This window comes from Festucalex cinctus, chromosome 6 (assembly GCF_051991245.1).
Source record: "Festucalex cinctus isolate MCC-2025b chromosome 6, RoL_Fcin_1.0, whole genome shotgun sequence".
NCBI lineage: Eukaryota > Metazoa > Chordata > Actinopteri > Syngnathiformes > Syngnathidae > Festucalex > Festucalex cinctus.
In genome coordinates, this window is record NC_135416.1 from 12,524,989 (window position 1) to 12,669,167 (window position 144,179).

Below are 144,179 nucleotides of genomic sequence, written 5' to 3' on the forward strand. Positions count from 1 at the left end.
GCTTTTTGCAGATGATGTGGTGCTGTTGGCTTCATCAACTCTAACTCCACTGGAGAGGTTCGCAGCCAAGTGTGAAGCGGTTGAGATGAAGATCAGCACCTCCAACTCCGAGACCATGGTCCTCAGTCAGAAAAGGATGGCGTGTCCTCTCCGGGTCGGGGATGAGATCCTGTCCCAAGTATCTTGGGGTCTTGTTCACGAGTGAGGGAAGGATGGAGCGGGAGAGCGGCAGGCGGATCGGTGCAGCATCTGCAGTGATGCGGACTCCGGGCTGACTTCACTTCTGTTGGCAGCTTATTCCAAATGCTAAATGCAACTTTGAACTCCGGGTTCCACTAATTGACCCAAGTCTGCAGATTTCAGAGCCCTACTAGGTTTATATTCAATCAGCATTTCTTTAATGTCCTCAGGACCCAAACCATTCAGTGATTGATACACCAGTTAGCAGAATTTTCAAATCTATTCTACAGCTGACCGTGAGCCAATGTAAAGCCTTTAGGACTACTTGAGTGATATGTTCTGATCTCTTTGTTAACTGTCTGATGGAACAGTACATTTTAACTAATTTTTTGGTAAAATAAAATAAAGTAAAATACTGTTGTCATTGGGTGGTTTGCTTAAAAACATTCAAATTATTCAGTACATGAGCTGAAAATTATGCTGTTGAGTGACATTTGCACAGATTATGTCATAGAAATCAGAGAAAAACATTTGCATAATAATTTGGAATGCTGTGCCTGTATGTGAGTAATGCATGAATCAGTTATATTTCATGCATACGCAAAAATATCTTGTATGAAGGTGTACGGTTTGGTGCTGGTCTACAGAAGAACACAACATAAAGGCCTACTTTACTTGTAAAGTAACTTTTATAAGGTTGGGCTTTCAACATGTTTTTGCCCCACCCGCCACAAAATTTTGGTTAAGAGTAAAGAGTAAAGTTTGACCGTGAGCCATTATTAATCCCTTTACCAACTATGTGGAATGTCAGAGTTTAAGGGTAGAAAATGGAACATTATACGCATCAAGTCAATTCTCATATTGATTGGTAATCCAATTTCTAAGCAAAGTTTTGGGAAAACACATTCCAACTTATTAATTATACTTACAATAAGCAAACTTGATGAAAGAAAAGTGCAAGTTTAACAGATACCCGGCAATGTGGCTTTATTGGACTTTGCTACTGAGTGCACTTGACCTTGCATGTGTTTTCAGTTTGGCTATTTCCTCTCATCTCTCCCTCCCCCATACTCCCTTGGGCGGGGTCTGGCCCCGTGCACCCTCACTTAAAATGACCCCGCACCTCCCAAACCGCCTCCATAGTCATACAGCTTACCTTCAACACCTCCCGAGTGTGTGTGTGCGTGTTCGTGTGTGTGAGATCACAGTCAAGTGCTTATTGTGTGTAGAAATAATGATAATCCTCCATAGTTCCTCCCTCCCCCATGCCTCAAAATCCACCCGAGCTCCTTTTCACCATTAACGTCCAGAACACACGTCAGCCTGAGCCCTCCGGCTTACCTTCAGACTGTCCAGATTCACAAAAGACAGACAGCTTAGAAAGCAAGAGAGGAGGGGGTCAGTAGAAACCAGCTTGATGCATCTGAAGACATGAGACATCTTTAGATCTGCGAACAAATTCAGGTCGGATTTGTAACTAACTTTGTAACCTCCAATCGCAGGGCACACAGAGACGAACAACCATCCACACTCACAAGCACACCTAGGGACAATTCCGAGCGCCCAATTAACCTGCCATGCATGTCTTTGGAATGTGGGAGGAGACCGGAGTACCCGGAGAAGACCCACGCGGGCACGGGGAGAACATGCAAACTCCACCCAGGAAGGTTCGAGCCTGGACTCGAACCGGAGACCTCAGAATATATATATATATATATATATATATATATATATATATATATATATATATATATATATATATATATATATATATATATATATATATATATATATATATATATATATATATATATATATATATATATATAATATTTGTTTCCCATTATTGCACACTTTGGTGTTGCAAAATAGTGGCCCTTGTGCAAACATCCTGAAAGCTGGATGGGTTAGCCCGCATGCTACGTGGTTCAGTAGCTTACTAGCTTGGTGCACATACTATATAATTTGGCTCCAATAAGTTCATAAAAACTCATTGAATTCTTTAGCTATTTTGACATGGATTGGTTTGGAACAAACATCAGATATGAAGCTATGCTACAAGTGTCATTTTGTAATCGGGGCTTTAAAATATAGACCATTGGGATTGCTCAACACAGATATGTACGTGTTTTGCTTCCTTTTTCCGAACGATCACGTAGTTTTCAAAATGTCTTGCCGCAGCTTGGCAACTTGTTGGCATTTGAACTAACTACAACTGGGAGGGGAAAAAAAAACCTGGGATCAAAACACACATGATTTTAAGCGTATGGACTCCATAATCACATTCTCTTTAAATTAAGATGCATCAACTGGCCACATGGTCTAAGTCTTTGACTTTCATAGAAGGTGGACTGGCACTAAACAGTTACCATGTTATTGTAAACAAATCGCAGGTGCTGGTGACGTTGCACCATTTTATCAGAGTCTGTAAATTAAGATTTGATTTTTAATTTGCCATGCCCATTCAAACGAATGTCCGAATACCACCCATTTGTACACAGCACAACTAAAAACAGATTTATTTATTTATTTATTTGTTTGTTTGTTTGTTTGTTTGTTTATTTATTTTAATGTTGTAGAAGTGGTCATAATGTTTTGGTTAGTTGGTGCATATTCTTGATGAAGGCATGTAGGAAAAGCAGCGATTGCACAAAAGTGTTACTATGCATGCAAAGTATCATTTTAGGAATTCTAATGCGGTTTATTTTTCATTCACTCTCATGAGGGGTGGAGCACCACTAGACCAAGAGGATGTAAAAAAAAAAAAAAAACATTTAATTCTCAACTATACACATTATATGCATACACTATATTGTTTAATATTATTTTTTAAGAGAATGGCATATCATGACATCTTATTTAGGGCCTTGGGCAGATGATTGTTCTCCATGAATTCTACCAAGCAAAGAGTGGGCTTTTGTGGTTGGGATGATAAAAGGCTTCTTCAAAATCCAGCAGCGATCCCCAAGATCTTACTGTACTGTACTCTACATACTACACTCATCAAAAAACACTCATGTAATCATTAGGGCCCGAGCAGCGACCGCTGCGAGGTCCCTATTGTTTTTGTAAAAATTATTCTTCTTCTTCTTCTTCTTCTTCTTTATTCTCCGCAAACAATCGCGATTTTGGGTACCTAAATATTCACGAAAACTCACCGAACTTTGCACACTCCTCAGGTCCGGCGAAAAATTTGATATTATGAAGTCGTTATAACAATGCGACTCGATAGCGCCCCCTAGCGTAGAAAAATAAAAACCAAGCCCGGCACGTTTGAGCTAGAGCAACAAAAATTGGCAGGCACGTGTAGTACCCCGAGACGCACAAAAAAGTCTCTTGGGACCATGTAGCTAAAATGTACAGGAAGTGAGCTATGAATTTTTTTATGTCCAATTTTGGCCTATTTTGGCACATTCACTGTGGTCATGCTTTTTCCCCCTTTGCAAACATTTTTCATCCAATTGACTTCAAACTTGGCATTTATCATCTCAAGACCTGAGAGAACAACTGGGCAAAACATCTTGCCTTTTTGAAATACTATATGACGGGGGCGGGGCATCAAATATTGCCTTTAAAATTTCATTTGTCGAGAAAGAGCAAATGCTTAATAACTCCCATGTTCAAGCTCCAAAAAATCTCAAACTTCTCAGGCAACGTAATAGTCACGGCCTGAAAACATCTATATGATAAAATTCAGTTATACATATAGCGCCACCTAGTGGTTACAATAAATGTCATACTTTACGTTTTTAGCTACTGTGCTGAGCTTGTTGAAGGGATCCATTTGAAAATTGGTCAGAAAAGCCTTAAGATGTTGATCATGCCCCACACCGAATATTGCAACTTTTCGCCAAAGGGCGTGGCCTCTACGGTGACGCAAAGTCTGAAGATTTTTCGTGAAAATAAAAGCTGCATTAACTTGACCGAGATGATCCTATCTTCTCAAAATTTCACACATTTGATGAGAGTCCAGCCCTAAAGACATCTACTGACTTATATTTCATCTAACTGATAGCGCCACCTAGTGGCAATTTTTTTTCTTACGAATTTTCTTCTACGTTTTTCTCCAAACACGTTAACTGGACCTACCTCATATTTGCTCAGATGAGGGTTTCGGCCTTCATGATGTCACAACACGAAGTTTGTGAGTTTTCGCGAATTGCTGTGGGTGTGGCTAAACGCTGTCTCCAAGAAAACAACGCCAGTTTTGAGGGTCTAAACATGCACAGAAACTCATGAAACTTGGCACACACATCTGGCCTGGTAAAATGAGCCATATTTTATTGTTGATTGTGCTATTTTTTACAAAAATGACTCAATAGCGCCCCCTAGAAGTTTTTAACAAAGCAGCCCCGGTTGTACGTTTAAGCAAGAACGACGAATATTTTTAGGTGTATGAGGGAGCCCAAGATCTACAAAAAAGTCTAATGGACCCATATGCTAAAATGAACAGGAAGTGAGCTATGAATTTTTGAATGTCCCATTTTTTACGATTTTTGCACATTCACAGGGGGCAGACTTTTGCCCACTTCTTCTACACGTTTCATCCGACTGAGTTAAGACTTGGCCTGGACCATGTCAAGACCTGAGCCAACGACAGGGGGAAAAATTTTGACTTTTCGAAATACTATATGATGAGGGCGGGGCATCAAATTTTGTGTTTCGCAATGAAAAAGGATATGCTTGATAACTCCCCGGTACATGCGCCAAAAAATCCCAAACTTGACATGTATGTTTATCGTCAAGGCCTGAAGTTATCTCTGTGACAACATTCAGTTATATATGCAGCGCCACCTAGCCCTTGAGGAATAAAAAAAAAATACCCCACATACGGTATTTTGTACAAAAAATGTACACTCATTCTAAGTGTGATAACGAAGTCATTTCTGAATATTCTTTTAGTTTCCACCACTCAAAATGTTCACTGGCATCAGACTTATCCAAACATATATATATTTTTATTTATTTTTGATAGCCTCTATGGACATTAAAAGCAATATCGTGAATGAAGGATATGCTTAATAACTCCACGGTACATGCTCCAAAAAAAATCCCACACTTGACATGTATGCTTATAATCAAGGCCTGAAGGTATCTCTATGACAACATTCAGTTATAAATACAGCGCCACCTAGCCCTTGAGGCTTATATAAAAAAAAAAAAAAAATACCCCACATACGGTATTTTGTACAAAAAATGTACACTCATTCTAAGTGTGATAACTAAGTCATTTATGAATATTCTTTTAGTTTCCACCACTCAAATTGTTCACTGGCTTGACACCGATCCAAACGTATGTACGTTTCCATTTTGTTTTATTCATTTTTGATTGCCCCTTTGGACAATAAAAGTAACATTGTGCAATGAGTACAACGAGCGATGATGTGTATATACACTTTTACAAAAAAATACCAATCAGGGCAACTCATTGCCTAAAAATAAAAAAGGACGCTGATTTTTGCAGGTCTTAACAATCACCAAAACCCGTTGAGCTTGACACACACACTGGCAAAAAAATATTCTACATGTAAACGTTTATTATGCCATTTTCAAAGAAATTTTGCTTCCAATATGCCAGTACCCCAATGTGCCAGTACCCCAACATGCAAGTACCCCAACGTGCAAGGACCCCAACGTGGCCCGGGCTGCGAGGGCCCTTTATAGCTGCTCGCAGCTCTAGTTTCATTTAATTTTCTTTCTTTTCATGTTTCTTTCCCCTAAGTTTATTTCATAAAAACGAGTGCCAAACTTTCCAATTGAGTGAAATAAGTCATTTTTGGAAAACTCATTTAAATGGCCCAGCTCAAAGGGCGAAAGGCATCTGCATCATGTCAGAAACTAAACTCGAAAGGATTCATTTGCCAAAAACACAATGAGACCTTGGACTCTCTTCAGTGTGCCGTGACTGAGGTTACACTCCAGTAAAAAAGCTTATTTTGATTCGCTAGATGTACAAATGATTAAACACGCTGGTTCCAAGTATTAGCACAAATAGCATACATAATCCATCAAATGTCATCGATCAACACCTTTTTATGGGGGGGAAAAAACAGCTAGACCCCTGCTGTAATCTTGAGCTTTCACTTTTCCGGCCTCAATTTCTAAATTTATCTTGCTGCATCTGATTAAACATGATCCCTGCTGCTTTCTACACACCACAGTGAATTACATTTAACTGGGACGCTTACTTTGGTGCATGGCAGAGGGGGTGAACACATCAGCAAGGCGCCTACAATATGTGCAAAAAAAAATAGTAATTGAAAGCAGAATAACACAAATAGAAATGTGAGCTTGAGGGCTTCATTCTGAGCCAGTTTAATTGTTAAATCGGGCAATAAAAGCCCTATACTAATACCACTAAATCCTGTTTAGATTAAATGTGTGAGGTGTTTCTTTTATGGTATAGGGGGCTCTGGTTCTAATCATTTTAAAATCCAATGGAATGCACCTGTAAATGGAATTAAATTAAACACCCCTTTCCTGACAGGCTTCAACCAAACAGGCCTGTTAAAGCCCGAGGACGGATTGTTGAATGGTGCTGACAAAAGAAGCGATTTTCTGAGCTAAATAAAATGGATGGTTGGTTTGTTGGGTTGTTCATATTGACACAATTAATCCTGTAATGATAGCAGTCGTAATTACTTCTTGTTGGATGACAGCGAAACCAAAAAAATGAAAATGTCCTACAAAAGGTTTCATGAAAAAAACTTGACGACAAGCAACAAGCTAGTGGTTAGCATGACTGCCTCACATTTCTGAGGTTCTGGGTTCAAATCTCGGTTCCGACCTTCCTGTGTGGAGTTTTCATGTTCTTTCTGTGCTTGTAGGGCTTCTATAAATGCTTAAGATTGTATGAAATATAAAATTAAGTACTGTACTTACTGATATGTGCTTGCAACCAGGGTGTATCCCACCTCTCGCCCAAAGTTAGCGGTGATAGACTCCAGCTTATCTGTGACCCTAATCATGACAAACAATAAAGAAAATGGATAGATATTAGTTTTGTCTAATAGTGATTAGCCTTTTTTTTAACATTTGAATCACAATTAAGAAAAGTTGCCATTAGTGCCTGTACAGGAAATTGTATTGAAATATGAACACATTTGAAAATGGACAGGGGTTTATTTGGCAATCTGATTTGACAAGGCAGTGAAAATGAGAAAAATTCAAATAATGTTGCTACTGTTTCGCACCTTTCAACTACATAACAAGACCCGTGTGGGTGTGTGTGTGACTGCAAATATACACTACTGGGTGCCTCCGCAACCAACCAGGACTAAGTGGAGTTTTTCAATGAGTTATGGTGGCGAGGTGTTAAATGTTCCTCTGGGCTGCAGCAGTTGCAGTTGATGCACCACCACTATGGTATACAACTGTCCGTTTTCTGTTATGTTTTGCCTCAGAGGATAAGAGCATGTGCACGTTTTTCCTATGTGACCCCTATAGCCCCTCTTTCCACAGGGTACATCAGCAGCATGGTTCTCAGCACTGCCATTTTTCATTACCATCTCCACAGCGAGGCCCCACCACTACGCCCTTGTGAAAACGAACCCACTCACTAGCTAACCTTCCACAACTCATGCCCTTGAATGAACTTTTCTCTGGCTGTATCCTCCTATGAAACTTTTTTTTTAAACGTCCCGAAGTAGTGTAACATGTTACAAGCCCTACTGAAAAGACCATCAAATCTCATTACATACTGTATCGCTATTATTATGAGCAACTAAAAGGCTCTGCTGCCCCCATGTGGTTATTTTACGCAATAGCAGGTAAGTTATTTAGGCACATTGAAAGCAGGCAGGCTTGTGAATCATGGATGGCTCACAAAAATGTGTTTTTATTTACAATTAACTTAAAATCCATCCATACATTTTCTATAGCGCTTGTCTTCAGTCAGTGGACCAGAATTTCTTCAAAGCCGTCTGTCTGGAAGTCTTTCTCCATGACCTCACCAAACTCCTCCCAATCTGCCTCGGTGACCAGACCACCAAAGTTGCATTCCACTTGGCCAGCCGGTCCCCATCAGCTGCATTCGGAGTTCCACAGGCAAAAAAAAAAAAAAAAAAAAAAAAAAAAAAAAAGCCACAATATGTGATATCTGTACTCCAGTATACAGTACAGTATGCCATGACTGAGCTAGATTGTATGACTTGACTTATTTAGTAGAAATGAAGTTAAGACTTGAAACTTACTTGCGACTTGTACAGTGTGTAGTATAACCCTCCTCTGGTTATTTCTAAAATAATGCTCTCTATACTTGGTGATCCTCAAATTTAATACAGCAATGGCAACAAGTTGACAAATTGGCCTAAAAAAAAAAAAAAAAGGCAGTATAGGAGGAGCTATACTGATCTCTGGGCCATTTTAGGATGACCCCTGACCCCACTTTGAAAGTACAGAGCTGTTTGGGTCATGTCGCGCACAAGAGAAAATATTGATTGAATATACTGTAATGAACAACACGTCAAGTAGATACCTGATACTAAGGCGTGATTGTTGGGCTTGTGGTCTAATACTTTTACACAAACATATTTTTCAGGTGGGCTTGTGGTCTAATACTTTTACTCAAACATATTTTTCAGGTAGGCTATCTGTACGTTACTTGAGTATTTATTCTTTTGATGACTTTTTACTTTTACTCCTATATTCAAAAACAGACATCTGCACTTTCTACTTTTGGATGACGATTGGCGACCTGCCCTAAAATGGCTGTGAATAGAGAGGCGTGAAGTTCAGATTTTGATTAATTGAAATCCTAGGGACTTAGAAGGCATGAAAAAAAGGGGCAGAAGCAACATGGAAGATCATCATCTTTGACCAGTGCAGTCAGAGGTGGGGCACGGACTTACTCGCTGTTGGGAGAAGTGAAGTCACCGGTGGCCATCTTACGTTGCTATTCACTAAGGCAGCCTGATTTGAATACATTCATTTCTCCATGGAATTTCACATTATTGTCTGCCAACGGAGAAAATTCCACCGTCTAGGAGAAGCCCTACATATGCGTTTTCATTGCTAAGAAAAACACGTAATTTTCTCTTATAAGGCGCATCTCATGGTTCTATTCAAAGATTCATCTGCTTCATGTCAGTCATCAACAATCAAGTGAACGTAAAGCCCATCAGGAGAAAAAAAAATCACTGCGAAATGTAAACCTAACCTCTGTGAGTCACAATTCAGTGAATTCACAATATTGAATAGCCTTGTGATGCTCTCGTGACTCCATACGTGGATCCTAGCGTAAAACACGCATTGATAGCTGTGTTTTAAAAACTAAAATAAAATTAATAAAATTAACAGAAGTGGTCAGTAAAAGTAGGGGCGGCACGGTAGTCGAGTGGTTAGCACGTCCGCTTCCCAGTTCTGAGGTCTCCGGTTCGAGTCCAGGCTCGGGCCTTCCTGGGTGGAGTTTGCATGTTCTCCCCGTGCCCGCGTGGGTCTTCTCCGGGTACTCCGGTCTCCTCCCACATTCCAAAGACATGCATGGCAGGTTAATTGGGCGCTCTGAATTGTCCCTAGGTGTGCGTGTGAGTGTGGATGGCTGTTCGTCTCTGTGTGCCCTGCGATTGGTTGGCAACCAGTCCAGGGTGTCCCCCGCCTACTGCCCAGAGCCAGCTGAGATAGGCGCCAGCAGCCCCCGCGACCCTTGTGAGGAATAAGCGGTCAAGAAAATGGATGGATGGATGGTCAGTAAAAGTGGCAACGTAATATGGCTGCCTTCTGGCTTCAGCCGTGAGGGTCCATTCATACAAGTCATAGCTTTTTGGGGGCCCCAAACGAGTAGCTACGCCATTGTGGCATCTCCCTGGCACCGGTCCACGAATTTTTTTGTTGTTGTTTTTTTGTGTTAGGTGATTTATTATTATTGAACACAGAATACAATGTAGTACAGCCAAGATGAGACAAGTAATGCACGCTGTTGAGCGAAGGCAACATGTCAAATGCAACAGCGACATCTTGTGACTTACACAGGAATGACATGCAATGACACATTTATAAACAAATATGTACGATATGAATGAGATACGTTTTCAAACAATTTATTGAACTCTGCAATTACAAATACTCAAGCAGGACATCATTGGTCACATTATGCACACTAGAGAGAGAGAGAGAACCCATGATCTATCTATCTATCTATCTATCTATCTAATATATTTCAACAGCATTAACCTTTTTCGTCACGTATCGCACATGTATAGACAGATAGACAGACAGACAGACAGACAGATATATACAAACACACACAAAAAGCCTCGTAATCCATTTATAAATGCATACAATGAGTAATGGCAGCGGCACCAAGTCGAATGGAGTCGCGACATGTCCCGAGGGAAAGAGGAAAGGCAACGGCAGCCACCGATGCCGCGACATAAGCGGAAGTGACGTACGTGATGCCGCGGCAATACGCGGAAGTGAAGTCGCTGGTGCCGCGGCATAGGCGGAAGTGACGTCACCGAAGCCACAACAGCTGCCGCTGCCGCTAAATGCGCTAGCTCTTACTGCTCCTCCAAGTGGCAATGTGTAAGAATGCAGCTGTGAGAAGAAGCCACCTACCTCACTCCCGAGCTTGCCTTTTCGGTCCGGGAGGCTCCGTCCACTTCTGTTTTTTTTTTTTTTTTTCCCTTTTTCAACACTGAACATAGGGACGGAGAGAGGGGGGGGGAAAGGACGCAGAATGGCGGCTGTGCCGTGCTCCAAGTGCATGGCAGAAAGAAAGGGCTTTCGGCGGGAACTTGATTCTTGGCGTTACAAGCTGATACACTGCGTCGGTATGATTTGCGTTCTTCTAAATAAATAAATAAATGAGTAAATTCACCGCACGGAGCGCTAGTCTGACATTTATTTTTTTTTGTTCCACCCGGCGATGTTACTCGGTAGCTAGTAACTAGCTGGCTAGCTAGGTTGATAGCTAACAAGCTAGCGCCAACTCCATAGGTGGACAGCCTAAACTGACTGGCTAAGATGTACCAGCTGGCTAGTTGACACGTTCTTTGTGCCTCCCTCAATAACGTCCTTAACACGACTTGTTTTCGACCTGTTAATGTATATCAGAGGGCACGTTACTTAGCTTAAACGTGTGTCGTAAAATATGCCATTAGCTGTATGTAATTGGTATTTGAAACATTATGCACATGCAATTAGAATCGCGAACAGCCTGCTAATATTAAGGCACTTTGGGGGATGGGATTATGGCTGAGATAAAGCAGCCAAGATATACTCAATGCATGAGAAGAATACACACTTAAATAGTTGTTCTTGGCCTGAAGTTGTAGCGGGGGAAACGGAAGCTGGCAATGCTAAACCGCACCTACATTGCATGTTAACCGTTTTCGTACTTGTATATGTTTAATAATCAACAGCCTAATATGTTTAATAATCAATAGCCTAATAGCCACAGGGTCGATTATTTATGCCAGTCCACCCCTGCCTGTGATTGAAAACTAGCAGTAGAGTTGCACCAGGTTAAATTTGACTTGTGAAATTAGTGTACTATGTTTTTTGTCTTGCAGGGTTTGAAAGCATTCTGGAGGGAATATATGGTTCTATGCTCACAAGAGACCTTAACTTATTTGATGGTGAGTTCTTTGTCTGGCATGGGAAAGAAAAAGGGAGAGAAAAAAAGAGCTAACTTGTAATTCGGACAATATTGTGTATACATTTGGTCGACTTACTCTTATGCTGAAATCCACCAAAGAAAAATATACACTTGACATGGGCTTGACATGTTCAAATGGATGATAAACATGTAAGGGTTTAACGTTTTATTTGTATAGCATTGTGAACAGTTTTGTGTGGAGAGTAAAACGAACATGTCAGAAAATTATTTACTACGTGTAATACATTGTTCATCAGCAATGTATAGCAGACACAATAAATGCTCTTCCACGAGATGGCTTAAAGTACATTATTACACTTGTCAGTAAATTGAGCTAAGCTTAGGGGCAGCGTGCCTCAGTGGTAGAGTGGTCGTCTCCCATCCGTGAGGTTGTGGGTTTAATGATCGGTCATCCCCCCTGGTGACCATGTCGAAGTGTCCTTGAGTAAGACACGGAACTCCGATTTGCTCCCAGTGGAGCTGGCAGCGCCCTGCATAGCAGAACCTGACCGCTGGTGTGAATGGGTGAATGTGGGACTATGTAAATTGCTTTGAGCACTATAGCTTAAAAAGAAAAAAAGTGCTATATATTTCCAAAGTTTATCATTATATTTTTTTTCACATTTTTGTTTTCTGGTGTGCCAAGACATGTTTGTAATGTATGTGCAGTTGCTCGATAAAGGTTGAGAAACACTGCATAGATGGTTCAATACAGGTCTTGATCTTTTATTAATTCATTTTTTGTTGTCATTCCTTTCAGACTGTGAACCTGAAGAGGTGGTTGACTGGTCTCCAGAGGCAAACTGCTCTCACTGCTCATTCTGCAACCTTCCTCTGGACAAACTTGGTGTAAGAACTGGATTGGAGTAATAACTTATTATCCAAGTCGCGCGCCGTCATACAACATCTTATGTTTTTTTTTTTTTTAATGACTTTTTTTTTTATTTTTTTTTATTTTTACAGGATCTCGCACCTGCAACCACATCACCCCTCTCCTCCCCTTCTGAATTCTCTCCATGTCAAGCTCCAGCCATCTCTGAGAGCAGCCAAACAGCTCACAAGTTCCTTCAAGCTGTTTTCCACAAGAAAGGTGAGTCTGATGAGTTATGTTTGGACAAACCATCTCATTCAATAGTTAGAGAAATACATTTGACAATTTTTAGTTTATATTGAGTAGGTGCCTTTGAATTGAGACAAACAATGGTGCTGACATGTCATTGGCATTTACAAGACAGCAGTTTGACCTCTGAAATTTTGTGCGACTTAACTAGTATATTTCAGGGCGAATTGTGAATTGTTTCTTAAGGGAAATCTGAATGAACCTGGATTTGTGGCAGCTTTTAATTAATGTAATAATCCAGATTTTCATTCCCATTGTCAGATGTGCCTCCGTGCTGTGATGCCAATATTCCTCGGATTGCAGAAGAACTCATGAAGAAAATGATACACCAGTTCGCCATGGAGTATGCATCCAAGTGCCTACTCCACACCACGTCAATGGATGTTACAAAAAGGACCTCCTCACCTTTCTCTGAAAGGTCAGATGCCCCCTTGGACCTGACCTTATACCGAACTCCGGAAGAAACTGAAATAGAATCTGAAACAGGTTAGTGGCAATCTTTAAAAATAAAAGTTCAGATACGACTCTGGGTGTCATTTTTCAATTTTGGCTTCTTTGACTTTTGACATATGTGCTATTAAACAGCACAGCTTTGTGTATGTGATTTCATTTGTATATAATCCCATCACAGTAATTTGTGACTAATCAGTTGAACTTGAATCTTAATGCAGCAGATGGTGTGCTCGACCTTTCCAAAAAGAACAGCGCCGCCAGCTCAACACAATCATCAACATTGTCATCTAACATCAAAGCCTCAGGGTAAGAAGTTTTATTGTGGATCACACTACTTATTTTGACTAAATTGGTGGTATTGAGCCTTTTAGTGAGGAACAAAAAAACACTGAAACCTGTGCTCTTATTTCACAATTGTGTAAATACGCTGATTTAACATTCTTTGATTTCTACTATCTCTAAAACCAAGTGAGTTCATTATGGTTGTGCAGCTAAGAATTTTTATGATAAGCCGATTGTTGAATGGTACCATTTTTCTGTGGCTGTCCCATGGCTCATTGAATTTTTAGTAGTCTGTTTGAATTTTGGTTAAGTGGGGGTTGACTCTTCTATCTCTTGAGCGGTAACGTCACAGCATTGGCACCGTATTTGAGATAATGCCAAAAGCCCAGGATTGTACACTGATGAGGGTTGCATTACAGTTTACGATCATTAATTTATTTTATTTTCAACCAATCCACTTACTAATCTGATTACTCCACTTAACGTGTACATAAGACTGTCACAGAAGGATAACAAAACTGCAGCGGTTGTGAGTAACGCCAGCCATTCACAGACTGTCCCACCTGGACGTGAAGAGGCTTTATCGCAACACACTGCGTATGTGTAAGAGACGCACAACAGTGTGCAAGAGCGTCCAGACAGACAGGCATGCAATAACAGGCAGTGATGTTACCAACAAGGCATAAAGGAGTGGACCCCTCGCTCTGCACCCCCTTCTCCCTAATGCCCAAATCACATCCTCTCCATCATCTCCATCCTGACCCTGCTGTTTGGTCCTCCCATCCCTAGGAGGCAGCTCAGGCAGATGGAGTACATTGAGAGGAGTTTGGAGCTGTCTGAGGGGCTGCTGTCCAAGGCCTTGAAGGACATACGCTCAGGAAGGCTGCAAGAGCAGCGTGCTGCATTGCTATATGGAATTCCCCTTCACACCCTGAGGCAAGGCCTGGAAGACTGGTCAAAAGAGAGATTGGCAGCACTGCGCCCAGCGTCGCACAGCAACAGAAATTTCAGGGAGGAAATGACATCCTACAACATGATGTCATCGATGCTTGGCGGCGAAGCCCGCCTCGTCCTGCAAAAGGTGGCGGCATGGGCCGAGCGGGCTGAAATTGGAGGAGATGCAGAGGAGAACGAGGATCTCAGTTTCTCTCCAGCCTCACTTCATTTTTATAAGCCAAGTGGTCTACAGAAGACCCTACCCCAATCATTTCCCCAGCTCAGGGATGCTCTCCAGCCCTCTCCTAGTCCCACTCCCAGTCCTGAGGCCCCCACACACCTTCGTATCCCTCAGGTCCGTTCCATGTCCAATCACAGCAGGTTAGCCCCAGCAGAGATTCACAGTACTACCGAAAACCGCCGTACCTCACCAACGGAAGGTGCTGCTAATTTATTGACAACTACTGCCAGACCTTCATCTTACTTCAAACTCAGATCACCTTTCCTGGCACATGGCTGCACAGGAAATGCCGACCAGTCACCTCTTCGCCTGGTACAACGCAGCTCCTCATTGGATGATTCTGAGGAGGGAGCAGACCGCCGTGACAAAGACAAGCAACCAAGAAAGAAACGTGGACGATACCGCCAGTATGACCACGACCTGATGGAGGAAGCCATCACCATGGTGACAGCCGGCCGCATGAGCGTATCGAAGGCCCAAGGAGTTTATGGGGTACCCCACAGCACACTGGAATACAAAGTCAAAGAGCGCACTGGAACACTGAAAAATCCACCCAAGAAGAAATCTGCCAGTTTTTTCTTGCCCAGTTCCACTTTGTCTGGTTCCGGGACCATTACCGGTTCCGCTAACTCAGGGACTATTTCCTCACCTGCTGCTGCAAAGATGTTCTAGACAAAGAAACACGTCCAGAACTCCTCAACTATTGAACCCACCACCTCTTACAAGATTGTTTTCTTGGGATCTTGTTAAAACACAACACATGCCTTTACAAATATATGGTTATATTATTCAGGTTAAACTGTGAGTCTGTTTTTGATAGTCATACTTTCTGCTGTGTTTCTGCAATTTGGTCCTGGGCTTGAATGTGGTGGGGAATTTTTTAAGAGGCATGTGTCCACAATGGCTTTTGTCTATATAATCCAAGGATTTTTCATTTGAGGAAATGAATTTTATATTTTAAGACAATTGTCAAAAAGCCATTTGCGATGGAATAGACTTTTTGATTTCAGTTTTGACATATATTTTGATTCTGAAACGTCGATGTGTTGTATTTCTCAGAAATCTTGTTTAATCACTTGAAATGCTGATCTTGTAGGTCTTCTTAGTTATTGGTATTCCGGTTCTAAACCACCAATCAACAAAATATGACCTTAGATTTCCCAGGATCAAATGACTGAAACACAGTAATGGTAAAAATATGACTCCAGTGTTAGTTGTTAGGAAAATAGGTTTTTCAGGTTTGACTTAATTCTTAAAACTCCTTGTTAATGAAGCAATGATGATTGTCATTTGCAGCTTTTTAGCTCTCTGGGTACCTGACCAAGGCCATTGAAGTGACTTAGAGCCATTATAACAATAAACTCTCATTGTAATTATTGTTATACACCTCTGCAACGGGAAGATTGTATATTGTTAACTACTGTGATTAACTATTTTAATGTGAGTTGTTGAGTAGAATAGTGTTTAAAAAAAGCCATGTGTTGTCCTTAGTTTTGTTTCTTTATTTGTAGTGAGAATGCATTTGTGTAGCATGTTTTCAAATGTGCACTGACAAGCTTGGGTACTATGTTATTCTGTATGTGTATTTTTAAGATGTTTTATGACCTCAGATATTTACTAATGTTGCTCCTGTAGCTGCATTACTGTACAACCTCACACATGACTGCTGCTTAAAATGTCTATTTTACGGGACCTTTTGTTTCATAAGAGTGCAGTTTATTTCAGCAAAGGTGACTGGGAGATGACATGCAAAGATAAAATGATTGACAGTATGTGTATAAATCCATACTCCTAAGGGTTGATTGTGAATGATGATGGCTGGGCTTGACTCACTGTAAAGGACCCACAGGCTTCTTTCTGTCTTGGAAATGGTTTCACTTAAATGCCGGTTATTTTTATTATTTTTTTTCGTCTTGTCTGTCCTTGAGATGGACTGACTCCCCAACAGCCACACCAACAGTGCTAATACCAAAGCAGCAGTTCAGTTCAGGATTACCAACAAGCTGTTTCTTAAATGTCTATTTGCTGTGATGTCAGCCTGCACGCCTCTCTATTAACCTCATTGCCACATATACCTCTGAACATAATTTGCCTACAGCCCAGTGTCAGATTTCTTTTACCAACGTCTGTGTCAAGGGGTATATAAACTGGTTCTTTGTCTCAAAGAACAAGATATACATTTATTCCCATTTTGACACATTTTTAAAGGTTTTATTGGGCACTGTGGCATTTACAGATCTGCCTTGTTTTTGTAGCTATATATATACATTTTTGTTCATCTTTGTATGTGCTTTCAATTTGAAGTTAAGCCTGATCATGATACTCTTGATACTGAATATCTCCACGTTTTTGATGTTTCTTCTAGTGATAGACCGATATGGTTTTTTCAAGGCTGATACCGATACAGATTATTTGTAGTCAAGTTGGCCGATAACCGATATTTCAAGCCGATATTCATTTGCAGTAAAATGGGGAGGGGGGGGGAATTCTTTCAAACTATATATAATTTCTCACTGAGTAACAAATTCATGTGAATGTAGCTCATTTGGGGTTTTTGTTAGGGTTCGTAAAAACGTTTCAAAAAGATTTTTGCGGTGAAAAATTGTGTGAATATGTTCCGAATGTGTTTACGACAAATAAAAACTGACTGCGAACATCTTACAAATCCTGATGAAAACCCCAAATTCGCTACGTTCGCAAGTATCCCCTGCTCAGTGAGCTTTATCGGCCTTCAGATTCAAAACATGGCCGATGCCAATATTTGTCAAAATGCCAAATATCGGCGCCGATAATCGGCCGGGGCCGATTATCGGTCTATCCCTAGTTTCTTCAACATCAACAGTACAGCAACAAGATGTCTTTTTGTGATTTTGCTTGCTACAATATGACCAACTTTGTTTGTAAAGAAGCCTAAACTTTTCTTGAGAAACAGAAAGCTGAGTGATTAATTGCTGTATATTTGAGATCACCAGATTATTTCCCCAGGCAACTCCTGGTAAATATTATAATCATAAGAGATTTCTGCCAGTTATGCATAAGTGTTATTGCACTATGAGTTACTCAAATCATGTCTCTGGAAACTTATACTGTGTGATACATGATAATTTATTGTTTCAAAACTGAGTTTTACTAGTTTGCTTGTTGTACTTGTTAATTTGTAATAGAGCACTTAAATGAAATGTAAAATGTGTATTGTGGAAAATGCATGAATGCTTTTAAATTTTAACACTCTGTACTTAATTTAATCCCAAAATGACACCCATGAATGTTGTGATTTAGTGATTATTGAGTCATAGTAGAAAATCAAATGGAACAATGTAACAACCTTTAGAAGAAATAGACATCTTGCAAGCCCAGCAAGGTAAAGAGCTTAAATTCTGTGAAAGACTGGAGTCACTACCATGCCGTTGAGTACTTAAGAGTAATTCTCTTGTTTTGATTTCACTGCACTCTTTCACTATGTCATAATTAATCAAATCTGCCTTGAAAAAATACTAGTAATCTGCAACAATGGCATTGTACCTCAAGCAGGCACCATAAAGTGCTGTACTGAATTTATTAGTCAAACGCTGACAAGGTGAAGGTCTGGATTTAAACTCAACCTAAGATTATGGAAATTGCATTAATTTTCAAACGTTATTATTTGTGTTGTTTATTGTGAAATCTTTGTCATGACTAGATTTAACTGTTGACTTGAACATTAATTACTTTGTTGATCTGTTAAGATTGTTAGTGAAAGTGCTGTTCAAAACAAAAGAGGTTTGAGCGTTTCTACAATCATTCCTGCTGTGTTTAGCAGAATGTTAATTTGCCTTCTGCAACTCAATAAAACAGCTCTCAACAAACGGCCAACTTGTCATGTTTACCTTTTCAATTTGGTAGTAGGTCTGGTCATCGTGTGATACATTTGTTCGCCATTTATTTCTATTTGCATCTAATTGGTAGTTTGACTACTTGTGTTTTTCAGAATATTTAGCAGTTTGATCAACAGTGGTAAAATGCATTTACAGTATACTTTGCAAAGATGTAGTAGCCGTTACTGACGGTTTAAAAATAAATAAATGTTTGTAAAACGTAAACAAACAGCTGATTGAGGAATTGCAAGTTCTTGAGATTTACAATCTGATCCTGGTGGCTGAAAATAATACTTGGATACGAGATATGCAGGAAGCATTTAATAAAACTATAGCCCAACAGACTTCAATAAAATGGTGGACTTGAGCAAAAACGAGGTTTTATTTTTATTTGGCCGATTAATCTGTTGTTGATTTAATCCTGCCAAATTGCGGAATTGGCATCAGGCTAAAACAAAAAAAAAATACACATTAGTCGAGCCCTAATAAAAACAGACTTTATACAGAGGGTACTCTGTGCAAACCTTTATTATTCAAACGATAAGACTACTAGTACTAACCCATTCCTTTGTATTTTGCCCCTAGCTGCCCATCTACTTCAGATAAAGAAGAATTGGGAGATTTAGAACAGCGGAAGCACCACCAGCAATCTACACTGGGTGTTGTCCTTAGCTCGCTCTGCCTTGCACATTGTTCCTTACTCTACCAGATGCTGAAGTTGGCAGACAAGGAAAAATTGCTTCCTGCCCACAAACCCATTCCAACAGAAACGCACTGCTGTCATTGTGGATTTCATGCACATGATGTTGTCCCTAAGTATAAATCCCAAAACAGGAGTTCATTCGACCCTCCATCTGATTGTGGTGGTCATCAAGGCTGTGGAAGCACAGTGTACCATTCCAGAGACTTGCCTTTAAAAGCCTGTAAAAGTGTAGCTCCTTTGGACCTAAACTGCTGTATAAAAAGATGTAGGATAAACAATTACGCTCTGATTTGCCCTAAGAGACTCCAGTGTACTTCAAGCTATGGTCTGCCAGCAAATCACAACATAATGTGCTCTATCGGTCCTTGTGCTTCTGTCCACTGTAAGCAACATCCCCACCATTATTTATGTGTTACAAACCACACCTGTGTAACCCATTGTAAGAAAACAACAGGAGATTGTGAACCCCCTCCTCCTGTCTTGAGAAGAGAGCAGAGCCCTTCTCCTCCACCCCTTTCTCCAATCCTTTCAGATATTGACATAACCGATGAAATGCCACCTTCCCTGCTTCACCATCAGCAAGAGGCGCAAGCTGCCGACATGTTTAAAGATAATCCAGGACAGCACCAGGAGGTCATTGTAGATGAAGCAAAAACCCCGGAACTTGAGTCTTGGACTCCGAGAAATAGTCAAGCTGAGAAGAACACAAGTGGGACACTACTGCAGGATGTTGTGAACCGCTTCAGTGAAAAACTTGATACCATCAGACCACCAGAGAAGGATCCAGCGCTGCCCTCATCACCCATTGATGTTCCTGAACAAGAGCAGCTACAGTCCAACCCAACCAGCCAGAACTTGAAATTTCCTGCCGATGCCCTTCTGACTGAAATTATCGCAACCGTGCTTCATACACGTAGTGCCAGTGACTATAACATCAGTGAGCTGTTTCATCATCATGATGACAAAGACCCCAAGTTACCTAATACGCGCTTGCGTCGTCGCCAGGAAGTGCTTGCTGCTATGGCGACGCCTGCTGACGGTGCTACAAATCGAAGGCAAAGCTTGCAAATTAAACGGGAGCTTGCAATGCTTGACGTGCAAAACAATAGAAGAAAGTCACCACAAGCAAAGAAATCACAATTAAAAGATGGCAATGGTGCTGTTAATACATGTAGCACTTTGTTGGACTCAAATGTGATGCCAGAAGAGGAAAACAAAACGGACTTAAATATGGACCATCAAAGAGTTACGGGGGTACCGCTGAATATTATCACTCCTGAAAGTAACACAAATGAACTCAAAGATAATGAGACAGAGAGACAAAGGGAAAGGGAAATATCCAGACATGAAAAAGACCCAAACCAAACAACGTCCCAAGGGTCACAAAGCAAATTTTGCAATAATTGTTCTCGAGTTGACAGTGAGCAGTCACAGGTGAGGACTCAGTGTGATCAACATTGCCAAAAGGACAAGGTTAGTGCAATATATGATCCTGTGATTCTTGAAAATGCCCTGTCAGTTCAAAGCTGTGGCACTGATGGGTGTGATAATGGACCAGCTGAAGATCAAAGCCATACTGCAATTACAGATGATCATCCAGTTGAAAAATCCCCCTCCAATGAGTCAAGGAGGTCACGGAGAAACATTGTCCCTCCGCAACGCTTCTCCTCTTACGTCACAGAAACAAGGAAAGCCTTCTTTGCAGCGTGTTTCTCTGAAAATATATTTAACCAGAGAGCTAATAATGTTTTCACGGCTACCACCTCAGATGCCTTATTGAAGAAATTAGATGTTAAGGATTCACAGTTTGAATCAAATTTCAAAACATCTAATCTGCCAGACACATTTGCATCAATCAGTAGAGAAAAAAACAGTTCATCTCTTACAGAATCAAAAGGGAAAATTCCGGACATGCCACAAACTCAAGCAGTCAAAGAGATTGGGTGTGCTACCAAACCCCCAGAGGGCACACCACCATGTCCAAAAAGACTATCAGTCTCAATCACTGCATCAAAAATACCGCAATACCAAAACGTTACTACCACGTCTGCTAACTGTGCTAAGAGCTCTTACATCTCTCCAGTCCAATACACAAGCCCAATTAAGTTAATGTTTGTATCACCATTAAACGATAAAGAACATATCGTATATAGCCTTAAATCGGCAAAGTCGAATTCAAATGCACAAATCGACGAACCTTTTGACCCATGCAAAGAGTCCTCCTGGGCAGGGACACCCGAGAAGAAGCAAAGCCAGATGATTAAATGTGCCATGCCAAACGTCAGGCTTAATCGCAAATCCACTACCTCAACCTTTAAATATGCCGGGCCCTCAACAAAGTCTTGTCCTTCAGCCAAGCAACCTCTCTCACCACCTAGGTCTCCTTCTCCCCCAATGTTACGTTCCTCTCCCGTCAAGTTATATTCCTCATCACCTGAGTCCGCTTCTTCACCATCAGCGTCTGCTCCACTTAAGTCAAGTTCTTCACCAGCTAAGTCCCTCTCCTCATCACCCCAGCCAACGTCTGGAAAATGTACTTCTTCACCCAAGTCTTCCTCCCCCAAAATAGGGTCTAAGAGATCAGGTGATGTTACTCCACCTAAGAATCTATTCGGAACAGTCAGCCGATCACCGGGTGCATTGCAGTCATTCGATGAAATCAGTCCCCTGAAAAGACGCCCGGGCCGGCCGAAGAAGCTAGGGCCACATCTGCAGCAAAAAGTGAAGAGACCAATTGGTCGACCACGTAAACAGAAGTCTGATCATGCAGCAACAGGGAAAAGCACGGCAAAAGTTCCTACAGAGGTGGAAGAGAAAATCAACAAGAACCTCAAAGTAACTGTTGTCTATGGCCGGTCAAGAAAAAACAAACGAATAGTTTCTGAGAGCTTTGATCAGCTCCAAACAGAATTCCAAGATGCCTGTCGAGCAGTAGGTCTTAAAAACGACCTCAGCGAGACACACAACTCTCAAATCATTCTAGATAATCTCAAATTGGATTCACCCGAATTTCCTGAGGTGTTACATTGTGCCAATCCTGTCAAAGAGGCTGCACAGCACCTCAGCAAGATTAAATGCCCAAAAACAGAGAAGGCTTTACCTTCAAGGAAACCAGGTAGACCAGCTAAAGTGAAAATCTCTGGAATCTCCATCACTGTTAGCACAGTGTCACCAAAGCAACGAAAAATTTTGATTAACAAGGGTGCTCCAGATACACAAAGGAACAAGAGAGCGCTCCTGCCAGAATTTCAAAGTACCAAAGAGGCCAAGACGGTTAGCTGTCCATCAGTTAGCGAAACCTTGCAACCAGAGGAACAAAGAGAATCCGAGAGTAAAAACAGTAACCAAGTACTCAATCAGCCTTTAGCTGTGCGTCAATCCAAAAGAGTGATCAAGCCCTCAATCTACTTTTTACACGCCATTGCCACCGCCACAACTCGAACATATAGTCACAGTAATGCATTGTTACGGCGCTCCAAACAACTTTTGCTGAACAAGGCCTGCAATAAAAGAAAACAAGAAAAACAAAATCCGGCACTGAAAAGGCACCACTGCGAACAGGAGAGGAAGGACATCTCTCAGGATCTGGCTCGAGTAGCCGCTCTTTCTTTAGACTCAATCTTTGCTCCAAAGGAGACACTTCGCTGGTGGGCAGCATCAGCCGAACAACAGACCTTGAACCAAGAGCTTGCCCGACGCATTCAGCTCATATCAGACACTTGGGTCTCAGACCCTGTGGAGAACCACAGGGTAGACGTCCAATTCAAAGTAGACCCCGAAGGAACCGGTTCATCCGTCACCAAGTCCAAACATCCTTCTGTGGTTCAAACGCTGTTCGACTGTCCTCCTACTAAACCCAGATCCTGCAGCATGCAGCAACTCAACTCCTGGTTTATGGAGACCACAGAGACGCAATCACTGGATATTGTCAAGAAGACGAGCTCTTGTAACCGATATGAAGTTATGCACTTCCCTCGCTCCGCCAACAAACAAGGTGTCAAGTGCCAAAGTCCTCGGGCAGAACGACTCCGCAGACATCTCAAAAAGTTTGCCAAAACATTGCCAAAAAGCCCTGTCCAATATGAAAAGGCTAAAAAAAGGTTGAGGAAAATTAAACTAGGTCAGTCAATTCATAACGTTAGGCAGCGACTCTTGAGTCACAAGAGTGTAAAAGTTATCAGCCAAGGAACCAAAAGGTGGCAGCGCTTAAGCAAATACCAGGCCACACTACTTCGAGCAAAGAGACTCTTCCTGACCCAGAAAGAAAGGAAGGGTGAAAAGAAGGAAATAAACACTCAAGTAACTGCATGTGGGCCAGGAATGGTAAATGGACCAAAACTGGAATCATTGAAATCGGTTCAAAATAAGTTTCCTGAATGTTCGCAGAACAGTTCTAAAGCCCAAACCAAGGAGCCTATAACTACACCGAAAGAGCAGAACATCTGCTCTAAAACCTGGAGTCCTGAAAACCTGAAGGAATGCCGGGTATGTTTGAAAAAGATCAACACCCCAGAAAACAAATCACATGAGTGGGACTCTTACACTGTGACACTGGATAAGTCAGCCTGCGCATTTGTGTTCTCTGGAAAGGATGGACAACTGTTAGAAGTTGTTGAAGCTGTGAAACGAAAACAGAACTCAAATGGAATGGCTGCGTCTACAAAACTGACAGCTTCTGCATGTAAATCACTTCAGAAGCTGGATGAAATGCCTTTGGGGAGGCAGAAGGACAAATGTGAGCTTTCTGAACCACCACCTGCAAAAAAGTTGCGACAATCGAGGTTGAAGGGCCTAAGTGGACCAAAGTGGTGCGACTTTGTGCTTGGTAACTACCTCATTTCCTTTACTGAATCCCACGTTACAAAATTTTGAAACAACCCAAATCATCTAGAATTGTGTTTCTTCTCTGGCAGGAAGATAATGACGCACAAGGCCTCCATCCTTCGTGGGAACCGGACTGTGGTGTTTTGTGGTGCCTTTGGACACTGAGCTGACCGTGTGGACTGACCATTACGTTACGGTTCAGTCTTTCTCTCAGCAATTATGTAGCAGTCTAACTTAAGAAAAGCTTTGATGTTGCACTATTTTTTATATGTCGAGATTTGACTTTTTGAAAATACCCTTTTCTTTGATAAAACATGCCTTGTCTGAAGAGCTGAAAGTAGGACAAAGGTCAACTGCATTAAGAGAGCACTCGCCCTAGAAATACCTCAAGTCTGCCTCATATCCCCTTAAACTCAAACACATTTTAAGTAGTGAAATAATTGTTTCGTTAGAGAATGTCATGTCGTGTTGGTGAAGTTATTACTCGTGATGCGAAAAAATGAAGCTTCATGAATCACTTGGGATATTTTATTATATTCTTGCCTGGTCCGGTCCCCTTTCTAGCTTGTTTTCCCAAGTCTCCCTCCTCCAATATACCTGAATTAAATAAGCAGGCTCACTTTCAGGCTACTGCAGAACTTGCTGATGAGCATGGTGTGTTGGAGGAGGGGAAACATGGAAAACAGGCTGGATAGGGGCTCTCGAGGACTCGTCATGGAGACCCCTGGTCTAAACCTTTTACCAACGTGTCTTGATGGCAAGTCTCAAATTGGAATAGAAATTGAATGAAACATTCACTACCATTCCTCTCTAATTAATAGGTTTTGCCATCAACAAAGAGAATTGACACAAACTTGATGAAGGAATTGGGATCATGCAGTATTCTTATTTTTCCCTTGCATAGACTCCCCCCCCGTTATGATATTGTGTGTCATTTTCACCCACAGCATTTACTGTCACAAATGCGACACTGCCGGCGTCAGTCGTTGCACTTCTTGCACTACTCTATCCCTATTGAGATTTGGAATCCTGCTTTTCAGATTCCTCCCCCATGTTTTGCACGTCCTATGTTCTACTATCAACACCTACTGTACAACTAGAGCAGTGTTTCCCAACTTTTATTGAACCGAGGTTCTTATTTCATAGCGGACATTTTTCTTCATGGGGAAAAAAAATGTGTAAAGAATTGACATCGGATAGTTTCCCGCGGCGCACACTGGTCGGGAATCACTGAACTAGAGAATCTTTATGCGGTGCAATACAAACCCAGATTATTTTTTTTTCCTATCAGAATATAGTCATTTTATTACTGACAGGTGCAGAGACGCTTTCAGCCGGCGAGTGCCATATTGTGAACATCTGGCATGCTGTTTCCTGTGTGAATAGCTTAAAAAGCTGCCGCTGCCTTGATGAGAAATGTTTGTAATGAGTATTTCTTTTCATTTATCTTCCATTGCAAGCTCCTCGGTCAAATCATTATTTTATTTATTTTATTACAACTAAATTTCCGAGACTGAATAAGAAGTGCTGTTTGAATGTTTTTATCTCCTTTTTCAAGGCCATTTGTTGAGTAGAATAATTCTGCCTAGAGCGGTTGCCTGTGTTGTAGTTCAATTTGTTAGTGAAAATGTTGCTTCGATGGCAGCTAGTTGAGGCTAAATCAACTAACGCAACTCCATTTTGAACATGTTTCGCAAATTGTTAGTTCATGCCCATCCCTGATCATAGCTTCCAAACTAAGGAAGAAAAATAATACTTTTTTTTTTTTTTATAGCATTAAATGTTTGTTTGAATTTGAATGTTCAAGCATGTCCTGTTTAAATGCAGTTAAGATGTTGGTCCTTCAAGTTCCTGTTCATTTTGCCTTTGTTTTGCAGCATAAGACCTCTACAGAGACTAGCAAGGCCCACTGTGCTTTTTCCTCCAATATATATATGATTAACACTAAATTTGGAGGAACTTTTTTTTTTTTCTTTGGTCACAACAAAAATCTGTGTGCCTAACTACCCAAGTATTTATGTCACTGTGGTCACATTTTTATGGTGTTGACCCATTTTTTTTTTTGGGGGGGGGGGGGGGGGGGGGATAGTGGGTGAAAAAAATGGTGCTAAACTTCTGTTGTATATTTTCTTGTGGTTTTATACTGTTCTTTACAGATGCAACAGTGCGGGGAGGAATAAAGATGTTTTTTGTCCTAAATTCTCAGTGAGTGTCTTGATTAAAATCATGATAGACAGCACAATTATAATCAGCCTGGCATAATAGGACTGCTCGATTATGAAGAAAATATTAATCACGACTAATTTGGTGGTAATTGAAATCATGATTACGACAATCATTTGTTTTGGGGTATAAAAGAAAATGTTTTAACCTAAAAACTATTAAGACAAATCTCTTTGAAACACTAATTATGCAAGTTCCTTTTGGACCAAACAAGATTAGTTATTAAAAAAAAAAAGTGCAAATATCAATTTAAACAAACTCAAAATTAATATTAATAATCTTTTATTTTTGTTTAAAATTATGCCAAATTTGTTGTTGTGGAGTGTAATTGAAATTGTAATTGAATTTGGATTCATTTAATTGCATAGCCTTAACCTGGCATAAATTACAGCACCAACTGCCAGTGGTGAAAATCTGTGAGATGATGAGATACAAATATATATATTTTTTTAAAGTTGCAACTGTAAAATGTACAGACAAAAATAAATAAATAAATAAGAGATGCTGCCAGTCCTATTGACATTGCGTTGCCATCAGCCAAACGGATTCCAAGAGAAAATTCCACAAGATTACGCAAATATCCATTATTTTATGTAGCCTTTTTTTTTTTTTTTTTACTGCATTTTGATCTTTTGGTTTCAATAGATAACCTAAATTCAAAGCATAAAAAAAACCTAAATTGCAGATTTCCACAATATAGCATGGATTTACGTTTTTAATGTGTACCAAATGAAGTTGAAAATGAGGCTAAGCAAGGGGAACAGTGCATATTTAACTCTTTTTGATGACATTTGACATCTTGAAAATAAAATAAAGGAGGCAATATACATTGATTAGACCTTTATTGTTAAAAAGAGTTTAACCCTATCAAATATAAATATTTGACCACTCAGAAAATGAATATAAAATGTGGCCTCGCTTTACTGTTTTTTTTGTTTTGTTTTGTTTTTGGGACATGTTGGGGGAATATTTGCACAGAAGCAAACCTGACTAAGAAGACAAATTGGCCTCTTGGTTGAGGAGGGGATTGAGATCCAGTTTTGTCTTCTCTATGGCTGCGATCTTGGCCCTACGCGAAGGTCGCACTGTAGAAACGGCGTCGGGAACATTTTCTCCATCGCTGCTTTCAAAAGAAATAATAGGGAAATATGTACGAGGTTGATATGATGATTATTTGAAGAAATAAAGTCAAGTCTCACCTCTCCTCGGAGGACTCGGGCCTCTTGCTTGGCTTCCTGCCTCCTTTGCTTGTGGAGGCTTTCCTTTGACCTGCACGCACGCTCATGTTACAATGCTGACTGGATGGAAGTTGTGCAAATGTGAAACGACAGCCTGCATTATACCTCTTTTGCTTCTCTTGGCTGACTTTGATGGCTCTTCTGCTACACTTTCTGGAGAAACAACCGAGCTCGATGTGTCAGTCCCCTTTTATTTGCCGCGTAGTACGCCATTTTTCAAAATCCGCTTAACATTTTGATAATAAAACCATAATCCTCTTACAAGAAGAATTGTCATAAACATGATGTGCGCACACAGTGGTGACAAAACGTTTGTGTTCTCATGTTGTACCGTCCGCGTTGACATCCAGCGGCTGCAGCGCGGATGCGCTGAGGAGCTCGTCTTGCTCTTTCGAATCCCCCAGTTGAGAAATCATCTTCTCCAAAGCGCGGAGACACACGCGGTCCTTCACCACCTGAAGAGCAGTACGGGTTGGAAGTGGAAACTTTCGGAGCAAGTTGATGCACCGTACCTGGACGAGCTGCTGCAAAAGTGACAGCAGGTCCTTCATGACCATCTCGTCCCGGCTCAACTCCAGGTAGCTCAGGGTCTTGGCATAGAGGCGCACTTCGGGGGCGGTCGGGTCCCGCAGCATCTCACCGCACATGCGCACCGCCAAGTAGTCGTGGACGCTCACTGCCTGTTGACCACACGACAGGAAATTGATGATTACAACCAGAGCTATTGTAGTTTTGGAACCGAGTGTTGCATTTCAGCTGAGTAAATTGAAAAAGCAGGCGAGCCGAGCCATTGGAGCCAAAAGTCCAGCACGAAATATTGTCGCCTAGGAGCGACGTCATCTAAAGGTGCTTTTCTATTGGCTGCTGCTAGATAACGTCACTTCTCTGTGTGACACTTTCAAACGTCTTTATTCCGGTTACTATCAAAATAAATCTACTTAAAATCACATTGAAAATCATCCCCGAAGGCTCATGCATTAAATTAACTACCAAAGACTAAAACAAAGGACATTTTGACTATAATTATAGTTATAAACATTATATATATATATATATATATATATATATATATATATATATATATATATATATATATATATACATATACAGGGTGACCCAAAAAGATGCGTACCCAGATTTTATTCGATAAAAAATCTGTTTTTTAACGAATGTCTTTTCTGTTGCAGGATGTGAAAGGTGAACCTATGGATGATCATTTGCAGCTATAGTTGCCCTGAAAATGTCTTGGACAAATCAGCAGAAGATATTCTCCCTGGAGACCTATTTTGCGACAAAATCATACCAGAGTGTACAGATTCAGTTTCGAAAGCGTTTCCATTGTCGCAACTTTCCATCAAAATCAACGATTGTTAGTTGTCGGTGAGAACAACTGGGGCATCTGTGCCGAGCCATGTCTCTGATAGAAGAATACCTTCTAGGTTGTTGTCTAAGATCAGGTCATTTATAATAAAAGTTTTGTTTAAAAGAGAGCGCACGTTCAGCACAGCCAATTTAATGTTTGTGCCGAATGTGCGCTCATAGTCACAATTAAAAGAAGTGTTATATAACATATAAAAGATTATTAATGTTAAAAGAGTTTTGTTTGTGTGTGGGGGGAAAGCGTCTGCCTATGATAGTAGAAATTTGGAAACTGTTATCTGTATGCATTCTAACTGTAGTGACTGTACTAATTGTAGGAATTGGATAAAGAACTTCAGACACCGAGGGGGCAGTTAGTCATTGACGAAACACATGTAATGAATAAAGAATGTTCTCGGCTAATTTCCGAGCACCGAGTATTGAGGGGTGAATACCATCATTTCTAAAATAAGATGCCCGCTCCCAAAACAAATTAAAATTATCAATAAAAGACATATTATAAAAACAGCATTCAGACTGTAGCCAAGAATGGAGGCTCAAAAGTGGGCTAAAGCGCTCACTTCCTCGGCCCAGAGTAGGAATCGGACCCGAAATAAAAACATGTTTCCCACAGTCTTTAATGGCGTCTAACAAAGCAATAAAATCTTGCTTTGGAAGTTCGGACTGACGGAGAGAAGTGTCGTTGGATCCAACATGTATTACGATGTTCCGAACATAAGGAAATTAAGCCAACAAGCTAGGAAAGCGCTCTAAAATATTGCGAACTCTGGCACCAGGGTAACAGCGCGTGATGGTGGATTCTGCTCTCAAGTTCTTCACGATCGAATCTCCGATGATGAGAGTGGTCGGAGGTGCTGTGACACGAGCCATGGACGTGGGACTCACCGGTCGCGTTCCCCGAGTAGTGACGGCAGCCTTGGTCACGGCGGGGGTAGCCTTAGTCACGGCGGATCCGGCTGCTGACGGCGAACACGGAGACCGCGGACAGCCTTGCGCTGGACGGGCTCCGGGAGAGCGCGGCTGATTCCCCCTCTGGTCCCGGCTCCCCGACCCATGATGGCGGTCAAGCGGCGGGAAGTCCTCCTCATGGAAGACCCCAAAACGGTTAGAGAGCTGGATATCGCGTGGATTCAACGGATCGGGAAGAGGAGGCGATTTCCTCGACCTGTTATTATGGGCAGTTTGCCAGTCGGAGTGGGGAGTGGAGGACTGGATGTTAGGACTCGGAGTGAGAGAAACACGCCCCACTCTTTTAGGTTTGGCTCCAAGCTCGTTCCAACGGCCGTCTTCCAGAGGTTGGACGGGCACTGTGGAGTCCAATTCGATGCCAGGTGCAGCAGAAGAGCACCAAGTATAACCATGGAGGCGAGGAACCTCTCATCGTCACGGATTTTATGGAGCATTGAGGTCCGTTCCTGAAGCTGACAATGGTCTGGGACAGGTGGATGCAGTGGTCGCAAGTCGTCGGTGGGGTAAGTGCAGACATATTCGTCTTGAACGGCGTGGGGGGGTTGTCACCACGCGGTCCGTTTTAGGGGAACAATGCAGTCGCCTTGTGCAGTCTCTAGTTTCTTCTTGAAACTTTCCAAAGTTCACACTTTTCCAACAAAGTCACGGAGGAATAGTGGCGTTCAAAAAACACACCAGCGTTCACTCAGCCGGACGTGACGTCAGCGCGATGTAGTATCGCGATATATTGCCGAATCGATTTTTTAACACCCCTAATATATATATATATATATATATATATATATATATATATATACATACACATATGTTTATAATTATAGTTTATAAACATAAAACAAAGTTTCAGTTAGGGCTGCTCGATTATGGAAAAAATAATAATCCCGATTATTTTGGCAGTAATTGAAATCGCGATTATTGAAATGATTATTTTTTTGGTACAAAACAAGAAAATGTCTAAACATTTCAAAATATTAAGACCAATTTAAAAAAAAAAATAGAAACACTATAATTATGTAAGTTATTTTTGGACCAAACAGAATTTATAATAATACAAATGTATTTATTTATGTTGGCAAAATCTGGAAGTTGGAGTTTAGTCATTTATTTTTTAGGTACAAAAACAAGAAAATGTTTAAATGTACAAAACTAATAATAAAATATATATATATATATATATATATATATATATATATATTAATTTAAGACAAAATTCTTTGAAACACTATAATTATGAAAGTTCCTTTTGGATTAAAATAAATGTATTAAATTATTTATTATTTTGACATTTAAAAAAAAGGTGCAAATGTATAAATTTAAACAACTCAAACATTTGTATTTTATTATTTTTTTATGATTATGCTGATTTTGTATTTGTGGGGTGCAAATTGAAAATTGTAATTGAATTTTGATTAAATTGCACAGCCCTAGTTTCGGTTAGTTTTTGTAAAAAGCATTTTTGTTTTATTTTATTTTGTTAATGATTTTTTTAATTTTAGCTTTAGTTTTTTTGTTATTTTTCTTTAACTAAAATAACCTTAATTCCAATTAGAAAGCAGCGCACATTTGTTCTGGCTGACGAGTTCGTGTGAGTGTGTGCTAACCTCAGTGTTGACAGACGGCTTCACGAGGACACTTGGACGGGTCAGTTCCACGAAGAGCTCCACCACGTTGTTCACGTCAACCTCGGCCAGCGGAGAAGTGGCAGGGGCGTTCATCAGAGTATGCATGGTCGGAATTAAACTCTCCTCCACAACTTCCTGGTGGGCCCTAAAACACAAAAAAGTTGGTTAGGGTTGCGGCTGTGGTGGCGCCTATCCCTAGGGAAAAACATCAACAAAAAATGTCGGAAACCAAATCGTTAAAAAAAAAAAAAAAAAAAAAGTGAGGTCATATGAAAATTGAGGTTCCGATGTAGAAAAGAAACAATTTGGAAAGAGATGATGGTGTTTCTTTCCCAACCTGCTCTCACGGGCATAAAGCTGGAAAAAGACACCCAGGCAGTGGCGGAGACGGACGTCGTCCTCGGTGACCGGGTTGTACCACAGCAGAATCAGCCGTGACATGATCTTGGCACTGGATATGCGTCCCGTGTATATCAGTTTGGCCAGACCCTCAGCCGCCTCCGTGCGCAGTTCCGACACCTGCATGCGAGATTTAGGAGCACATATTTGCTTAATGTCATGACATCATCTTAATTTGAGATATAATACTTTCTTGATAGTTGTTAAGTGCATGTCACGATTTTCTGGACTGTCACCTTTTGCCTACACAATTCCCAAAGTTCACTGAGGGCTGACTCAGGTCAATTAGTGGAGCCTAATGTTCAAAACAAACATGGTGAAGCAGCATTTAGCTGATAGGCTGCATGCACAATTGCACATGGAATAAACTGTCAGTAGAAGCAAAGTCAGAACCAAGACTACTTTTAAGTCCATGTTAAAAACTATCCCCCACCTCACCCACCCCATAACTATGATCTTTTAAAAAATTTATTAAATCAAATTTTCCAAAATCTGTTTGTATGTTCTTTTAGTAAGCTATATTTTATTTCTTTACTTTGCTTTTGAATATATTTTACTTATTTTATTGTAAATGCCTTTAAATGCTGTGCTTTGAAATTATGTGAACAGTTTCTGTCAGTTACCAGGAAATCCTTTGTTTATATTAATGCTGTAAGGTATTACAATTTTTAATGACTGCTTGATTTCCATAGTTAACTCACGATTAATTGCAAATTAATTGCACATTATATCGGTTCTAAATGTACAATAAAATACTTTTTTCAAGTTTTTCATACTCGTTAACATAACAGTGGACAACTATGGTTACCAAATACAAATGTGGTTGTTTGCTTCTTTTGGTTAATTGATACAGTCATGTTATATTAAGTAAGTCATAGTTATTTGAAGTTCAAAAAAATATATATAAATATATATATATATATATCATAAACAGTCAAAAGGAGTATGAAACAGTGAGTTAGATTTGTGTTGTGGTAATATTCTGGTAATTGTCTTTGTAAATTGCAACCAGTCACCAGTCCCCACGAATATATATATACATTTTTTTAAATCACATAAATGTGTTATAGTGACTGCTTTGCACAACGCTGTATGTGAAATAAAGCATGAACAACAACGTTTTTGCATCAATTATATTTACATTTTTAATGCCTCGACATTGTATCAATGATTTTTAATGCCGTTTAAGACCATAACTTTAGCCAAATCCATTTAATGACTTAAAGCTTTTTTTTATGACCCTCGAAGGAAACCCTGATGAATCACACAGAGTTACTTCGTGTATGAAACGCATTATATAAATACAGCTGAAAGAATATGGCAAGTTATGACACGCGTGCATGCTGACCTCATTGTCCAGGAGCTCTGACAGCATCACCAAAATGCTCTGAGTGGTGCCCTCCCCCTTGGCTTCAGCCTGTGCCACCGTCTGTGCCGCCGCATCCTCCTCCTCCCGGTCCGGTGATCCCGGCAGCAGAGTCTTCTGATCGCTGCCAGCTTCAGAGAGCAGCTGGAAGCCGAACAGCAGGAGCAGGTCAATGACTGCTCGCAGAGCGCTGATGCGAATCTTGACCTCGTCGAGCTGAGCAATCTAAAAAAATAAAAAAGACAATTACCAATAGCTCATTCATGGATTTTTTTTTGTAGCCTCTTTTTAACATTGATCCAATTTTTGCCTGCCTAAAATGGAGTCACAAATAGAAAATAGAAAATTTTTCATTGTTTGTCTACAAATAGAGTAGTACCTTGACTTACAAGTCCTCCAAAATTTGAAGCGTCTCAAATTTGAGCAACTAGTACAGTAAACTAATGAACTGTAGTTGCTTTTTCAGAATTTTTTCTTTAAAGATGAAGTACGTAATTAAAAATAAAATCCTGTTGTAGTGTTTCCTAGTGCTTGATTCATCATTCCGATAACTAAAGTGTGTGCATAATAACATTACCTGTAGCAAAAGGACCAAGTGGGTGTTGGCAAGCTCTTTGCTGTGTAGCGCGCACGTGCCCAGACATACCACAGCCATACTGCGGACAGTCGGGTGAGCACTTGCGATGCTGGGCAGGATCTGGCAGGGAAAAACGAATGAAAACTGCTCATTTATAAAAAATAATAATTTATTCATCTAAGGTACGCATGCTAGTGACTAGTTCATACCAGTGAGGACATCAAGGCGCTTATTGTCGGGTTGATTCGCTTCTTCATGTTCATCTGCTTGAGCAGTTCAGCACAAATCGTCAGACACCTCAGCAGAGTCTCGGGGTCGTTCTACACAACAAAACAAACAAAATGCAGCTGTTAAATGCTATCTGATTTTTCTTCTTCTGCATGTGCCACATTTCTTTTGACAGTGGCCTCGGCTTGGGGGAAAAAAAAAAAAAAAAAAAGACACCATGAAAGCCAATTAATCGTGGGGAACATCACCCACTTGAACAAATACTGTAAATGCCTCCTCACCTCAAACCGCCACTTCCCTTTCCCCCCCAAAAAGAAAAAATAAAAGGCAATGCCAGCATTAACATTTGCAAAAAATATTTTATACTAGTATGTAAAATATTTGACTAAGTACAGTAATGATATACCAAAGTTACATGTGTGTTATTTGTGTTACCATAATTTGAATGTGTGACATATTTATTAAAACCTTTTTGCTGCAGTATTTTAATTTTTTATTCTTAACAAAACAGTATTTTAGCTTGTATATAAAATAGTGACATCCAGGTCAACTCTTGCATTGCATTGTTCACTTAATAGTATTGCTTGTAAAAAAAAAAAAGATTTGCTTTGTATTGAATGACGGGTCTATAAAATGTCCTTATCAACAAATTTAAATATATATCTTTATAAATGCAAGGTTATTTTTATAGATTTATTTGCAATAAATAATGAAACCATTGTTACTTGTCTAAAACTGCTGTAAATGCAAATCAGCAAACATCGGCGATTTGGCTGATATCATGTGAAGGTTCTAAAAATTAAAAACCGAGTTCTAGGGTTCTGTATTCTGGGCTCCAACCAATGTGTCAAGTTTGCAAGTTCTCCCTGTGTTTGAATGCCTTTTCTCCCGGGACCCCGGCCACATTCTTAAAAAAAAGAAAAAAAAAGGGAAAGTCGATATTGAATCGATTTTCCTTTTTGAGCCCAATATCACCCACACATCAAGTACCTTCTCAGCGCGGATCTCATTGTCGGCTGGCTGTGCACTGGCTGCGATCTCCTGGAGGACCTTGTTGCGCTGATTCTCCAGCTCTGTGATCGACTCCTTCAACTCGGCGGCACGGCCAAAGTCTTGAGCAGTGATGCACTCCTCGAGGGCTTGCTTAGCCTCCAGGACTCGCACCTTCACTTCTGCTAGCTAAATGGGAGATGGAGGAGCAAGGAGAACAGGCACATGTAGCAGATGGGAATCCTCATTGAGATTAAGATGCAAGGAAGGAGTATAAATACTGAGAGGCTCTCACTGACAGAAAAATAGGAAAAAAACACGACTTTCTGTTTATTCAAGCAGACAGAAAGCAGCTCTGCATACATACACAGTATATCCAACTTTAATCAGTCAGACACATTTTGCCTGTTCAAATAAATGACAGCCATCTGCTGTATGGCGAGAACACATTTGGAGGAGGATTGTCGGGATGTTCCCACCTGAACCTGCTGGCGACGGCTGGCGTTCTCGTCCACTGGTTGACTTGCTTCCGTGATTGGTGCGCGCACATCTGAGATTATTTCTGCCACCTGTAGACAAGCAATCAAATTAAAATTTGTTCGTAGTGTGAAACACCATATTCCATTTCTTGGCAGGGATAATGCTGGTAAGCAGTTGTTGCTGTGTAAGTATCCTATTTTTACCAGAAAGATTAACTTAAGTAAAATTAATGCATAACATATGCCTAACTGGCCACAACAATAGGTACAACTGCAAAGTTCCAATATAAGAGTTGAGTCAAAAATGTGCATGTTTCCCGACTTAGCTGGGTTCCCGTGGTGTTTTTAAGGTAGTTTGTATAATTTCTACACTATGTTGTAGAGCTGGGGAACATTACCTAAACAAAAAACACCATAATATTATTTTAATCAATTTTCCACAGGGGGAAAAAAAAAAACAACAACAAAAAAACTGTTGTTTTTTTTTTTTTAAAGATAATGTGGAAATCTTTTTTTTTTTTTTTTCCCCGATCTTGGGGGCAGCTTTGTTGGCTTAATTGCCCGCCCGCCAGGTAAACTAGGCATCAAACCAACCCCCCCTAAATTTGACTTGTCTTAATAACGAGGCCAATATTAATAACAGAAATGCATCTTACGGTCTGAATGCGTCGCTGGTCATCGGGCACAAGTGTGAGGAGCTTCTCAGTGAGCAAGAAGACAAGCGAGGAGGGCGTCTGTGGCAGGGCCAACATCTCTTGAAGCACAGCCAGAACACGTTTCCTGTAAAGATGAACTGATATTAGTCGAGAAACAACAAGCTACCCCAGCTTTCAAACAGTTTCACTCAAAAGACAAAATTCAGAATTCTGCCGAGTCGTCTCTCTTTACCTGCCACCCTCCTCGGGGTCCAGGCAGCCAATAAGATGGATGAGCTGCTGAGAGATAAAATCCTTGGTCATAACCAACTCCAGCTGGGTCAAGTCTGCTCTCTGCTCCTCCGACAACACCGGAAGCACCTTCAGATACCTGCACCGTGTCAGAGTTGATATTTACAAAAGAAACGGCTGCTACCCCCACAGCTGGTCATCTCATGTTGAGTAGCAAATAGCAACTGAAGATTCATTTACAAATATATTCTGTTATTTAGATAGTGTAGTGCACTGTCTCTCATACTCATAGAGGTAGTCGGCGTAAGTAGCAGCATCGGGCAAGACTTGCTCCAACAGTTCGTCACCATCATTGCCTTTTTCTTTGATGAACTTGCATAGAGCTCGCCAGTAAAGCACATTCTCGCAAGTCAGTGACTCCACTGGGATCAGTTTCCTGTTCCAACACACAGACATTCAATCACGGGTGACCAATACAAAAAAGGCGGAAAAGAACTTGACAAGTGTACCTGCTATTCAACTCCATTCTGTTCTGCAGCAGCCCATCTGTGTCCATGCCTTTGAAAATGGCGTTCAACATATCCAAAGCTGTTTGCGCACAATTCTCCACATCAAGCCTGTGGAGAAGCTCCATCACGTTTCCATTCAGTCGAAGAAGCCAGGCAGGCAGTAGTTCGAAGCAAACCACCTCTTTTACTCCTTCTACAACACATGCAACCAGTCAGGCATCATTATTTTAAATTAAGCTACAATTTTTTTAGCAGGCTGAAACCATTGTTACCTGATGTGTCATGGAGTCCCTGCTCCAGCACGCTCACTCTCTGTGCAATGGACAGAGCCCTAACATGGACCTTGTCAGCAAGAACCTTTAAAACAAAAGTCACACATTTAACAAATGAGAAAATATATTGCAATGTAGCAAAGCACTAACACACACGGAACTACATTTGTTTTTACCTTGTAAGATAGTTTGCGGACATTTTCTTTCACGTCACGGGTGCGTTTGAGTACTTTTGGGAGGGTGTGAGGTGACATGGCAATGCAGGAGAGGACAGCTCGGCGCACCTCAGCATTGCTATCATTTTCCAGAATCAGCATGAAAGCTGAACAGAGAAGAAAGAGGAAAACTGTACTCTGATAAAATGCCCTGGCAAAAGGGTTTAGATGACTGTTTCACCTCTAAAATGACCAAATGTAACTTGAATGTTGTATTTGTCATAGTTTTATGTTCTTGTGTACCGGTCATCCTGGTAACTGTATTGGTCTCACTATTAACTGTTTCGCTATGTAAAAAATGACGTACAAAGGATATTAAATACCCACCGAGCCAAGACTTTTGCAATGTCTTGTGTAAATTGCACATTTCAGATTACAAGACTGCTTATGAATTCTACTACAGTATTCTTTCCTTCAGACAGACTCCTCGGGGAATACCCACCATTGATAGTGGGACAATCAGGGTCGCTTGGCTGCTGCAGTCGGGTCATGGCTAAGGCGGCCTGGATGCGCACATTGGAAAACTTGTCAGTGACACGGATCAGCATGGCTTGATGGATGCGCTCGAACAGGTCGTCGTCGATCTGAGCGTTCTCTGCCATGCTGCCAAGCAGCTTGTTGATGAGCTGGCACACGCGGAAGCGCACTGCATGGCTATTTGCCTTGTGAGACTGAGAGAATAGACAAAAGATGGAGAACACTAGGGGTGTTAAAAAAAATCGATTCGGCGATATATCGCGATACTACATCGCGCGATTCTCGAATCGATTCAATAATAAAAAAAAAATCGATTATTTTTTATTATCATTTTTTTTAAAGAGCTCAGAATTGTTCATTCGGTAGTCTTACCGATTCAACGTCTTATCATCATTGCCTTTTTTTTTTTGTGTGTGTGTGTGAATCGATTTTTAAACTTCAATTTTTAATGGAAAAATATTCAACAAAACGTCTGACTTCGGGTTAGGATTCACACCTTGAGCATGGAAGAATGTTATATGAACAGAACATTAAGCCTTAATATTTTTATTTTAATGCTGTTCAAACATGAAACAGATTACAACCTCTATAAGACTGAAATTTCAGATAAATAAATAATACATTTTCATATAAATCTTACACTCTACAAGCTTACTGATTAGTATTTTCTAAATTTGAATGAAAAAAAATCGCAACAATCGACTTATAAATTCGTATCGGGATTAATCGGTATTGAATCGAATCGTGACTTGTGAATCGTGATACGAATCGAATCGTCAGGTACTAGGCAATTCACACCCCTAATATATATATATATATATATATATATAACACATTAGCTCACACAAAAGACAAACATGCGTGTCGGGGAAAGATTATGGGTATAGTACACAGATGAATGAATTAGACTAGTGACTCATAAATCCATCCATTTTCTCTAGGACTTGTTTTCAACAGGGCATGCTAGAGCTTTTTTTTTTTTTTTTTTTAAAGTAATATTGATCATTTTGAGAGTAGTTCAACGTTCTCAATAGATAAATAAACGTACATGCAGAAAACTGAAGCACTCGAGTTATATTCCAGACTACCCCTGGAATATGTGAATATGTGAAAGCTGCAATATAAAAAATTACCCAATTTAAATATGCTATAGGCATGTTTAATTTTATTACAGTAGTAAATTATTCTTCAAAAACAATACAAATGAACCCATTTAAACACATAATTGACAGCACGTAAAATGGTTAGAATATTGTTCAAATGTAGGCTTTATCAATCTAAACAGTCTATACAGTACATATGCAACTTAAAGCAGTGTTTTATATCAGTGTATTACGGTAATTGTACCTCCAGCAAGAAGTTGAAAAGAAAACTCAAAAATGGATGATCCTCCTCCTCCTCCTCCTCTTCTTCTTCTTCCTTTTCCTCTCCATCAGCTTTAGGTGGAGACTGGAAACTTGTGGCGAATCTCGTCACAAATTCAATGACATTTTCCACTGCGGGCTCACGCTTGTAGACAATCATGGCATGTTTCAGGTAGCTGACAAACTCTTCGTGGAACAAGGTCTTGTCCTCCAGCTAATAAATACAGAAATGAAGGACATTTATGAGCCACATATTTATTCGAAACCTTCAGAAAAAAAACATTTTGCTGGTTCTCACTTTGTTGTAGCGGTTCTTCAGGCTCGCCACCAGCTTCGCCTTGTTGCTGTGGCCCTTCTGTGCGCACTGAAACGCCTCCTTGACGTCTATTTCACTGTCCACGGCCATATTTTCCTTGAAAGGGGACAACAGCGAGCGTTCAATTCAAGACAAGTGTGTGCACAATTTTCTCTGGTTATCCCCAGTGAGTTTTGTTGTCACTGGTTTCGCTCTAGTGTATCGTTAGCAAATGCAGCAAAGCCATTCCCCGGAGGAAAAACAACGTAGGCTGTCTGCGTGTAAATAAGTTCACTCCGACGAACCACTACAAAATATTTTTTAACATAATGAAATAATTAAGTTTATATTTTCATTGTATATTCTTATTCAAAGTTAGTTAAATTACCTTTTCCCAGTTGTTCGTCGACACTGCCGCCTGTTTTCAAACTCCAACAACCGTTGCAGTCTCGCGAGAGGAAAGCGTATTCTCGAAGTAATATTCTGCCCACAGTTTTGTCTCGCAGGTGTACATGTGACGCCGAGTTTGTTTGTTTGTTGTTGTTGTTTTTAATGCAACCATTGGGTCTTTCTAAAACGGTTTCTTTTCAACTGTTTATTTGTTTCTTTTCTTTTCCTTTTATTTGTAACTTTTTTTTTTTGTAGATGTTGCACAAGTCACAACATTAGGTACACTTTGCACAATATAATGATGCTGCCAGATAGGATCATAATTTTCGGTATTATCGGTTGTAGGTCAGTGGTGTAGATACAGCTACATTCAATCATACTAATAAGTGTATAATTTTATTTATTGATTAATGTATTATTAGTAATCGTTTTTTTAAATTGTCACTACAATACAGTCAGTTTGGTGTCTTTTTATTTTGTGTCATTTTACTCTGCTGTCTCCTGCCAAGTTGGCAATGCAAATGATAATCTTTTCTCAATTCCCTTAACTGGACAAATACAATTTTAGCAAACACATTTGAGAATTTGTTGATGCCTTTTTTATTATTATACTGCTTGTATACGTATGTGTTACTTTTTTTATATGATGCTGCTGGGAATTTATTTTGGGTACATGAATTTGGGGATGAATGAATGAAGTCACTATTTAGCTGTCTGTGTACATACCATTAAAAACTCAATCCATTCCAACCAGCACCTCTAGTGTAAAACAACAGTAACAATTACTGTCTTTGTATAGACAACATTTTAACACAACTGCTTTGTGTGTGCACCTTACTATTGTCTCACCTTGACAGTATAGTCACACCAGATGATTGGCTGGTTTGCTTTTCTGTTTATTTGTTATCTCAAAATGACACACATTACAGTTTCACAGATCCCCACTGGACGACTAATCAGTGTTGTGTTTGTGTCGCAGGCCAAAACTGCATAGAGGTCACACGACAGACTGCATACCCAAGAGAGTGCACAATATTTGTGCAAACGTCAGCCATCCATCTCTGGAAATCAATTCAGTAGATTGCAGACTTTCTTTTTGCATTTGACCTCACAGTTGTTTGGGATTTTCAGGGTTTAGATTAGATTATTTGATTGAAATGAATTATGATAATATAAAGGGATATACTTTATCTCCTTTATTTCTTAAGCTACTCTCTCCCAAACTCTAAAGGGATGTGCAAAAATAGGCCACAAGAATTGCTGATCATCAAAATATATTAAAAAAAAAAAAAAAAAAAAAGGGAACTATTATGGATAATAAAAAATGTGTGAATGTTTGAAAATAAAGAGTTGGGTTTTTGGAATGGTTGCCGACTCATCAAGCGTGAAATTAACATTAACCGTAAGTTAATCAACTAATTGCATCGTTTCTTTTCGGCCTGTATTGATTTTTCTATTGTTATTTGTTAAAATATGTATGCGTGTGAGACATTCTGAACTTCCAACTCACTTTTAGGATAATTTACATGACTGGCCCCATGCATTGTTTCTCCTCCAATGATATGTCAGCTTGGCTGATTGTAGTTCCAGAGCAAAAGAGACACTTTCAAAGTGGTGACCAAAACACAATCTTTTCAAAAACTAAAAGATTTAAGTATAGCTTTTTAAATTTTGGAAAACTTTATTTACTGTAGAAAACAATCGGGAGCTATTTACTTAAATTTTTATTTAACTTGAAGACATGCTACTGCCCCTGGGAAATTCCTGAACTTTTTGTTAGATTTTTAAAACAAAGATGTCTATTGACTAAGGTTGTTTTTTTTGTTTGTTTTTTTTTTTAAATCTCCAATATTTTATGAACCCTAAAATTGTTTAATAAACATATGCATCAAATTTAAAAAAAAATGTAAGAGCTGGAATTTTATTTTTTTATTTTTATTTTTTATTTTATTTTTTTCAAATTTTGATGGCAATATTTCCCCTTTTAGTGAAAATAAATATCGACTCCAAAAGCGGTTATGGGCGTCCTTGACTACTAATAATCGGTATGTGCCATGAAAAAAAAAACATATTGGTCTATCTGTTTTCAGTAAGACAAGAAAAAGGGTATGCAAAGTTAATGTACAATAATTCAGGATTCTCGAGGTATTTTGATAAAAGCGTGCCAGTGATGTGTTAATTGTTAACCGAATTAAATGTTGAAAATCATTGTATACCTGTTTTAAATTAAGTTTATTGCATGCAGGCAGGTATGTACGCGATAATGTCTGCATTGAGCCTTTACATGTTTTTTTGGTATGTAATTAGATTGATTCGGAACTGCTAATTAAATGTCATATATGCCTGCCTTTGACTAATTCGTTACATTTTAAATGAAAACATCTATTTTTGTCAAAGCACACCTCGAATAACAATGATTTGTAGTTGTAAATACAGTAGTGCTGACTGACGGAGTGTCCCCAGCCCCACTCCCACCCTTCGGTGATGGACAGTGATACAGCAACGCCGGTAGGGGCGGGGCTGCACTGCAGCAGTAAACCTCCGCCTGCTTGTGCCTCTGCTAATGTTCGGCGGGTTACGCACGCCCCTCTCCGCCCCTCCGCTCGGAGACAGGTGGTTGGCGTCCAGTGCCTCCATCCTGCCGCTGCCGAGAGTAACAAATATCTGCTGGCACCCCAGGCAAGGCTCGCTCGCAGCGAGCGCGTCCCCGATGGACTTCCAGCGTGTGACCTCCGCGATCGCCGGGCGGAGGACAGCCGGAGCCGGAGTCGGGAGCCACAACCGGAACGCTCCACGCGGAGATCCCCGCCGATCTACTCCCAAATGTTTTCCACACAATCCCACCGGCTGCCGTTCACGGGAGGGGGCCTACCGACGGAGGAATGACATGCACGAGTGAAAAGTTGACACGATTTAGGCGGGGTTCTGCGTTTGACTGGCGGCGGGATCATTTGTGATTATCCTCCGGGCTTGGAAGTTGTTCCCTGGAGGGGAGGCGGCTGTCAAAATGGCTTCGGGCCCCGGGAAAGCTATACAGACCCCCGGGCCGGGCTCTGCCGTGAACGGGAATGCGGCAGAGTTCCAGAACGTCGAGCAGGAGCAGTGCGACTTCCAGATGCACAACAAGATGTGCAAGAAGATCGCTCAGCTCACCAAGGTAGGTGGGACGTGACCGGACGAACCTGAAGGCAGCGCCGCTTCTCTGGAGCATCCACACTGATGATGTCCACGCTGTCACAGTCGTGTCTTCTCACGTGAAAAAAAAAAAAAAAGCAAAAAAAACAATGCAAACCTGCAAAGAAATACATGCAGTGTAAAAGACGTATGTTACATGGAAATTAAGAGAGATTAGAATAAGAGCAACAATTCGAGATTATTGAAATCTGATCCACTTGCAATTAAACGAAAGCGCTATTGAATTGCAATTGATTTACATCATGATACTACTCTGAATGCGTGACAGCAGTATAAACTACCCCCCCCCCCACCCCCAACTTAATCTTTTATTTGAGATTTGTCTCAAATAGGGCTAACTGAACTGAAAACCTTTTGTGGTCGCACAGTGTATTGAGTGGTTAGCATATCTGCTTCACAGTACTGAGGTTGAGGGTTCAGCTCCCTCATTTTTACATATTTTCGTCTTCCCTACTCCCCAAAAAAATCCATGTTAGGTTCTTTGAAGACTCTCAAACGAGTGGTTCTAAACCTTGTTGGAGTTACCGAACATTTCTTTATTGAAAAATAAAATATGACAACCAAATTCAAGACATAGGGTTTAATGGTGAACAAAATAAACTGGGAGTACGGTCTTTTCATTGAATCTGGCTTTCTTCACCTTGAATTCAGAAAGTATTGTGTTCTTGTATTCTTCTTCTCCATGCATCTTAATGAAGTGTTCCTTTAGCTAGTTGCACTAGACTACAATTGCTCAACTTGGCATTGCAAATCCTGCAGTTAGGACACTGACTCCCATCACTCAACTCTATATTTATACAGCACTTAAAAAAACAAAAAAAGCAATGCTGTTTTCTGAAGATGGAATCCAGGAGCAGCAGATACAATGAAAACTGCCCAGGCCCCAGAATTGAACCCTGTGGAACGCCACAATATACATGTGAATTCATATTGCACATATTCGGCCGACCATTTTGTTTTGTTTTGTTTTGTTTTGTTTCTTTGCTCGACAGCATGAAGGGTTTACAATAATAAAGATAAAGAACTCGCGCAATGTACCATCACAATTTTCAAAAGGCAACTTGAGCCTCTAATTCACTTAACTCATTCACTGCCATTGACGGATATACACGTCAATGGGAACGGAATTGACTTAACTCATTCACTGCCAATGACGGATATACACGTCAATTGGAACGGAATTGACTTAACTCATTCACTGCCATTGACGGATATACACATCAATGGCAGTGAATGAGTTAATGAGGATAAGCACTATAGGAACTGTATAGATTACCTTCTCTACAGTCAAAATCTTACATACATCTTATCTTGACTCTCGCTAGTGTAACTAATAAAGTGTTGAGTCAGTGTGTTAATCATCATCTTATGATAACTTTCAGCCATTTATTAGCAGCAACACATGCAATGTGTGTGCATATAAATGAACCCAAAGTGCTTCTCGCAGCAGTATTCCGTGTTACATATCTCTCTAGGCTTCTCAGTGCTGCACAGGGACCCCCGCATGTGAGTTCTTCACAATAGTGCTTAGACAAGCAGGGCATGACCCACCGTTAGTTGAGCGGTGACGATTACTGATGACGATGCAGTCGCCGTCCTCCCTCGTGGCTTCACCTCCGCCTGTTTGGGGGTTGTGTGTGCGTGTGTCAAGGACCATGTGCTCCGTAGTAACATACCGTATGCGGCTTGTGTTTGACGAAAGATGTCCGAGCATGTTCGCAGGATGAGCATGGAGATGACACAAAGGATGGGTCAGCTCTTGCGTCTGGACTTGTGAAGGACGTTTGACAAGACCCCGGGTCAGCAAACTTTCCTGTCAAAAGAGCCATTTTAGGCCAAGAAATAAATAACCAAAAATGTGTGTGGAGCGGCACAATATTGCAATGTTGTTGTTATTATTATTATTATTATTATTATTATTATTATGTTGTTGTTGTTGTTGTTATTATTAGGATGTTACTAGGGGTGTGAATTGCCTAGTACCTGACGATTCGATTCGTATCACGATTCACAGGTCACGATTCGATTCGATACCGATTAATCCCGATACGAATGGTCACGATTCGATACCGATTAATCCCGATACGAATTTATAAGTCGATTGTTGCGATTTTTTTCCATTCAAATTTAGAAAATACTATCAGTAAATTTGTACATGTACACTGTAAGATTTGTATGAATATATTTATCTAAAACTTGAGGCTTATAACCGTGAGCCACTGTACACAAACAGTTTGCAATCTGTTTCACATTTGAACAGCATTAAAATAAAAATATTAAGGCTTAATGTGCCGTTCATATAACATTCTTCCATGCTCAAGGTGTGAATCCTAAAAAAAAAAAAAAAAAAAAATCGATTCTGCCGATTATTGAATCGATTCGAGAATCGCGCGATGTAGTATCGCGATATATCGCCGAATCGATTTTTTTTAACACCCCTAGATGTTACATTGTTAATGCACGCACACATTGAGTTCCTCCACATATTGACTTGCTACACAAGCATATTACGCTCCCCTTCATTTGACAATTAGTGTAGATTTTCAACAAAGAAGGGCCAAAACATCCCGAATGAAAATTAAATTGCACTAAAAACTAGCCACCAGAGGGTGCTAGAACTACACAAATGGAAATCAACCTGACTTTTTTTTTTCAACAGATGTGTTGCATTTAAATATCGTGAACATGACAACGACAATATTGTGGCAGTTTTAATATCATGATATTGCGCTAATCGTTACATCCCTAATATATATATATATATATATATATATATATATATATATATATATATATATATATATATATATATATATATATATATATATATATATACACATATATATATATATATATATATATATATATATATATATATATATATATATATATTAGGGGTGTTAAAAAAATCGATTCGGCGATATATCGCGATACTATATCGCGCGATTCTCGAATCGATTCAATAAAAAAAAAAATCGATTTTTTATTTTTTTTTTAAAGAGCTCAGAATTGTTCATTCGGTAGTCTTACCGATTCAACGTCTTATCATCATTGCCTTTTTTTTTTTGTGTGTGTGTGTGTGAATCGATTTTTAAACTTCCATTTTTAATGGAAAAATTTTCAACAAAACGTCTGACTTCGGGTTAGGATTCACACCTTGAGCATGGAAGAATGTTATATGAACGGAACATTAAGCCTTAATATTTTATTTTAATGCTGTTCAAACATGAAACAGATTACAACCTCTATAAGACTGAAATTTCAGATAAATAAATAATACATTTTCATATAAATCTTACACTCTACAAGCTTACTGATTAGTATTTTCTAAATTTGAATGAAAAAAAATCGCAACAATCGACTTATAAATTCGTATCGGGATTAATCGGTATCGAATCGAATCGTGACCTGTGAATCGTGATACGAATCGAATCGTAAGGTACGAGGCAATTCACACCCCTAATATATATATATATATATATATATATATATATGTATGTTCTACTATTTTTTTTTCTAGAGATCCACCGGTAGCCATAGGACTAAAGTGCCACATGTGGCTCCAGAGCCACATGTTGCAGACCCCTGGTCAAGACTATCTGCTCCGTCTTGTTTCTGTGGACAAAAGTATGAGGACACATGGCCAAAGTAACTAACACTGGCACTGGTGTTGGACGTGACGTATTTGATGGGTGCTCAGTTCAGGTGTTGCATACCTTTCTTTGTGCTCTTTAAACTGAAAAGGGTCTTCCCCAAACTGAATTGTCCGACAAGTTTTGTTAAGCTGTGGAATCAAGAGTCTAAGGGATCTAAAGGGTCTGCTGTAATCCAACCCTTGACATCTGACTTCCAGTATTCATTTATGGGGTTTAAGTGGGTTGCAACAGGAAATGGGGTCAGCACTAGTAACTTTATATATTTAATAACTCGTGCACTTGTACTTAAAGCACCTCCTCACGTCTTCTCCGCCAATCACAGACCCCCCCCCCCCCCCCCCCCCCCCCTCCTCTTCATCCTCTGCCTGCTCTGGTGTGCCCTGGTTGAATGGGTGCTGCTAAAGATAAACCAAGTGTGTGTTTACGTGGCGCAACAAGCCAATGGGAAGAAAGTGCGAATTGAGTGCGCCGGGGCAGCTGTTGTGGATGTTCACAGGAGTCTTTTCATGTGCAGGCGCACACACACACAATGATTCAAAGTCACGATTTTGCACGATTACTAGACATGAAAATAGAAGCACATTCGTGTATGCGCTGGGGTGTGTGTTCACAGCAACATTTTGATTGGCAGATCTAATTTTGTCTATGTGATGTCCTGTTCTTTTCCAGCTTGCACTGTCAAAGTGGGGCCTGCTTTGTAATTTAGCCGCACACTCATGTGAGTGGAGGTGTGTGCGTGTGCGAGTGTGTGTGGGAGGCGAGCTGATGCAAGCGAGAGAGTGCATCTTTCTGTCTAACCTCTCTCTTTTTTTTTTTTTTGCAACAGCTTTTCACTCAGCTGCGCTGCTTTACACTATGCAGAGAATATTAATGAAATGATTTGCTGACTATAAAGTTGATGCCAGTAAACACAACCCTGTGAGGCTACAAAAGTACATAAAATGGGGTTTACTGGCGAGAGGCACATTACTCGCACCTTGCTAACCTCCTCCGACTGTGAGTTTTAGCCTCCTAGTTTCATAATTTTACACCATGTTCATGGAGGTTTCCTATTTGTACTTTTTTTTACGACAATAATTTTATATTTCTGACCTGTGTTTTTCATAAAAGTAATTACTGTAATTATGATGTTGCTTTTGCTTTAGCATAGTTTAATTTGCATATACCATTTACATTACTACAGATTAGTTTTGCTAGATGAAAATTGTCTTGCTGTGAGCAACCAATACGAGAACGCAAAAATGCTGACGTCGTGATCCAGCTAGCTGGACCTGTGAGCATCATTCTGAGGTCTGATTGGTTTAAGAAAAACTTCCATATATTATATGTTAGCTAGCACTGCCGATTCTAGAGGTCCCGCCGCCCGCCGGGCACGTTAGATTGACATGGCAGCACATGGAGGCTGAAATCTGATAGGACAAAAAAAAAAAAAAAATCCACTGGACGAAGCGCAGCAAAGACAAATTCTTTAAAATGAAGAGAAGAGACTGTTGGGGCTAAACACAATTTCATGAAACAAATTCAATTTCATTTGTAATTAATGTTGGTCACAGCTTCTGATTAGTGTTTCGACCACTAGAGAAGGTCTTGCTGTCCCTGGCCATCCAACATCATTGCAGTGTTTTACCCTCAGTTTCCTTTCAGATGAAATTCACTTCCTACAAGTAGGCAGAGGTGACCCTCGTTAGCATGTGACGCGCCAAGCGATGCGTTCAATGCAGCGCGGGTTTGTTGTTGAATTGGAAAACAGTCCACCCCAACTAGAGAAAAGCAGAGTCGAGCTAAACTGGAACTGCCAAGTGGAAAAACAAAATTGATTGCACTTGTCTGTGTAGATTTTCAGTCAGCCTGCTCATGGTAATCCGCAAAAGGTTGAATCAAGGAAACTGCACTGTTGTGCTTTGAAGACATTTTACCTTTAATCCAAAAGATTTCTCTAATTCTAATTTTTTAGGTGTAGCGTCCCTCTATTGAGGGTTTGGTTGTAGTTGGAGCTTATTCGGTTTTATTTGTGTACGAAAATACAGCCCAAAATGTTGACAAATATGATGTTATGCATGTTGCATGTTAATAGCAGTCTATAGTCACATATAAAACAAACAGCATATTTGGGTCATAGGTCACTGTCTTTTGGGTTGGGCCTTGGGGTCATTGTGTTATTATGATGTTGGTCTAAACATGACATTCTGCTCAATATTACATTTGTGGAATATGAGTTATGAAGCAAAATCCAGCCACTTATATCCATCTCAGGGGACGGCCATTTTGCCACTTGCTGTCGACTGAAGATGACATCACAGTTGCTCAGGGCTCAGGTAATACCAAATCACAGCTCACTTGTTATCTGAAGCTGAGCTGCTATTGGTTGTTAACTGAGACCTGACCAACTGTGATGTCATCTTCAGTCGACAGCAAGTGGCAAAATGGCCGCGCCCTGAGACGGATAAAAACGGCTGGATTTTGCTGCTTAACTCATATTCCACTAACACAATAGCAACCAGAATGCCATATTTAGACGAGTGGGGCTGCATAGAACATATTATTTTAAGGGGGGGGAAGAAAACAAAGGGGTTGACTTTCTCTTTAATGGTTATGCAGTTATTATGCACATGCAGATCAGTGGGTCATTGTGTAATTATGTATTATGCTTATTCAGTCACTATGTCCCTTATGATGATAATGTGCCGATGATGATGATGTTTTAGTTGTATTAGACGCTCTTTGCAAAGTTTTATACAGTTACTATGTTCCTGTGAGGCAACAGTGTTACCACTTAAGGCGCTCACAACTTGCTGCCCGGTGAACCAAATCGTCCTAGATAAAGTATGGAAGTTTCTGTAACATTATTATGCGAGGAGCATATGGGATTTAATGTTCTGGTGTGCTGTGCTGCTAAATTGTCCTCATTCCAGCCTTTTCTCTCGGCTCATTGCTCTCATTTTCAAAAAAAAAAAAAAAAAAAAAGTGAGGCCGAGGAGGACATCCAAGCACAGCATGAACCCTCTCTTCCCTCAGAGCCTGCCCTCGATACAGCCACTTTCATGCCTCTCCGTCCAACTCGCAGCGCGTGAGCCAAAGTTCTTGCACCGTGACATGATTGGATATAAGTGTTGGGCTAACAGGAACGTGAGACGGGAGCTTTGCCACATGTCACATCTGTCATTGATATCACAGGCGGAAAGCAATGCACAGTGCATTCAAGGTGGACTGACACACACACACACACGCACATATTGACACACATGGGGGGGAATGTCCTGCTGTGTGTCTCAGACAGAGCGGCGTCTGCGTAAAATATGAGCCCGTGTGTCCCCCCTCTCACACTCACCTCCGAGAGTGTGTAAGTGAGACGTCAGGGTCATCAGATGATGACACTGTGGGCACAGCGGTAAAGTGAATAAGAAGCAGGCCATATTTCATCAGTTAGTCACAGTCTATATGGGGAAGAGTGAGATAGACAATATTATGCTCATGCTTGTACACCATTTCCACTAGTGCTCCCCCCCGCTGGCTAATTGTAGTGGTGTTTTTATTCGGAGGGGCATTATGAAATTTGAAACCATTTAAATGTATAATTGCCTAATAGTATGACATATGCAAATATGCCCTTTGTGCTTTGAGTTTAAAACCTGACCTATGGCTGAAATCATCTCGTGATGCTGGCCACCCCTGCTAAAATATATCCTTTTTTTTTACCCCTGAAATTAAACAAATATATTCAGTATTTTGTTTGTTTTTTGTGTTTTCTATTTGGGTTGTCTGATTTTGTTGTTATGGTCTTGTATTATGTTCTTTAGGAGGATGTTCACTTATTTTGTTTAGTCACTCTCATTTTGTAATTGTTATGCAGTTGCTATGTCTCTTATGATGATGAAGTTGTCAGTTGCTATGCAGGTGTAATGTAGTTACTATGTCTCTTATGATGATGAAGTTGTCAGTTGCTATGCAGGTGTTATGTTCCATGTAATGATGATGTCAGTTGCTATGTCCCGTCTGAGAAAGTTGTCAGTTACTATGCTGTTGCCATGTGTCTTGTGATGATGTTGTCAGTTGTAATGCAGTTATGTCCCTTATGATGACCTTGTCAGGTGGTATGCTATATCCTTGTGATGATGACATCAGTTGCTATGCCAGTCAGTTGTTATGCCGTTGCCTTGTGATTATGTTATTTGCTATGCAGTTGACATATGCCTTATGTTAAGGTTGTCAGTTACTATGCAGTGCAGTGTTCCTTGTGATGATGAAGTCAGTTGCTATGCTGTCGCTATGTTCCTTGTGATGATGCCAGTTCCTATGCAGTTGCTATGGTCCTGCAATAGTCACTTTTATTTTGTCTAATAACTCGTGTTTTGCTATATAGGCCTTTTTTTTGTCATATAGAATTGTATATACATTAAATTGTATATAAAGACTGTTTCCCACCTTCCTTGTCTGCATTTGGGTCCTAATGCTGTACCTCACGTGACAGTCTCCACATATTTGTGCAGTACTTTTACATTTTGACTAAGGTTAGGTTATTAACTCATTCACTGCCATTGACGGAAAAAGACGTCAATGTCTATTTTTTTTTTGCTGGACTGGCAGTGAATGTGTTAAAATATCAACACTCAGTGCCCAAACTATTGTGCACGTACAGCTTGTTATTGATCACATTCCAATATGTAAAAGACTTCAAAGCCAATTTTGGGTAGAAGATTCAATAGTTTGTAATATGAAGTAGGAAAATTGAGTGTCTTATTCTGCCAGAAAATTTGCTAAGCCTGACTGACCACGCTACAATAAGCTGGCAGGCCGCCAGGCTTATAAAACACTGGGGGAAACCCTGATATTATGACCGTAGTGAACAAGCTGTATGTTTTAACTGACATAGCATTAGATCAACAGACGCGATGACTACTTTAAAACCGAATCAGCACCAACCTTAAACCTGTGTATTGCGGCGTGTCCCCTCCAGGTGATTTATTCCCTCAACATGAAGAACGAGGAGCAGGAAGCGGCCCTGCAGGCCTTGAACAACGCCCATGACAAGGAACTGCACCGCATCCTGATGGAGACGTGTCAAGAGGGGGAGGGCTCGGTGCTGAGGACGCGACTCCTCCAGCTGCAGGAGTCTCTGGATGAGCAGCAGAGGGTTGGAGCGCAGGTACGCGCACGCGTATGTGTGTGTGTGTGTGTGTGTCCTTGAGCCCGGGTGTGTGTAATGACCCCGCCAACCTTATCCCATAATAATGAGCCAACCTCCTTCCAAGGCCATGCTGTAGTGTTTTGCTGTAAAATTAATGCGCTGGCATTAAAGTCGCAAATCAAACTCGCATCCGGCATGCCCCACTGTAATCAAAGCGGTGCAAACAGCATGGTACTTAGCCCATTCGTCATGTGCAATTTGCATAATGTGCCTCAATAAAACATACACATTAATCATATATAACTGCATTACTCTAGCATGAGCTTAAGGTTTTGGTGAAAGTCATTGTTGGCTAGGGGGCCCTTATTTCACATGCAAATCATGACTCAAAGGCGTGAAAAAAATCCTTCTGGCTGTTACATTTGCAACATACACTCTCTACATTAAATACTCATGCATGGTCTAATAAGCGCCAATACCTTTATCAAAAAAAAAAAAAAAAAAAAATTGCCATTACAATGTTATCTACAAATGCATGGTCATAAATTAAAACTATATGTTAATTGCGTAACAAAAAAAACTGTATTAAACCATATTTTCGTCTGGGCAGAAATGCAAATAAACTAATAAACTACATATTAAACAATAATAACAATAATAATAATAATAATAATAATCCCGCAACCCTTGTGAGAAGTAGACGGTTAAGACAATGGATGGATGGATAATAATAACAATAATAATAATAATAATAATCATATGTGTGGTTCATATACAAAACTAAATTTGAATTAGGGCAGCGACTAATGATTTTTTTTAACAATTGATTAATCTTGATTATTTTGTTAGTTAATTGATGAATCGCATTTTTAAAAAAAGTGTTTTCATTTCTGTCTCTATAAAAAACAGGTATTTCGTTTCCAATTTGACGTAGCAAAAAAAACAAAAAAAAACAAATGCACTCGTTTTTTTCTTATGATTTTTTCCCTCATGATTTATTTACAGGTGTGGTCACTATCATGTCAAAAAATTGGGTAAAATATTGATAATTGCTTTCTAGATTTAAAGCAGATGTTTGCAAATGTCTTGTTTTGATTCAATACAATGATAATCAGTCTGCTCAGGTAGGGAGACGTAAAAAAAAAATCTGACAATATTTACTCTTCCGAGGTTGGAATTTTGAGGATTTGGACAATTGTAGGTCTCTAAATTAAAATAAAAAATAAAATAAAAAAATAAAAATTAAATAGAAAATATAAGACTAAAATTAAATATAAAATGTAAAACTCACAAAATATAAAACCCATCCAAAATAATATTTGTTTAATTTGATTGTCAATTAGTTGTCAATTAATCGTATTTGAATATTAATATATAGTGAATAAATTTTAGCATTAAAAATTACATTTCAGTGAAACAGGTTCTACATACTGGTGTCTTAAACATTACAGCAGCGTCAACAAATATTTCAGTAATTAGCAAGACCAGTGATGGTCTAATACATTTGTTAAGCACTGTATATAATATGCAAAAGTAGTTCAACCGAACATCATTTGAGTGTTCTGAACTCCTGCTTCAATGCCATTGTCTTGTTTCAACAGTACCTGCCCAAATAGTGCACTCATTTTCATTTTTTTTCAAGCAGGTTTCATCAACAGTCAATTCAACAGTTGACAAAAACCTCAACAATCATTCACTTTCTTACTCCCACTTTGTAAAGGCAGACCTTTTATCTTATTAATATTGTACCGCGTGTCAACATCCTGTGCCACCTTTGCCTCCAGGTACAAGCCGACTTTGAGTTCTTCCGCATGCAGTCGGAGGAGAGGGAGCGCGAAACTGAAGCCGAACTGAGACGAGATTTTGAGGAGAGGCTGCAGGCTGCAGAGGAGGAGCTTCAAGAGGCCAAGTCCCAGATCAGCGTCGCTCAGGAGGAAAACCTGCGATTGAGCAAACAACTGGAAGAGGCCGAGGAGATGGTCCAAGACCTGAGCACCAAACGCGAGCTGAGGCAGAGAGTCGACGAAGACGAGGAGAAAGCGACAGAGGAGAAAGTCAAAGATGAGAGGGAAAAGACAGAGGAGGAGTCGGCGAGAATGAAAGGGCTTTTGGAGGAGGTGAACATGATGAAGGAGGAAAGGGATCAAAGAGAGGAGGCGAGGAGGCGAGCAGCCGATGCGGAAAGGGAGCAATGGGAGCAAAAGATCAACCGGCTTGAAGAGGAGAAGGAAGAAATGAGGAAGAAGATGGAGGCCGAATGGCGGGAGGAGCAGCGCAGGTGGGAGGAGAAAGAGGAGGAGGAGAAGAAAGGAATGCACAGCGCTTTAAGGGAACGAGTGAAGAGGGCCGAGGCCGAGCTGGAGAGCCATTTGGAGAGGCAGGCGGAGAGCAAACGGAACACCGTCAAACTGCAGGAGCGCATTCAGGTAGAACCCCGTCACTTCTTGTTCATATTCGGGATGTAACGATAATGGCAATATCGTGATATCGTGATATTAAAACTGCCACAATATATCGTCGTCGTCATGTCATGATATTAAAAGCAGCACTTATGTTTAAAAAAAAAAAAAAAGTCAGATTGATTTCCACTTGTGCAGTTCTAGCACCCTCTGGTGGCTACTTTTTTATTTTTTTTTATTTTCACAAGGCATGTTTTGGCCCTTCTGTTTCAAATCCACGCTATTGGTTAGATGAAGGGGAACGTAATATGCTTGTGAATAGAGTCAATATGTGGAGGAACTCAATTTATTCTATGTATTAATTTCTTATTTAATTAAATTAATTATTACTTAATGTATTAATTAATGTAATTTTATTAATAAAAATGTATCATTTATTGTAATGCATGTATATTTATAATATTTGTATATTTTTAATTGCTGTAATGTACAAAAAGCACAATATTGTTTTTTTATGTATGAGCTCTTTTTTTTTTTTTTTTTTTTTACAATATTGTGAGTTTTTTTGTGAGAGTGTTCTTGGACTTATTGAGATGATGTCATGATTCCTAATATATCTTGCCACATACTAACTATATTTCATAGTCTGGACTCAGTCTGACAGCCGTTGTAGCAGTAACAAAAGTTGATGTTTACGCTGCAGCCTAGCGTCTCTGATGTTGCCAGCTAATGACCGTCGCTCGAGGTCCACGGTAGACTGAGACGGGGACTCGCTCGTCTAACGACATACAGGCTGTACTTGCTGAGTGCTGCTTCCACTGTCAGCTCCGTCCTAATGAGTAGTTTGCGCAAGATAGAATCGTTGCAGCATCACCACCGAAAGCCGAGCACTCGGACCCCCCGCCGAAACGAGGCACACAGCTGACATAATCCCTTATAGCAGACCATTAAAGTCTGCGGCTGGGCTACAAAGCTGGAAATGTTTACTTGCTTGCTTTTGCGCCTTTTCACTTGGTTTGCATTATCTTTGTCAAACTTGCCTTTCTCCTCTTTTGTCCATTCCTAGAACCTGGAGGAAGAGCTGGAACTGGATCGTAAACGTGTGTCGGAGGCCGAGAGCACGGCGAAGCGGGCAGAGGAGGAGCTCGCCGTGGCCAAAGAGAGGCTACTGCTGCAAGAAGACGAACTGCAGACGCGAGCAGGTAGCTCATGAGACTTCCATCACATGCTGCGTTTACGTTTGTTCATTTGGCAGTTGTGCTCATCCTTAAGAAACTTGATGTATTGACTCTGACATAAGCGCCAGGCTTATCCCAACACCGCGACGCTAAGGGGGTTATGATGTTTGTAGCGGAAAGAGAAGCTCCATTTGTCAAGCTTAAGCTTCACTGACATCCAAGCATTAATGTCTTGAAGACATGCAGGGGAGGTGTCTCTCAAATTGATTGTCAGAAAGGAGCAGAGGATGAAGTTGGAGAAAATAATATTTTTGTGACAGATTTAAGGACCACTTGCAGCATGGGTGTCAAACTAAAGGCCCGGGGGCCAGATCCAGCCCACATCTTATGATGATGAGCTTTGAAGTATACAATTAATGTGAGCAGTGGACACCCAAGTTAGTCATCATGTGACTAACAGAGAGAAAATAAAACCTGAAATGCCTAAAAGCACTGTTTTTGGCAGTACAATTGAAACTTTAGCTACTACTGTAGGAATTTGTAAGTGAATTTGGTTATGATCAACAATAACAATGGAAAATTATGCTGCTCTTATTTTTGTTGTCATTATTATATTTGTCCAAACGAATGCAGGTTCCGATGTATCATGGAGTTAAAATCAAGAAGAAACTGAAGAAACAAGGCTGGTGTAGTAGGGTCAACCTAAAAAAAAAAAAAAACTGGTTCGCTTTTTGTGTTATTAATTTAATTTGACCAAACTTTTTGGGTTAAAGAATTCAAAACGTTGTCAGTTCACTTTTTATCCAACTGAATTGGGTTATTTTATTAACCCCGAAAGTTCAAATGAATAACCCACAAAACAACCCAAGAAAACCAATTCAACTTGGTTATTCAATTAACTCAAAAAAGTTTGGTCAAGTGAATAGTGAACTTTTTAGGTTGTATAACTCAAAAACTCAAAAGAACACCTGCCATGTCGGTTGGTACGCTGAGAAAAATGGGCAATGTTTAAAATTTTTCATGGGCCAAAAGGTTAGATTAGTATGTTTATAAAGACACCACCTCAATCACGAACTATTGTGCCGCTACAAAATAAGATCCACTTTTTTACCGAGAGTGTATAAAGTATAGTTATTATTCATAAAGATGAACAAGACTTCCACAATAAAAACGCAAAGATACAAAAACTCCCGTTTTTATTCATCCTTGTCTAAACGTGCCCTTATTGAGATTCAGTGGGCGAAGGATTGAGCTCTGAGGAACCCCTGACATTTGGGTGCACTGAGAAAAATAGGGAAACAGGAGTATAGTAGGAATTCAATATTGGTAAATTCAATAAAGTATTCAGAATAATTGTTGGACTCTAAGGCAAGGTTTAAAACTTTCCAGCGGACAAATGTTTTGTCAGGTATCTTGCTGTATTTCATTGGCTAACCATTGCAGTCTTTTGGAATGGCATTTTTTCTGTGATGTTTGTAATGGGTGCATTCTGTGCGGGCTTTAGAAGAGCTGCTGAATGTAGGCTGCAAGGTGTGCGTGTGTGCTGACGTGGACGACCTGAAGAGCCAGCTGAGTCGTCTGCAGAGCAGGAACAGAGAGTTGGAGCTTCAGACTAGTGGCAGGAATAACGACCACGCGCGCCAGATCCGCCAGGTAACACGCACCCTATAGAATGTCTGTTTGTTCAACTCTGTAGCACTTAACGTGAATTCATCGTAACGGTCATCGTAACGGTGGGAACATTTGAAGCAACTGGGAAATCTCACGAAGGCTCAACTTTATTTTTTATTTATTTTTTTTTTTATGCTAGAGCATAAAGAAGGCTTTACAGCTTCTGACTTGAAGAGGTTGCTTAAAGCAATTGTAGTTATTGCACAAAAACAGTCAATCAGTATAAGAGATCAGCCAGGACCATGTTGCAACAGGCTCTTTTCCCCATTGTTTTCAATACGTTTGTGAATAATAAGCACAAAAAAATACAATTTAATTCATTCAGACCCAAACATGTACAAGTACGTATAAATATGTTTTTTAATACTTTGTCCTTCACTCCCAAAAACATATTTATACGATTTTTATGTTGTTTTGTTTTAATGCTAGAGCGTAGAGAAGGCTTTATACAGCTTCTGACTTGAAGAGGTTGCTTAAATCAATGGTAGTTGTTGCAGAAAAACATCCAGCAGGTGGAACCAGAGTATAAGAGATCAGCCAGGACCAGCTTGCAACAAGCTCTTTCCCCCATTGTTTTCAATATGGTTTGTGAATAATGATGAGACTTAGCTATATTCTAATGCTAATTGCTTCAGAATGGAAACAGACAAAAATATACTTGACATATACTTGATGAAAGAAGAGACTGTAACCTTTCTTTTGGTAGGTTGCATGTTTTTTTATAGCAAAAGAACACAATATTCTCTGGGCCTTGCAAAATCAGTCAAAATCCAGGAGCGAAGGGGGTTGCTTCAGTGAAAATGGAAACATTATTGGAAGAATACCCATGTTTAAAAATAAAAAATAAATAAAAAATCATAGAAAAAAATGCCCAGCTCTTTGTTGTTACTTTGTATTTCTTAATTAATTTTTGTAGGTTTGTGCAGGCGTACCTAAAGAAGAGTCTGGTTGATGTATTTCAGCACGCAGAGGCCCTGTCCAGTCTGCGTTCCGAGATGGTGAGGGCTCAGACAGAAGAACTGCGTCGCATCCAGAAACATGCAGATGAAGAGCGGGACAAACTGCAGAGGGAGATGGACAAGGAGCGAGAGAACATACAGAAGGAAAGAGAGCAAGAAAAGAGCCACCTGGAGAAGGAGAGAAACCGACTGCGGCGGGAGCGAGACGAGGAGAAGGAGGTGATGCGGAAGGAGGCCGAGGGAGTCCGGGAGCACGTGAGGAGGGAAAAGGAGGAGGAGGTGGACCGCCTCCGCAAGGAGCTGGACGTGGAGAGGGTCCGCGTCCGCGCTCAGTTGGACAAGCGCTTCGAGCAGGTGGAGGCGCAGAGGGCGGGCCTGCAGCAGAAGCTGGAGGAGGAGAAGAAGAGGCTGGTGGAGAAGGCGGAGGAGGACAGGAGGCGGCTGAAGGAGCAGGTGCGCAAGGCCATTGAGGAGGTGATGCGGAGACATGCGGCTGAACTACACGGCGTCCAAGAAGCTCTCAACTCGGAGAGGAAGACCAACCAGGAGGTCAGACATGCTCATGTGCAACAACACAGTCACAAGAAGGAGTCATGCCATTTCAGCTGTGACAGAACTCCTTTCAACTTTGCATTTCCTTATGTCTGGGTCTATTCAGCTCACTGAAGCAATTGCTATAGTTCTCTCACATATATAGTATACTATACATACAATATATCCAATTCACGTGCCTCAGGGCGTGTTAAGTCAAATAAAACATTGCTTTTATGAGGTTGCTGGGTTCTCTAAGACAATAATTGTCTTCCTCCACTAACACTTCCTATTCCATCCCTTCCAACTTCATTGTGTGCTTGTAGTGCTCTCCCAAATTTTCCATGGTGAAAAACGTCGGAATTACCAAAAGCAAAAAAAAAAAAAAAAAAAAACTCTTTTTGAAGCTGCCGTACTTTTAAACATGTTCCTAACAGCAGCACGTAATTTAGCACCCAGCTTCATTGCACAGTGTACAGCACAGCACCCATTGAGCACTGACTATTTGGAATCTTAGGCCCAAAAATTAAGCCACAAATTTTTCATATCCTGGCCAAATTTTGAGTGAAAGTAAAATTGGATTTGTTATAGTGCTGTCAAAGTTAAAGCATTAACTAATTAATTAATCATAAAAAATTATCGCATTAATCATGTATTAACGCAGATTAATCGGACTTTTAATTTTGACTGCAGATGATCCTTTACCTTGATAGCGGATGGCTACGTTAAATGTAGCACAAGTTGTGTTTGAAAAATAAACATAACATGCATTAAAGTGAAGCATTTAATAAATGTTTGAGTGTGACATTCTGAATATTTGTTCATGTCAAACTATTGGGGTCATTTTTTTTCTACTTTACATTATGCAAGTAATTAACTGATTAGAAAAAGAGGAGGATGAGCATGTGCAGTGGATCAAAAGAGTTTTGACGACGTCTTCTTAACATTAAATGCCGAAAAAATTTACACTTAACAGGTGCATTTTAAATTTGGTAGACAAAAAATGTGGATAAAAAGCCTTTTTAATTAAGCGATTAATCGTGATTAATCAAAATTCTAAGATGTGATTATCTGATTAAATGTAATCGTTTGACAGCTCTAATTTGTTATCATTTCACTGAAATGAAAGTTTTTAACTTAATTTCTTTTCTTTTCTTTTTTTTAATTCTGAAAATGATTTATAGCCATCTTCTACAATCAATGTTCTAAAATAATCTAGAGCGGGGTAGTTTTACTTTTTGTGTTATGTTTAAAACAGAGGTAAAAATAAATGAACAAATTAATTAATTAATTAATTAATAGATTTGTATGTCAAATATGTTAAAAAATAACATTTAAATAAAACAATTTATTCCCATTACTTATTTTATATTGTTTATAATTAACTCAAGTATAATTAATTAGACAATTATTTAATAATAAAATGAAAATATGTGTAAAATATTTTTTACAAAAAATTAATTATTTAATGTGATAAATTAATAGAAAATGCAGAAATAACAATAATAATTATTATTATTTTTTGTCCTGTTTACGTAATTTTGTGTTTCCATAATTTTGGACATAGAACTTTTGTCAAAATTTATGAAAAGTAAAAACTAAATTAGATATGATAGGAATGGTGAAAGAAACAAATCAACCTAAGCCTAAGCAAAAAACAAATTTTATTTCAATTTTCTTTTTATTTTCTTATATTAATTTTTTATTGAACAGAAATAGGCTCAAGTAGCCATGTCATCTTTTTCAGTTTAACAAATATCTTGTTCTCGGATGTTTTTTCAAGGTATGTGTACATCTAGAAGAGGAGAGGAGAAGAAATGGGGAGCTACATGACAGGCTGGAGAGGGAGAGACAAGAAAATGAGATCAAACTTAAAGACGCAGACAATGAGGTAAAGTGCTTTTTTTTTTTTTTTTTACTATTTCTACTACCACAATGGAACTCCAAAAGTTGCCATTAAGATTTTACGATTTGGCACTGGAGACACATTTTGGGGCATGCATCTGTATAGTCACATCAGTTTTCCCTGGAAACTAAGGTTTTTTTTATGATGGTGGACAGATTTATTCTATTTTTTCCATTATTCCACCTAACCTCTCTCACCCCAAAAAGTTTGATTTTTTTATTTTTTTTATTTGACCTCTCATTATTACTGATTTTCTCCAGTTGTGCTAGAATGTAGCACCTGTGATAAACGCCATTGACAACAAATAACTGACTCATCAAGCAGCTGTATGTCTGTTCAGATCTTTCGTTTGAAGACGGCCGTGCATCATCAAGAAGAGAAGGACAAAGCGGCGCCAGAGACATCGCCCCCATGCGGACCGCAGTGCTCCCGCCTGCAGGAGGACCTGCAGCAGACCCAAAACCGCATGAGGCGAATGCAGGACGAGGCGGAGAAGCAGCGGGAACGACAACAGAGAGACATCGCTTCCCTCAAGGCAGACAAGCACCGGCTAGAGGAGAAGATTTTGGAACAGAGTCGGCTGAACGCGGAGAGGAACCTTTTAGAACAGAGCCAACGCAACACTGAGGAACGTATCAGGTAGCGGAACAAAACCAGGTCTGCTTTGGCTGCCATCACCATCCTCATAGTTGAAATAAATACAGATGGTACAAAGAAGCCATAAACGCAACAAATGAGTATTAATTAAAAATTTTAATCATCGGTGTCTCCTTTTGATGATTATAGCTCTTTATATTTCATTCTGAATGTGATTATTGCAGAAAGCCCAATAAAACAATGGGATACTGCATTAATGAAGAAAGGAGGATAATAAATGACACCTTCTTGTTACATTTTGTGTAATTACTGTGATAAAGTAAAATGGATGGAATATCACAAATTTGGATCAGACTATGGACCTCTTGTATTACAGGGGGTCCTCGAGTTACGTCGGAATTGCGTTCCTACGCTAGCGATGTAACCCGAATTTCGACTTGACTTAAGTCAAATTTTCCCATTACAGTCAATATTTACATCAAAATAATTTGCATAAAAATCTAAACTACATTAAAATAAAAAATGAAAAATAAGATTCTGTACGAGTACGACTGTCCAAGTCTTTGCCGATGTTCGTCGGTGTCTCTTTCTGCGATCTTTCTATGACGTCTAGCTTCGGTTCCATGGTAATTGTTTTCTTTTGGCTGGACCAACATTGATAGAAGACGTAACTTTCTTCTTCTTTGGGACCATGATGTGGAAAATAGAGGGCGAAAAAGCCAAAGATACTCCCACAAGCGCTAGCACTAGCTTAGGGCTAAATAGCGGACGAGGAGGAAAACACTGCGGGCTACATTGGCGGACGAGCAGCCAAAATGGCGGACGGGGCGCAACCGTTGTAAAGTCGAAACGCATTAACTTGAGGACTCCCTGTATTATTGTGTTACTTATTTGTCAATCTTATCTAGCCTGCAGTGATTTGTGACATCTGTTTTTTTAAAGAGCTCCAAAAATAAAGTTGATGCAAATTGAGTGGCTGTAATTCCCCTACAGAAAAACAACACAATCCTCCCAAACCAGCAAAAGTTCCACCTGGCTGTCAGTTCGCCGATACTTCCCGTCTTCTTTGCACTGACGTACCTGTGTTGCCGCGCTCCTCCAGGGCCGAGTGTGAGGACCGCCTCAGGGCAGAGTTCCGGATCGAGATGAATGCCGCCGTGGCCGAGAGCGAGCAGAGGTGGCAGAACCAAGAGCAGGAGTTGCAAAGTCAGATCGCAGAGCTGCAGAGTCAGCTGGATGAGCTGCAGGTGAGATGACATCACGGATGTCCCCGAACGCCACTGCAGCCACTTTTTGCCGTTGGCCTCATTCAGAGTGGATAGATTGACTCACATTGGACTTTGAATCCTGCAATGATTACAAAGTAATCTAAATGTACACGTTTCAAGTAATTTTTTTGCTGAGTTGGCCGGCAATTTGACTGTATAATCTACGTAGTGTTTTCCGTAATTTTGCAGTGACATAATCACACAATAGCAACATAATTGAGCAATTTCTACCTACAAACAGACCCACCCTGAGCAACATCCTTTATTTGTTGGCAACACTGAAGATGAGAGACCAACTGCATGTTTTCTGCTATTTTTAATTTCCTGTAGACATCAAGGCCTCGTGTCTCATTGCTGTTATCCTTATTTTTCTTGCTACACAGACGGAGAAAAAGAAGGGAGGGCCTGAAGATGATTCTCACGGCAACGTTGAGCTTGACAAGCTCAGGAAGGAGGTCCTGGAGACCAAGGAGATTAATAAGAAGCTGAGGGAGCTGCTGCAGGTACTTTCACACAATGTCATATAATCGTGCATACCAGAGTTTCCAATCTCACACGACACCACAAAACAAAAATGTTACAGAAAGTATAGACTGAACTGTAGTTGCCTATATCTGCCACAAGATGGCATCAAAGAGAAAAGTTTAAGTGAAGCTCCTCAACTCACTGCACCAGTTCCTTCGTGGCGAGATGCCACCATATGGCGCCAAAGATAACTGTCATTGCTTTTTTCTAAAAAAAAAAAAAAAAAAAAGCATAGCGTTGGCAAATTTGCTAATATTGAACTTCAGATATGGTCTGTTCATATGAATATAACGTTATTCATCTGCTACTTGAATGGCAACGTGTGATACAAAGGTTATTGTACGTTCTGCTATCTCGTGGAAGAGCATTTAATTGTTCTACTACCTGCCACTATACGCTATATGTCGTTAGCATAGATAACAGAACAAAGATATATTTTCTTTTTTTTTTTTTTTTTTAAATAAGTCGTTATTGGTTTTCTTTCAAAGAACAAACCAAACAAAGAATTTGTTTGTACAAATTAAATGAAATTGAATAATTTCCCACAGGGTCATAATAGTTTTGGAGTTTTCATTATAGTTATTTATTTTTTTGTCTTTTTTTTAATTTATTTTTTTAATTCAATTAATTTTAATTATTTTTTAGCGTTTGATAGTTTTGATTCGTTTGATTTTTTTGAAAATGCTTCATTTTTGTTTTTATTAGTTTTCGTATTAGTTTTTGTTTTTTTAATATATGGCGTATTTGTTGCGCACAAAAAATAAAAAACAGTTCACCAAGTATTGTCTATGTGTACTCCAGGTTTCAAACAGCTGTTTGACAATTCCTCTACGTATGTACAGTACAGCAGTACCAAAATAAATACATTTCAAATGAACCTCGAAAACTCATGTGTGAAATTAATTGACAAAAAAACAAAAACATTTTTGTTACAATTATAGTTAGTTTTAATTAGTTTCATATACATAAGATGTAGTTTCAGCTAGTTTTCATTTTCTTAAAAGCATTTTTAATTTATTTGGTTAATGAAAATGCTTTTTCCATGTTAGTTTTAGTCATTTAGTCAAACCTGATGCTGTCACAATACGCTAAAATTGTACCCCCAGCACAGTGATTTGGAGTCACTGCTCTATTTGACGTCCGTCCATCCATCCGTCCATCCATCCATCCATCCATCCATCCATTTTCTTGGCCACTTACTCCTCACAGGGTCGCGGGGGGTGCTGGAGCCTATCCCAGCTGGCTTCGGGCAGTAGGCGGGGTACACCCTGAACTGGTCGCCAGCCAATCGCAGTCTATTTGACGTGAACTGAAATATCTGCACTGTTAGCACATCTCACTGAAAAAGATTCTTGTGTGTTGAAGGAGCCACAAAACCAGTGCTTAGCTGAGGAGAGGCACAGTCACGCCGTGCAGCTGCAAGCGTTGGAGAGACAAGCCAAAGAAGATGTTCTGTCTGAGAGGAACCGACTCCAGACCATGCACCACCTGGAGTTAGGTAACATGCGCATTTCACACGCGAACATGCATTGACACATGAGCACGAACGAGCGAGGCCACGCAAGCACGTGCGCACACGTACACAACGCAGCGATTTGGCATTATGTATTCAACAGCCACGTTCGTATTGCCATGGATACATTTCACCATGGCAACAAGCAGAAGGCTACCTGTGACAATGGGCTGAGTGGATTTTATTTTTTTTTTCTTTTATTTATTTTTTTCTTGCGCGCGCGTGTGCGTGACGTCAGATAAGCAGCGTGCAGAGTTGACCCAGCAGCACACCGAGTGGAGCAGACAGATGACCCAGAGACACATGCAGCAGATTGAAGACCTTCAGGCACAACTGCAAGCTCACACGCAGATGATGGCACTGCAGCAGGTAACACACACTCTTTTTCAATCTCGTCCCCTTGTGTCCATTGACCTATATACTCTTAAGTGTGCGTGTGTGTGTATGCGCTTTTAGGACCTGAAGCAGCAGAACCAGAACCAGGTGTTTGAGCGGCAGCTGGATGAGAGTCGCTGCGCCATGCTGGAGCTGCAGAGAGAGAATGCCACACTCAAGAAGCAATTACAGGAGAAGTAAGTGGAAAATAGAGTGCAAAAGAAAAAGTGTTCAATTAATTTAATTGCAGCATGGTGGACGAGTTTGTGTCTGACCTTCGGACGCATTCCAAAGAAAATGCATCCATTGAAGACTCAAAATTATAAAGTATAAAAGTGAGCATGAATGATTGTTTGTTAGTATGTACTAGTCCAAGGAGTACCTGACCCGTCAATGTCAAGTGGGATTTTTATATTATTTGTTAATAAAAGCTTTTAAATTTCTCATACGAATGTGAGTTTGAATGGTTGTTTGACTGACAACCAATTCATTAAAAAACAAAAAAAAACAAACAGTAGACAATCCTATTGAGGGCAAGTGCTGTGGAAAATGGATGGATAGGATAGATATACACATTCTGTCCTGCCCTGAAGATAAATAAGTTACCAAAGTTTTAAAAAGAGCTTGCAATAAAAGGGATTATCTAAGAATCAGCAACTGGCAGCCCCAACCTTGAAAACAAAGAGTTGTTTTGTTTTTTTCTTCCTTTTTTTGTATTCAAAAACACTGATGAATATCCAACATACCTTTTTCACAAAGAACGGAGGGAAACATTAATAAAAATCCCAGATATTGACCCACCACGACCACATAAAAAAAAAAAAAAAAAGGAAAAAAAAAAGGGGGAATCCGGTACCCAATTGTGCACATGCAGGGGTTAAGTGTAGTTCTTAAGTTGTAATATCACCAATCATCAATAGATGGCAGACATGGTTTAGTTGCGCTTAAACAGGGTCTTATACTGCCATATTCTACATTTTATGGTATAGCTTTGTAATGATATGCAGGGGTAAACAGTAGCTCAATAACAAAAATTTTGAGCGAGTTGATTTTTATGAAAAAAAATGCATAAAAATAAGCTCTTGCACTTAATGTAGGTTTCTTGTTCAGCAGTAATGTGTCCTCCTTGAATGGTAAAAACAAAAATATATTAACTAATTTGCTCCCAAAAACATATAAATATGTTCTATTTTAAATGTATTAAGTGTCGCAAAGACATATTTATACGTTTGTTTTTTATGCTAAAGCATACAGAAGGTTTGATGCAGCTTCTCAACTGCAGAGAAGGGGTGAAAAAAAAGGTAGTAATTACAAAAACGGCCAGCAGGTGGCAGCAGAGTATAAGAGATCAACCAGGGCCATGATGAAAACAGAAATGATGAAATCAGAGCTCACCTGCTTTCTGCAGCTGAGCTGTGATTGGTTGTTAGCTGAGACCTGATCAACCGTGATGTCATCTTCAGTCGACAGCAAGTGCCAAAACCGGCCCCTAGATGGATAAAAATGGTTGGATTTAGTATCATAACTCATATTCCGCAAATGTAATATTAATCAGAATGTCATGATTAGACTAGTGAGGTCACATATAACATATTGTCAGGAAATGTTTAAGGTTGACTTTCCCTTTAAGAGCATGTATTTCGCACATATGTGGTCCATATCAAAAACAGCATGTTTGTCATGCATCTATTTTGTGAGTGTGGTCCTATATGTGTGCCCCCCCCCCCCCCCCCCCCCCCCATGTAGTATGATGAAAATTTGTGCCCCCCTCCAGCATTTCATTTGCCTGTCCCTGATCTAAATCAAACATGTATTTTTTTCCCCCTTTAGTTTTATATTTTTACTTCATTCAAATGTTGCAGCCAGTCAGGTAGTCTATTGCATTAGTATACTGTTTATAAAGTGACACTTAATTGGCCCTCATTTTAATGCAGAATGAATTTGCAGGGGTATATCCAGCCATCTCTCTCCTCACAGGTCCATCCAGGTGAACCCCAAAATCGGAAAGAAAGAAGAGGAGAGCGCAGACTTGCAAAAGACGCGAGATGCCCATCTGGAAGACGAAGCGCAGCGCTTGAAGGAGGAGGTGGAGAAATTGAGGGTGGAGATGGAGAAGCTGGAAGAGTCCCAGAAACTGTGGGAGGAGAGGAAGGAAGACGATGAGAAGGAGGAGGAAGGTGAGCAGGAGAAAAAGAAGAAGCCGGAGGACGGGGACGAGAGGAGGAAAAAAGAGCTGGAGGAGATCAGGCAGGAGCACAAGAGGGAGATTCAGAATTTGGTGTCTGAATACAGCAACGCACAGATGCAGCTGCAGGCTCGCATCGTCGCCCTGGAGAACGAGTAAGGACTGCACGACGTGTGGCACGTACGTGACAACATGATGACGGCTATTAACATAATGGCTTATATGGCTATTCTAGGTTGCGGGAGCGGGAGGAGCGATGCAGGAGGAGAGAACCTCGATGTGATGACCTCCAGTTGGGGAAACTTCAGGAGAGATTGACGGAACGAGACCAGCTCATTAAACGATTAGTGGTACAAGAACACACACACGCAGTTCCACTCCAAAGTGGCAACCACAAGATTGATTCTGGTGGGTCAGGGTGTGTTGTGTGTCACTGCCCCACCCAGTGGTGACTGTAACAGCAAAATGTAATAGATTGCTGCCAGCCCAGTTAAAATGGAACTTTGACGTCTATAACCGTCAATGGCAGTGAACGACTTAGAGATACAAGCCATCAGCAGCAGCACTTACAAAATAATACAGTTTTTCAAAAAGAGGCATCAAGCTTTTTAAAGGGGAAGTTAACACAAAAATGTTCTTTACTTGTTGTATGTCCTCCAATAGTCAAAGTATGGCATTCTGATTGTTTTTTTGTGGAATATGAATTAAACAGCAAAATCCACCAGTTTTTAATCCACCTCAAGGGGGTGGCCATTTTGACACTTGTCGAAGTGAAAATGACGTGGCAGTTACTTATTGTATGCTTTTCTAAAGTACAATAGTATTAATTGCTATTTTTCTAATTAAAAAAAAAAAACACTTGATTTTTTTCTGTTTATGTTTTTGGGATGTTGGAATTGATTAATGGCATTCCCATTCATTTCAATGTGGAATGATGATTTGACATACAGAACAAGTGGTTTGAGTTGTAAGTGTGGTCATGGAATGAATTAAAGTGGTGTGGTTTACTAATTATAATGAGTAGGCAAATGACATGGTAAATCAATATATATATATATATATATATATATATATATATATATATATATATATATATATATATACATACATACACACACATATATATACATATATACTCAAATCACTATTTTCGATGCATCTTCTGCTATGAGGCAAACAAGCAAATAAATTGGATTTTCAGACATGTTGACAACACCAACTGTGAACAAGCTCCTTCTTCATCCTCCTTCTCTTCCCTCCCTCCAGGAAGAACGGCATCAGCTGCAGCTACACCCCCCTGTTGTCGGGGACAACAGTGGCCTCAGGCTCCGTGAGAACAAGCCCCGCCCTGGGAGCACCACGCCAACCATGAGGGTGAGAGACGGAGTATGTGTGTGTGTGTGTGTGTGTGTGTGTCCTGCACATAATGAGTCCATCAAAATGTACTCCTTCCTGCCAGAAGGGAAAGTTGGACTCAAGCCAAATTTTCTTTCTGATGCAGGCAGTTAAGTGTCCAATCTGGACCCCTGTGTGTGTATGTGTGTGTGTGTGTGTGTGTGTGTGTCAAGATTTTCATTTTGAATTGCACATTAATGTCGTACTGGTGAAATCATAAACTATTCCTAGTAAACATATTTAACAACTTGAAAAACATTTAATGGTCTGACTCTTGATGCGAGGAAGTGAATTGTGAATTAATTCACCTCCGTTCACTTTGCTTTCTGCATAGCTAAAATTACATTCCCAAAGCAATGCTGGATATATATATATATATATATATATATATATATATATATATATATATATATATATATATATATATATATATATATATATATATATATATATATCCCCCCTCCTTTGCAGAGCAGTTTTGTCTATAATTAATGTGGACTCTTAATTATTTTCCATGTACAATTAGTACCATTAAAAAGTAATTTTTCTACTTGCTGTCGACTGATGATGACATCACCTGTGCTGAGGAAGTAGGTAATGACCAATCATGGCTCAGTTTGCTGACCAACCCCAGAAAACAGGTGAGCCATGATTGGTCGTTACCTAATTCCTCAGCACAGGTGATGTCATCTTGAGTCGACAGCCAGTGGAAATATATTTTTGAAAGTTGTTAATTGTACAAGAAATATAATGAAGTTGTCAATTTCATTTTGGACAAAATATTTCATTTTTATTCCTGAAAATGTCTCAATGAGTCAAGTATCCCTTTAAGCAAGGGTTTGAATAAACAATAAAAATATGACAACCTGAGTCAATTGATTTTCTTTTTTTATGTAATTAACAGTTTCTATTTCTTCAATTCACTTTGTATCTAGCAACAAATTGTATTTTGTCTGCAAAGCTAAAATGATTAGGGGAAAAAACAAGGTAAGGTAATTTTGTGAACATTTATTGTGCATGCAACCCTTGAAACTCCAAACCAAAACTCAGGAATCTATTGTGAAAACAAATTATTTCACTGATATATTGTAAATATTTATACAGATAGATTTTTAAACTTAAATGCTGATAAAGAGCGTAGGGTAGGCCTACATCGTATTTCATTTCTGCTTCCTGTTCAGTTTAGTGAGTAGATTATTTTTTTTTTCCCTCCACAGTTCAGACATTTATCAATTTGCCTACTATTTTACTGTTGGATACGCTCCATGAAAATGCGGTTCCAGCTAGACGTCTGTGAAAAGTGTACTTAAAATCACCCAAGCAGTTCCGGCATTAAAGGTGCTAAGCGTGTCAATCTTAAGTTTGCTTGGAAGTTAGCATAGCTTGTAGATTATGTATGGAGGCAACGATTACTGTCAGGTTCAGACCGGACCTTCTTCTGCTCTGACAGAAAAAGAAAAAAAATAGTTTGAACATCGTTGTTTTATTACTTAGGCTCCTAAATGCTATCTTGGCAGTTCAGCAGCTGTAAACAATACACTCACTCACCACCAGATACGCAAACTTCCTCGCTACCCATTTCCCACGCCTGCTCCTTCTTGGCTCGGTGCTCACAGACCGCAATGATATTGTCCTACATTGTTTTTATTTCACCACGCTGTGTGCGGCTTAGTGAGACGAGCAACTCCACATTGTAGCCAGCCGAAGCTACTAGCTAGCTGGCTCTGCCTCAGTAGCTACTTGAGCCTTGACCTCTGACTTCCTGCAGTAGGTGTCAGAGCCTGTATCCATTAGCATTTGCTAATGCTTTGCTTAGCATCTATGTCTGGTTGCATTAAGTAAACTATGTAGAAGAAGAAGAAGAAGGGAAAAAAAAAAGAAGCATAGGCTACAGTAATAGTGTGTAGCTATCCAATTAGAAAAGAGTGTCCACTTGTTTGTGTCCACAGAGGAAGCATGTGGAACCATCTCCTCGTGGAAGCAGCGTCTCCTGCTCCGGTGCTTACGACCGCCTCCCTCCCTACTCATCCTCGTCTTCCTCATCTTTTTCCTCCACGTTGCCCCACCAGTCCACCTCCCACCCTCACACGTCTCCCCACTACTCCACCTCGTCTCTTCCGCACAAGCACACCTCTCTTTCCTTCAGCCAACACTCGCCCCCGTCCCTACCTCGCTCTCCAAGATCCCGAACCTCCTGCATCCCCCCCACGCCGGCGCCCACCGCGCCGCTGCCCGTCTGCCCCTCGCCGCAGACTGGCATTCGCTATGTGTCGCCCTCCTGCCAGGAGCCATATGCGTACCTGCAGGCGCAGTCAATCAGGTAGGATTTTTAAAAGGTTTAAAAATATTGTGGTTTGAAGTCATCAGACAGCATCGGCGACATTTCTGGCACGTCAGACTCGCGTCCCAATATAACATTTGCAATTGTGCTATTAAACTGCATTATTTATAACTTACCTTTCTAACAGACGGGCTTTGTTCTGGACCTTTTTGCAGTGACAGTGACTCACTGTGTAGTTGGCTCACTTTGGAAAAAAATAGCAGCCCATATTCTTATGTGCTAAATAAAGACACTGGAGGATGCAAAATAGGTCAAACATTTACTTGAGTGAGTACAGAAAACAATAATGTGCACCTTTGATCACTTAAACAGCTGAGTAGGGTATTATCATACAAAAAGTAATGGTGTAAGTAGGAGGGGGTTAAATGTGTGCTTGTTTATTATACGGTTTTATTAATGAAGCAATTTAATGTCTACAAAAATTCAATAACAACAGACTACAGAATGATAAAGGATGAAAAGTTAAAAGCCAAGATGGGATGAAAACAATGTTAAAAAGGTAATCAAAAACAAAGGAAAATACAAGAAAAGAAGTTACAGTGCAGCGCAAGCTCAAATGTGATTTTTTTATTTTTATTTTAAAGGCAGCGGCAAATAGAAAGGTCTTCAGAAATTGAGAAAATTTGCAGATTTGTGTTGTCATCACCAGATAGTGTGCTAGAACGAAAATACGGAAAACGGTCCTCCAAAATGTCCTATGGATGAAATGAGCCTTTGTTTCGGATTAAAAACTTACTGTTGGCAGACCTTACCCTCTAGCCTCCCCCACAGTCAATATACAATTGAAAATGAAAAATACAAACATGGCTGGCTTTTGTTTTTTCTAATCTAACACAAAAGTGTAGTTTTGTTTGAGTTCATGTCTGGCTTGGAAGACATTGTTTTATTTTTGAGAGTAGCCTAAAATTTAATTCTTAAGCATGTCATTTGTCTTTTTTTGATTGAAATTGAAAACCTGTATGATACCTACACCGATTTGAATGTTTGTGTTTCAGGGGGGCTTATATGGAGCAGAGAGGCACCGAGGGGCTAAAACAAGAGTGGTTCACCAAATACTTCTCCTTTTGAGCACAAACAACCTTCCCAACAGTTCATTGCTTCTGCTTCACGTGCGCATGCGTGCGCGCTCCCCACATATACACAAACGCTCGACTGGGACCTCCACCGATTTTCCACATGGTTAAAGACGAGCATAAACGGGTTGAAGAGGCTACAAATGTGTACTGCAGTGCGGACACGATGGAACGTCAATGCGAATGGCTCGCTGGCTCAGAGCTCCATGCAGAGAGACACTCCAGTCGCAGTGTTGGTCATGTAGTCCTGTGTAATAAGGTTGCATGGATTTGAATGAAAATATGTTTATCTGGTTCAGTTACAATGATATGAATCCTTTTCGCTGAGTGGCATGAAATCGGTGGAGTGCTCTTCCAACAGAATCGTGGGCTCATCACCAGCAAGGCCATCTCCAACATTGCCTCAAAGCTCAACCAAAAAGTGCTTCTCAAAACACATGCCTGACCTCTTCTCGGCCTCCTGGATCTTGTTTGTGTCGTCTGAAATGTCTCCATGTGGTTTTTTTGTTCTTTTAAAAAAAAAAAAAAAAAAAAAAAACAGTCTTCCTTTTCTCAGTGCAGCATTTGCTGTAATATGATCACGTTTATAGAAGGCAAATCTGGAGATGTCGTCGAGCAAGTGTCACTTCAACGATGGAGGCATTTGATGTATTCAATCAAGATCCTCATAAATATGGACACACTTTTCACTTCCCATACCAAAATGAAGCTTGTTTTGATGCAAAAATGTACAAAAGTCTTAATGAACAAATTGAATAAATATTTTGTTTTTGTACTCAATTGTGTTCAAAAAGATGTGCTCATCAGGTAAAGGGCAAAGGTGAGCGTGTTTTAAAGTACAGCGAGGATATTTACAGACATCCCCTTAAAATGTGATGTTTGCATGTTCTCCCCGTGCCCGCGTGGGTCTTCTCCGGGTACTCCGGTCTCCTCCCACATTCCAAAGACATGCATGGCAGGTTAATTGGGCGCTCCAATTTGTCCCTAGGTGTGCTTGTGAGTGTGAATGGTTGTTCGTCTCTGTAAGCGGTCAAGAAAATGGATGGATGGATGGATGGATGGATGGATACTGTTAATATTTTTTAAATTGGTCTTAATATTTTCAACATGTTCTTCTTTTGTACAAAAAAACAAAAAACAAACATTTGAATAACCGTGATTTCAATTAGTGCCAAATAATTGTGATAATTTTTTCCCCCCTATAAATCAAGCAGGCCTAGCTTGGTTTAATAAATGTATTTAATTCAATGAAAACAGTCCAAATACACACAAAAAGGTATTTATTTACAGTGTATAGAAAATACTATATTAACCAAAGAACATTTTGTTCTTTTGCTTCACAATTGAATTAACTATCATGGCAACAATTTTTAGATGGTTTTAACTAACTAACTTGGCAATGTGGGCAATTTTGAAACAGATCTCGATCAACGTGCTGCCTTGTTGAATTCGCAAACGTGCAAATAAACGTGTAATTTTTGGACAGAAAATACACTTACTAGCTAAACATGGGGCATGATTGGAGTGCTTCCGATGCAGACTTGTGCCGCAAGATGTCGTCATGAAATCGTGAGAGTTCCTTCCGTGCATACTTGCTGCCCTTCCCGCGGTACGTCATGGAGAGCAGCTTGGAGCACAAGTAGTGAAGCCACAACACGTTGGAATGAGGGTGGTAATCGCTCCACTTGTTACTGCCACAGACAAAACGTGGCAAACGTTTTAAGAATGAGAGTCTCCATAACCCAGGGAAGTTTTCACACACTATCATTTTTAGCCCAATCATTCTCAAACATTATACAGCGGCCTCAAGAGATCAGGTAAGTTCAGTTCACGTAACTAGCTTGAAAATGAATCCATCTATGCTAGCGGCATATAGTGACATGATAGGCAGAATAAATTAAATGCTCCTATTAGATGACAGAAGGTACAATTAACATTGATAAAACAGAAGAATCACACACTTAAAAAAAATAAAAAAAAATAAAAAAAATAAATGGACTGACCCATTCTCTTCTCGCATCAGTCTATATATGTCGAATTGATAATCGCCCTGACCAAGGAAGAGCTCTTCGTCATTCGCAATGTCACATGACACTGTCAGACCATCTGGAGAGAATAGAGCTCAATGCAATCAGTTTCATTCAATCTAAAAACTCATTCACTGCCATTCATTTGAGAAAAATTCAAAAAAAAAAAAATTCTTCTTTTTTTTCTTTTCTTTTTTTTTCTTTAAAATTCAAAATTTTTAATACCCACGCGATATTTCGTTCAATAATCATATATAAACCGAATCTACCAAATGACAGAATAGACTCCCTACTTTTTGCCTCGTCCCGTTCTTTTATGATTGACAGTAGAAAAATTTAGGTTTGCCAAAATACAGCCATTTCTCCCATGGACTCTGAAACTGTGTTTATTTTGGATAAAATGGGCCAATGATGTCATCTACCGGTGGTTGGGCATCAGTAAAGTTGTTTCCAAGTTTGACATTTACAGTGGAGCATAATCAGATTCTCCCCCATTTAGCCCCGCTCTAAAAAATACAATTGACAAGTATACTTGTCAAAGGCAGTGAATGAGTTAACAATAAATGAATAAATAAATAAATAAATAAATAAAATCCATCCATCCATCCATTTTCTTGACCGCTTATTCCTCACAAGGGTCGCGGGGGCTGCTGGCGCCTATCTCAGCTGGCTCTGGGCAGTAGGCGGGGGACACCCCGGACCGGTTGCCAACCAATCGCAGGGCACACAGAGACGAACAACCATCCACACTCACACGCACACCTAGGGACAATTCGGAGCGCCCAATTAACCTGCCATGCATGTCTTTGGAATGTGGGAGGAGACCGGAGTACCCGGAGAAGACCCACGTGAGCACGGGGAGAACATGCAAACTCCACCCAGGAAGGTCCGAGCCTGGACTCGAACCAGAGACCTCAGAACTGGGAAGCGGACGTGCTAACCACTCGACTACCGTGCCGCTAAATAAATAAATAAAATAAAAAATAAATAAAAATAAAGAAGCTCAGGCAGGAGGTAAGGTGATGGCAAAAAGGAGAAACGTCACTGACCGATTTCCAATCTGGACAACGAGTAGTCGATGATTCTGACCAACACGCCTTTTGTTTCTAAAGAGTGCGCTTCTCCGTTCAGGAGGAAGCTGGCAGTCTTCTGTTTTGTCGTTTTTACCAGCACGTTGCCCCAGTGGAGGTCCCTTCGGAAAAAAACAGCAAAAGTAACAAATGACAAATCTAACATTTCAGCAACTTGACTTCCAAGAGGAGTCAAAGTCTCCACATTTGGTCAATAGTGTTTGTGTGTAAATAAGCAGAGTTGAGCACTGGCCCCCAGCGACAGGAATGTATTGAGTCATTATTCATTTCAATATGACTCGGGCTTGTAAATAAATAATGGCGATAAATGTATTATTAACTAGGAAGAAATCAAATGCACTCAAACTGTAGGAATAGTGCATAATCATACTGTGGACAAATAACTGATGTTAAGAATATGCTAATTCAGCGTCTTACAACATTTACAGTAGGCTATAGTAACGTATAACTAGGCATAAAAACAATAGACAATCCTAAATTAAAGTGACTTCCGAGACTAAAATTTCCGTGTATTTATTTATTTATTTATTCTTTGACATCATTTCAGCATCTACCAAGATGCTTTATACAAGTATAGCATGGAAATGCGGTCAACACTGAGTTTGGCCAAGCATAACACGGAATGCGAGTTAGAACGTGACTCGATGCCCTCATTGTTGCCAGACTCAAATAAAAAAGCAACTGGTTGTGTTGAGTGTTTGTAGAACATGTCCCAGAAGTCATTTATTACAATAGAAAGGAAGAGTTTAACAGTAACAGCCTAGGAATTATTGAAGTGTTTTCGTGTGTACCTGTGCTCAAAGTGCAGCTGCTGCTCAGCCACAGCCAACGCGGCGGTCACTTGGTGAAGGATACTCTTTGCCACAAGCACTGACGACAACTTCAAGACAAAAAGAGATGTTACAAGTTGGATTTTGAGATTACTAAGATTCTTACAATGTACGTGCTACTAAACTCAGGATTTCTTATTTCCTGTTGGGTGCAAATTAATAAGTAGAAACAGACAATGCCAGATCTAGAGGGCGGAAAAAAGTATAGTATGACTGTTCAAAATCAGAAAACGTGCAATCACAAGTATTATGTGTGAATACCGTTCCATTGCTGTTCTCGAGGTCGACACCACCAAACTCAAACTCCAGGATGAGAAACAACTGGTCATTTTCGAATAAATCTATATAACACACAGAGACAAGAAGCAGCATGAATCTTGCATAAAATAGTATCAGTTATTTTCACCTTACAATACAACAAACCCATCATATCGCGCATGATTCATCTTTCATACCCCAGCTATAGCAATCATTTTTTAAGTGGTCATTTAAAAACAATAAAAATAATAACAATATATATTTTTTTTTTTGCTTAAATCATCTCATCATGATCAAATGGTTCAATTTTTTGTGTTTCCTGAGAAATCTGATAAAAATGATGTAGGCAATTATTTTAAGAAGGCGTCGATATGTCAGTCTGGACATTATGCCGCAATACACAGGGAGTCACAGTATGATCACTAAAATTATTTTTTGGCAATGTCTGACAAATACCGTAGAATATATTCAATAAAAAATCTTTGAGGAGCATGTTAAAGCAGTTTTTGACTTCCTTGTGTTCATGTTGCTGGATTCAAAAGAGCATTCAAGACAACAAAAACCTGGTCTGTCATTCTCAGAGCCCTTCTTCCTATCAAAGGTGTCCCAGGCCTTCAGGACCTCAGGAGGGTAGCAGCCTTGGACACAGTGGAGACTATGAGGGAACGAGACAAATGTCAAGAAGCGAGCAGGAGGAGGTGAGAAAAGAAAGCAGAGAAAGCATTTACGTACTTATTAAGTCCAATGAAGCAGCTGGTCTGGTTATGTTGCTTCTCTTTCAGGCTGCTCAGCTCCCTGTAATGAAGTAATATGGTTTACAATCCCGATGCTCAACATTTCGACAATATTATGTGAAACTTATATTAGTGCGCCACAAATAAAACGATAATTACTTTGAGATAATAATCTCATGAAGGATCTCCCCAAAGGTCTTCTGGTCTTCACCATTGACCTTCTCACTACCCTCCACTGGAATGACCTGAAAGAAGAAGAGACGCATCAGGGTTCAGTGTTCATTTTCAACGCCAATTTCAAACTTTTTTTTTTATTTTTTATTTTTTTTAAAGTCTTCTCAAGCTTTTTGAATGTCCAGCGTTGGGGAATCTAGGTCCAGAAATAGCCACCGGTGCTTCTACTTAACTAGCAGGTAAACAAGCTCATAGAAGCTTGTGAGTAGAAGTACCCGTGGCTAAAGTCAAACTGCTTCAGGCGGGGCGGTCGACATGGGGGCCCCTTGGCCTCGGGAGACTGTGACATGCTTCACTCCGGGCCGGGGGTCTCTGGGAAGACGTTGCTCCCTGTGGTGGTTGGCAGTCGTCCCTCTCGGTGTGGATGAACTCCTCCTGGGTGCCTTTCCTCACAGGGTTTTTCTGTGCCCCGCCATGTTGTGATTTGTGGGTATGATCATGGGGATGTTGGGGTGGGGGGTTACCTTTTTATTGTACTACGGATGTTTTAATTGTTCAGCACCTTGAGTTGTATTTTAATGTAGAAAATGGGCTATGATTTTGATTGATAGGTTTTAGATTTAAGACATTTTCACATAGTGCAATGGTAGGATTTTATTTAATTTTAGAAAAGGGATAACGTGTTTACTTGTTGAAACATTTGGGGGCGTAATGGAATGCGAGAGGCAACAGTCAGGTGACATTGTGATTCTGAGACTGATTTAGGAACGCGATTCGAATCACAAGTTCCGCCTGAGTTTCGGTATGTACCAAAACAAACGTTTCGATTTTGCCATCACTACCAGAAGGTGGAAACACATTATACTTTTGGTCTTTGGCTTTCCTAACTTCCAGAAATTCTGTTACCCTATGATTGTAAAGTTTTTGAGCCAGCATAATGCACCTGCTGATTAGTTCAGTGTGCAAATTAGCTAGTAACATAAAAATCATGTATATGTATGTACACACGTACTTTAAGAGCAACTGTTTCTCCTGACGGGTTGCTGGTGGAGAAGACCTCACCAAATGTACCCTCCCCAATCTTGACACATTTCCTCATCTGTAGCGCAGAAAAACACTCCTTCCAAGGTAGCGGAGCCTTCTGTCCGCACTCAGTGTACACCTTCTCTGCGTCGGACAAATCTGGATCATACATTAGCTGTGGAGTTGGACATTTGCATAGTTACTTGACAAGGTGTTTGTTTGCGGATGGGCTCTGTGGTGTCAAAATATGATAACGAGACCGCATCATTCATACCTGACTGAGTTCTGTTGCCACTGAGATTTGAGAACTCTCTGGTGTGATCAGCACTAGATAGGGCCCAAAGAGAGTGACTTAAAGTCAGATAAACGAGGACAAATACACAATTCGTGTTTAATGGGCACACGTGAACTGTACCTTTGCGGTGTATGGAAAGGGAGGATTTAAGCCGATTCCACTTTGGCGTGTAGTCGGCCAGCAGCGACGACAAGTTGAGGGGACGCGTCCTTACTGGGGTGGAGAAATTCATTGTGTGCCCCACAAGGTCCTGCACATCAGCACAGATGGCCTAGTTCGTCACTGAGGAAATCAGCATTATCTCTAAACAGTACATTTTTAATTTGATCTATTATTACCATGAAAGTCGTTCCAATATGGCCTTGTGCTTTGAGGCTATAGTGCCAATTGTTGCTTTTCTTTTAAAACTCTTATGAAGGCAAAACACTTTGTTTGAACATATTATTGTCGTGAATGTGTGTTCATAGATCGTGACCATGAAAGACTGAAATGATTTCGTGAGACGTCATCAATGGCGGCCCAAGTACTGTTGCAATCGAAAGTACGCAGAAGCCAAGACCGCACGTTATTCCCGGATGTCGTCGCTAGCTTATACCAAGGATGCATCGGTTGTTGCTTGGTAAAGACTTGGCTATGAATATATCCCAAGATGCATTTTGTACTTCAAGGAACGAATGGCAGCGCAGGAGCATCACATTTTTTTTCTTCTTCTTTCATTTTTGACAGGCTAGACATGGCATGTGCATTGCTGCCCCCTACCAGCATCGCATTTGTAATTTATGTACAGTATTCCTCCCCTTTTATGAGCGTAAATAATAAGAGTTAACATGTAAAGTACAACTTTATTAAATCACATCAGTCACATGGTACTGTTACGGCAATGGTGGAAGCTCGCAGTAAGAACAACATCCGGGTATTCCGTCCATTCAATGCTTTTGCTTTTTGCGTACTCTCAATTGGAACAGTACTTGGGCCGCGACTGATGATGTTTCAAGACATCACAAGGACATAAGTACGGACAAGAATGCGCATTGAGAAACGGCCATAGGGTTCGCGGGGGGGGGGTGGCGGCCGTCGGGGGGGGGCGGCTTGTTTGGGGGGGGGGTGGAGGTATGGGTGGGTGGGGGGTTGGGTGCTGGGGGTCGGGGTGTGTTCGGGGGTTTGGGGGTCGGGGGTGGTGGGGCCTGGGTCGTGGTGGATGGCGGGTTTGGGTGGGGTGCGGGGGGGTCGTGGGGGGATGGGGGCTGGGGACCGGTGGGGCGCTGTGGGGGCCCGCTGGGCCTCGTTCTGCGGCCTTGGGCTCGGGGGTGTGGGCCGGGGCTGGGGCGGGGGTGTTCCGGGTATCTGGGTCGGCTCGCTGACCGGTGTCCGCTCGGGTGGCTTGGGGGTGGCCTTGGTGCTGCCGCGGCCTGGGGATTCCGGGGGGGGTGGGGGGGGGGGGGGGGGGTGCTCGCTTTGCTGGACCGCGGTTGACGGCTTCTCTCTTTGGTGGTGGTCCTTATGCATGCCAGATCCGTCGCACCAGCATCTACTGAAACTCAACAGAAGTACCCTCTCCCTCCCACAGCCCCTTGAATCAGTTGGTGCTGGTGTCTGTGGTTCTCACTTTTCTTTATCTATCCTTCCCTCCTTCCTCTCTTTAGTTTTTCCTCTGGTCACTTGAGATCTTAATTTATTAGAAGTATGAGGTTTCTGGGGTTGGCATAAGACTCCGGTTTTGTAACCACGCAGGAGGGGTCTTGTTGGTGCTGGACTTCACTTTGATGGATTGGATGTACTGGCTTCTATTGATCTCACTCTGCCTTATCGATCCTTCCCTCCTTCCTCTCTTTAGTTTTTCCTCTGGGCTCTTGAGATCTCGCTAAATTTGCTGGAATTTAGAGGCTTCCGGGGTTGGCGTAAGACTTTGATTTTGTAATCATGGGGAAGGCAGGAAGTGTTTGGTCGGTGCTGGATGTCACTTTGATTTACCTTTCTTTTCTCTTTATTTCTTTTTTTTCTGACCTTTTCTCTGGTCTCCTGACCATTTAAATCTCACGACTCTGGCAAGATTCTGAAGTACCTGGTTAAGGCGAAGGGTAATGGGATATTTATAAGGTTTTAGGTGAATGAATGAGTATAAATTTATACGTATTTGCACGCACGCACGCAAACGCACGCAAACGCACACACGCAAACGCACGCACGCACGCAAACGCACGCACGCAAACGCACGCACACATACACACACACAAAAAAAAAAAAAAAAAAAAAAAAAAAAAAAAAAAAAAAAAAAAAAAAAAAAAAAAAAGGAAAAGAGCAATGATGACAAGACGTTGAATCGGTAAGACTACCGAATGAACAATTCTGAGCTCTTCAAAAAAAAAAAAAAAAAAAAAAAAAAAAAAAAAAGAAAGGGTTAGGGTGTCACATTTGGGCTAACATTTTGAAATGGGGTTTCAAATTAGGGTTTCAAGACGCAAGATTTCAAGATAGGTTTACTCTCCATTTCCAAAGTTAGGGCCTGGGTTAGGTTTTTCTATTTTGTGTTTCAGCATAGAAAAAAAAAAAAAAAAAAAAAAAAAAAAAAAAAAGAGAAACGGCCATAGTCTGCATTTTTAAACGGAAAGCCAACCACCCCCCCAAAAAAAAAATCTTGTCAATAATATATGTTCTATGCAGCCACACTAGTCTAAATATGGTATTCTAGTTAATATTACATTAATTGAATATGAGTTAAGCAGCAAAATCCAGCTGTTTTATCAATATCAGAAGGTGGCCATTTTTCCACTTGCTGGCTTGTCAAAATGACATCACAGTTGATCAGGTTTTAGGTAACAACCAATCACAGCTCAGCTTCAGAAAACAGGTGAGCTGTGATTGGTCGTTGCGTGAGCCTTGAGCAACTGTGATGGCATCTTAAGTCGACAGCAAGTGGGAAAATGGCCGCCTTTGAGCTGGATTTTGCTGCATAACTCATCTTCCACAAATGTCAAGAAATGTTTAAAAGAAACGCCAACTGTAATGACAAGTTTGCGCTATATGATTTATTTGGCTGTTACTAACTTACTCTAACTATGAGATTCATTTTTCAAAAATCATTTCCAGTTTAATACATTTCGTAGAAACTTTATTTGTGCGTATGCCGCCATTGTTTCGGTCGCAAATGCATTCTGCGCAGTGACGTAGAATGGCCACTCGCTCTCTGCCGAGCAATGTGAAACGGGTATAAATAAAGTGAGGTAAAGGTAAGCCTCGTACTGTTCCTGAAGAAACAACATGTGATTCACTCATGGCTCTCCTCTGTTGTGGTTGTTATAGCGTGATACTCACCTCCAATCCATCAGGTTGAGCCAGGATCAAATCGTTGATGGTGCAATCGGCAGCTCTCTTTGGAGTATTCCTCTTGAATGCGCACGGTGCTTGCAAGCTACTGTCGTTTTTCCAGCGACTCACACTCAGACCACTGACACATGCCTTGCGGGTGGTACCGGGGCGGCTCATGAAATGGTTCTTTCTCATCATCTTCTTTTTACCATCCAGGCCAGAAGCTTGCTGGTCAACTTTTGAGTGTTTTTTTGAGGTTTCTTTGCCCGAGTCACCAATCTTGTCAGAACTAGACGAGCCCTTTTCCATATCCTTGCATGAAACCTTTTGATCATGATTATTCTGGCGTTTGTTACTTGTCAGATCCTCACTGGTAACATCTGGACCGTTTGTGGATGATATACACTTCCTTCCTTTTTGCTGCAGCTCCATCAGTTGTGTCGAAGTCAGTCTCTGTATTCTTACTACGGGTTTGTCAGATCTGCATTTTTCGATCAATGCCATTGAAAGGCTTCCTACGCTGGACTGTGTGCCAACAGAGATGCTTCTTGATCGTCCAACAGACAATTTTTTGCAGACTGCTCTTTTAATTTCGTCCAACTCCAAACGTTTAAGCACGACTTTGGGGCTTTTTTCCCGAAATGAATCATAAGCACCCTGTTCGCATGCTGACATTTGCCCAGGAAAACTGCCTGTGAATTGTTCACAAGTGAAAAACTCCGAACTGCTGCAGGTGTGCTGGGTGGACTCAGTGTGTGCTGATGTTGACGCCTCCATAAATTCACTTTCTGCCAACAGTGGCTGTGACTGTGACAGTGACAGTGCAAGCCTGATTGGAATATCTAAAGTTTCTGACTCCAGCTCATTCCTTGTGGTTTCATCTTTGGTGGCAGCGAAGCTAGACTCGTATAACAGTTCTGGTGATAACATATTACCCATGAAAATTGTCTGCTGCTCAGCAGTTGGCCTTCTGTGAGCTGGGCTAAGATCAGCAAAGCGGGAGGGGTAAGTGTTCTGGTTGCAAAGCTGATTCAGAGTGAGGCTGTCTAATCGCTTCACTCTCACATTGCAGCGCTTGGCCAAACACTTCCACTTCAGAAGTTCAGTCAGTGAGAGCAAGTCTTCCACGGTGGACACTGAACAGTCTGCAGTCAGGAGATGTATGCTTCCCGATGTCGCATAATTTTTCAATGATGTGATGTCACCACCTGCCATGTCCATACGCCTTGGGTGGATAAAAAGGTCATTCGAATGTACTTCATGAACAGGAGGGCATGTTTGTTCATTCAGCGCACTGAGGCTTGACTGCTGCTTCTTGTCAGAGTGGAGCAGGACGGATGGTGAAGGACATGGCTGCCTTGGAGAGTTCTGGTCATCTTGGCATGTGCTTGCACCTATCCGGCTGACGGACAAGGATGTTGGGTTCAGGGACTGATTGGTGTTGGGGAAAGGAACAATATGGGGGCGTTTGTGCGACAGGCGAACTGAGGGAGTAGAACAAAAGATGGGCCTCCTGGGTTGCGGCCCGTTGTTAAGATCCGCCGAATCATTCAGGAGCATGTTTCGCATGGGGTTGGTATCCAAGTCACTGGTGGAATTCTCCATACTTAAATCTACATTTGCCAGCGGGACTCGTTTTTTCTTGTGAGGAAGACAGATTTGGCTTTCCTCCCCAGAGGTCAAGTCATCCAAAGAGTTGAAGGCTTTGCCTTTTGAATTTGAGGCTTTAGGTTTTGCGGTGACAGGGCGGCGCTGACGACAAGTCACAAAACAGCCCAGCGGAAGATGAGGAAGACTGCAGAAAACAGGAAGGAGAGATGACCCAAAACATTTGTGAATGATGCCTTCTAGCACAACAGAAGGAACATGATGACTAGGGATGGGCATTTGAGTCGATTTAGTGATCAGTCGATCATTAGGAATTCTGTTGATTAATTGAAACAATTTTTCAATTAATCAAATCTTGCAACTGAAGCAAATTTGATTGCGCTACTTGGCCACAACCAGTCTCTGTTGATTCAGTTTAAAATAGTTTGCTATTTAAAAATAAACTCCATGACATGTATAGCTTTGGCTTTAAAAAAATAAATAAAATAAATTAAGTGGTTGAGTCTATAACTCTATATTCACTATTTCCTTATTTGACTTTTTCATAGTTGTTTTATCTCTTTTTACAGATTAAATAATAGTGCAAAATAAAATTACATAAAATTCTGAATTTTTTCTCAGGGTACTTATTTTGAATAATAATAATAATAATAATAATAATAATTTTATTAATTAATTATCAATATTGAATGATATGAAAGACAAATATCATGATACTTTTGCACACAACAATACAACGACTTACTTGGAAGTAGTATTGATTTGCAGTGAACTTTTGTGTCTTTTCGCAGGAGATGAAAGGTCTTTGTCACTCTCGCTGCTAGTTGCATAACACGGCATCTTGCTCCTCTTTGTGACCGCTGCTCTTTTCCTGCTGATGCATCAACAAAGATCAGGTCAGAATCTTATTTTCACAGGTCTTGGGACTTACTGGGTTAACCTGGTACCTCGGGAAGTGTATTTTTTTGTGAGTGCCACAAGAATAACCAAAATAACATATGCTACATACTTGCTAGTTGCTAATGCTACTGCTACGCAAGTAAAATGGTGCATTCAGGGTACTTTCATAGCTAGTTGCTAATGCTACACAAGCAAAATGGTGCATTCAGGGTAGTTTCACAGCGTCGGAAACTTGGGTTTTCTTCGATAACGGCGGTTTATGGGAAAATAATCGTGCCAACTGGCCGATTGTTTTGGGCCGATGTTTGAAGGCCAATAATCTTGTCCCGTCTCCTGTATGTTGCTTGAGAGGTAATCAGTCCTAGTTTCCACGCCTTGCTCAAGGGTAGCTCAGCTCAAGCGCCTAGTAATTGAACCTACATGCATGTACAGCCCTTACTAAAGACCTTACAGAGTGAGCGTCCAACATAGGCATGATAAATGTGAGGCAAAGCACGAGTTGCTTGTAAATATGTGTTGGTGCACAGACCTGGCTGCCTTGTCCCGTGGAGCAGGCTGAGGACAGGAGGCGAGGGCCACGCTGAAAACATCTTCATCCGAGATGTTCTCTTTCCCTTTTCTCCTAGTTGGGCGTTTCTTCTTTCCCTTGTTCGCACTAAAAATTGAAAAACATTTCCCAGTGATATTTTAACAGCTTCTCCCCTGGCTGGCTCTTCAGACAAATGTCATTAGCAGTGTTTTATGACATGATATTTCACATTGTAAGCTGTCATTGTTGAACTGTCAGCATCCATTTAAAAAAAAGATATGCAAGACTGATTCTTGAGGATACTACATCGACCAAAACTTAAATGCGGGGTACAGAGCCAGACAAGCGACCTGCGCCTATTGTGAAAGTTTTTGCGATGATGGCTGGCTTTCTTTCACCTGATCAGTGCCGCCACAAGCTAGCTAGATGCTAATGCGACCAACTTTCTTCCGTGACAATAACTGGCAAGCTATTACCTTGTTACTCTTCAACTGTTGTTAAATGATGTGCGGTCGCAGCTGAGATCAGTGACATTGGTGGTGGTAACATTCCAATCAAAGTCTGTGCATGTGCATTGAAAATAAGCCATAACGTGCTAATTTCTCAACCGATTTTCATAAAGATTTTTTATTTAATTTTTTTGTCAACGGCACCCTTTAAGTATGTGTGTTGCTATTGGGTACAGTAATACAGTAAATGACTTACTTATTTCTCAATTGTTCCACAGAATATGAAAGATCATCCTCGCTCTCAGTGATGTTCAGACACTTCTTGTTCCCTCTTTCAGTGACTGCTGCTGCAACTGAGACAGGTTTTCTTTTTCTGCATCAAGAAAGATCAAGTCAGAAACAGTTTGGACAGAAAACCTCTGCCAGGTCATGGCATTCATTTAAATTACCAAAACTACAGCAGTAAGCACACCATTTCAGTTTAACTATAAATTCACAAACTTACAAATATATCAAGCATTTTGGAGGTTTTCTGTGCAGGAATACGCCAATGCAGAGGGGTTTGGGGGTCATTCAATTTTTTGAAACTAAGAATTATTTCTTGTGTAGTGATTAAAGGGCTACCAGTTTGCTACACACTTCTTAAGTAACAAAATTTCTCATGTTATGTGTAGGTAAATTATCTCTTCATTGTAATTTAACCCGCTCGCTGTGATTTAGTTATATGCTACAGTGAATGCCGACCTCTGACCTATAGTATTTTTTGTTGTTTTTTCTTCATATTGTCATTATCAATTTTACACCCATGTGAGTGTGATTTGAAAAGACAGGGGGGAGAAGTAAGTGGTAAGAAGCCTAAACCCTACCCATAACTCTTAGAGAATATGAGCAGAATTTGTACTTGTAGTTGGTTCTCATGCGATTCACGGCATAGCGCTAGGTGACGAGTTTCCGGTCACGGCAAAATATTCACTTCGAAAGAGCTTATGAAGTATGGATATTAATTACAATACCACAAACTAGCCGAAGATTCAGGTAGCTGAGACCACTTACCACAGAACAATTTTAACAAAAACAAAAATCAACATCAGAGTGCATTAAGAAATCTCTATGGTGACAGGAAATTATGACGTTTCACTTATTAAACAGGTTCAAATTCTATCACAAGCAAGTCGATTTGATTTTTTTGATTTTTAACTTTTGAACGACACGAGATAATCATTATTTCAGTTTCCATGCATTTTGTGACAGTCTTGTTTGGGGTTGTGTCCATGAGATGTTTGTCTTGTAAAATGGGCGTCTTAGCTGCAATGCCACATAAACGTGTATTTCTTTAAGTTAAATTTCCCCTTTGGGGGTCAACTAAAGAGAACCCTTGAACTTATTTAAATGTTTTGAACTTATTTAAACCCTTCTTTTTGTTTGTTTACCTGATGTTAGTGTATTTGACGTGTTCAAGCAAGGAATCGTCTGCTGACTCGGAACTATCGAAGGCCTGTCTGTGCTTCTTCGGTGAAATCCAGTCCGTCAACTTGCGCATTTTCTTTCCGTAAGTCCTCATAAATATTGGCTTCATTGTGGTCATTTTGCTGAAAAATACTTTCTTAGTACCATTTGCATGCACTGTATTAAATATTACACTAGATATCGGTGGCGTACCTCGCTAACACAGTTTGCTTGCCTTGTTGCCGTTGTACCCGCTCCTTGTTCAAACTACATTTATTGCCCGCCGTCTGATTGGTTGGAACGGTGTCACGCTTTCTCTGCAGCGCCACCTGTCGGATTGGAAGAATTGCTACTTCACAAATGAAGCGCCCGCCATGTCATTCATTTCCCCCCCTTTCTTTGAGATGAGAATATCTTAAGTTAAAATCGTTGAGTTACTTGTACCGCATCAAAATTTCACTGTATGTTATTTATGTTAACAACAAACATTAAACAAGAAAAAAATAAATAAATGACTGTATAGCGTTTATCAACTTGAAGTAACAGGAATAGCCGCTAGATGTCAACAGAAGACTGCATTATAGTTGGCCACGCCAACTGGCGAACAGTGCTTTACGAGCACTCGGTACTAACTACTACCATCATAACCAGCATTATAATACAATGACACTGAGAATTATATGATGTATTGTATTGTATTATACAGTTAATTTTAATTAAAGAGTCCTGTAACGTAACACACATTTCTTGTTTGGGCCTTTTTATTGACCGATTTTGCACCGACCCAAATGGCTATATATTGCCTTCTCGCCAAAGGTGACTCCATAATCCACATTTCAAGTAATCAGTAATTGCTTTGTGGTTTGGCACACTCAGCACAGACTTAATTTTTGCCCTTTGTTTTTTAAGCTAATGCACAGCAACAGCATCCAATTTGTTTAATTGCATTCTGCCTTCTTCAACCACCAATTTGTTCCCTAATCGAGGCAATCATCTTGCACATACTTCAACCACTGTAAGCAAATGATAAAATGTGTTGTACAACAGATGTGTTCTGCTTCTCCACAAGACTTCGTGTATTTTGTTGATTCCATGTGCAGTAGTTTGTAATGTCGACATTAATACAACTGCATAGTAAAGTTCAAACAAAGTAGATATTCATTGTAAATTCCTCGACTCAATGAACTATTTGTGTGTGTATTTCTTCCAGTAAGTACATGATTATGTACTGTACCTGTAAAGATTGAAGGAAATTAGGTAAAATTGTGTTTAATGAATCTACAGGAATATAATATTTTTATTCACTTTAGAATTTATCTACTAAAATTCAATTGAATTTGTAACGATTCTAATTAATTGAGTTACATATGCCTGTAGTAAGTAAGGTATGTTTTGCACACTTGCCACCATTTAAAGTGTCCATGATTAACCCCAGACAATGACCATCTGGTCAAGTAAACTTTTTCTGACATGTTTTTGCCCTCTGGCAGAAGTCTTAAAGACACAGTGTGTAGAATGTTTTGCCATCTAGTGGTGAACTAATAGAATGCGAAAACAACCTAAGTTGAAGCACGCGCATTTTGTCGCACAGGCACTACAGTGCCTCAGAGAGCCCACACTTCACAAGCCTATCACCAATTAGCTAAGTTGTCTCCTTACCTATCTGTAGCAGAAAGACGGTGGTGAAACATGATAGCTTCCTGTAAGGTGAGGCTCGACCAATAAAATATAATTAGTGATTACTAAACCTACGATTTTATAAATAAATACATACATATATAATAAATACATCCATCCATTTTCTTGACCGCTTATTCCTCACAAGGGTCACGGGGGCTGCTGGCGCCTATCTCAGCTGGCGGGGGACACCCTGGACTGGTTGCCAACCAATCGCAGGGCACACAGAGTCGAACAACCATCCACACTCACACGCGCACCTAGGGACAATTCGGTGCGCAATTCGGAGCACTCAATTAACCTGCCATGCATGTCTTTGGAATGTGGGAGGAGACTGGAGTACCCGGAGAAGACCCACGCAGGCACGGGGAGAACATGCAAACTCCACTCAGGAAGGTCCGAGCCTGGACTCGAACCGGAGACCTCAGAACTGGGAAGCGGACGTGCTAACCACTCTCTACCGTGCCGCTATATATATATATATATATATATATATATATATATATATATATATATATATATATATATATATATATATATATATATATATATATATATATATATATATATATATATATATATATATATATATATATATATATATATATATATATGTGCACATTACTTAAATTAATAGTCTTTTTTTTTTTTTTTTATGAATGAACAGTGAAAAATAAAACATTTCTACACACTGTCCTGACTGCTATTTGAAACTGTTCATAACTACTTCCACCTTGTCTTAAGTCCCAGTTGCAGCTAAATATAGGCAGAATGCTGCCAACACCATGCTTTACTGTAGGTTTGGTGTTCTTTTTGGTTATAAGCAGTGTTATGCTTACACCACATACCTTTTGGAACTGCAGTAGCCTACAGTATAGCCAAAGTTCTACCTTGGTTTTATTGGATCATACTATATTTTCCTCACATATGAGCTTTTGCTTTGATTGGTTAATCCTGAATACAGCCAGATATCACTTCTAAGAAGGTGTGCACATTTATGCAAAAATATCATTTGAGGTTATTTTTACTCTATCTATTTGTATAATGTGTCTATATCTATATATCTATAGATTTATTTTACAATAATGGTGAAATAAAATAGGAAACTATTTTGTGTATTTTTAATTGAGGGGCTGCGGGGGGGGGGGGGGGGGGGGTTGAGAAGGGGTATGGAGTTTTTTTTTTTTAGTTTTTTTTTTTTTTTTTTAGACAGTCCTAGAGAATGGGGAGGAGCTTTTGCTGTTTTTGCTTCCGGAGCAACGTCCCCGTGTTCCCTCTGACGGGTAAGAGCTGCATCTGGGTGGGCTGGAGGAAAAGAGCAAGACGCGGAGAGGAGACAGAGGAGAAGAGGGCTGGAGCTGGAACGGGAGAGAGACCAGCGAGAACGACGTAAACGCACCAGAGAGGAGGTGAGTGAGGAATTGACACTTTTACAGCATCCGACCCGTGTCGTTCTCTTCTCTTTTGGATACATTTGGTTCTGAAATATGTATAGAAGCGACGGTGAGTGAGATACTCGCCCCCTGCGCCGGTTGTGGCCCGCGGTGTTGCGGACGGACGGTTCCCGGCCGAGAGTCGGGAAGCTGGAGCCTCGGATGGGGCGTTCACGGACCCCAATCGTGGGTACAAGCGATGGATCTGAGCACGCAAAGGGGGTTTAAATGACGATTGTATTTGAGAAGGACGCTTTAGTAGTATTTACGTATTAGTATTTACGTTACACATCATAATCAACTAGCGGGTGAAGCTAGCTTTGAGTTGAAGTTTACAGTTTATGTCAATAACACCCAATGGCTCCTGGACGCCTATATGTTTACAGTATATGGTTTGCTTAATCTAGTCTACTGAGGCCAAACTAAACGAAGCTATGTGACTATATTCTTTGTAAGCATGTGACATTGAATATTTGTATTGGCTGCTGGAATAATAATCATGCCTGTTACATACATTTATTTATGTCAGTTTATTTTAGTGTGTAATGCAAATACAACTAAAGTTATTCATGAAGATTCCAAATGGACCTAACAGTGCAGAGGTCGTGGGTTCAAATCTGGACTCCAGCCTACCTGTGTTGAGTTTCCTCCGGGTACTCCCGACCCGGTTTCTTCTCATGTTCCAAAACATGCATGTAACTTAATTGAGGACTCTAAATTGTCCGTATGTTTGAATATAAGCATGGATGATTGTTTGTGTGTGTACCCTGCCTCTCACCCAAAGTCAGCCGGGGTGGACTCTTGCACACCCACAATCGTGTTGTATTCAAAACAATATACTACACACCAACATTTCAACTCATTTCATGGACGTCATCCAGAGAGTGTGCAGCGCCCGTGTCTCACGTACGTCTTTCGTTTCAGGGCAAACAAGGTCTTTGTGAAACAAACACACAAAGTGCGACATTCTTCTTGACTTCGCTCACATTGTTGTGTTCAGACTTCAGGCTCATATTGGAGCACGGTGCTGGCTGGACTGAACATTGCCAGCAATAATTGTTCCCAGCCTATCTCCAGCAAGATTGACCCTTGAGAGAATACATAATGTTTCTTTGTTTTGTCCACACATGGAGCCATTTACCCTGTTTGTGTTATATTTGAGAAATTGATGGATAGATTGTTTCCATTAGTTGTAGAGTTGGAAAGGCTTAGAATCAGTCCCAAGTTGAATCTTGACTTCTATATCTCGGGCAAACAAATTCTTATTAATATAAGAGCATTTGTGGGTTAAAACTTCTCTCTGATGTTTTTGGAGTTGCATAGTGGGCCAGTTAAAAGGCTTCCAGAGCGCCATATTGTATATGGTCCATGGGCCATAAGGATTGCCACTCCAGTTGACACAGGAAAAAGACGCTGACATTGTTGACGATAACAAAAATGGCCAAAGAACACGTCTTGCTTTTATTTTTTGGGGAGAGTTCCGCTGAGGTTTTTCCTTTCCGTTCTCTTCTGGCGACCTCAATCTTGTGGTCTAGTTTGCATCCAGCAGTCATTTATAAATTTTCAGTGAAAACATGCTTGTTTTCCTTCGGTAGATCCGATTTGTCTGTTTAATGTGTCGATGTCACTGTAGATGAAATGTTGCAATATCATCCTCGCAAATCGCCCCACACACAGAGTTATATTCCATCCTTCTCCCTTGTTGTTCTTTTATTTTAACATCATAAAATACATACATGCTCACTTTGTAACATGTCTACGATCAAGAGTGGCTGACTGTGGGGGGAAACAGTGCCTCTTGCATTTACAGGCCACCTTTTGTGCCAAGCACTGCTGCACTGTAGCTGTGATAAAAGTGCATCTGTTTAATACGACTAACACTTTAACTGACGGACCTATACTGTCTACCATTGCACACAAAAATAGCAGATTAGCTCATGCCAGCTGCCACCTTGTGAATCTCAAAGCATGTGGATTGTGATGTGTCTGCTCCTGCAGTTTGGATGTACGGTAATTATGTTGGCCATACTTTGAATGAGTGCAACAGTGTGTGGTTAAGCCTGTACACAGCAGCTGATGAGAAAGGAGTGTGTGTTTTGCATGTGTGTTTTTGCATGTGTGTGTGAGCGCAATCAGATAAAGAACAGGGCGATCTGTTATCGGTGCACCGCTTCCCGTGCGAAACAATACAGCTTGTCCGCCCTTGACCAAACAAGTGTGTAGATGTGTAGCATGTGCACTTGAATGTATGTGAAGACCCTGACCAGACAGGAAAGATGAATGATGAATTAAAGACAGCAAAGAGTAGATTCGTTGCACAGGTTCAGCTTGACAAAATGACCACATTGCAGTTTGTTGCTGCAGTGTGTTTCATTGACCCTCAATAGGCTTATTGTGTTAGCCTCTGTTAGCCAAGGCGCGATATATGTGTCTGCATTGTTGTTGCAGGGAGCAGACACCCGTGAGGTGTGTTTGAACAGAGAAGGAGTACAGAGGCCCCCCTTCATCCTGCAGGGTGGGACACTAAATGACAGGGGGGGGACCATTTTCTGCTTCCATCTGCCTAATAGTCTTGTCCATTCTGGCACTTTTCATACACATGTTCCTAATCGGCGCATTTTGTCGGTCGGCTGCATTCCTGTTGTGGAGTTTTTCTTGTGAGTGTGTCAGTCAGACAGGAAATGTCATTAGATCATATTTAATAACTGTTGTTTGATAAAAAAAAAAAATATTTTAAATAATCCGCAATGGAAATTGGACATTTGAAAATACTGTACTTTCATGTGTATTCAGGTCCATAAATAGTGGGACATAAAAGACAATTCTCATCTTTTTGGCTCTAAACAGCACCAAAATGGATTGGAAATAAAACAAATAATGCTTTAACTGCAGATTTTCAGCTTTATATACTACAGCTTTATGCCTAAACAGATGTCAAGGGTTCCTCCGATTTGTCCGTATTTTGTTACGGGCAGTTGTCATGTGTTGGCAAGCTAGCGTGGCTAAACATGGTACACAGCCGCTCCTCTAAAAGTCAGTAATCATCCATCCATGGCTGCGAATAAGCGCCAATTCTGACTAGTGTGGTTATCACAAAAGGAGGACGAGAAGTAATTAACAGGAGAAGACTGATAAGCCATGCTAAATCAAACAGCTGTCGTTGAATGTGGTACTGAAATCCCAGAATAAGTACTGGGTGATAAAGTACACTTATCACTGAAGTCTGACCGAAACTGTCGTACTACAAACTACGAACAGAAAATTAATGTGTCCACTGTCGACTCTCTTGACATACAATATAATATTAAGCCACATAGTGGCGTCCAACCTGCTTATGTAGTATGCTTCAGGTTATTGTCCATCTGTGCTAACGTACCATCCCTCGAGTTCTGCAACATTTCTTTTAACATGAGCAGATAATATTGCCCAAAACACTCCAGAATTCATCCTGCTGTTTTTGCCAGCACATCATCAATAAATACAAAGGAAGCAGCTCCATTGTCACCCCGACATGCCCACGCCATGACTCAAGTTGATCTTTGTCTCATCTGGCTATATAGGATGTTGTTCCAGAATAGTAAAGACTTTTCTTTAGATGTTGTTTGGCAAACTTGAATCTGGCCTTCCTGTTTTTGAGGCTCACTAATTGTTTACTTCTTGTGGTGAAGCCTCTGTATTCACTGGTGGTGACGTATTCTCTTGATTGTTTTCTTTGACACGCATGCCATAAAATCTACCTCCTGGAAAGTAGTCTTGATCTGGCCAACTGTTGTGAGGGAGATTTACTTCACTAGGTTTTTTTTATTTTTATTTTCAGTCATCTCATCTCCCACAATTGTTTAGTGTCTTTGATCTACCAGGTCTTTTAGTGTTGCTGAACTCACCGTTGTATTCTTTCTTTTTAAGAATGCTCCAAACAGTTAATTTGTCCATAGCTAATGTTTATTTTGATTTTTCAGTCTAATGGTGCATTCCTTCACTTGTGTAGAACTTTTGTCTATTCTTCGTAAATGGGATAATGAGGGAATAACAAACACCTGGCCATGGAACAGCTGAGCAGCTAATTGTCCAATTACCTTAGGTCCTTTAAAACATATACAAACTTTTGTACTTCCTACACCGTTCACCTGATTGGATGTAAATACCTTCAAATTAAAGCCGAAAGACTGCAGTTAAATAACATCTGGCTTGTGTCAATTCAAATCCACTGTGGAGTTACTTTCGACCCAAAATGATGAGAATTGTGCCAGTGCCCCAATATATATGGACCTTAACATTTAACAGAACCTCAAAAGTTGAATGCCGTAAACCGTAATTGTGCATGATGTCACCAGCATAGAGTACTATGACTTCCTCTGAGTGAACATCAAAAGATTTACTTTGGTGTGTACTGTGTACTACTTGCGCTCTGTATTTTTGTGTGTTACCACTAAAGATAAGTGATGGCAAGGAGTAAAAATTAAAAATTTGGTGGCAAAGACTGGGAAAAACAATAACCAGGCAGGGTTAAAAACAGCATACGAAGGTAATGTTATTGCTGTTGTTTTGATAATCATATTATCGATGGCTATAATAATCAATTACTGAAAAATTAGTTTGATTGTGCGGAATTATTTTATGCACTGTAACACTCCTAGTTCTGGTGAATATGTCCCCCCCTCCCCACAGTTCTCCTTTGTGACCTTGCGCTCTCTAACCATCCTTTTCCTACCACATGAAAGCTGGAAAAGTGATGAGCGAATGTGTAAAGGCCTCAGGTTTGTCTGCAAATTGGTACTTGGCTGCATGTTGTTGGGTTTCTTCAACATGGAGCTCCGCCTCCTCCCTCCTGGCTGTGATCTCCAGGAACATTTAAGCTGACTGGCAAATGTTCAGCTATTAATGGGCACCTCTAATGCATACAGAATCAGCAGGGCTGTGGAAGTAGACCTTGCCAAGTGATTTTCAGTACCCTGCTAATTAGAAAGCATGCAGGAGGCTATTTACTGTATAGATTAGCGCATGGCATTTTGGCCTCCTGGCAACTTTTGTTGCTGCTTGGATGTTGTTTTGGTAAGCTCTGCATTGACTTGTGGGATCGAAGCACTCGCAAAATTATTAAGTCAGCCTGATCATTTTGACCACTTAAGCGCCAACCCTGCAAAGCTGCTGTTTTTGGAGTATTTTAGGTTTGGAAGGGTAAATCAAATGTGGCTAGTGTTTCCCACTTGTGGGTTGGCTATGTAGTATGATACAGGTATCTAACAGTACATAGGGGCAACACAGTGTTATTGGGTATGGCATGGCACAGTGGTAGAGTGGTTGTCTCCCAACCCAGAGGTTGTGGGTTCGATCCCTGGTCCTTGTGACCACGTTGAAGTGTCCTTGGGCAAGATACTGAATCCCCCCACTTGCTCCTGATGCTGTGCCATTGTTAGGTGAATGCGATGTCAATGAAGCACTTAATAGGTAGAAAAGTGCTATACAAGTGAAAGACCAAGACCTTTCACCAATTAATTTGAATTCCCTTAAGGATGTACAATGTCATTCACAAGACCTCAGTTCAAACGCTAAATAAAAAAAATAAGTAGTCATTTGTTTGGAATGTGTTATTACACGTAAATGAGTTAAAAAAACAAACAAACTATAACATACATTGAGAAGTTTCTATTTTCCCCCTCAAAAAGGCATCTTAAGGGAGTCATCAAAACATCTGTTATTTCTTTAAGACCATCCTGAGTTTTAATTGTTTGTATGTCTTAACATTGAGAGGTGAATTTAACAAGTCAACAATTAAGAGTGTTTAAAATGTTACCTATAGAGTTAATAAAGTTTTTATGCTGGAGATAGTTTGACTCTGGTTTGTTTTGTAGTTCCTTTATTTACTATGGGAGAAAGGGTTTCTAAATCTATGTTGTAATGGAGAAGACCTAAATCTTTATTGAGAGCGCATTCTTGTTGGGTGAATGAACACAATGTGATTGAGAAATGATCGTGGTCATTTGGATTTATCACCACATTCATTTGTTGAGTTGTCATATCCTGTGGTGGCTCAAGTACTGTAAAGTAGACTACCTCTGCTAAGCGGGCTGTTTCATCAGTTTCTTAGTTATTCTGATGACTCAAAATCTAGTCATTTGATTGCCATGGAACTCTGTCAAGCGGTAGCCCTTTCCCCTTGGTTTCTTTTCGAATAACTCAAAGGCATTTGTAGAAGGTAAGCTTCTGTGACTGTATAAACTGGTCATGGTCTAAGTAGAGGTTGCTCATCCTATGCCATCCTCATAATTATTCGTAAACCCTCATTTAGCCATCATAGTGACTCTGTATCAACATTTTCCACTGACAGGGCATGGAAAAGGAGTTTTGAGGAATGCTTTGCTAAGTGATAGGACAAAAAGAAGACAGTGGTGGAAAAATGGAAAACAAGAGCTGGGGGACTGGATGATTGAAAGCACTGGAGAGGGGGGCGACCATTGCAGCGGTGTCTGTGGCTCCTCTGGCAACGACAGGACATTCCTTTTCTGATGAGTCACCCTAGCGCTCTGATCCACTTTCTTCCCTCCTCACGTCTCGTTTTTACTCTGGTTCCCATTTTGATAGCCTCTAATATCAGGACCTCCTTCGCCGTTAGTTCACGCTTGTTGCCATGCTACATCAGACAAGTTTGCGGTAACGATAAAGCTTTGTGACATTTCACACTTTCTGGTGAAATGTTGAAGGAAGGCAACATTGGGGATGCATAAATAAACGCACACACACACACAGTCTCAGATGTGTGTTGTTCATGCCCAGACTTCCTTCTCCCCTCGGACATCCTGTCACATTTCAACTATATATAGGATATGACTTTTCTTTGCCCTGCTTCCTCCCACGCCTGCACTTGTATTCATGTACATGTTGGGCGAACTGACCGTTAGAGTTTCTTTTTGACAACGAAGGTTCTTCTTTTCCATACAGTGGATGGATATAAAAAATCTACACACCCCGGTTTAAATGTCAGGGTTTTGATGTATATAAAAAAAAGAAAAAAACTATACTAAGATAAGTTCATGACTTTATCCACCTTTAATGTGACCTTAAACATGCACTACTCGATAAAAGTAAAGACGTTTTTGAGAGTGGAACTTAAAAATAAGCTGAGATAATGTGATTGCATAATAACACATTTTCCTTCATGCTTGTGGGAGATTTTAAGTGTGTTTTTTTGCAATATTTTGAAACCCAATTTGAACTTTTGGGCCATGGTTCCTAAAGAGATGTTTGGTGCTAACACAACCACAGCGACTTATCACCACCAAAAGAACATCTTACCAAGAATAAAGATGGTTGCGGTGGCAGCATCAAGCTTTGGAGCTGTTTATTTTCAGCTGTTATTAGAGTGTGCACACTTCTGCAACCACATATCAGTTTATTATTATTATTATTATTATTATTATTATTATTATTATTTTATTTCCCCTTAATCCAAAAAACAACTAAAAACTAAACTGTGACTTCTTCCATTAACTTTTCACGCTCAATCTGTTTCTACTCTTTTTATTTTTTTATTTTTGAATGCAGAGATTCACAAAGTAGTCGCCCCCCGCGTCCTTTTTTTAATAGAATGTTTAGCTTGGTCTCATGGTGTACTTTTTCCTCAGCTCCCCCACCCTCCAGAGCGAGAGGTTGGATAAATTGGGGACGAGCCCCGGAAAGGGTTGAGGGGGTTGTCTGGGAACCCAGGAAGAGGTTACAGCATACTCAAAACGCTTCTCACTTGCTCCTGAAGATCCAAAATGCAGGAGAGTATGTTGGCTTGTGTTTCACAAATGTCTCCTCCACATTACTCGCTTGAAAGTCTGGGAATGTGTGTTTTTTTAAGCCACCCTGTTTATTGAAGAACTTATCAGAGTCTCCCTCAAAGTAGCTCAACAACTTCCTGTATCATAGTCAGGGAAGTGTTGAGACTGCAATACAATCTTCAGTGACACATCATCATGCACTGCACAAATGGTCAGCCTCACCACTAATTCCCAGGCCTGTATGTTAAACAATTATTTTCATGCCCCCAGTCATCCAAAAAAAAAAAAAAAAGGCATGCCTAGGATTCTTTGGCGCGCCCTGAAAATTCCTGCTTTTCTTTTTCTTTGTGGTCATTTTCTTGCCAACCTTCCCGCCCACAGAGAAACCACACCAGTGGAAGTGTAATGTATACAGTGCACACACACAACGGTACATTCATGCAAACGAAGTCCTTGGGTGTTACTTTGTAGGTTGATGATACAAGTTATTATAGTTTTCCCTTCACACTCTCTATACACCACAATGTATAAGCCAAGGCAACATTCTGAACATGTGTGCATGTGTGGTGTTGTAGTTAGGCAAAATTGCTTGTTTAGGCTTTAGTCTTAGTCATAGTGCCATTTTGTCTCATATTATTTCCTGTGATTGAAAGTACAAGGACACACACATGCACACACATTTGTTGTGTACAAGTAGTTGTTTTATTGTCAGTCAGTGCTTCAGCAACATTTTATTTTATTTTTTTGTAAAAGGGTAGCTGTTTGTATTCCCAAGGCGGTCCTGTTTTTTGATGTGAAATTCCATTGCCCATACTTAATGAATATTGTTTTTTTTTGTGTTGTTGTTGTTTTTTAAACATATTTTTATTAAATTAAGCAGAGAATAGAGTAGTGCAATACAGCAAAAATATGGTATGCATCAGCCCACTTCTATTAATACAAAATAAAAACAACTACATATAAATAGACTGCGATTGGTTGGCAACCAGTCCAGGGTGTCCCCTGTCTACTGCCCAGAGCCAGCTGAGATAGGCGCCAGCAGCCCCCGCGACCCTTGTGAGGAATAAGCGGTCAAGAAAATGGATGGATGGATGGACATATAAATAGAACAGAACAACAAATCAAAAGAATCAAAAGAACCATCCAGCTGCCCATCTGTCCCAATATACATAAATCACTTGAACAAAAAAACATACACCCAAACCTCATATCACATGATGTTACAGGGGAAGATAATCAGTGGTCAACGTAATTTTTTTTTGTAATCGTAGGTCTAATAATCGCTAATATTATTACATAGGTCATGCCGTGCGGCATGTTTCACTGTCATTTTTCTTCGACAGATACTCGAAGCAGAAGAACTTCGCAAATATTTAGTTAGCCTGTGGTGGTGCTTGCAGCTAGTGTCCGACCCAATGATCAACCGCCGCTTACCTTCCACAGCTGGGGCCTGGAGTTGGTCGTCGCTGAATCCCGTGATTCGGACTCCCGCTTGCCTCCCTCTGATTTGTTTTGGCTAGCTTCTCCCGGTAGCCCCTCTGGTTAGCCGCTTTAGCTAGTTCTTGCTAGCCGCTCTTGCTTGCCGGGCTGCTCACTTCAAATAGTTGGCAGTACAGTGCACTACATGGAACTACATTTCCCATCGCGAGATGCTGTGACTATCGCGTGACCGGTAGCGAGACTGGGAAAATCTAACATGGCGGCGCTCTGCTGCTAAAATAGAATTAGCTTTATATTTCTAATTAAACCCGAATTTAATGATTAGATAAATTCGATTTTTTTCTTTTCTAAGAAAGATCGGAAATATTATCCAGTGTGGACGACCTCGAACGTTTTATTGACGATCATTTTTATAGCTGCGCGATGGATGAGCCGGCGGCCAGTCGGGATAATCCTTCGAAAAAAAAAAGGAAAAATGACTCGTCAACAGACACGGACGATTTAGCAACCGCCGACGTATCGGTGAGTATGCTGGATTCCATAAATAAAAAACTTGACGTCCTCTGTCTTATCCGCGAGGACGTCAAAGAATTAAAGGCAAGTTTGGAATTCGTTAGCCAACAGGTAAGCGATCTCCAATGCGATAACTCCGAGCTACGCTCCTCTCTCGTCGCTGTCACAGCCGAGTTGGAGACGATTAAAAAGGAAAATAAAATGCTAAAGGAAACGGTCTTAGATGTTCAATCCCGTAGTATGCGGGAAAATCTAATATTCTCAGGTATATCCGAAAATTCTCCAGATAATCCAGAGGGTGAGATAAAAAAATTCATGACATCATCGCTAAAGATCCCACAGGAGACGGTAAATAATATCTCTTTTCACCGTGTACACCGGCTCGGAGCTCGTAAGGGCAATAAGCCCCGTCCTATTATTGCTAAGTTCGAACATTTTAAACATAAAGAATTGGTAAAAAGTAAAGGACGGGAGCTCAAAGGGACATCTTTCGGGATGAATGATCAATTCCCAAGAGAGATAAACGAGCGGCGAAAAGTACTGTTTCCTATCATGAAACAAAATAGACAGGAGGGTAAACGGACTTCGATGGTCGTTGATAAATTATATATCGACGGCCAGCTATTCCGAAACCCAACCTCGACCCCTTGGCTGTTCTAACTGACAATTGGTAGAGCCGAGCATTGTGTGATTATGTGACGTAGGTATATGTATATGTATGTGTATGTATATGTGTATATATGTATATATATGTATATGTATATGTATGTATATGTATGGATAATGGGTTACGAAATAGAATATGAATTTATATTATGCATAGGCTATATAGTAATAATAATAATAATAATAATAATAATAATAATATAGAAATATATTCTTAAAAAAATAAATTAATAATAATAATAATAATCTCGCTTAGGTCACCATTTACTGGTGTATTGTTATGTTGAATCCCCCACAGATTTCCTTCACACTCACTTCCCCCCACGTTTCTTCACTATTATACTTATCTACTTGCTATCTCTCTCTTTATATAAATTATATAAATTGCCTAATTACTCTTTTGCTATCCTACAATATGTTAATATTAATAAGCAGCTTATATAGATGTATACATAAGACTGAGTCTATATTGCTTGTATGCAGAAATTAGTTCTGGTCTCCTGGAATGTGTGTGGCGCTCGCTCCCAGGCAAAAAGAATAAAAATTTTAGACCATCTCTCAAAATTTAAGGCAGATATTTGTCTCCTACAAGAAACCCACTTACAAAAATCAGAAGAAAAATTATTTATAGATAAAAATTTTAGTCAAGTTTACTCTGCCTCCTATAATAGTAGACAAAGAGGTGTCTCTATACTTATACATAAGAATTTATTCTTTACTCTAAATAATATAGTAACAGATTTAGAGGGCCGATATATTATTATCCAGGTAACTATATTTAATAAAGTATATACAATTGGTAATTTATATGCCCCAAATAATGATGACCCTGATTTTTTCCATGAATTTTTCTCTCGGTTACTCGATTTAGCAACAAATTCTACTATTATTATTGGAGGTGATTTTAACACGGTCTTGAACCCGTTAATAGATCGTTCTAATAATACGATATATACAAGGCGATTACGATCCGCTAAAGTAATAGATGAATATATGGAGGATTTTGGCCTCAGCGATGGCTGGAGACTTCAAAACCCAACTAAGAAGGAATTTACTTTCTTCTCTGCTGTGCACCGATCATTCTCAAGAATTGATTTTTTCCTTACAAATAATTCTATTGTTGATAAAACTGCTATAAAAATACATTCTATAATTATAAGTGATCATGCACCAGTCTCCCTCACTCTACAAATTGACTCTACCTTTAAACCTCCCCCGATATGGCGTTTTAACATCTCATTACTGAAAGACGTAGAGTTTGATAAAATTATTAGAAGGGAGTGGGCAGATTTTTTGGAAATAAATGACTCTCCAAATATATCTCCATCTCTTCTCTGGGAAGCAGGGAAAGCGGTAATTAGAGGGAAAATTATATCATATTCAACTTATAAAAAGAAACAGGATCAAAAATTAGAAAAATACCTGGAAGATAAAATTAAACAACTAACGGATGAATATGTATTAAACCCAAATAATCAAATATGGATAGAACTACAGAATATAAAAATACAGTTAGATAACATGTTATCTAAAAAGACAGAGTTTATAATACAACAGTTGAGATATAATAATTTTGAACATAATAATAAATCAGGTAAATTCCTGGCAAATCAACTTCAACGGAATCGGGAAAAATCTCTTATAACGGCTATTAAAGATATAAATGGTGAATGCACACAATCACCAGAAGAAATTAACCATATTTTTTATAACTATTATCGAAATCTATACACAGAAATTAATAGACCTAACCCTGAATATATTGAGGAATTCCTAAACAGCTTAAATATACCTCAGTTATCTATTGAACATAAAGATATTCTCGATACCCCGCTTACTATAGATGAGTTGTATCGTGCTTTAGACAGTATGCCTAATGGCAGAGCACCTGGTCCAGACGGCTTTCCGGCTATATTTTTTAAACATTTCTGGTTAATGTTTGCTCCATTATTTCTAAGAGTAGTAACTGAAATTAAAAGTAAAGGTGATATACGTCAAGATATGAATATAGCAGCAATTAAACTTTTATTAAAGCCAGAAAAAGACCCTACCCTCCCGTCAAGTTACCGACCGATATCACTAATTAATACCGATATTAAAATTATCGCTAAGGCCTTGGCATCTCGATTAGAGACGGTAATCTCGACAATTATTCATAGTGATCAAACAGGTTTTATTAAAGGTCGTCATTCTACTAATAATATTAGGAGACTCTTTAACTTGATTAGTATGTCACAGCGGTATGATAAAAAGGCAGTTGTTATTTCGCTGGATGCAGAAAAAGCATTCGATAAAGTTAACTGGTCCTTCCTCTTTGCTGTCTTAAATAAATTCGGCTTCGGGGAGTCATTCATTCAATGGGTCTCAATATTATATGATTCTCCTAAAGCTACAGTTACTACTAATGGGATTACATCACAGAGTTTTACTTTACAAAGGGGAACAAGACAAGGGTGCCCAATTTCTCCTTTATTATTTGCTATATTTATTGAGCCGCTTGCATTAGCTATACGTCAGGATAGACGGATCCAAGGAATCCACTCCGGGACAATAGAACATAAAATTAATCTATATGCCGATGATATATTACTCTATTTAGAAGAACCTGCTATCTCGCTAGGGGAAGCATTTAAATTAATAACTAAATTCTCTCACTTATCAGATTACTCTATTAACTGGACAAAATCAACATTATTACCTATTACAGAAAATTCATGGAATCCTACAAGTCAGGATCCACACTACTCCTTTCCTACAGGTAATTTAAAATACTTAGGTGTTAAAATTTCACCTAAGTTAACTGAATTAACTTCTTTAAATTTTTCACCATTATTGGATAGTATCCGTAGTGACCTGGAACGCTGGAATAATCTTCCGATCTCTTTAATAGGACGGATAGCTACTATAAAAATGAAAGTTTTACCAAAGATTAATTATTTATTTTCAATGATTCCATTTAAACCTACGTCTAACTGGTTCCAATCGCTGGACTCTGCTATCATAAAATTCTATTGGAATAAAAAAAAAGCCAAAATTAGTCTATCTACTCTTCAGGAAAGTAAATCTAAAGGAGGTTTAGAGGCACCAAACTTTATGTACTATTATCTAGCTAATCAACTACAATATCTTGTGCTATGGACACAACCCAACAGAGATACTAACTGTTGGTTGGAATTGGAGCAGAAGGATTGTAATAATCTTAGACTGTCAGATTTACTCTTTATTACAAAATCAATAAGACGACATAATTGTTTTAAAAACCCAATGATAGCCGCCACCCTGACTGCCTGGTGGAAGGCATTAGAAATTACAAACTCCCAATTGGCGCCCTGTGGGCTCTCTCCCATTTGGCATAACCCCGACTTTCAACTTAATAATCAGTCGTTCCATTTAAGCCTATGGGAGCAGAAAGGAATTACACACCTTCATCATCTTTTCTCAGATAATAAGTTTATATCGTATACAAACTTGGTCCAGAAATATGAAATAAAAAAGGGAAATTTCTTACATTATCTGCAAGTTAAAAATATGGTTAAGAAACAAATCCCAACACTTCAAGATACGCTCCAACTGCCTGTCTTAGCTAAAGATATTATAAAGCTTTCTCCAACAACAATAAAGAAAATATCAAAAATATATAAGTTATTTTTATACACAAATAAAACGTATTTACCGACTTTAAAATGGGAAAAAGACTTGTCTATAGTTCCGGAACCAGACTTTTGGACCCAAATCTGTGAAAATGTATTTAAAATGACCAAACAGACAAATTTGCAACTTATCCAATATAAGATACTTCATAGAACATATATTACACAATATATGATGAAAAAAATGGGACTCTCTGACTCCGACATTTGTCTCCAGTGCTCACAAAACACTGCCGATACTTATCTTCATGCTTTATGGTCATGTACTCCAGTGCTGCATTTCTGGACTAAAATCTTGGAAAAGCTCGCTGATATATTAAACTGTAGGCTTCCTTTATCTCCAAGACTGTGTTTACTAGGTGACTTAACAATAACTGAGCGACCATGTAAACAATCTCAATCTATATTTATAGCCCTTACTATTGCTAAAAAAATAATCCTTGTCAATTGGAAAAATAAACAATCTCTAAATATCGACCACTGGTTAAACTTACTAATAAATTATATCTCAATGGAAAAAATCTCTGCCTTAAATAAAAATCAAGTATCAAGATTTAAACAAATATGGTCTATGTACATAGAATATTTTAATCTCAATTTGGCAACTTAATCCTGCCAAGATTCTGCCTGTTAACGAGAGCCACCACATCGTTACAACTTCTGTTTTCGCTGCTCCTGTATTTGGTATTTTGTATCTGATTGTTTTTATTTTTATATAGTCAGGAACCTAGTTGCTGCTAGTGGGCTCGAGCATACCACACTATACGACACTATACTCAATAACTCCTTAAGATCTATTTCTAGTGGGCACTAAGCATCAACACTTGGTGTTACTGCATGCTAATTAGTCAATTTTCTTGACGCCGTCCCCTGTGGTCGGGCGGGGGTGGTTCTGCCCCCCCCCCCCGTTGTCTGCTCGGTGGCGGTTGCGTCTTGGCCGCTCCCTGGGCCCCCTGTGGGGTGCGGTGTTGGGGTGCTTCCCCTGGTGCCCGGGGCGGTGCCGTCCCGGCGCGGTCCGCTGCTCCGTGCCCGGCGGCGCGGTTCGGGGTGGGTGGGCCTCCGGTGTGCCCCGTGGTTCCCTCTCCCCTCCCCCTTCCTCCCCCCCGTCGCCTCTCCCTCCTCGCCTCCTCCCGCCCATCCTCCTCTGCCTCCCGGTCCCTTTTCCCTTGTCGCCCTCCCTCCTCCTCTCCCCCCCCGCCTCCTGCCCTGCAGCCGCCCTTTCGCCTTCTTGTCGTCTTCTCCCCGCTTCCCCCGCCCCCCCCCCCCCTTCCCTGTCTGCCCTGCGGCCCCTCCCCCTCCCTCTCCCTGGGCCTGGGGCTCCCTCCCCGGCCCGGGCGTCGGGCTCCGGGGGCCGGGCGAGGGTTTGGGGCCTGCCCCGCTCCGGTATAACTCCTGGTGCCCCGGGCGGGCCCCGGTGGCTGGTGGGCTGTCCGGTAGCCCTGCTGCGCTGGCTGCCCGCCCATTGTGGTGCCGGGTGGATGAGGTGGGGGGCGGCAGGGGGTGGGGGTGCTGGGGGGCGGGCGTGCCACCTACACCCGCCGGGTTGGGTGAGGCCCCGCTGGTCGCTCCTCTTACTCACTTCACTAGCTTGCACTATACACTTTGTAAATATACACATAGGGCACACAACACATTTCTTGGTGGGGTGGGGAAGGGTGGAAACACCGTCTTCACCCTTCAACTCCCCTCCAATTTTAATGCACCTCACGTCCAAGGGGAGGGGTGAGTTGGGGCGGGGAGCCATCAGAGGGGATGGACTGCAGTGCCTGGCAGCGCTGTGGTCCCCCCCATTTGTGTCCCTGCCCCACCACTTTGTCCCTCCATTCCCTTTTTTAATGCACCACACATATACATATTCATTTTTTGGGGGGGGATACGGGTGTGTCGGAGTAGGGGAAATTTTTTCCCTCTGCTCCGACTCACCTGCTCCCAATTTTAATGCACCACACGCACACACTTGTATATACACTGGGTGGGGCCACATTCACGGTGTAAGGGTAGAGCTCGCCAGTCGGCGAGCTGGCGGACTCAGTAACAGGGTTAGGTGTCACTTGTACTCTGGCGTGACGACCGGGGCCTCTCCCCACCGGGCTCGGTGTTCTGGTGTCTCGCCTTCTCCCCTGGTGCTTCCTCCTCTGCTTCCCCCCTCCCGCCGCGGTGCAAATCTCGCGCGGCTGGAGGTGGGGTGGGCACATCTTCCCTCTCTGCGCTGCTGCCCGGTGCCGGTTTCCGGGGGGGGGGGTGGGGGGTTCTCGCGGGGGGCCGGGTTCGCGGGGGGGGGGGTGGCGGCCGTCGGGGGGGGGGGCGGCTTGTTTGGGGGGGGGGTGGAGGTATGGGTGGGTGGGGGGTTGGGTGCTGGGGGTCGGGGTGTGTTCGGGGGTTTGGGGGTCGGGGGTGGTGGGGCCTGGGTCGTGGTGGATGGCGGGTTTGGGTGGGGTGCGGGGGGGTCGTGGGGGGATGGGGGCTGGGGACCGGTGGGGCGCTGTGGGGGCCCGCTGGGCCTCGTTCTGCGGCCTTGGGCTCGGGGGTGTGGGCCGGGGCTGGGGCGGGGGTGTTCCGGGTGTCTGGGTCGGCTCGCTGACCGGTGTCCGCTCGGGTGGCTTGGGGGTGGCCTTGGTGCTGCCGCGGCCTGGGGATTCCGGGGGGGGGTGCTCGCTTTGCTGGACCGCGGTTGACGGCTTCTCTCTTTGGTGGTGGTCCTTATGCATGCCAGATCCGTCGCACCAGCATCTACTGAAACTCAACAGAAGTACCCTCTCCCTCCCACAGCCCCTTGAATCAGTTGGTGCTGGTGTCTGTGGTTCTCACTTTTCTTTATCTATCCTTCCCTCCTTCCTCTCTTTAGTTTTTCCTCTGGTCACTTGAGATCTTAATTTATTAGAAGTATGAGGTTTCTGGGGTTGGCATAAGACTCCGGTTTTGTAACCACGCAGGAGGGGTCTTGTTGGTGCTGGACTTCACTTTGATGGATTGGATGTACTGGCTTCTATTGATCTCACTCTGCCTTATCGATCCTTCCCTCCTTCCTCTCTTTAGTTTTTCCTCTGGGCTCTTGAGATCTCGCTAAATTTGCTGGAATTTAGAGGCTTCCGGGGTTGGCGTAAGACTTTGATTTTGTAATCATGGGGAAGGCAGGAAGTGTTTGGTCGGTGCTGGATGTCACTTTGATTTACCTTTCTTTTCTCTTTATTTCTTTTTTTTTCTGACCTTTTCTCTGGTCTCCTGACCATTTAAATCTCACGACTCTGGCAAGATTCTGAAGTACCTGGTTAAGGCGAAGGGTAATGGGATATTTATAAGGTTTTAGGTGAATGAATGAGTATAAATTTATACGTATTTGCACGCACGCACACGCACGCACGCAAACGCACGCAAACGCACACACGCAAACGCACGCACGCACGCAAACGCACGCACGCACGCAAACGCACGCACACATACACACACACACACAAAAAAAAAAAAAAAAAAAAAAAAAAAAAAAAAAAAAAAAAAAAAAAAAAAAAAAAAAAAAGGAAAAGAGCAATGATGACAAGACGTTGAATCGGTAAGACTACCGAATGAACAATTCTGAGCTCTTCAAAAAAAAAAAAAAAAAAAAAAAAAAAAAAAAAAAAAAAAAAAAAAAAAAAAACAAATAGTTGGCAGTAATTTGTGGCTGCATACATGACAAAGTCTTTAAAAGAGGACGGAATGTACATGCGTGTTCAGTGTGAAATCTAGGCATAATATAGAGGACAGTATGTGACATGTCAGTAACAGTAATGTCGGAAAACAGCACCATCATTGCATTTGTGCACAACTCTTCTCTATCATTCAAAGTGTACATTCATTTTGTTTCACCTTATCTGTATTCAGCATGATTCATATATCACATATACATTTATATAAAGAAATAATGGCAGCATGAATGTTTTCATCTTAGCTTTATTTCCCCATCTTGTAGAGGATGTGGCGTCCATCTAAATGTAGAGGGCCCGGCCTTCGCTTTAGCCAATGAAAACAAAGCCAAGAGTGATCTGGGAATGTTGCCTGCTGTTGTGTAACTGCCTTTACACGTTAGCATCCTAACTCAAAAGATAGAAAAACAGCCTGCTGCATTTTTCTAAGCTGCGTGCCTTGCCTGTGCACAGAAATTTGTCAGTCTGGACGTTTATGTCCCGGCCCGCTTCCTGCTCAGTTTTGCTTTCTTGTCTATCGTTTTGGTACCAGATGGGCTTTGTCACGACTTGCGGGGCGAGACTGGCAGCAGTGAGGCTGTAAATTAGGGTTGTAGAAAGAAATTGGTGGTTTTATGAGAGTTTACAGACCTTCACTTTTAATGAGAAAGGAAAGCAATTGTGTTGTAGACAAAGGGAAGAGTTTATAGTCTGTTGGGATCAGCGGGATAACTGGAATGACAAGAAACCTTGAGAGGGAAGGGCAGGAAGGAAGGATGGATGAGAGGCTGATCAAACTGCTGGCAGGAATCCACAAGCTCTTTGAATCTTAAAAGCTCAATCCGCGTCTGGTAAACGTCAGTGGCTACACTGCACACATGTAGAATGAAACGGGGGTGGTTCATGTTGCAGCTGTTCCCTTCATTCAGGCCTGAGCCGGACCCCCCCAACTTACTAGCGACATTTGCACACGTACAAACAACAGCAGACACTTGCAGGCTTGGCGCATGGGTCAGAAGTCAAACTTTGCTGTGACACAACCTGGATCTGATTACCACCCCTCCCCCATATGACTGTCTGAGTTTTTAACTGTTCGTGTGTTTGCATGTGTGTGTGCGTGTGCTTACGCGGCACCCTTATATTTGTAACACTTATTTGTGTTTGCGTGCCAGTGGTTCTATGCCCACAGCGGGGCCCTGTAATTACAAGACGACCCCTTAATCCACAGCAGCAACTACTAAGAAGGGGACTCAACGTTACAGTTTTAGAGCATAAATGCTGTTCTGCTAATGCACCACCGTCTCCCCACCCGGTTGTGGAAACTTCTTTTTGGATTTTTCATTTTGGTCTTTTTTGAAAGCTGCAGTCATGATGTGGAAAATTTAGAAGAACCTGTAAGTGTTTAGTTGGTTTCACTTCAACAACCCCCGAGCTGCGGATTTGGACTTTCACCACAAAGTACAAACCTTTAACTTTAAATTTAAAGTGTTTACTCTTTGGTTGGTCTTGAGTGTGTTTTATGCTTAGCAGCAAAAACCTCCAATTAGTCACATAAAGATATCAGTTTAAATGTCTGCAAGGACGCATGGTATATTAAAGTGGAAGTCCACCTTAAACATTTCTTGACAATATGTTATATGTGACCTCACTAGTCTAAACATGACATTCAGATATTACATTTGTGGAATGAGTTATGAAGCCAAATCCAACAGTTTTTATCCATCTCAGGGGCGGCCATTTTGCTATTTGCAGTCGACTGAAGATGACATCCCAGTTGCTCAGGGCTCAGGCAATGACCAATCACAGCTAACCTGTTTTCTGAAGCTGAGCTGTGATTGGTTGTGACCTGAGCAACTGTCATGTCATTTTTACTCGTCAAGTGGCAAAATGGCTGGCTGCTGCCTTCTGATAGTCATAACAACTGCTGGAATTTGCTGCTTAACTCATAATTCAATAACGCAATATTAACCAGAATACGGTATTTAGACTAGAAGGGCTGCATAGAACACATTATTGTCAAGCATTTTTTGGAGGGGTTTCACTTTAAAATGTAGCTTTTTAAACTCTGAACTGGCATGCTGAGCATATTGACATGCTCTCGGTGTCATTCCATCACGAAAAGATGAGTTAATCTTAGGTGTTCTGGCACATCCATATAAGTGCTGCAGGCCTCACTGTTGAAGTTTGCTTATAAAAGTCTGCCAAGATTGCACTGTTTTGATTCCCTCCTTTTAGCTTCTCACTACAGGAAGCACATCGCTGCCTCCAGTTGTGTTTATTTGTATAAAGGGTTGGAGTGTCACATCAGAGCTGTAACCTCGGGTCGGGAGCAATGTATGTTTGGAAATGTTTAATGCTTTTTATTCTGTAGACGTCACTATAAACCATACAGTATGTTCTCACACACTTACGGTATGCAGACTTGTTGCAGCAGGATCCAAGGGACCCACACGTGCCTTGTAATTTCAGTCCCAGAATGCAACTGCCAATATTTCAGCATTTCCCTTGTGCGCTTACACTAATAGGCTAAAGCATAAGGTACAGCTGTGTAGTGTAAGTGTTCTTACAGTGATGGATCATATCAAATCCACTTTCGGTTCAGACTTGAACTACTTGAAGTTAAATTGTTTAAAAGGCATAAACTCTTTGACTGCCAAACTTTATCCAAAAAACAACCCCGACAGTGCCAGCTGGTTTCAAGCATTTTCTCTTATCTTTCAAGGCAAACAAAATATTGTGCACTACGACTACATAAACATAAAAAAAAAGTGTGTTTCTACCTTATTCCATTCTTTAGTAATAACCATTTGAAAATGGGTAATTTGAGTGACATAAGCGAAAATAGAGAAACTAATTGGAACAAAACGAGCTTTTTGTCAAGATTTTTTGCACAACAGTGACTTTGACACCAACACTGTATTTATTGTTTAGTGATACTCTGTGAATTAGATTTAAAGTGACAAAGACTTTGATCATTCACATCATCGTTGAAAATGTTCTATTTCATCAGATTCCTCATGTTTCATTGTAATTTCATACACCTTGAGCCCTTTGAAATGATATACAGTGCTGCCATCTGCTGGCCATAGTTAGTGGGTGTTTTTGATTCCACAACCCATTGACCAGGCAGCGCTCCACTTAGACGTTGCACTACCCATTGATTAAAAAAAAACAAAAAACAAAAAAAAAACTTAGTAAACGTCAATTAACGTATATGGCGGCACTCATTAGGATTTTAGCATACGTCACTAAACGTGTTTGGTGGTCAAAGAGTTAAAATACAAACTAAACATTAAAGTATATGTTGCATTATTTTATTGACAGTTAATTTTCACTTATGTGAACGATGAAAAAAACAGATGTTCCTTGTCTGTTGTTGTCAGTAGAAAGTGTTAATACCCACACTTCAGTTTACCATCAAATAGCCTGAAATACCATTGACAGACGAGTCCATGGCTATAGTAGTAAACACGGTCCAGTTACTTGTGTGTGTGAAAATGTTACGTAACCCGTGATTCATCATTCAATCTTTGTAAGTCCTTTTTAATGGCCACATCTGGGTAATTTGAAACTGCTGCATTGGAATTTGCGGCTGGGAAGCGGGTTCTGCCTGTGGCTTGATGTGAAAAGCAAAAGCAAAAGTTTATTCCATAACACTCGATTATATTGGAATGACATGCAGCCAAATACATTTTTCTTGCATACGCTCAGTGAATATCATACCGAATGAAAAAAAGAGTATAAAAACAAAGTAGAATAGTTCAAAACATGAAACGCCACTGAACAGTTTGTTGATCGCTCGCTGCTTGCGCTCGTCTTTGTCCAATCAGTCATGACAGAATCACACCATCTCTTACTTGCCGTTACTCGACGTGAAATGAGAGCGCATACAGTATGTCAAGTTGGTCATGTGTCATCAGTGTTTAGTATCGGAGCATTTTTATGAATACTGTACATATGTACAGTATCTAACAATTTCCTTGACTGACTATGGGGCAAGCGAAGCGAGTAGGTATTATTTTTAATGATATGGGAAAATCTGGCAGTATGTGGCCTAGTGGTCCCTCGTGTGGAGTTTGTTTGTTCTCCCTGTGCTGTCATGGGTTTCCTCTGGGATCTTCTACTTCCTCCCACATTCTAAAAACATGCATTTTCTGTTATTTGAAGATGCTAGATTGCCCTTATATATGAATGTAAGGTGAGCTGCGCCAGAGCACTGTGACTGTAGCTCAATTTCCCATCGCTGACGTCATGTTGGGCTTCTCCAGACAACAAACTCGAGACTGCGTCAACAGCACATCCGCGAGTTGCAACAAAGTTGTGCAGTCCAAGAGGCATTTTAATCATTTCACATAATCGACCAGATTCTTATTGCGTAATAAATGAATAATGCCTATAACTAATTCCTGATTTTGATCAAACAGAGCATTTATCCTCGTCCTTAGATCACAGTTTTCCTGTGATTGTGCAACAGAGATTTTGTGCAGAGAAAAAAATTCATTGTCTGCAAATCTGCATGTTGTTTTGTTGTTGGACTAAACTTAGACGTAATAGTTTGGCAAAATATGTAAGCAGTAACTAAACATTATACAAGTAAACATTTGTAATTTTTTGTTTGCTGCCATACCACATAACTTTTAGGTGCGGTCAAAGATCTAAACGTTTCCTTTCTGTACAGTTATTATTATTTTCTTTTAGCTTCCATTACTTTTTATATCAAGCCTAGCTTCTCATGTGGAGATTTTTACAGCCCAACTAAACGATAGGTTGGTGCTAGAAATGTGTTAAGTATAGTCTGTACTATGCAGTGTTGATTGTTAGGAGGCATTGCGGTGGAGAGGTGTTGGTGGGAGGGGGTGAGTTCACAATCCTCCTGTGACATCAACTTTATGATAGTTCCAGTCAGTGAAGGCTCTGCAGCAAAGAAAGACACGCTGGGTTTTATACATAAATGAGCCTTGTTTTCCTTTCACATAGCCGCACGCAAAAACACACATATTAATGTTTGATCGCGGCTGTGAATAATTAATGTATCTTTATTTGTCCCTCCGGTGTCCTGCAGTCCTTTCTGCTTCTCCTTTTCAGTCACCTCCCTCCTACTTCTTTCTCGCTTGCTCATAAATCCCGTTTTTATGTTTGTCCCTCCCTCAGGACGCCACTGCCTCGCTTAGGCCCTCGTGATTGGATGAAGAGAGAAATGCAGACTATCGGCATGGACGTGCTCCATCTATATTTCGCATAATGCGTGGCCGTTGGTAAGTAGAGCAATTGTTGGAATGTTTTTCACATATAGTATAAATATTTACTTGGGATATATTAATCACTGAAAAAATTTAATTTGAAGTACACTTGGGGTGGGAACCTCTGTCTACCGCACGATATGATACGATATGTGATACAAGCCTCATGATAACGATTATCTCACGATATGACGATACCGCGATTAGCGATATATTGCTCAGGTAATAAATCCACGATAATCTATGATAAAACTAATCATAAAATAATAATAATATGAAGAAATAATAAATACAAATAAAATAATAGTAAAATAAATATCAATAAATAATAATAAATAATAAAAATACAAATAAATATTATTATTATTATTATTATTATTATTATTATTATTATTATTATTATTATTATTATTATTATTATTATTAACTAAGCTTGTGAGTCTTCTTCGCCTGAAGATTTGCGTCCATTTCCCAGCCACTCTAATGAGGCACTCCCCCTAGTGTTCCGCCAAGTAAGTGGTCAATAAGTCATGAACATCGGAGCCGTTATAGTGGCTGTATATTAACTACAAATATCACGATACTTGCGTAGGTGTATCGATAATCTATCGGGAGACAAGGTATCACGATTTATTGCGATATTATATCGTCACACTCCTAAAGTACACCACAACAGACAAATAGCAGCCCTGTGGTTTGGCTAAAGCCATAGAATATTCCGTTCAGCAGCTTCAAGATTACATTTTGATGATACTACTGTAGGTTTCAATTGGTTGCTTTTCTGTTATTGTCATTGATTGTTAGCACAACTCAACATGCCTCCAGTCTTCTCACTTTTGAGATTTTTTGTTGTTGTTGCCATATCCAGGTACTACCTGGTTACATTTTTAGTACTCGGCTTCCAATCTGACACTATATGGATGATGTAAACGGCTCCTGATTGTGTCAAGATTTGTCCCAATTGCTCAATTTTGAAGACACACAACTAGAAAACACACATGCTAATCTTGGTTTTGCTTCTTTATTATAGTTTTAGGCCATCTCTAGTTTAATGACCTTTTTTTTCAAATAAGTCATTTTAGGACAGTTTCTGCTTAGCAGGCTTACACAAAAAATGCATTACAGATTTCCCTGAAAGTTGGGGTGGTGCATAAATAGAGAATGAATAAGGCAATCAATTTGGGTTTAAGATTAGGATAGAGATACAAGAAAGTATTTATTCTGAGTCACTGTAACACAACAGAATCATAATTGCACCACCCTTCAGTTTATCCTCCTCCATGAACCCGAAAGCAGCAGATGAACACACGGGGAAAACAATACTGCATGATTTTTATTTCTTCATTAACACTCAGTACTCATTCATTCTAGTTCCAGTATATATGGTCACTACAATGAATAAAACTGACACAACATGAAGTAAGTTACATATTGGATATTCAAAAGGCATTCACTACACAGTGAATTCTGAATGAATAGAGCCCTGATATTTTGAAGGTGATAAATCGCTGCACCCTCTGCGGGGATTGTCTTCAAACATGCCAGAAAATAATTTCATTCAATTTCTCGCAAGACATCGTTTTCCTCAAGAAGTCATATTACTTTCTTTTAGGAAAATTTTAGGCCCCGTCTACACGTAGCAGGGGTTTTTGCGAATGGGAGGGATTTGTATGTGTCTTGCCCTGTTTGTTACACGTCCCAGGGTTTTTTTTCCCTTAAAAACGAAGGTTAAAAAAGATTTGTGTTTTTCTCCTAATTCGCGTTCACGTATAACAGTCGTAAACGAAGTTTTGCGTCATCGCTCTACACACATCACTCACTCACTTGCTCGTCTGAGGCAAAATCACACGTGTGCGTTTTTTGTGGTGGTGTTTTTTTTTTTTAAACAAACGAGGCAGTATGGACAAATTCTTTTTCTCTACATGAGGAGGGGGAAAATACACATTTTTAAATTACCCAGCTACGTGTAGACAGGGCCTTAAATTCATGCCACAGAAATACACATGCAAATTGTGGGGAAAGGACTGAAAGAGGAGGGTGTGCAGCTGGATCGTTAGCCTGAAGATCTGGGGGCTTTGGAGGTTCCCAGGAAGCTTTTGTATTCCAACCATGTCTTGCTACATATTGTGTGTGTGTGTGTGTGGTCAACACATCTGCTTGACTCTGAGTGATTCATAACAGTATTAAAGCTTATCTTCTGGTCCCCAAGTCATGTACTACCTCCTCCCTTTAGCCAACATATCAATATTTACTAATAATAACAAATGAACTAATCTCACTCAACCTGCCTACAAAAATATTACAAGTATTGATTTGTATTTACCACAGTGGCCTAAATGACCATTACACCATACAATGGTAGGAATCTCCTAAATAGAAAGATTCCTTACTTCTTTTGTTAAATAACACTTTTTTACATTATGAATTGTCTGCCTACCAGCCTCCACTTTTATCTTGTAATACAATGCACGGTTTTGCTTTATTGCGTTTGGCAGGAAGAAACTTTGCATTCAGTCGCACTTCAGAAATTGTTGCGGTGCACAATATGCAGAACGATGCAAAGAGGTCACCTTGGATTGATTGGTACTTCATCCTCTACATTTTTAGATGTGCTATTAAGAGCTGCTGTGCCTTCTCCATAGAAACCAGCTGTCGCTGAGGTTTCGCATAGACGAATTTGGTCTCTGAGGGAACTCTGAGACTTAAGAAGATTCTTCACATTCTTCTCCTGATCATTCCTTCTTTGCTTTTTCCCCCTCGGTGGTGTTCAGATGTGCAGCTGAGTGTGCTGAACCCTGAACCGTGACCAGCGCATGCTCTATGACTGACCCCCTGTCAGGTACACAAGACATGCACACACTCGCACACGCACGCACAGATGCATACACATGGTTTCACACATGCTGTGTTTGTGTTAGGGATTTAAATGAAATGAAAAGCTCCAGGCTCGCAACCCCCACTGCTCAATGTTTAAGTATACAGATACGATTCAACTTGATGCTGTAGGGTAAAAGTACATCAATAAGAGTCAATGATTTTAAAGGGGGGGGGGGGGGACAATTAATTTGTCACGATGGACAGGTGAGCTTTTGGGTTCGGCACTATTAACTACTTAATCTGGGTCACATAAATCACAGCATTTTAATGCAGTGTTGGCGGACACATAATGAGAAACGTTGATTTCTCAGTTGCTTTCATCTAATAAATCTGTAGTTAATTATTTAGCACACTGCAAAGTTTGTGGAAGAACTGCACGCAATTCTGGGTAGTGGGTAGTATTGTCAGCACAGAATGAATATCACATGAGAATGGAACAAAGCAATCATTGGCCGTTTAAGTATGCTTTGAACCATCAAAGATATGAATATTGGTAGTAACCAGTTTATATTTTTATGTTCCTTTCATTGTCTAAAGCATTACATCTGAAAGTAATTTGTTTGATGAGACTGGTGTCACAAAAGATATGCTTTTAACCTAGTCCTTCTCAAATAGTCCTCTGTTCTAGAATAAAGTGCAATTTCACATTCTCTACAGTGGGTGGCAGTGCCGCTCTCATTGTCAGAGAATGCGCAAAGTATGAGCAGGACAACTTGTGGGTGCTTCACCATGATAACGAGCCCGCTTGCAATAGTCTGAGCATCCAACAGTTCATGCCCAAGAAGACTTTAACCATGCTGGAGCAACCTTCTGTACTTACCCGACCAGGCTCCGTGTGATTTGTTTTCCATCTTTTGAAACCTCAAGGAAGTCATCGGGAGGACCCGTTTGGGTGACATTCATTTATTTCGTTCATTTGTTCATTTATTTCAGGTAGTAGTCAACATCAACAATATATCAATTTGACTAAACAAATTTTCCTAAACATAGTGTGAAAAGGAGTGGGAGGAAGAAAAACTTATTAAGTCCCACCCCCAAATTCAGCTACTATCCTGCAAACTTGCAGTAACCAACAGCGGTTTTCATGTTGCACATCATGTTGGCTGTGATGATTACGGAGCTGCAAAGGTTCCCGGAAGAATCCTTCTTGATTACTTTGAAGGCAAAAACATTTGGCTTGTATTTAAAATATATTTTTGTGGCACTAGTCTTGCTCTGGAAAGTTGACAGACCTCATATTACAATATTACTGTTTCTGAACTGTAACGTGTTGCACTACGTCTGCATTACTTTGACGTTTTTACAAAAGACATGCTGTATTTATGTAATGATGTTACCTTTGTTGTGCATTACTCCCAACACTGCTTATTTTGTTGCAGAGTCTCGACTATTTATGTGTTTTAAAACACCTACTGGTGCACATTACTCGTCCCAGCAGGTTTACGAACTTGGCGACCCCTTAAATTTGATCGGCAACACCTAGTGCAAGAGATTTCGACACTATTCCCCGCAGTACCCAGTGGATTTATTACTTCTGCCAAGGAGGTTATGTTTCCATTGAGTTTATTTATTAGTTAGTTTGCAACTTTGTGCCTAGAGTTTTTGATACAATATATCAACCTGGGTTGTTTTAATGAATAGATAATATTCTAGTTACAAGAAGCCTTTAGACATAGAGATGTAGTTTGGATGAAAATGAGAGGGTCTCACACTTTATTTTTCTCTCCACTTTTTTATACTCTTTATGAACGGGAAACAGTTCACACTGTCTGATGTATATTTGTGTTGGATATCATGCAGGGAAACCAGATTACAGAATACTAAGTTTCCCTCTTTCCGAGATGAGGCATTTTGAAGTTGACGTTTACATTGACCATCTGGGGGAAGTCAAAAATTGAAGACGTTTCCCACCACTGCTAAATGACGTTTGTCCTTTTTATGGCGAATATACACTAGGGTGACCAAATGCCCTCTTTTGCTAGTTCATTTCCACTTTTGTACATCCTGTCCGAATGTCTGGGAGGGAGGCTTTTACAAATTATGGAAAATGTCCTTTTTTCAATATTTTCAAAGGATCAATTGTTAAATTGGACTGATACTTTGCGTGACAAATGGGGGAATTGTTGTTACTGCGATTAACTGACTGCGCTCTACTCCCAAGTCGATCGCTAAGTGTCTGGGGGGTAGGGGTGGGGGGTGGGGGTCAGGTTTTGCGTGTGCATATTATTATTGTTATAGGGTATATTAAAAAAGGTTGGGGGTTTTTTTTAAGAAAAAAGGAGGTCAGCTTTTTACGTACCTCACTTCGTTCAAATAAGGTGCTGAGCTGTGTCAGCGGCCCAGAATTTTAGCTCACTGGTAGTGCTCTGCGCTTCCACATGGAGACGTGAGCATGGCATGGGTTGGACCCCCGTTTAGAAAATAAATAAATACATCAATTACTGGAGATTGGCAAAAGTTGGGCTTTGAATATTTCACCATTTGATTTGTCAAGTAAGTAGTAATGTATGACATTTTTGAGTAAACTTTGAGAACTTTGAGTATAACATAGAATACACGTGAAAAAAATCAAATAAAAACAATAAAATACCCAAGATAAAATATTTGAGGTGAACATTAAAAACAAGAAAACAATCTTGGATCTTGATTTGAAGAAAAGATGCTAAAATTTATGTTGGGTAGATTCATTGGCAAACGAAAATGATTTTTGATTAATCCAGACTTTGTTTGCAGTTTAATTAGGAAAATCCCAATTCAAACTCAAATTTCATTGGTCAGACTAATTTATTTTTGTACTGTACTTATGTATGTTAATAGATAAATAAAAATAGAGTTCCATCCCGATTAAAGGAAGCAACTATAAAAGATTCCAGCGCAAAGAATCATTTTATAAGTAGCAAATCTCAGCCTTAATTTGGCGGAGGTTTCTTTTAGTGCATTCACTTTTGACATCCTTTCTCTTTCAGTGGATCTATCTGACTGCCATGATGATGTCAGTAGACGTAACCAATCGCAATGGCCCCTCTGCCAAGCCTCCAACTTCACTCAGCCTGCGCTCCTCCCACAATCAGCTCCTCAGCAGCGACGTCATCAAACAGGGCTCATCCACGCCGCCCAAGTGTCGCAAAAAGTACGCGCTCACAAATATCCAGACTGCCATGGGCCTCGGCGAGGCGGTGCCACCTTCATCATCACCCTCTTCATCATCTCCACAACTGCCCACCCCCAACAATCCCAAACTGGCCAAGAACGGGGTCAACCAGCTCCGTAAAGCTGGACAGGATCACAATAAAAATACCACAGACCTTGAGTGTAATTCAGAAATCATATCGGAGGATCTGAGTGTTAACACACCTGAGGAGCCTGAAAGTCACTTGGAGGATGTTGCCGAGTTGCACCCAAACGGTAACACAGACCCCCAGTCGGACCAAAGGTCAGAATCAGAGAGCGGCTGTAACATCAACACGGTTGATCTCAAACTCAACGGCAACTCGGGAGACATCGTTTATGACCTGAACATTGAGGCGGAGCAAAGGGACGACATCAGCATCCTGTGCGAGAAGGAGATCAAGTCTCTGATGAAGGCCGAGGACGATGAGGCGGCGGAGGAGCATCAAGATGATGAGAAGAAGCCATTGTTGTTTATGAAGAGCGAATCTCCAGTGAATACTTCATCCACTTTAGAGATCATCTCAGACCTCCGCTTGAAGGACTCCCCTGTGCCCCCTCCACCTTTCCCACCCAGACAAGCCAGCCCAGAGGACACACCCCTACTCTCGGTGGCCTCCTGCTCCTCCTCCTCCTCCTCGTCCTCTCCAGAGACTAAGAAAGACAGAAGGACCGGGGCAAAGACGGACTGCGCTCTGAACCGTATCCAGAATTTGAACCCGAGCGATGAAGAGTTGAGTTGGACCACTTTGTCGCAGGAGAGCAACTCGCCTGAGGAGACAGGTACACGCAACATTTTGTTTTAGATTTACTGTGTGTCTTTGTAGGTTTGCTTTGGTTTCTTCTTCATTGGCCCTTCATCCATTTATAGTGACTTGATTTGTGCACATATGACCAATTTAGGACATTGCTGGAACAGAATAACAAACACTGCAGTCTGCTGTAAATCCCCCACAATCCCTCTGGGACAGCAAGTTCTTCCATTGCCTAATGGGTGGTGAACCATTTAGACTGCATCCTGTTCCCTGTGTGTCTGCATGTAGACCAGTCAAGAGTTAAATCTATAGTAAACTTAATCTCTCATTTACTTTTTTTTTCTCACTTTCCACATGCTTTTTGTCTTATATCCCCGAGAGGTGGGCTATTTTAGATCTTGATAATCTTCATATCTTAGTTCATCCATTTTCTATACCGCCTCTCCTTATTAGGGTCACAAGTAAGCTATCCCTGTTGACTTTGGACGAGAGGACTGGATCGGTTGTCAGTAAATCACATACTTTAATTAACATCTATTTAATCATCTACTTTTTTAAAAAAATAAGTTGCTGAGGCCGAAGTTTTTGAGTTATAACTTGGATAGTTTTATCCTCCTGTAAGAATTCATTTCAAAAGCTGTCTACTCTTGTCATCTTGGTCAGGATTTTACCACAGGAGGAATATCACTAGACTTCTTTTGTAAGAATGCGCCACTTCTTCAAACATTCAGGGGGTTATTGTTGGTATTGTCAGCAAAAACATTCTGACCAGCAGTAATTTAGGGTGATGGACAGATTATTAGCTACATGTTCCTTGTCAACTCCTCTAGGTAGTGCTGTGCAATTAATCGAAATGCAATTACAATTTTAATTGTTACACTCCACAATTACAAAATAAGCATAATCGTAAAATTAAGATTATTTTCATCCAAAAGGAACTTGCATAATTAGTGTTTCAAAATTGTCCTACTGTACAGTGCACATGCTGCACTCCAACTTCAAGTTTTTGCTAACATAAATAAATAAATAAATAACTATTATTAGAAATAAATATTATTATAAATTCTGTTTGGTCCAAAAGGAACTTACATAATCATATTTTTTCTATTTTTTAAATTGGTCTTAATATTTTTAAATGTTTGAAACATGTTCTTGTCTTGTACCAAAAAAATAATAGTTTTAATAATCGTGATTTCAATTACTGCCAAAATAATTATGATTATTATATTTTCCATAATCAAGCTGCCCTACCTCTAGGGTGCGTTTTTTCTGTTCTTTTATTTAAAGGGATGCACCCACTTGCGACATTTAAATCGACATAATTTGAATGATACTTAATTAAGGAAGCCTGATACAGGTGGGTCAGATTGATAGCTACAGTACTTAGCAGCTCTCCACTAATATTAAACCGACTTTGATTGGTAACCCATCAGTGTGCTTGACCTTGCTAGAGTTCAGATAATTACATTGTTTTTAATCAACTTGGGCCATTTTTAATTTTCAAAAAAAGCCTCACATTAATTTTGTATGCGAACATGGACAAGAATGCGACATACGTGAAATCCATCCATTCTCTGTACTGCTTTTCCACATTTGGGTTGCTGCTAACTGTAACCCATGCCTTACAATTGTCCCTCATCAATTACACACAACATTCTTCATGATCAATTTATTGACTAACATTAGGACGCCCATCCCGATTTATTTAAACATTAACATTAAACATTTAAACTATGAAATTAATGAGGATGACTGTAATTGAAAATTTTGACTTATTCGTGTTGGCAGCTTGATGCTTAATTGCTTTCCACTTCCAAAGGTCTGTCAACTCATATGTTCGTAAAAATGTTGTGTAAAAATCTTGCCATTCATGTCAGTTGGGCCTTTTAAAGCCTCTTATTGTTGTCGATCTCATCCATCTAGTTCTGAGTGGCCTGTGACATGAGTGCAGCAGTACACCAAGCTTTCAAGCCTTTGTGAGTTATGAGGCCAACTAGCTGTTTAATTTCTCCCAGAATACCTCTCATCTTACCCTCTAGTGCCTCCGTGGATTCTTTTTCATCCAAGTGAACCACAAAATTGTGTGATGCTATGCGGTGCTGAGTTACTGCTTATTACAGGACCATATATGCGTTATCATGCATGTTGCAACACTATCACAAATGTTGAATTTCCTTAAGTGATCATTTTATAGTTATTATTCTAGTTTATTAATTATTAATTTAAAATCTAAATAAATGTATTTTACATTTGACACACCACAGAGTAGGGATGTAATGATATCCAAACATCACAATACGATATTATCACGATATGAAGGTCACAATACGATAATTATCACGATATTGTGTGGAGGTTGGTGATACAAAAGAGTTCACAATATTGTAAAAAAAAAAAAAAAAAAGAGCTCATACTAAAAAAAAAAGAACACACAATATTGTGCTTTTGTACATTACAGCAATGCATATAAACACCTACAATCTATATGACTTAATATTGAGGCACTTACTTGCTAATGCAAGTACACATTGAGTTCCTCCACATATTGACTCGGTTCACAAGCATACTGTATTACGTGGCCCTTCATCTGACCATTAACATGAATTTTAAATATAGAAGGGCCAAAACATGCCTTGTGAAAATTAAACTGCACAAAAAAAACTAGCCACTAGAGGGTGTTAGAACTGCATAAATGGAAATCAACCTGACTTTTTTTTTTTAACAGATGTGCTGCTTTTAATATCGTGACATGACGACGATATACTTTGGCAGTTTTAATATTGCGATATCACGATATTGCCATTATTGTTCCATCCACAGAGTAGTGTTAATAACTTGATTTAAAAAAAATAAAAAATAATCAAAATCATGAAAATCCAACTGTTCTAGCCAGTCAGCTACAAACACGTTGGATAAAGATGCACTTGTAATAATTACTTATTTTTGTACAATCTTAAGTTTTGTGCTGCTGGCAAATGAAATGGTAACCTCGGGGCTATTTTTGGAGAAATCTTCATGTGCTAATATTGCCAAGGCGCGATTGACAAGCTAACTGACGTATTGTTTTTATTTATTTAGTCATATTGTGCATGTTTTTTTTCTGCCGACTAAATGCCGCCATCAAATACCAGAAAACTGTCACCACCCCTAAACGTCTAATCCGAGAATCGCCCCTGCTATATCTCCACAATTGATTACAGTACTGCATAGTTCTCCATCCTTGCACATGTTTTCAATAATTATCTTTAAACATGCATAATCTCTTTACAAACAAATTCACTTTCTGGAGTCTTTAAGACGAGAATGACCTCCAAAAGCGAAATTAGCTCAAGGCATTTTCCAGGAAGCTGAGCTGAAAACTGAACTGAGTGGTTAAAAAGTAATATCTTTTTGCTGTGTGTTCCTTATGCAATCCCTAAAATTAAACTAAAACATCTTGGACCGAACTGTAGATCCTGCCCCTGATGACTTGCAAACATCTGCAAAATTAATGTGTTTCAAGTATATTTAACATCAACTTGGTGTCTAGCTGCTGCCTTGTTTCTCGAACAAACTCAATTACTTTTTACATTTCATTTTTCTCTGATTCTTTCTGGTGTCGGCATATGAGATCAATATGTGTAACAGTATTGATGGAATTGAAAGCAATGGGGAATCAGTGTTATGTTCACAAAATTCATCATCCTCCTGTTTGTTTCCTGAACCTTTCTCGAATTGATTTAACCCATAGTTGTCCGTACTTCCTATCTCTCTGTCTCTGATGCTGACAAAGCAATGTTGGTTTCCCAGGTGTGTGTCAGATTCCTCCCGGGATGTTGCGGTTTCGAGGTCCTGTATGACAGTGCTTTCGCACTAGGGAGCCAAAACACACATGCACATGACGAGGTCTGAAAACGTTCTGCAACATTCCCAAGAGAATTGAAGTTGAATATTTGGCTTTCCTACCTCCGTAAACCACAATTGCTTAAACAGACAGATTTTAATCTTCCTCACCGCTCCTTGATGACCTGAAGGTTGCTAGGGCAACCGTATGAGGTGAAGCCGTTTTGCGATCAACATTTCATGAGGATGAGTGAGACAGATGTTTTGAGTGTAGTTCAGCACCGACAAACCGAAACATTCTGTTAAGCTCGCATCTTTTGCCATCTCTCTTGTTGGCTTCTCTCCCCCTTTCGTCGTGTCCTCCCTCCCTCGCCTCTCCGGCTCTCGTCACCCCCCACTCTCGCAATGCGGCCCCCCCTCCACGTCCTCTCTGTCTGGGGTTGTGTGTGTTTGGCAACAGCTCTGGGTTTTCATGCCGTACAAGGCAGCTGGCAAACTACAGTATGATGCTGGGGAAAGACTACATGCTTGCTATTGTCATTGTCAATTACGAGGGTAGGTGTGTTTCTCGGTCTCTCTGTGACTGTGGGCTAGTTTGAGCTGTGCATGTGCGTGAGTGAGGGAGTGAATGGGATTCCAAGTTTTATTACCATGACAGTTTTCTGAATTTCTGCCATTTTTTTGTGTGCATGCTGTTGGTATAAGTATGTATTGATTGGATTAGTGCAGTTTGTGTGTTTGCATTTATCAAACATGTGTATGTTTTTTTTGTTTTTATTTTTTTTTTAGTTTTGCGTCGCAAGCTCTCCCCTCCCCCTTATACTCAACTCGCTACAGAGCTGGCTGCATGCTAACTATAGCTAATGTGGCTAAATGGAAAGGAGCACATATTTGTATGAGTAAAACAGGTGAACGCTCGCGGTTAGTCTCGCTGGCGTCATGCTAAGACTTCTAATCCTGTGACGACCCACATGGAGTGATGCTGCCCGAGGGTGACGGTGCAAACTTTGAAGCACGATGCAGCCTTCCAGCCAAGGCTGCTGGAGCTGTCGGTCTCTGACATTCTCTTCCTCTCTCTACTCTCTCACTCTCTGTCTCTCCTGAGTGTTTATGTGCCTAATCCACATCCACTTGTCTCCTCATCTCACACCAGTACCCTCTCTGCCGACACTTGTAGTTTGATGCTCTGACCTATTTTTGCTTTAGATAGACTGCTGCCAGAAGCTTCTTCTTTCCTCAGGCCACCTTTCGTGAATCCGAATCATCACAAGGTTGATAAAGCCTCTTTTGACGGAGGGCCAAAACTCAAGAACCATGTTTCTGTGGCTGGAATTGATCACAATGTTTTTCTGAGCATCCTTAAGTTTCCATTAGGCTCACGCTTGTAAAAATGGGTAAGCGCTTTAGAGCAGGCTTGTAGAAGACCTTGATGAAGAAGTTATGGCGAGACAGCGAGGAGTGAATAATTTAATATGACAGACATTTCGAGGTCTGCTCTGCCGTCAGTCATCGTTGTCCTTCGTTTTATTGGGAGCCATTGAGTGGTCCTTAGGTTCTTACTAGGGTTCAAGTTATAAGATTTGTCGGGGTCTCCAGTTTTATTAGTACATGCAAGGGCGTATTTATGTGATAATACATACATTACTGTACTACATAGGGAGTATGCCACTTTGCAAGTTTATATTTGACCTGAGTGTACGGTAATTGGCAGCTTGGTGATGAAGTGCAATGCTGTCGTGCTTGACTGAAAATAGTGTGTTTTTTTAAGTCTCATTAACATGAATAGTAGCGTTACATGGAAAATGCATGGCAATATTTTTGAGGGGCAAAAAGAGCTGACTCCCGTTTAACTCAAACCTGGGTTCTTTTTGCATTAGCATGTAGTGGAGATATTTCAACACAAAATACATGAACATTGAAATGTGCTTCAATTAGTTAATTGGTTAATAATGAGTGGCTGGACGAGACTTAACAGTTTCCCCTGAATGTTAATTCTTCATTTTGCCAATACATTTTAGACCAGGGACAGCCAACTAGTGGCCTGCACCCACACTCAGAGTAGCCCCTCAATTGATTTTCCCCAATGAACAGAATCTATTTTAAAACAAAATATAAAGTATTTAGTACAGACGAAATGTGTATCATTTTAAATTTAAGTAATTTAATGGTTTTGATTCTTCAGTCACAGTGTCTTATCACTTATATGCTATTTTTCAAACAGATCCATGGGCCCCGCATGTTGACCTTTGGTCTAACTAGTACCATGTGTGTGGTTTTAAACAATGCACAATCAGAGCAAAAAGGCATCTGTTTGCAGTTTCCTGTCTTACTACCGCCCTTCTTCATTATGTGCTGAGAAGGAGAGAAAAAAAAGTTAATTGGAAGCAATTAATTTCAGAGGCGGCTCATTTACTCAACTCTGCAAGCAGCCAATCATATTGTGTCCTGCTGAAAAGTATTACTCATCGCTGGTGACAGCCAGTATTAGAGGGTGTTAAAACCTTGAATTTTTAAAACAACAGTAAATTGTCAAACTGGTAGTTTAGCCCATGCGTAGATCCCCCATTTTGACCCAGATCGGGTTATTTTGTACCCAACTGTGTTTAAAGTGAACAGTCAGTTCTGAGTCGTAATAATGTTGTTCAACACTGGATGGCAGATATCATGTTGTAGCTCTAGGGAAGGACACTTTGCTCTATTACGGTGAGATGCTATGTAATGTTTGCTTTAACTGTAATTGCACAAACCTTGGGTTTTACTGTATTGCACACAAGTCACATCATTAAACCAACAATTAAGGCACACATTTAACTATCTATGGGCAGCAACACCACACTTAATAATGATTAATGTCCTTACTATGAAAAAAAGTTCAGTATTGGATGCCACATTGCATGCTGGGATTATTATGAGCGGCCAATCTCAACTAACAGGGTCTTTTTCTTATTTTTTCTTCACAAGAAAGCGTCAACAGTTTATAAATGGTAAATTCGTTTTCACCTGTTTTTGGGCTTTTCTACTTTAAGTACTCAAAGCACTCTAACAATGTCTCCTCATTTGACCTACTGATGACGCAGCATCAGGACCAACTGAGGGTTAAGTATCTTGCTCAAGGGCACTTTGACATGGTCACAAGGGTTGAGGATCGAATCCACATCGTTCGGGTTGGTAGACGACCTCTCCACCAGATGAGCCATGTCCTCCAAGAATATGGACATATTAAACGCTGTTAATAGTGCATACGGTGACTTAAATAAGTAGCTTGTTGTGTCGACTGCTGATGAAATTTGTGCCCCCTTCCATCATTTGAATTACTCATCCTTGTTTTAGTTGATTCTATGCTTCCAACTTCCTGGGAACAGTTTAAGAAAACCTTATTTTTTTTTTTTTCCAACATGAATGTTACACAAGACAGCTAGACAGAGGATGAATACATTGAGTGTCTTTGAACGCACCCTGATGCAATATGGGGAGCGCCAGACGACGGTGTCGTACAATTGTTCATACCTTCAAGTGATTTCTTTGGATAAACACTAACTGAACACAGCAGTTTGTGTGCAAGTGCCTACATTTCATTCCAGCCCAAGACCGTTAAAGCCATCACTATGACATATCACCTGCTGTCACGGACACGGCCCTTCAGGCTGCGTTTCATCAGCTTGGTCAGCACATTAAGGACTCTCGCTCTTGCGCCCTCATTCTCACTCACTCTCTCATACTCTCGCTTCCATACAGCTGTGCTCTTGTTGAGAGAGGAAGAAGCCAAATTTCTGCCTTTTGGTTAGAGTGTTGTCGAACTACTTTGCATCGTTTTGAGAGGTGTTTTGAGTGTTTTGTTCAGATTATTTAGCAAAATAAGAAAAAGTATCAGGAAAAACACTGCAAACATTTGATAGATGTTGTGTTGGATCTTATTTGAATGAGTTATTTTGGATGAGTGTTTATCATAAGTAATTTACCACCTTTTGAAGTTTTTACCATCTTCTTGAAGTTCACTTGCACCAAAATCCTATAAAAAGCAATGAGTGTGTAAATGTTGTTTGCTACTTTCAGACGAAGAAACCTTTCATTAGAGATGTGAGTGCCGTAACAGTGATTTAAAGTTTGCATTTCATCTTCACACCACGTCAATGTGTGCGTTTGTGTCATCTTGGTACCTGCTGTATTTCCTCCAAATGTGTCGCTGTCAAATAAATTACATCAGCCATCTGCTGCACGTTGTGCTGTTGGGCTCTTTATGCTACTGAGATGTTTAAATCTCAGTGTAAATACTAAGCCTACTCTGACATCTGCAATGAATCAAGCAAAGCTATTTTTTGGGACCTCCAAAAAAGAAGCAAAACAAAAAATAAAAACACCAGATGTCTTCTGCCATCACATGTGCTGCATTCAAGCTGCGGTTTGCAAAAATGATGTCATTTCCCTTTTGCTTATTTTGGCAGGTTTCACCAATGGAAAGAAATGCTGAAAAAGCGAGCTCTCATAAGCGTATAAAGAAAAACTTTTCAAGCAGCAATCTTGTGTAATTCAAGCTTACGTTTGCCTTTTTGCTTTTATTAGCCGCACATACAAATGACGTCTAGAGAACATCATCGTGTTTGTTTGTTCTGCCATTAAATCAGTCTATTTGGCTTTTGCTAGCAATACAAACAGCTAATTGTCCATTTCCCCTTCATAAATGTTAGACATAATTTCTTCACAGTGCTGTTTTCTGATTATGGTCATGTTACGTTTGTAAGCTGCGCCATGATTGCTCGTTATCTACAACGCGTACAGTATTTTATACTTGCAATTAGTTTATTTCTGTTCAAAAACATTTAAAATGTGTTTTAATAAGCTTAAACGTGTTTTTTCATTGCTGTTAGGTAACATCTTCCCTTTTCTTAGCAGATATCTGGAATGAGCAGTCATTCCAAACAGACACGGACCTGCCGCCTGGATGGAAGAAGATCACAGACATGGCGGGTATCTACTACTGGCACATTCCCACGGGCGCTACCCAGTGGGAGAGACCTGCCACCCACCCCGCACCCCCTGGACAGATGGAGCCCCAGGCACCGGGTGACCACATAAGCTCGACACCGCGTAAACAGTCTTTGGGTTCACTCAGCCCCTCCCCAACTCCCGAGCAAGAGGTGAGAGGCTGTAGAAAGCAAACATATATGTCAAGTTAACGTTGTTTTAGACAGGCCTTTCATTTAACTCTGCTTCGTGCATGACATAATTATAATAGCTGGTCTTCTAAGGAAACATGACAAATGAAGCTTACTGCAAAATCATCAGGGCAGACAATGGATAAACCTTTTGAGAAATATTAAATGCAATGCGACACATTATTGTCTTGTACTTTTAGCTTTTGAGTATGATTTGTCAACACCGCATGCAGTCAATTGAACATAGTTCCCATTATTTATAATTCTTTCACAGCATGCAAGAGAATATGTACTGCATGTTTGGAATTATATTTTACCAGCCGTAGCATTTGGTACACATGCACAATCTAAGCTCCAGATGTTTGTAGTTTGCTGCACTGTATCTCACAGAGATATTTTGATTGTCGTATTTAACAACAGTAAACCCAAACGTGTATTTGCTCTTTATGGATTTATGGCCCTCTTGTTTTCTGTGGTACCTATCCTCAACACTCTGCTATAAAAAAAGAAAAGAAAAAAAAAACTCACCAATTTGGGATTTTTGGCTTTCTATTACGCCCCAAGATGCCAGAAGATGGCGCCAAAGCTCTATTAGGAACATTAGTAATTTGTCATAAGTCAAGTCAAGTAATCTTTATTTATATATAGCGCTTTCAAACAGTTGTACAGTATATTCAAGTTGTACATCTTGGCTGATGCTTTTTGTAGTTTTAGTGGAAATTATGATTCAAATGATCTATAAGACATTTATATTTAAGAGTAATACTATAAGATGAGTTTGAAATGATTTTAAAGTGTTTTGTGGTATGGTTAATGTTACTTTCAACTATTAATATAGACAATTAAAAAAAAAAAAAAATCAGTCAGTCCCTGTCCCCCACAAGCGAGATGGAAGAGGCAAAATATTTTAAACGATTCTCAGTACTACATAGTGCAGTTCTGCACTATACTACTGCAAACTAAAATCATAAACACATTATAAACATTACCTCTCTAACAGTGTTGATCAAAACTGACCAATCTCATAAGGCAGAATTTTTGATACAGCTATTATATTTGATCTCCTAGTTTGTGCACCTGTACTTAATATTTATAGCTGTCCGCTGACATCTCACCGCTTTGCTTTTGCTTGTGCGTGTGGTTTTGTTTCTTGGGTGTCTTGTCTTGTAGTCATGTCAGGCTGAGGTCTTCTTCAGGGGCTCCACTCGCTCTGGGAGCACCACCTCCGACAGCTCAGTGGAGCCTCTCCACGAACACATCCTGCCCACGTGTGGATTTGTCAACAGCTGCTATTTTGTAAGTAACCTGCATGGGCCTCTTTTCCTCATCTGGAAACATGCGCAGATAATTAATCTTGATGATCTGATCTATAGTTTCCTGTATACCTGACAACAATAAACAACCTAACAAGACAGGCGAGCAATGAGAGCAAGGCAGAGAAAAGACTGTCAATAATCCGGTGGCGTAGTGGAGCACAAGAAGAGTGAGACAATCAATCAATCAGTCAGTCATACAGAATGATGGATAGTCACGAAGAGGAAGGAGATTGATAGAGAGGTGCGGCTGGCAGATAAAACATTGACTTAGATGGGATTGACTGATGTTGGCAGATGGATGGGCCACAATCCATCCGAGCACATCCATCTGGTGGAGGTGTCAATCTTTACTGCCTTGCTTCTCAATGCGCCATCATGTGCGTGCTACATTAAGTTGCATCTTTTTACGTTGTTAGCACACAAAGGGAATTTTGAAGCGATTCGGAAGGTTTTTACGCTTTATCCATTGCGGTATGTACTCATTGATTGAGTTTTTTGAAAATCTTTTTTTTTTCCCCTGATCAGCCTCGATCTACATCTCTACAGGGGATGTCAGAACAAGAGTGTACCCCCCAGAATCAAGAAGACAAAGAAAAGGTGGGAAACTGCTCAATTTCTCATTTGGCCCTTCTGTCAGGCCTTCCCCAGTAAATGAAATCCTTGCCGATTATCATGTATTTTCATTTTTTTTACTAATTCGTATTGGAAAGGTGAATGTTCAATAGGAGCAAGAGGCTTTTTTTTTTAGCTTAATAGTTGCTCCTCATTGTAACAAACACCAGTGTGCAGTGAGCAAGTTAGTTAACAGCTTTGTTCTGTCTCTCTCTCTCCTTGACTCCCCCTCCAACCTTGACCCCCAACTATATGTGCACTTGTGTTCTAAACGCCATTTGTAGAAACACATGTGGGGTGATTTTGGCGGAAAGATTGATAGTGAAGTGTGGAAGGCAAGTATTCAAATGAGCCTCATCGCCAGCCCAAACTGTGAATGTGTGGATTCATTATCATTAATTGTTCCCCATTAACTGCCTGGACAGCATGTGTGGGCTGAAGCTCTAACATCGACCAGCCTAGCACAGTATTGTGCATTTGCTTGATGGGCAGAAACATCTTGTGGCTGTCTTTCTTGTCTGTTCACTCAACTTTCCTGTTGCATAGATATGAATGTGTTTGCACAGTGTTTTTTCATACTACGCAAGCTCCCTTTGCTTGAAGTCTGAGCATGTCCTGTTGCATAAAAGCGCACCATTGCCATCGCTCCATCCAGCCAGAGCACTCTGCTATGCACTTTGGATGCATGTTGGGATCTAGACGTTAATGGTTTGTGATGAGTTTGTGTCCTTTTAGCCCTTCTTCCACATGAACATTGTGACCATGTCAAATGACTTTGTGGTGAAAATTCCTATCCACTAAATTACCATAAAGCCTGATTATTAATCCCAGTGTACTGCAAATTAGAGGTTGAACACACTATTTGACACTTTAGCACTCCGAAATGTTGGCCTGAAGTTGATTGAAAATCACGTTTTAACTTTAACAAGTCCAAGGTCCACACAGCTAGCTATTTAAATATACCTGTTTTATTAAAAATTAGACTGGCAGCGTAGTCACTCGCAAATTATGCTACTTTATCCTCAAACATAACAAAGGCAACCACTAACCATATCTGATGAACAGCCTGAATTCTCACTCTAGCCATCAATTTGCAAGTTCGCCAAATAATGAAATAAGACCGATAGATGGTCAATCAACAACTTTTTTTATTGTGAAAAATTAACAGTTACTGTTAACCTGAAGAAAAACCTGGCAGGCCACCAGGCTTTTAATGCACAGGGGGGAACACTGAACTTCATTTAGTAAATAGTTTTGCTTGAAAGTTTACATACCCTTGGGGTGCTGATTCTAATAACCCTTAAACATACATTTGTACAGATCAAGGCCTCCTCAGATAGACACCTTGTTTCTGCATCTGAGGTTGAGTAAATAAATCCATTTGGCCAACATTTGTGGAGATACATGAAATAACACTGTATTCATATACAACTTGAATTACAAATTATAGTGTTTGTTATGCATAGTATTGGGTGTATTTGAAACAATTTGACATATTTTGGCCTATACTAAAACCACTACATTATGTTTGATTGAAACCAAACTGAATAGTCATTTTGCAAACTGTCTTTAATTCATTCACTGCCATTGACATGTATACTTGTGAATTACATTTTTTTTTTCAACGGGGAGCGTCGGATGCTGCTCCACTGTAAATTTCAACTTGGAAGCAACCTTACTGATGCATAACCTCCACCAGTAGATTTTCCCCCATGTTAGAACGTTAACATAGAACCTGCACTAAAGCCTGCAAACATTTTATGAAAAATCCAAATCAATAACTTTGATGGAGATTTTCCTCTTTTTCTATTAAACTGGAAATTGAATTTAGGGGAAGAAAACTAATCTTTTTTTTCGGCATTTTGTTTCCTAGTGATCTCATTTATGAAGCTCGCTGTCTATCAAATAATACCATACTGTAAAAGCCGGAACCCTGGGGTGTGAAAGTGTGGATGAGGGCATAGAATAGACCTCTGGCTGTGTACGTTTGATACTGTATATACTAGCTTATTGGGGCTCTGCTAATAGGGCTCACGTCAATGGCGAGGGAATGGCCAGAGATATAGTGGTGTACCTTTGTGATGACGGAAAGCAAAAAAAAAACAAAAAACACACACAAGGGTTTTGTCAATGCTGTTAATGCTTTGTTAACTTTCATACACCCTGAGATGGACGGAACTAAGCAAATGCGGTTTATTAGCATCGGTTTATTAGCTCCGAGCTCCTTCCTCTGTTTCTTCCTCTGGAAATGAGATTAATTAAAATTAGCGGAATTAAAACAGAATGAGGAGGACAGTGTCTGGTTATTGTGTCATAGAAAAGTCATTGCTAGGATGGCGGGGAAATTTTACAAAATAGTGGTGCTGAAGAGACAACAGGGAGCAGAAGTGGAGGTGGAGGAAATGAAGATGCAAAGATTCTGTAAGGAGTGATCAGGCTGTATAGGATTAGAAATGAGCTCATCAGAGGGACCGACGAGATTATTTAAATCTAAAGATTGTGATGGTTTGAAGACATCTAGAGGAGGGAAAGTGAGTATATTGACAGAAGAATGATGCAGATGACACTGATTTAAATTTAGTGGTAGGTGCATGAAGTCCACGAGAAGTTGTGTCTGTAACGTCCTGGAAAAATGAAACATTTTTTATTTATTTTTTTTTTTTTTCATATCCAAAGAAGATGGAAAAACAAGATAAAAATCTTGACTCAAGCTTCCATGTGTGAAGGGGCTTTAAGGTCTTATGTGTGTCTTGGTTGTTTTCCAACATTCTGACTGTTATTTATACACACACCAGGACTTGCAGGCGGCTACGGTGAACCCTGACCCCAGTTTAAAGGAGTTTGAAGGTGCAACGCTTCGCTATGCATCACTAAAGCTAAGGTAAAATAACATATTACTTTTGCAAAACCACCATAGTTTTTAAATTCTCTCTTTGCTCTTGTGACTCAATTACCCGAAGCTCCACCTACATCTGGTTAGTTTCTCCTATCTAGTGTTTAATCGCTGTTAAATAACTTCCGACGAAGCAGGAAATTTATTCTACTTATCAGGAAATGGGTGTCTGTTAATGTAATGACTGTGGTAGATTTGTGTTCAGTGCAACGAATGGTCGCCACAGCAACACTCCATTGCTAATCTTATAACACATCACTGTATTCCGTATTTGCTTATGCTATTTATTCCAGGAACCGTCCAGCAGTGGAAGAAGACGACTCCAGCAGTGGCAACAGTGACCCACAATCAAAGGTAAAGACTTTGTTTACCAAACTGAAACTCACGTTCAAGCAGTAGCACCGCCTAGTGGAGGGGGAAAAAAAAACACTTGCGCCACGTTTCCTGTATGCATTCATTTGCTCTTTTTGATTGTTCAAAATGTTAGGGCCATGCATGCATTTGGAAACAAGAGCTTTAATTTGGATTTACCCAACTCAATGCACCTCTGAATGTCGCCACTACCATGTCACACTCAAAGAAGCCATTAAAAGTATACAAAAATGTAGTATAGCGCCACATAAATAAGTGCTAGTCGAAATTGGCTTGCTATCACCAACCAGTCAGAGAATGGGGAAATACTGACATTATTGTGATGTATTTTAAGTCTGATTAGTTGAACAAACAGTCCCATTGTTAGTATTGTCCAGCAGTACTGATTCTAAAACAGCCACATACATGTACTGGAAGCAGTGTACTGCATTTATAAAACCGATTTATTGATACACTATTTATGTATACACCTTAACTACTACTCTTGTGTGTATGATACTCTTACTGGAAAGAAAGACAAATAGGGCCATCTGCTGGATGTGGTGCTGCACTGCCTCCTCTGCCCCAAATGCAGAGTCACCATGCAGTGGCGTTTAGGTGTCATTTAATCTGTAAAGGTGGAATTTTTGATGTGATTCTTTTGTAAGATCTCATTAGCATGTGCAGGTCTTCTAAGTGTATTCCAAGACTCGCCATAATGAATTACCAGACATTGTATTTTTTATTTTTTTTTGCACATTTGTTCAAGTCATGTCATCTTTAATTAATAGCGCTTTCAAAAGTCAATATTGCCTGTCGACCTGCAATGAGTGTTTGAGTGAAGAGCGAGCCAGACACTCAACAGGCTCACTCACCCAAACATGCCTGCATAGAAAATGTGGACTATGCGTTCCATAAATAAAACACATTGCTCTACTTTATAAACTGGGTCAACCTAGTGCACACTTTGCACAAAATTCATATATGGAACATTCGTTGTGTTTGCATTTTTATCCTGTAACTTTCCTGTCTGCAGAGGTTTTTTGCACTTAATCTGTTGATTAATGTCAGGCACTTTTAAACCATTAATTACTCAAAAATAATCATGCGAAAGGATGCAAAATTGCAAGGTGATCATCTCTCTTGTTGGGATCATGGCTATTTGCTGAAGCGGGTTGGACAAGGTGACAGAGTCCTGTCTGAATGGGCAATAAATATTTGATGGAGAATCGGTTCGCTCTATTTGCTGTCTCCTGTCTCTAACAGCCACGTTTAACATTTGTCTGATTACACTGTGAAATTGACTTTTTTTTTTCTTTCATTTTTTGGTTTTTATCTGCCTGATAAAAGTTCTACTTTTGAATTTTACAATCTTAATTTGTCTTGAAACTAACTAGTGTAATTGATGGCATCATTGTAATGAATCCACAAGTCTAAAATTGTGAAAATAGTTTCTAGTGTCATTTTATGTCATTTATATATTTGTATATATATTTATATTTATATTTATATATACAAAACTACATTTGTTTGGCTATGTGACTCATTACAGTGGTCTAAAACACCCACTGCAGAAATGGGACCTAGCACAAGTTTTACCATTATGCCAATTTTTTTAAGTATCTTATTTTTACTTGTATGTTTGTGTCTCAGTGTTTTGCAGTCCGCTCTCTGGGATGGGTGGAGATGGCTGAGGAGGACTTGGCACCTGGCAAGAGCAGCGTGGCTGTAAACAACTGCATACGGCAGCTGTCCTACTCCAAAAACGACATCCGAGACACAGTTGGCATATGGGGCGAGGTGAGGGAGCTGCTGGCTTTTTTGTGGCAATGTTGCATTCACATCGAGAGCCAGAAGCCAGCTAAATTAAGTGATGAAAAATAGGAACAATATTATGAAATAGTTGTTCATAATGTGTGTGTGTTGTTCATGTGCTTAGGGGAAAGATATGTACCTGTTGCTGGAGAATAATATGTTGAACCTGGTTGACCCGATGGACCGTAGCGTCCTTCACTCTCAGCCAATCGCCAGCATCCGCGTCTGGGGTGTTGGACGTGACAATGGCAGGTAGGTTAGCATGGCAACATAAGGGCAGCCCTATCCTTTAATATTTCCTACTTCTGTGTTAGCCTACGATGGCGGGACTAAAGGCCGACAGAGATCATTAAATGATTGATGACGAAGGGACTTGATGAAAATGATTCATTATGACAAAGCACTGCATGAAAGGGAGAATTACCAATTTAGTTACTTATTCACTAAAAACGCACACCTCAGACTGTCTGCACTTCACTTTTACCTCTCTTTGTTCATTGCTGACCAGCATGCCCACAGTTCATCCACCTTACTGTAAGAAAGGGCAGTCCAAACAAACCCGAACAAGCCAATCATGGATAAGCAGCGAAAGAAGATAACCAGTAGAGGGTGCTGTGTTCCACAGAAGAAGACTGAATAGCAATGCAGTGTTTCAGTCAAGTGATCAGTACTGTACATTTATGTCAAACCAAAATTATATTCAATTATGGTATAAAAAATGTGACAAAGTAAAGATAGGGCGGCCTTGTATAAAACAGGCATCTTCAATTAAATTAATGATGGATTAGATTGCAAGGGATTTCTCAGGGCGAAGGTCCAGACCCCAAACGATTTGGATTTATATAGTTGGACACACAAATTGTATCAAAATGGCACATTACCTTTTCCTTATCAAAACTTATACTTATGGTTTTACAAATACTGTACAATAGAAAAGTGTAGGTCCATCCATTCATTTTTAAAAACTCTTTTTCTGAGACTTTCCCGAACTTTGGAACAAACCATGCTGCGTCTTAAATCCCTCAAATCTGTTGTGGTAAACAAATGGTTTGATTGGCTCATTATGGTTAGACCACAACAATGGCTACCATAGTACTGAATGTATAGCCTTGTACCCAGATTGTGCTTGCAACATATATGAGAAAATAAAGCCGCATGACGGTATATAATTGTACATACTTCAGCTTTATTTGACTGCCTTAAAAGGCAGATCCTGGCCTGGTGAGTGTTGTGGGCATCAGTAAATGAGAGTGTAGAGTTGTCTTGCTGTTAACTGGCTAACCTATTTTAGTCAGCCTGTGTTTTGAGTGACTCGGCCCAGATTTGCAGCCATCTGCAAATACACGAGTATGAATGTTCTTATTGCGTGTTTTGATGAATTGATGCAACCCTAAACACAGCAGCTCTACACACATTTTGGCTTTTGATATAATTGTGCTTCTGTAGTACAGTAGCAGTAGGAAGACTATATGTATCTTAGTCGAGCCTGGCTGTCAAGTCACTGTTGGAGAAACTCAGTGTGGGTGCAGTTTAATGCAAATTTGAATGTAAATTACGGAGTTCAAATGGAGAATGTCTGCTTGCACATAGTTTTGGGAAATAAACAGCAAAGAAATGGTTGACGTAGTTATTTAATTGTAAAGTTCACACAAACATGAGTATTTGTTTACAAATAATTAAAAAGTCAGTTTTTCATAATGAAATATGTCCCCTTTAAGATCTTAATCACCAATTAGTTATACACAACTGACAAAATCAATGAATCAATTTTTCACACCCCTACAGAATAACTTAATTTGAATCTCTGAATCTGAAATTGATCTCCTTCATTTTTGGAGACTGTTGGCTCTCTCACACAGGAAAAACGATTGCTCAATAGCTTTAAAGATTTCATTCACAAATTTTGTCAGTCTATTTCCCCCTATTTAAAACTAATTAAGGTGTGCTTTGCAGTTAGAGTAAAAAAGGCCCTTATGAGTTTTGATGTTGTCATGGCAACATTGCCACGACATTCAGACACAAGACTGCAGAGTTAGAATGCACACACATACACACTGTTTAAAGGAGATATCCCCCATGTGAGACAAATCGACCTTGTGCTCCTCAAGTATTTAACCTTTATTTGTGGCATTCTTATTTGGAGAGCCAATAACATCTCGGTCAGCTGCATGAGGGAGGAGGAGAAGGCGGCTCGGAAGAGAATGATACTGGAGGGGGTTGGCTGAAGAAGGAGGGGAAGAGAAGGGGGATGAGGCTGGTAGAGGGGGGAGGTCTGCTTACTACTCACTGGGGCTGCAGCATGCAGGTTGGGGAGTGTGCACTCATATGCAGAGCGTCTCAAAGATTCCTTTCCAAAACAGAGGAACAAAATCACTGTGAGTATTTTTTTAGTTTTTTTTTTTTGTCATTGTCGTATTTAGGGGGTCTAAATGATCAGACCAGATACTGAGATAGTTTTTCAGCATGCAAATCATTTTATTCCTCTTTTACATGAACTTGTGTGAGAATAATTGTGTAAAGATAGAAAATGCAATTGATTTGTGTTATATATGCATCCTCCGGAGCAGCTGCCACACCTCCCATGGGCCGCTAAACTCATTATCGCAATAGAAATGACTGAACCACATCAATGTTTTTGAGACCATTGGCATGAGTTGATGAGATTGTATTGGAAATTAGATACCACAACACACATGTACACACTTCTTTTGTTCACAACTTCTTTTAACTCATTCAGTGCCATTGAAGGCTATACACGTCAGAGATCCATTTTTACTGGGCTGGCAGTGAATGAGTTAGTCTTTTATGGTAAGTTTCTAGTAGTGATGGGAAAATGAAGCTTCATGAAGCACTCTCGGTGGCACTCTTGACTTACAGTTACAATAGAAATGTAATCAATTTCCATTCAATTGCACTATCCTTTATCATTAAACCAAGAGCACCATAAAGAGTAGTAAAAAAAAAAAAACACTTCAAGTGATTCATGAAGCATCATTTTCCCATCACTAGAAATGGAGTGCACTTATAGAGCGCATTTATCTATTCTACACCATATGGTGATCTATCAATACTCGTTTCCACAGAGCAGAGAGGATATATATGCCTGTTAGTATTATTTTATGCCCTGTGAGCATTAAAGTAACAGTTGTTTGAAGTTTAATAATTACCGTGACATCTACGATAATTTACATTTCTGTTGGAAGAATGACTTGAGAGCTTTTATTAAAACATGGGCAACCTGTATACAAAGTCTCTTTCAAAAATATGCTTTTTATTATTTATTTTTTTGGTCAGATAATGTTTGATCTTCCACTACAGATGTTTTTTTTTGGTCAGATAACGTTTGATCCTACACTACGTTTTGGGCCTTCATCATCTGAAGGCAACATATTTACTGTATTTAAACTGTCTTCTACTAACCTTTTCGCTTTCCCTCTTTGCTTCCGTGGATTCAGAGAGAGGTAATCACATTCCTCTCCTTTTGCGTCTCAATATCATCTTCGACATTTCTTATTGTTTCATTTCCTCTGCATCGCCTTCTTTCCGCCCTCTTCAAACTGACTGTGTATAAAATGAACACATTGTAGACATGTAGGAAATGAGAAGATCATCCCAGAGGAGACAAACTCTTTATGCCTGTTAACAGGCAGACCCGTGTTTCCTCTTTCATCAAACATTGAAAAATAAATTGAAAAAGACGTTATTGCAAAGTACCTTTCTTGCAGGGGTGTGTTGGCATGTTTGTGTGTTTCATGCTTTGCTTGTGTATTTCTTCTCAGCGGTGGTCCAATTCTTTCTTCCATTCTTCCTGTTACTTTATGATTCATGTATATCTTATTTACAGTGCTGCCACCTGCTGTCTCTCTATTCACCTTGCTCTCACGTCACGCTGTGCTATCGATCTTTAGGGTCTGTCGACCTGCCTAGTGTGTATGAGTGTGTGTCAGATTTTGCGATTTTCAGACCAATAAAGGTCAAGCTCATCTAAAATGTTTTATTAATTTATTTGGTTTATTTTATTTTATTTTTTTTACTAACAAATACTTTGGCACAATTTTTATCTTTTATAAGAAGTACATTGAATCATTATTTAGGTAGTTTTAATTTTTCTATATGTAAGCAACAATGTTAAGATTCAAACTGTGCATAATTTTATAGTGGCTTACAATAATAAAAATAAATAAATAATAAATACAGTTTAGCAATACAACCTTGGTACTGATGAACACGTTAGGCCTACTTGTATTTGTTGGTCATGACGTTGGTACTTGGGGTATTTTTTGAGATGGTAAAAAGTTCGAGAAGCATGAATCTAAAACATAAATTATGACCCAGATCTATTGACATCTATAATCTTTATAAATCTTCTTGAAGGTCTTAGTAGATGAGTGGAAGCTGTTGAAACTGAGGAAAGGAAGGAATCCATATTAACTTTTTCTATCCTGCATGTTCCAGTTATGTTTCTTGTTTGACTGCTTCCACATAATAAATGTAGTATTTTTCTTTGCTTGACAGAGATTTTGCATATGTGGCACGGGATAAAAATACAAGGATCCTAAAATGTCATGTGTTCCGCTGTGACACGCCGGCCAAAGCCATTGCCACCAGCCTCCATGAGATCTGCTCCCGGGTAAGACATGGCACTGGCATTTAAGCAATGCAATCATTATAAGTTGGCCAGATTTTAAGATAATGTGCGTTTTTATTTGGTGAATGCTTTTTTTTTTTTTTTTAAGTTGGAAATAACACATTATACTAGGATGAGAAAAGAAGCCATTTTCGTTATCGATCAATGATTCATACCCTCTCTCAATCCTAGCATATCCTGTTCAAAATGTTGTAATTTACCATGTTCTATATTATGCTAGTTATCAGAATCCTTATGAATGGAGCAAACATTACATTTCCTCAAAACGATCCAACACAATCAGGGATACGAATATGTATTTTTTTTAATGGAATAAAACAAACCATCCATTTTGTCATGTGTGAGCTAAAGCCTAACCGAAGCTGACTTTGGACGAGAGGCCTGGTACACCCAGGACTGGTCGCAAGTCATACAAGTAGCCATTCGTATTCACACTTATGGACAGTTTGCGGTCTTTAGTTAACCAAACATACACATTTTGGGAATGTGCGAGGAAGCCATAAACCAATAAATGTTAAATATGTTTTCATTGATCTTAAACTACAAGCATAAGGGTGGATTAGAGTTTTTGTGGGTGCAATTTTTCTATCTAGATCAAATTCAAACGTCATTTGCGCTTTCATACATTTTCCATCAAAGGTTTTTAATTCACCAGCATAGAACATTAGATATAATAAAGTGACTTTAAAAAAAAAGTACTGCATCACCCACTCACCCTTTCTTCCCTCTCCTCATTCCTCACACACATCCAGATTATGACGGAGCGAAAGAATGCCAAAGCAATGGCAGGAGGTTCTCTCCAGGACCGGATTCAGGCTGGACTAGATCTCCCTTTACAAGGTTGGTTCATGGTCAACATTGTCACCCAACACCCAACCATTTACTGTTATTAACATTCAAACCAAACCAACCGTTTAAATACCATTTAATTATTTTGGCAGAATTCCCAACACCAAAGACAGAGTTGGTTCAAAAGTTTCAGGTGCTCTACCTCGGAATGATGCCCGTTGCCAGACCTATAGGTAGGTGTTTCTCACAAGAGCTGAAAATCTGTTATCATAAAGAGACTACACAAACATTTTGTTGAGATAACATTTGGCGAAAGAGACATATTTTGAGTTGCTTTGCATTTGATAATAGATGTATTCCTTGTTTAAATGACAGCGTTTCCGCAATGGGTTAGAAAATGAATCGGCAACAATATTACAGAGACACTGAGGTTAAATGGGGAAACTAGTATATGGGGAGAGATTTCTCTCAAAATTATTCACACAAATAAATGTGGGATTTTTACGTGTTTTTCAGATCCACAAAAATATCCGTGATTTTCACGTTTTTCAGATCCAAAAATAAATCGCCTACGAGATTTTCTTGCTAGTTTTGGAATGGACATTTGTGGATCATCGCACACGCACATTTATTTTTGAGACAAACATAATGCTATTTTGAGATATTCTCACACACACAAATCCACAAATATTCACGCGTCTAAGGTCCATTCCGCCTCCATCCACACGGAGGCAGTATTGCTGTCTCCATTGAACGGGAATGAGCCATTTCTCATTTATAACTGGAAATTGAAAAACAGAAAATGAGCCGTTACCTACCGAAGAGGATTAAGGCCAGTGAAGAGAAAAAAGCAGGTTGGCAGGATTCCTTTATTCTCAGAATTCAGGACTTTAAAGTGAGAATTCTAAGAATAAAATCAGAATTATCCTCCTTTAAAATAAGAATTGTGACAATTCTCACTTTGAAGTCAAAATTCGGTGATTAAAGTGAGAATTCTGAGAATAATGTCAGAATTCTGACTTTAAAGTCATAATTATAGTCGGAATTCTCATTTCAACGTTGGAATTCTGAGAATAAAGTGAGAATCCTGTCAAACCTTTTTTTTTTTTTCCCCTCACTTCACAGGCCCTAATCCTCTTCCGTACTTATCTGATCCTCGATTACGTGTTTATTTTACATTAGTTGGGAAACAAAATGCAACCTGAATTTGTTTCTCTTGAGCTTGTTATGACTTCAGTTGAAAGACACTCTTCTACTGTTATTTTTTTTTCTCCTACTCCGCTAAAGCAGCAGCGGCCATACAATATTACTCTACTACTAAGTATTCTGTCTGGAAACAATAATTTAGAGCTTAGTTGGGGACCTTCTCTGCCTCTTCTTGTTGTTCTTAGTTACGCTGCAACACTTCCAATACACCTCAGCGCTGCCAAGCAGATTGCTGCCAAACGTGCTACTTAAACTGCAGGGCCATAATTCTAAATTCAGACTTGCAGCAGTATTAAAAAATGTTTTAACTAAAACTGTGACTGTTTAATCCTTCTCATTGCAGGCATGGACATACTGAATGGCGCAATAGGCAGTTTAGTAAGTTCTTCCAGCAAAGACGACTGGACTCCAGTGGCCCTCAACGTGGCCGATGCCACCGTCACCATCAGCAAAGACAAGGTCAGTCACTCGTCTGACATTGAATTGTCGGAAAATAAAATAACATGGATTATGGATTTAAGCTGTAACACCCAAAGCTCATCTGCTCCAGTGGTCCGATTTATTAAGAGGCCACACTTTGTTTTACGTGAATCTTGACACAGGAGGAAGAGGAAGTGCTGGTGGAGTGCCGCGTACGTTTCCTGTCGTTCATGGGCGTGGGACACGACGTGCGTACGTTCGCCTTCATCATGGACGCTGGCGGCCATCGCTACGACTGTCACGTGTTCTGGTGCGAGCCCAACGCCGGCAGTGTGTCTGAGGCTGTCCAGGCTGCTTGCATGGTGAGTTGATGGAGGTCGTGCAGAAGAAGTCTCATTTCTGTGAGTTCTGTCTGAAAGGGCGTTATGCCTCTCATGCACCAATTTTCCGTAAAGGCAGCCTGAAAGTGGCTTATGCTGAAATTAGGAAGATATAAAGCTATCTGCCTTGTAGAGTTTTACTACATTCAATTTATTAAAAGCTAATGGAAGAACTGCATGCAGGCTATTATGTGTGCACTCAAGTCAGGAGAGAGAAATGACTTTACATGCAAGGCACGGATACAAGCAGCCACCCTTGAAATACGTGGCAGATATTAGCTTTGTTGATTTGTAAATTTAAGTTTTAAATCCAAAAGACAAGCATATTTTGAACAGAAACCAGTGGCAGATTGTTAACAGAGACCTTTAAAATCTTCCTTCTTTCATGTATGTTATGTAGGTATATCACAAGACATTTGACATATTATGGCATATGACATATTAAGACATAAAAGTAGTTTTAAGCAATGAAAATGAAGACTTTACCTGTTGTTTGGGATCTGAAGTAAGAGTATATGTCAAAGAAACAGAACAGTAATCATGAATGTTCTACAAATGTTCTTGTTCTACAAATTGTAAGCTCTTTTGGCCCAGATATCCCTTTCTGGTCCGTGCTTCAATGTGTTTCTTGATATATTCTATTCATTCACTTATCATGGAACTGCAAGTATGTATGCAAACCTGGAAGCTACACAAATTGTTGTTGGATAAATAAAGTTGCGTGAATTGGAAAGAATACAAAGAAAAATGGTTCTGAGTGAAGGAAGGAAGGAAGGCAGAAAAGTAGGTTTAAGTGAAGGAAGGGGAGATGTAATAATGTATGAATAAAAAAGTGAGTCAGAGGGAGGGAAGAAAGGTAGCCAGCCTGACAGCAGATTGGAGGGGAAGGAAGGCAGAAGTAGAGATCTGAAAAGAAGGAGGGAATAAGGAAGGAAGGCAGAAAAAGAGGCTTAGGGTGAAAGAAAGAAGAATTTAAGGACTCGTGAATGAAATGTGGGTCTGGAGGAAGGCAGGAAGGAAAAGATGGTCAGAAAAAGTGGGTTGGAGGGGAAGGGGACGTAAGGCAGAAAGAAAAGATAAAAGCAGAAGGAGAGAAGGACAAAAAAGTTCAAAGGGAAGGAGAAAGTAGCAATCAGGAAAGGTAGTCAGTAAAAGTAAGGATACAAGAGTAAAAAGCAGCTCTGAGAGAAGCACAAAAGGAGGTCAGGAAGGAAAAGAGGCCAGGAAAAAAAAAACTGAAGATGGACTAAAACCTTTTTCCCTGTCTTGACATTTCTAAAAGTATTTTTAAAGATATTGTCC

At 40.2% G+C, this 144,179-nt stretch overlaps 5 protein-coding genes and 1 long non-coding RNA gene across 15 annotated transcripts in view; 3 read left to right on the forward strand and 3 right to left on the reverse strand.

The window, feature by feature from the left end:
• Window positions 1–1,354: 1,354 nt before the first annotated feature.
• LOC144020516 (uncharacterized) lies at window positions 1,355–11,549 on the reverse strand. The gene is made up of 3 exons (XR_013283905.1): window positions 10,735–11,549; window positions 7,063–7,140; window positions 1,355–1,628 (listed from the first exon to the last, which is right to left on the reverse strand). It is a non-coding gene; the product is annotated as an uncharacterized LOC144020516 (long non-coding RNA).
• On the forward strand, window positions 10,660–26,256 carry lcorl (ligand dependent nuclear receptor corepressor-like). 2 transcript variants are annotated; one of them, XM_077524071.1, is made up of 8 exons: window positions 10,660–10,949; window positions 11,691–11,756; window positions 12,537–12,625; window positions 12,740–12,866; window positions 13,158–13,382; window positions 13,568–13,655; window positions 19,248–24,190; window positions 24,279–26,256. In XM_077524071.1, the coding sequence occupies exons 1-8, from the start codon at window positions 10,856–10,858 to the stop codon at window positions 24,284–24,286; spliced, it is 5,640 nt and encodes a 1,879-aa protein (XP_077380197.1). In that variant the 5' UTR covers window positions 10,660–10,855; the 3' UTR covers window positions 24,287–26,256. The 2 variants fall into 2 exon arrangements, with proteins under 2 accessions (XP_077380197.1, XP_077380198.1); XM_077524072.1 differs by lacking the exons at window positions 19,248–24,190; window positions 24,279–26,256 and adding an exon at window positions 14,421–18,668.
• A 989-nt stretch (window positions 26,257–27,245) lies between these two features.
• ncapg (non-SMC condensin I complex, subunit G) lies at window positions 27,246–40,198 on the reverse strand. 2 transcript variants are annotated; one of them, XM_077525495.1, is made up of 22 exons: window positions 40,068–40,198; window positions 39,683–39,796; window positions 39,368–39,598; window positions 37,986–38,214; window positions 37,505–37,650; window positions 37,329–37,413; window positions 37,057–37,249; window positions 36,834–36,983; window positions 36,549–36,686; window positions 36,317–36,440; window positions 35,661–35,750; window positions 35,182–35,370; window positions 34,173–34,283; window positions 33,964–34,083; window positions 33,369–33,611; window positions 31,959–32,140; window positions 31,601–31,766; window positions 28,163–28,330; window positions 27,982–28,105; window positions 27,756–27,803; window positions 27,612–27,681; window positions 27,246–27,532 (listed from the first exon to the last, which is right to left on the reverse strand). In XM_077525495.1, the coding sequence occupies exons 2-22, from the start codon at window positions 39,788–39,790 to the stop codon at window positions 27,403–27,405; spliced, it is 3,045 nt and encodes a 1,014-aa protein (XP_077381621.1). In that variant the 5' UTR covers window positions 39,791–39,796; window positions 40,068–40,198; the 3' UTR covers window positions 27,246–27,402. The 2 variants fall into 2 exon arrangements, with proteins under 2 accessions (XP_077381621.1, XP_077381620.1); XM_077525494.1 differs by having other exon boundaries at window positions 27,246–27,535.
• Window positions 40,199–42,644: 2,446 nt separating this feature from the next.
• fam184b (family with sequence similarity 184 member B) lies at window positions 42,645–72,315 on the forward strand. Of its 2 annotated transcripts, none has more exons than XM_077525032.1 (18): window positions 42,645–43,226; window positions 51,875–52,063; window positions 53,830–54,471; window positions 55,511–55,646; window positions 57,127–57,275; window positions 58,256–58,801; window positions 60,567–60,674; window positions 61,030–61,328; window positions 62,389–62,533; window positions 62,938–63,057; window positions 64,445–64,577; window positions 64,831–64,961; window positions 65,049–65,164; window positions 66,915–67,307; window positions 67,388–67,502; window positions 68,419–68,526; window positions 70,497–70,867; window positions 71,884–72,315. In XM_077525032.1, exons 1-18 carry the CDS (start codon window positions 43,077–43,079, stop codon window positions 71,954–71,956), a joined length of 3,924 nt encoding a protein of 1,307 aa, XP_077381158.1. In that variant the 5' UTR covers window positions 42,645–43,076; the 3' UTR covers window positions 71,957–72,315. The 2 variants fall into 2 exon arrangements, with proteins under 2 accessions (XP_077381158.1, XP_077381159.1); XM_077525033.1 differs by having other exon boundaries at window positions 66,945–67,307.
• An 867-nt stretch (window positions 72,316–73,182) lies between these two features.
• On the reverse strand, window positions 73,183–99,082 carry haspin (histone H3 associated protein kinase). 3 transcript variants are annotated; one of them, XM_077524608.1, is made up of 18 exons: window positions 98,939–99,082; window positions 86,845–86,960; window positions 86,616–86,774; window positions 85,442–85,558; window positions 84,737–84,862; window positions 84,053–84,181; window positions 81,706–83,494; window positions 78,514–78,643; window positions 78,373–78,425; window positions 78,088–78,273; window positions 77,061–77,146; window positions 76,900–76,962; window positions 76,731–76,822; window positions 76,171–76,250; window positions 75,871–75,959; window positions 75,038–75,180; window positions 73,965–74,067; window positions 73,183–73,652 (listed from the first exon to the last, which is right to left on the reverse strand). In XM_077524608.1, exons 3-18 carry the CDS (start codon window positions 86,768–86,770, stop codon window positions 73,460–73,462), a joined length of 3,534 nt encoding a protein of 1,177 aa, XP_077380734.1. In that variant the 5' UTR covers window positions 86,771–86,774; window positions 86,845–86,960; window positions 98,939–99,082; the 3' UTR covers window positions 73,183–73,459. The 3 variants fall into 3 exon arrangements, with proteins under 3 accessions (XP_077380734.1, XP_077380736.1, XP_077380733.1); XM_077524610.1 differs by lacking the exon at window positions 98,939–99,082 and having other exon boundaries at window positions 84,053–84,178; window positions 86,616–86,932; XM_077524607.1 differs by lacking the exon at window positions 98,939–99,082 and having other exon boundaries at window positions 86,616–86,932.
• The window catches only part of apbb2b (amyloid beta (A4) precursor protein-binding, family B, member 2b), a 59,050-nt gene continuing 4,438 nt past the window's right edge, over window positions 89,568–144,179 (forward strand). The window contains exons 1-17 of one of the 5 annotated variants that reach the window (XM_077524611.1): window positions 89,568–89,717; window positions 112,584–112,687; window positions 115,444–115,511; window positions 118,516–119,500; window positions 128,182–128,429; window positions 129,618–129,743; window positions 130,289–130,360; window positions 130,660–130,710; window positions 133,171–133,256; window positions 133,562–133,622; window positions 135,273–135,419; window positions 135,559–135,686; window positions 139,950–140,064; window positions 140,835–140,922; window positions 141,024–141,104; window positions 142,421–142,536; window positions 142,680–142,859. In XM_077524611.1, the coding sequence (XP_077380737.1) occupies window positions 118,534–119,500; window positions 128,182–128,429; window positions 129,618–129,743; window positions 130,289–130,360; window positions 130,660–130,710; window positions 133,171–133,256; window positions 133,562–133,622; window positions 135,273–135,419; window positions 135,559–135,686; window positions 139,950–140,064; window positions 140,835–140,922; window positions 141,024–141,104; window positions 142,421–142,536; window positions 142,680–142,859 (2,466 nt within the window). In that variant the 5' untranslated portion in view covers window positions 89,568–89,717; window positions 112,584–112,687; window positions 115,444–115,511; window positions 118,516–118,533. Of the gene's footprint in view, window positions 89,718–112,583; window positions 112,688–115,443; window positions 115,512–118,515; window positions 119,501–123,724; window positions 123,850–128,181; window positions 128,430–129,617; window positions 129,744–130,288; window positions 130,361–130,659; window positions 130,711–133,170; window positions 133,257–133,561; window positions 133,623–135,272; window positions 135,420–135,558; window positions 135,687–137,703; window positions 138,896–139,949; window positions 140,065–140,834; window positions 140,923–141,023; window positions 141,105–142,420; window positions 142,537–142,679; window positions 142,860–144,179 lie in introns of those variants that run through there. The other 4 variants (XM_077524612.1, XM_077524613.1, XM_077524614.1 and 1 more) reach the window with 4 other exon arrangements.

What these genes read in the sequence shown, in the direction of transcription:
- lcorl (XM_077524071.1), top strand. Translation starts at nt 10,856, where the DNA reads ATGGCGGCTGTGCCGTGCTCCAAGTGCATGGCAGAAAGAAAGGGCTTT. An exon ending in TGAAATAGAATCTGAAACAG is followed by an intron (nt 13,383 to 13,567) that starts GTTAGTGGCAAT and finishes ATCTTAATGCAG; the next exon opens with CAGATGGTGTGCTCGACCTT. An exon ending in TCTAACATCAAAGCCTCAGG is followed by an intron (nt 13,656 to 19,247) that starts GTAAGAAGTTTT and finishes TTTTGCCCCTAG; the next exon opens with CTGCCCATCTACTTCAGATA.
- fam184b (XM_077525032.1), top strand. Translation starts at nt 43,077, where the DNA reads ATGGCTTCGGGCCCCGGGAAAGCTATACAGACCCCCGGGCCGGGCTCT. An exon ending in AACTGCAGGAGCGCATTCAG is followed by an intron (nt 54,472 to 55,510) that starts GTAGAACCCCGT and finishes GTCCATTCCTAG; the next exon opens with AACCTGGAGGAAGAGCTGGA. An exon ending in AGCTGAGGGAGCTGCTGCAG is followed by an intron (nt 63,058 to 64,444) that starts GTACTTTCACAC and finishes TGTGTGTTGAAG; the next exon opens with GAGCCACAAAACCAGTGCTT.
- haspin (XM_077524608.1), bottom strand. Translation starts at nt 86,770, where the DNA reads ATGACCACAATGAAGCCAATATTTATGAGGACTTACGGAAAGAAAATG. An exon ending in CCACGGGACAAGGCAGCCAG is followed by an intron (nt 84,182 to 84,736) that starts GTCTGTGCACCA and finishes TTGATGCATCAG; the next exon opens with CAGGAAAAGAGCAGCGGTCA. An exon ending in CATGAGATTATTATCTCAAA is followed by an intron (nt 76,963 to 77,060) that starts GTAATTATCGTT and finishes ACTTCATTACAG; the next exon opens with GGAGCTGAGCAGCCTGAAAG.
- ncapg (XM_077525494.1), bottom strand. Translation starts at nt 39,790, where the DNA reads ATGGCCGTGGACAGTGAAATAGACGTCAAGGAGGCGTTTCAGTGCGCA. An exon ending in TGAAGAACCGCTACAACAAA is followed by an intron (nt 39,599 to 39,682) that starts GTGAGAACCAGC and finishes TGTATTTATTAG; the next exon opens with CTGGAGGACAAGACCTTGTT. An exon ending in TGATTGTCCCACTATCAATG is followed by an intron (nt 37,651 to 37,985) that starts GTGGGTATTCCC and finishes TTCTCTGTTCAG; the next exon opens with CTTTCATGCTGATTCTGGAA.